This window comes from Varroa jacobsoni, unplaced genomic scaffold (assembly GCF_002532875.2).
Source record: "Varroa jacobsoni isolate VJ856 unplaced genomic scaffold, vjacob_1.0 scaffold_1147, whole genome shotgun sequence".
Classification (NCBI taxonomy): domain Eukaryota; kingdom Metazoa; phylum Arthropoda; class Arachnida; order Mesostigmata; family Varroidae; genus Varroa; species Varroa jacobsoni.
The window spans coordinates 70,233-214,411 of record NW_019214049.1 but is presented as its reverse complement, the minus strand read 5'-3'; the positions used below and the strand labels follow the sequence as shown (position 1 = coordinate 214,411).

Below are 144,179 nucleotides of genomic sequence, written 5' to 3'. Positions count from 1 at the left end.
GTCAAAGGTAACGCTCATCGTCTTTGTTGAGTTTCAACCTGTTTCAAATCTGGAGTACACCTTTACGCTTATCCGCTTTCAGCCTACTAGCGATATCGGCGACTAGCGAGCTGCTCTTGAGCATACGGAAGAGACCATTAAAATTTTAGACCATTTAGTCCGGTTGTTAATGCCGATAAGGCGGGACTCGTACGGTTCGATTCGCCCCGAAGAGTCATCGATATATGGCGCATTTTACGTGTTGTCTTTGTTGCTCCACATTACTAAATACTTGATGATACGTCTCTAAACAGCTATCAAATGGAAGACTAACTCAACAGCTCAGGCGTCTGGCTGCTATGCTATTATCGCGGCACTGAAGGAACCCTTGTTTATTAGGACCTTCTACTGCCACATGCTGTCCTATTCACTTTCCATCTAAGAAGGTGACTATTTAGAAATATCTTGTAGGGTTCAAATTCTTAGAACACTGTTCTAAAAGCAATGTTTGGCTAAATCCGCAGACCTTTTCAGTTTGCACAGACTACTCTATGCAGGCAAAATATACAGCACTGCTTTGAAAATGTCAAAAGGTATTATTCCATCAGAAATTCTAACTAATTGCTTTAGCGATAACGATGTTCAAAGTGTTCGTTATTGCTAACGAATATTGTTAACATGTTTTTGTTTGCTGCTTATCGTCAGTCTCAGATTTTGCTCTTTGTTGTAAGACGCGGTAAAAAAAAATGTAAACGAGAAATCCTGAAACATGTAAATAAAATATAAACTGAAAAATTATGCGAGAAGGGACGTGACTATTTTTATTTATTACAATATAATAACATAACAATTATTGTGCAAAACGCTATGCAGTATGGCACTTTTTTACATTTACTTTTTACGCTAATTTCATTGAGAGGCAGACTACACTTGTTGCAATTGTTATTACCTATAGCGGTGTCAGGTTCTGGTTTTTGTGGTCAGAAGAGCCTAGCAGGGAAAGACTAGTGCCCGCAGAAGGAGGCTTGACGGTTAGGTGCAAATGGCAACCTCCTAAAGGACCGTAACGATGAGAACTGGCCGTTACGGTGGTGGCCGGTTGGGCACCGTAGTAAGGACCATTAGATTGTCAGCTCACCAAATTGCAAAGCGCACAACTACACAGAAGAAGAATAAATAAATAGCGGTTAGTTTCGGCGCGAGGGATACAAAAAGCTTTAGCCGCTAGCTGATGTGCTGTCAGCCTCCAACTAACGATCTTATCTTTTTCTATACGTATTTCGACACACCGTTTATTTGACATTTACATAACACTTGGTCATGTATTACATAATATATTGGTTCCAATATGACGGAATTTTCGGGTTCAATGCCGATTTGTTACATACTTTACAACGATATCGACGAACAAATCTGTGATATAACGAAAGGAACTCAGATACAGCTGTTGCCTATCTAAGCACGGTCGTCATAGCAGCATGTACTACTGATTTACAATAACAAGACAAAATTAGTTATCAATGAAGTTAGATTGCCCTAATACGAACTTTTCAGTTGTTGTTATATATATATATATATATATATATAGATTGGAATTACTTCATTTTGCTTAAGTTTTGGTGTTACAAATAAATGATCGACAATGGAACGTATGGCCACGGCCCGAGGATTACAGAACAATAGAAAATAGAGATATTTTAGTATCGTCCTACCCTCAACTGTATGTACCGATAAAATTACGTGAATATTTTCGCAGTCAAAATTGTAGGCGATTAATAGGCTTAGCCATATGGGGCTGTTCCACGTGTATGACACGGCCAGCAATGTTTTGGATAGACTGATGAAATGAAACTTCTCAAAGATGGCCTCGAGGCTTCGAACGTACGCGGTATAACGCAGCTGACTGTGAGGAACAACTGCCTTGTAATGCACAACATGAGAAAATCCCAGGCGGCCCCGTCGATCCAACAATAACGGCGTTTGTCCGATAGATGCCATATTGAAAGCACTGTACAGCGGGCGTAACATTTCTATACAGCCTAAAGGGAGATAGGATGGAGGACGAGCGTGAAAAAGACGAGAGCGAGTGGGGAATTCAATAATGATAGGACATATGATAGATGCATGTTACTTGCTAGATTCTATGTCCCTATAAAATCGTTTCACGCAAAAGAAACGGGAAAAGTGCAAAACAGAAGCGCGCGGCGAGAGCGAACGACGAAGCAGGCCCTGCTGGCTACGGATAGCGGGGTTCGGTTATAAAGGACTGTCTTGTTGGCCATACAACAGCGATAAATAGAATCCGAGGAGAGTATGACGGCACGATGACTGAAGGCAATGTAGTAGCACTATAATCCGGTCATCTGGCCAGGTTCGGCCGCCGGAGACGGAATAGCCACCAATCAGGCAATTGCTTCATTCGACGCTTTCCTTCGCCTTTTTGCCGTGGTTCACGTACCGTATTACTTTGTAGTAGAGGTGGCCTCCGCCGCCTATTAGGGGCTAGCAGTAGTTGCTGGTCATGCACAACTCGAGTTGTCGGACAGAACGGATGGCATGCCTTCGTTGTACAGCCGCTGCTATAGTAGAGGTGACGGCAAAGCTAGATGCCATCGACCTGCGCTACGGTTGAAGGCTTTCCTTTCTTAAGCAACTACGAAGTTGCAACAGAAACAGTATTAGGCTGCTTGCACCATACCTCTATCACAAACCGGCCTGGCTAACCAATAGGCAACTTCAGCACCTGATCCGTTTGTTCTCTTCGCTCCGCTCAGTAGACGGCTAAACAGGTTGCTTGTTTTGCTAGTAGAGCTTTCTGTAAATACGCACAAACGACGAATTCAAGCTATTTCGTATTTCTTCGCTACTCTTACCGGTTGTTGTGCTGTTGCTTGTTCCGAATACTTGTAACGTTGCTTGAGCTGGCTACCGTTGCTCAGCCGGTGGCCGTTTTCTATCTTCCAGCCAGTCAGGACATTCGCGAGCGTGTATTCCTCTGAGTATCCACCAACTCACTATTCCATGCAGGGAAAAGGAAAATGAAAGAGGTGCCCGGTTGTGAAAAGCCACTAGACTTGTGAAGAGCAAAAGAAAAGCACCATCAAAAACTGACTGGCGCCAAATTTCTCCCCATGGTCCATTATCCACTAAGAGATCTTATCCGGTGTCCCCCACAAACTACAACATCCTTTCGAGTCTTGCGGCCACATAGGCATGCTTTTTTTTCCGACTCTATATTCTCCGTTGCCCCTAAAAACGGAGCTTTCCGAAAGCATTCCATATACTCGTTATCTCCTTTGGCATTTTCTGTCTGTGGCCTCTTCGATGTTTCTGTCCGGGCTCGCCTTGCACTCTGCTCTACTTTAGCTCCCTTCTCTTCCCCCGTATTCCCTTTAGCTATTTTCTTTCATCCAGGTTTTGTCTTGGGGCACGCTTGCCAACCACCTCTCTCTCTATATCGAGACAGCTAGTCGTTCGTTCACATGATTCTGTCTCCAATGCAAGCTTGTTTAGCTATTCTTTCGATATATCCCTACTCTTTTGTCTTTCTGGCGACACTGCTGCTATTTTCGTTGTTTGAATATGTAGGCGAAGACCGAAGATCCGTATATCCTACGTGACTCTTTCTGCAGTCAAAGCCGCTTGTACTTTAATGTATTAGCTGGTATCAGCAATGCGAAGGCGTAACATAGATGAAACAGGAAGCTCGCAAAATGTACGCGTGCGCTTTGTAGCGGTGTACCATAAAACCACTTACAAGCTTTGTTTTTCTGCTATCTGAGATCCGGAATACTACATAAATAAGGGGTGTAAAGTAATAGAAATTCTATTACCGGTATTTTCTTTATGGAACGACAGGTTTTGTTTGTGTACTAAAAGTGGAGATTGGGACTGCCACTTCAGGTCCATTTTCTTACTGCTGTTACTAGTGCCAACCGCTAATGGAGATGATATTAAACACCTCACAGAAGAGCTGAGTACCTCTCATGTGATGCACTGTGATACGTGGTGATTGATTCTGCTGGACGCAACAAACGACCCGCTACGTATTCGCCCCTCCTAGTTTATTCTTCACATCCCTTTCATTGTCTCAGTACGCGCTGTTTATCCTCCCTTACCTAGTATTCAAATAAGGGATACGGCAATCACGAGTATTGGACGGCAGGACAGTTTGCTCTACCATTATCACCTTCGTAACCGCAACACAGCAAGCGAACAAACGATACGGAAGCCGAGCGAGTCCCCTGGTAATATGGCCCTGCACTGTTCTCCTGTTAGTAGTCTTGTATTAGTAGCAGTTGTAGTAATACGGTAACACGAGCTTATATCCTCCAATGTAATTGGTAAGACCGTTCTGTCGTCGCTTTCTTTGTTGTCCTTCGGGACCATTTCCAAAAATAAGCGGCCGGACAAGCGCGTGTAACGTGTCATGGACATCTCGAAGGAACTGTAGTAGTCGGCCAATCGTTCACTGCTGTAGCTTTTATCGATATCTGTTCATGCTGTTGGCCAGTGAGAAATACGGAGTGAACGAATCCAGCCAAACCCAGCTGAGACTGACCAAGCTAAGCTGTCGCATATTAGGGATAAACGAAAATAAACCGTACCGAAACTGGGACTGTGGCTAGAGACTTTACTGCATTGTTGCTAGCCCAATCAGCGCAGGACGAGCCGGACTTACATGGCAAACACCTGTTGGAAGCGATGGGCTGAGACGAACAACGTTAAAAACTGCAGCAGGTGGGAACATGCCTGGGTGGATGTGGCATATGTGTGTTAGGCAAAAAGGAGAATCCACTGATTCCCTTGGTGTGTTTCGGCGCAATCACGCATGCAAAAGGGAATGCGTTTGCGTTAATCAACGAATTACTGTAGAGTGTCAGAGCTCTAGTTTGTATTCATAGTACTTAACTCAAGGCGAAATACTTGCAGAAAGTTCAAGAAAAACCTACACGTATCTTCAATGCACTGTTAATTAGTATGGTATCGTAATCAATGAAACCCAATCGTGTTGGGTCGGTTTTTAGGATAAGGGAAAAAAATACGCTATAGGGCAAACTGTTAAGATGCTCTAGTTTAAGCATCTTCAAATGCAGAGTAAACAATTTTTTATGTTTGATTTCCGATTTGCGGAACGACACCGGTATAACCACTTGGAAATGTTTTCCAGATCAAGTTTAATAGAGAAAATTAGAGACAGCTAAGTAAGTTAGAGAAGCCGTGATTACACAAAACGCAACATACAGAATTTAAATAGACGTCAGAAAAAAAATCCTTAGTAAAAGCGCGTACTTGGTGCTTTGCCAAAACAGTGAAAAGGTAATGCCTGCCTAAGTGAGTTATCAAGTTAACCTCACATAAAACTAACCTCAACATCTTTCAGTCGTAAATAATACGTCACGCACGCTGGTTACCTGACAGTAAGACATAGGTAGAAAATGACGCGAAAGTTTCCATACGATATATGTTAGCCGAATGTACTTAGTTAATGAACAATTTAGTAACTGTATTAGGCGGCTATCGAACGTATTATACGAACTAAGGTTAACGGATTGGGAAGAATGAGATATGCAGGCAAGGGGGGACAGTCAACACTCGAAGATCATTTAATAAACTAAAACGGACACCACCAGCCAGCCAGCCAGCCAGCCAGCCAGCCAGGCGTGGAGATACTATAGTGTGCAAGATCCTAGACGTTGCTCTTGAATCCGAGCTAAGAAGAGAGGAGAAACCACGCGTTTTCCGGTTAATGACATGATATGATTGATAGTGGATGGAGCGGTACACCTAAAGCTCACTAGACAGCGCGAGTTTGCACGCCGTACCACCTTAATCTTCTAAGATAAGATGTTTATAAGATTTTTTATTATCGTTTAAAAATAGTCAGTCCAGCCGAAATCCAGTACGCTGTATCTAAACACGCTGGTATTCGGGGTACCGGACTGTTTGTGCTCTCTTGGACAGTTGATAAATGTATGCACCATTCATTGATAAAGAAAATACCTCTTGTCTTTAAAATGCCTATAATCACATACATTATCAGGACTGGGCACACAAACCTACATGGTCGAAACATTTAGTTGCTTTGATGTGATGAATTCACTATGGAAACTGTTTGCTTTCATTACCTACATGTAGGCTGTTGAACTGAGTAGAGGAATACGCAACAGCGTTTCCTTCCCAGGAATGAAGGAAATATCAATAGCAGTAGCAGCAAAGGTATATTGGAGACAAATCCATCATTCTACATGTTCCAGTACCAACATGATCTCTACTGTTTAAATGCAAACCGGAAATATCGTTGTTGTAATCACTAATAGTTGACGACCTCCATATTGGTGTTGAACCTGGCTGAGTAGGTTTTTTTGGATTGCTTCGCCAGCGGCCTGCTTCGTTCTGGCCTCAGCTCACAACCACATCGACGAGCACCAACGGGATACTTACTTCTACACACGGGACGAGGCGAGGATTCACCAGAGAGAATCGACCGCGCATCTTACCGGCGAAGAGCGTACCCTTTCAATAGCTCTCTATGAGAAGTACTCTTACAGCAGAATTTGAAAACTTCCAAATACTATTTGATTTGGTTTAGCAGCAAAAGAAGCAGCGGTTGTAGGGTGAACAAATCCAGTCAGGAATGGCGCTAAAGCTCCTCCACCATAGCTTCCCTCGTCGTATCCGGAGGCGGTTCTGCCCGAGGTATTTGCAGAAGCAGTTCCCGCACTCATCCAGGAGGTAAGCACGCATAAACGCTAAGGAAACAATACACGATATGTTTTCCGATATTAAATTTTGGCAAAAATCCCGTTTAAGGCAAAAACGAAAACTCTGGCGACAGCGTCCATAGGGACAGCCGCTGACATTTCTACACCCACTCCCACGTTTGACGACGACGAGGAGCTTCGGAAACTATCAGAATATTCGGCCCATAGACTAGACTAGACTATACAGAAAGGGAAAACAGTGCTACGAAAGAAGACAAAGGATTACATGTTGATAGTGGTGACAGCAATAGCAAACTTAACCACAGGGACGCGCATGGATTGGCGCCGCGCGCGCACTTACGTGGTAGCCGTATCGAACGACGGCAGACGTTACAGCGACTAATATCGAAAATAAAGGCGTCGTCGACATATAAGGCTATATTTCGATGCGCATTTCTAAATATAATCGATAAAGAAGACTCCCTAAAACAACAATACGCAAATTCGCTACGTGCACTTGTATCCACAATTCTAGAAAGCGGTCGAAGCAGAAGAATCTTAGTACGTAGAGTCTTAATACTCCATGTGCGAGCTAAATTAGCGGAAAAGTGCTACTAGAGATATAGGTTATACAGAGGCAAAAACATGAGCTTAACTTAATATGCTTATATATGTAAATATAAAGGCTAATAATAAACGCTGCTTCAATGAAGCGGGTACATATGCTTTCATGTCAAACATTAATGGCGGCAACAAAAAATTAGCACTCAGCGGGTTTGAGGCTTTATTCAGCAGCCTCTGTTCTATCAATACAATATTCTTCTTTATAGTCACTTCTATCGTTCCTCGAAGGGGCGCAATGAAAACTCGGAAGCTAATCTATATTGATGAATGGGAAAAGCTCCAGGATCCAAAAAAACTCTTACGTGGATTAACATCTAGGACTCCCGACTAGAGCTATTTATCTGGCTGGTTGACTAGGCAAGAACAATAGTATTCTGCATGCCAGGAGATACCATCGACTATGGTTCAAGCAAATGACTTGGTATTAGTTCACAATGCAGCGCGTATATGGGGAACCAGCTTTTATAAAGCTAGTAACATGGCTCATTGAAAAACAAAATTTCAATGAAGTACGCGTTTGTGTATAGCAACGCTGTGCACATTTTGCCAAAAATACTCGTGCTCGTTTAGTATTTTTATGACCAAGTGATTCATTATTGCTTGAATATTAGCGTGGGTGTTAACTTAAATAAAATATTGAATTTGATGTCGTCCTTTTAACTAGGTAAAAATTTTTATCACTATTTCAAATCTAATTTAATGATCATATTTTTTCTGAAAGTATGTAACTTTTTTAAATTTAATTTTTTTCTTATAATTTAATAAAGCAATTATTTTTTACTCGCCGTCACAATTATAGATAGGGAGGTCTCAAGACTTTTGTTGGGATTTCAAATTGTTACTAACTTAAATTTTTCTACATCCTCGAAAACCTTGAACATGAACGAAAAATAGCGGATAGCTTGCTCCTACAGCTTAGCAGCTAGGGTTGACTTTGGCTCCTCCGCCGAAAAAACGCTCCCAGACAGTAGATTGTGGAGTATATGGCCGCTCGAAAGTGGGTATCCAGATTATCTATTGTCGTTGCCTTGCAGACCTTATGAAGCATTATTATCAAGTTTGATTTTCAATGGGGCAAAGCGTGTCTGAACATCGCGGCATATTCCAGTAGGGTTCACAATTTATATTTAGAAATTTAATTGCTCAAGCTCTATTTCACTTAACTTCTAATTTCTGTTTCCCTCCCAGATTCAGCAAACTGATTTGGATGCACGACTTTTTGCAGTAATTATCCCACGCAAAATCTCAATCAAGGTACGGTGGTATCTTGATGTAATATTCATAACACGTATAATAGTGCCATATAGTGTATAAAAGCCTCGAACTTTGGATAATGTGATTCTAAAAGATGTGCGTTTTATGAGTATATTGGCTAAACGTATAAGGAAATATGGATTTTGTTTAAAAGTCAAAAACGTAACACTGAATTAATATATTATTTTACGTTCGAAGCTACAACAGGGATGCGCGCATATTATAATAGTTCCATCGGATGCTGAAGCGAATGAAGCAAAGATGCATCCAACACATTATGTTTCCGCCCAGTTATGAGTGAGGTCTCTAGTACATTTCACTGTTCCTGCCTAAGATGCTGATTTGTATTGTTATCATATTCGCCTACAGAAATGAAGCTTTTTATTTCCATCACTGCAGATTCCCAACAAAGCACTATCAACCTGTATGTAACGCTTTATTACTTAATTCTTTTTTCCTTTGATTCCTACCCTAAGCATGAGCGCACAAGAGTAGATTGCGGCGAAACTTGTTTTTGTAGCTCTTTATCATGTTACTACACTGCTCTAAGAGCCTCCTTTTCTCTAAACGGTATTGTACTTGTAAATGATTGTCCTCCGAAGGTCAGAGGTATTCGATGTGAGGTGTCCCAACGATGATATTCCAAGCTTTGCTGATATGTTCTCCAAGCTTCTTCCTAGTTTCTTTGCAATGGAGTCCACTATACGCGTTAGTATCTAGGTCGAAAAACCAAGTAGTCATTCTCCCGTTCTTCCATCCATCGATAGTACCGTGCTGGAGTTTATTGCAGCTTACGGTGTAGCACCGACAGTCCGCTGTCGTGTTGCAATAATCGCGCTACCACGACCATCACAATAGCGTAGCTTCTCCTGACCTGTCCTCGCTAAACCGTGTTCTTTCTATCTAGTCGCTGGTGAGCAAAAAGGGTAGGTATATAGGCCCAGTTTAGCTTTAGGCGTAGTAGGTACCGTTTCGTTTCCTTCATTTAATGGACATACATCAATGTAGAGCGAACGCGTAGCCGACGACCCCCAAGCAACCCCCGTACGCACCCCTGACTGTCGGCAAAAAACGGAACGAGCAGATGGGCAAGTGAATGGGGCAAGCGGGGCAAGGCAACGCCAGATCAAACATTCACTGAAGCGAGCAAATGAATGACGATGAGCGAATAGAACGAATAGAATAGCAGTGTAGATCTATTATTACTACGTACAACTGCTGCTGCTAGTGCCGTTGAAGACGCCACCAGCTGCAAAAATATCTTCGACTACCAATAGACTACGACTGCTACTACTAGCCGAACCGCCATCACTAAGCCGAAAGGAAAGAAGGGCGGAGCAAGAATCTGTTCGGCGGCAACGTTTGCCAGCTATACCACCGCTACCGTCGCCGCCTGCTCGGCTATCAGAGAGGGACTATGTCGGTGAGGAAGAAACGGGGTGGCCTTTTTCTCAGTTTTTTTAGCACTCTTCCTTCAGATGACACTGGCAGCGATGGCCGTGGCACCAGCAGAGAATCTTTCCACTTTCTTCACGAAAATGTGCCGGGCGCGTTGTCATCTCCTATACTCCTTCTTTCTTTCGTCCTCCTTCTTTTAGCGAGTCACCTCTTTTCTGAGCCACCGCTCTTCACTTTCATAGTAGTAGCTCGTTGCATGGGTAGCGTTCACGCACCACGCTCTTCTTTCAATTGCCGCTGCATCGTGCATCATAACTTGCATCTATAGAGTCTAATGTGTGTCTTGGGGGCACCAACATTGAGACGAAGACCAAGTCGGGATCAGAGACGGTGCATTCACCGAGAAAAAGCAAAAGCAAAAATGAGATATGGAAATCAAGGAAGTAGGATAACGGGCTACCCACCGTGGGAAGGAAGTAATCAGTTAACGGAACAACTATCGGTGTTCCGACTCGTCATCGTCAAAGGAAAAATTAGATAGTGGTCCACCATAGACAGAAGATATTTGTTTTCCCTCCAGAATATGTCATTTTTTTAAATTTTCTCCATCGATTTGTTCTCTAACTAATTTCTTGCTTTTCGCACTACATCAGCTTCTCTTTTTCCAGCTTTGAATTGGGGCCACAAATCGTAGTAACACCATATAAAGAATATCTACAGAATTTTATTTCATTAGCTGTATGTCGTATATGTAAGGTCGCCAACCTGTCGCTTGGTAACCTGCTGATGGCTTGTTCGATACATTGTTACAATTTGTATGCGGCCGTATGTATGCAGTCCATGGCTTTCTCACTCATTCTTTCTAGTGCTGTATAATATATAAGCTTGCCTTTTCGTTGAACATACGAGAAGTCAGAGAAGACAAAAGTGCAAATGGAAATATGCAGTGCGGAAGCAGCATATGAAATCGGCAGCTCCAAGTCAGCTGTTCTGAATGGGAATGTTCAGACGGGGAACTGACACCAAAAGAGAAAGCTGCCTCAGCGAGAATGTCCTCTAAGCGCGAACATTTGAAATTCGGAGCGTAAAAATGCGATAGCGGGAAAAATTTTGTTGTCCGTATTAGTTTGGTTGTCGTAGTGTCGCTTTAGCTAACCTGCGTCCTTTTGGTAAGAAACAGGCCCGGGTATTTGGGGCGTGTGGATCCAAAGAGAACTGTGCTGGATCAGAATCCGTCAGGGAGCCACTAGCAAACCTCAACGGATTTCACTACATTCGTCCGAGCACTAATAGCGCCGCCGTAGCTGCAAACCAATGGGAAACTATGCAGAACTTACACAACGTTGCACGCCACTGGCGGACCACCAAAGCTCTGAGGAGATGGCGAAAGAAAATGGAAGTAGGGAGAAATCGAGAGGGAAATACATCGCGAACCCTGCTCAGAATCCCGATTTATTTCGTGGATCGCTTGTCCTCAACAATAAAAGTCCTCAGAGATTTCGTGTGGCTCGAAGTCATTTCGACAATCCGACATCGCCGTTGTTGCCCTATAGCGCATCCGCAATGTACAATACTGTAAAGGATCATCGCTGCCAATGGAGCGAGCCGAGGTGAAGAAATGGATAAAAAGGAGAAATAATAATGAAGATAAGTCTTCGTGCCGGCTAACGTCTACGCGTAGTTGCATGCTCAACAAAAGTACCTACAGCTAGAATAAAATAGTACAAGCAACTTCTAGGCTAGGCATTTCGTCTGTATGTCGTGTGGCTATGTCACAGCTATTCACAATGTGATTAACCTTTGTGGGTTAATTCCCAAAGCCAGAATGGTTGTGCTTCAGGGAGACTATCGTGTGTACTTAATCATCCCATTCGTAAGCACACGTTCAAGCTGTGCCTATCGGACACATCGTGGCTTGACGTCGCATGCCAAGTACAGGCGCCTAGACACGCACACAGATAAATGCGTAGATAAAAACACAATGTATGAACAGATACGTTGCGACATCGGATTTGCGAATACATCTAGCACAAGATAATATTCAGCGCGCGATACATTACTGCTTTATAACACTAAGTCGCTTTTAATATTAATAAGGAACTCTAAAACCAGCTTAGAATTTTACGTCCAGAGCTGAAATTTGGCATCGCGTCAGTTGACTGGCTTCCGGCACAAAACTAATTATAGGTCTTTTCCGTCCTAATGTATATCCCACACGTGTCCCCAAAGCAGACATATTACCACTAAATCATCACGAATGGCGATTAAGCCATGGCAATAAAACAGCATGTTAATGAACAGGGGCCCGGAAAAAATGAGTTTCATCCCAAAAACAGTTAACTATATATCCATAGATTATGATGCAACCTGGTACTTGTCGTTGTTGGGCTCAATCACATACGATCGTAATTTTAGCAATGATAAGTTAAAAGCATACGAAGTGTAGGCACGTGCTTATACGTGCACTACCATTATTACGACACATTTATATAAACAACCAAGGCATACCTGGCCGTTTCACAACATCAGTTAGCGCTGCATAATACAATAGGCTTAGGCAGTAGAATCAACGTTAATAAACAAATAATAAACAAATGTTGTATTTCATAGCTTTAAATCATCACAGTAATCTGGTCCTTGTGTACATCGCCGTGCCCTCCTCTATCCAAGCAGAGAAATCAAAGTAAGTTATTGACCTGTATTAAGTTATTTCTAACTCACCCTAAATGTACGGCTCCGTTAAGGGTTATGATTTGCGCCTATTCCATGAGTGGATGCAGAATGTAACTTAGGATACGCTCCATGGTTTTGCCGCGATAAAGCTAATAATGGGCATATTGCTAAATATTGTTTTATTTAATCAATCAAACTAATTTATTCAAGTTTACTAGGTTGCATTCAAAAATATGCACTTATGAAAATTTGGTATAATAAATTTGATGTCCAAGATTATATATATATATGACGATTTTGAGTAGTGGACTAAAGCTAAGGTCAAAAGCTGCTTTGAAATTCATAAACATCATATAGGTATGTTGCCGAGGACTTCTTAAAGTTTGCTTTAGGATCCTGCGTTCTGTTTTGTTAGAACAATCCTGTTTGAACTCGTTCTTCCCTTTGCTATCGCATTCACGCTCTTTACAAAAGCGTTGAGTTTTCTTGCTTATAGATATGAGAAAAGCTTATGACAAATGTTTTCCTTTCCGATCCCACGCCACGACGAAGATCGACTTCGGCCGACTTTGCCTTTGCGGACGACAATGAACGTTGCATCCCGCCATTGAGGAGGAAGCAGTTCGCAGCAAAGATATTCGTTAAACAAAGTGATCCAGCAAGGCGCAAGCCCTGCGGTGGCCTTGAGGTGTTCATTCTGTCCGGACCATTTGCTGACCGTAAGCGTAGGTTCTCAAGCGTTTGAATTGCTTTTAGGACTGATAATTCCTAGCCTAGCAGTTCGTCATTACCTGTTGCCTGTTCGTCTCACCCTGCGCTGAGCAATAAAATCTCGTGAGGCTCGACGTCAGTAGATGAGGACACTTCGGCGAAATGGTCGATGACCATTGATGGGCTAATACGACATAACAAAATCTACAGAAACCAAGCTATTTGGCGGCTGGCAGCATTGCACGGTATCGACGATATGGTGCCATACATACGTGTCGAGTTTAATACTGCGGCAAACTCATAAGCCTCTCCAAGAAGTTTCGCCGTGTCATCTATATGCGGTAATAAAGGTTTATTCCTCGGAGCAAGCGATAGTTGAGAAGAAATCTTTAGAAATTTGAGAAAAAGGTATGCTTGAAGCCGTCTTCTCTTAAACAGAGAGAGATTTTCTTCGATTTATTTGATTTTCTTCTTACTCGCGTTCGCTTCAAAGATATCTATAACGAAATTATAGATACGAGCGAGTTATAGTTAGATACGAGTTATAGATACCTGCGAGACCAACAAAAGTTTATATTCTGCTGAGGCTGATACTTCACCATCATGCACCGTAGGGCTAACGTACAGGCAGTGATCATATTGATCTAAGCGCGTATTAAAGTCTCCAATCACGATGATTAGAGTGCCAGAGGGAGGGTCAGCCGACAAGGAAGGGCAGTGTGCACTCCTCGTTACTTGGTCATACATACGCCACCACAAGCTGTATCACTGGGCGAAACAATGACTTTGTCTCCAGCAAGGCACGAGGTGAGAACCTCAACTCTATGACTATAAAGCACTGAGATTTTGCTACTAGGATGGTTGGGGCCCGCTCCCTTTTAGGTAGTCCCGGTCGAATGTGTCGGTCTGTCAGCATCGAGGTAATGACTGCATCCCAGACATCCAGTGCCAGTAGCGCTAACATACGAAAGTTTCCGCGGTTTTTTTTTTGACTGACCTTTAGCGTTTCCTACGACCCTGGCAGAGAACCTTACACTGTTAAGACTGGTTCTAGAGCTATTACTTCTACGCACAGCCAGTGCGCTAAAAAGCGCAATATTTGGAAGTTTGATTCATGAAGTTTTCGATCGTCGGTGATAGCAAGAGATGCTCTGAACTTATCGTGTATTTTATTTTATTTTACTAATTAGAGCAACCTTTAAGCTTTTTTTTATTTTTCATTTACTAGACTATTTTGACAGGCTTTGTCTTTAGACTACTCTGCCATCGCATTTTATTAGTCAATTGTAATATTCTATATAATAAAAAACTGAATATCTCGCGTTACCTTTTGGACCACATTCCCGATGGGAAAACAGCAGCTGGGACAAAAAGAGTTGCGTGTTATATCTAAAAGAAGTAAATGGCAAGTTAAAGCCGAGCCGAGCGCGCGCTGAACCTGAAGGTCTTAATTTAGGCCTCACAACTGCAAGAAGCCGATGAGCTAGCTGCAAGAGCTCTTTAATAAGTACTAAAATGACATGAACGTTCAGGAACGGTTCCGTGTAGTTAAAAAGTAGCCGTTACACTGCTATAGATCGCCTTTATGCATTTGGGAAGCAATAAAAATAGCTGAGTCGATTACTCAAAGTAGGTCACCTTTGACAAGTGGCTGTGCTGGTGTGCCATTGCTAGAAGGTGTCGTTGCTTATAGGGAAAACCAAAATAATTTTTGCACATAGGCAACTCTTCAAGTTGGGTCAAGAAATAAACGTCCTAAACGCCTGAGGACGACTTAATGATTTGGATCAAATTCCAAATTACTTTCACAGCCTGGAAGGGTCTTATATGTGGAAAACTCGTTTATGCTAGCTTTATTGTCATAACCTTGCTCCATAAAGTTAGGCTGTGGACTGTGATGCAGGGGCAAGCAACGCAAAACAAGAAGTTCGCAGATGGCTCTATGAATGCATCGCCCCATAAGAGTCTTCTTCGGGTGCCAAGAAATCCGTATGATATCAAAATATTGAAGGAAACCTTGGAAAACTGAAGAAACACATTTTGAAAAAGAGGCTAACCTTCTATTAGAGCTAGCGCATTTAAAAACAAAATTACTTCAGATGATGGTCGTGTATGGAGATAGCTTCCGCAGTAACGTATGCAATATCTAAGCAGCAAAGCTTCTGCTGTACCTGCACTGTCGCTTAGCCCTGACATTCAGCTGTTATTCTTGAGCTGAAGATTGTCTACGATTAAATCTGATGATGCTTGTCGCTAACCGGACTCTGGTTAAGGTTTGCAGTTTCTGTTTGGTTGAGTTTCTTTTGTTCAGGTGAATCAGGATTTTGGTATAAAAAATTAAGGACGAATTTCGACAGCCGTGCATGGGACTCCTGTGCCATGGTAACAAAGTTACTTTGTGAGGGTGTTTCTATTCTCTGCAGATCTATTCTGATGCTTCTTCTTATTTTGTTATTCGGGTTCCCTATACTAGTGCCTCCTACTCTCTGCGTGAAATTCATTATATACGCTCATTTAATTAGTCCGGTACTCGACTCTCCGTCGGACTACAGGCCCATGAGCGATTGTTAACAACTACCTGTGTTGCGTGCGATATTCAGAATGTTCCCAACAAAAAGGTATAAGTACCGAACGAAAGTTTCCCCTAAAGCCATTTTATGATTGTTCTTGAGGCAAACAGAGGATTAGGATAAACTTTAAATCAACAGAAGCGTTGGATTCCAATAACAAGGCTGCATGCACTAGATATATATATATCTAAAACAAACGTTTTTCAGGTCACTCAGTTATTAGCTGGCTAGCACCATTCCTCATAGATACATTCATATTTAGCAGAAAGACGAGCCAAGCAATGATCATTCTGTCTCATTGCATATGACGCATTACCCGTTGCAGTTTGGAATGGCCAACATTATTTGAAGCAGCGGTGTGTGCCTAACGTATTGCGTTGCTGCTATGGGCTTAGCTGCCATGCCACGTGCATATACGCTAGATCCACCAAATATGTATGTACGAACGTATCTGTGGACGGAACATTTTCGGTGGGTTTTTGTGTGTTTAGTTTGGCTAGCAGGCCAGGCTACTTACTGGCTGACTGGGCCGCAGTATTCGGTCAGTGCGTAGCCCGTTTAGTCTAACCGGCGTGATGCGTGTTCCGATGCCCGAACATGCATCCTAAAGCTTTACTAACGCTAGACCGAATAGTCCCACCTGGCACAACTGGGGTCACACGAGTGCACACGGAGCAGGCTTGTTCTCAGCGCGCAGTGCTATCGGGCAGTAGTGGTGAGGAATGCAACGAGCGCCGGATACCACAATCAATCCCAGAATCTCCCAACCGGAACCGCTCCTGCAAACAGAAGGGGAGAACGCTGGACCGCCGTAGCGTTTCTGTATAAGAGAACATAGCGCACTTTGCGATCTCGCTAGCAGGAGTGGTAGTAGTCAGTAACCTCGTGTAGCCCCAAACAGAAGCTGCTAGTCCAATTGTTGGTGTTTTAGTATTCATTCGCAGTCTTACAAACGAATGCTCGTTATTAGATGGGCCACTCAGAAACCCGGGTAGTGGCGGCATCTTATTGAGAAACGTACCAGTCTATGATCAAAGTGATGCTGACGCCAATGATAATAACGATGGTGCCGTTGCTCTCGTTGACGCTGTTTGGACGAATCTCATGAGTTAGCGTTCAATGCATCCCGCCCGCCTCCTGGAACAGGTCTGACGTTGAATGAATTAGTCACTCAAGCGGACATTGTTAGTATAACAGATAGCAGCGTTTACCTAGATTTCGAATGGAAGTTTGTCTACGTACCGCGCAAATATTACCCATGTCAATTCACATGCCCGTAAAGTAACAGAAATTATTATTATTATTAAAGATTATTATAATGCGTATACCCTTTGGCCAAATCACGTTCGGCAGGGAGACGGAGGTGAAGATCGGAGGAATAAATGCATTCAATGTACCTCGAAATATTTGCAGTACGAGGTGCCTGCCATACTGTAAGGTGAGAATACGCTAAACTATACGAAAATTAAGGAACGTCTATTTACCCCTCCCTAACACTTTATACATCAGTGCGGTGTTCCTGCAATACTTCGATGGGTCGTAGGCCGTCTGTGCAATAGAGTCACGCAAATAGTATCAACTACCGCGTTATGATGTGATTGGTGGCTCTGGAGCAGTAACTTTAAGAACAGACAAGGAAAAGCAGCTCCTCAGTAGAGCCAACGCCGGGACACCGGCTAAACCGTTCAGGGGTGCGTTCACCAGCCTGGTGTTTCTAGAAAAAGAGTTACACACTTCGATGCTCAGAAACATCAACACTAGCGCCAACAGCAGTGGAGACAGGCGCTCGGATCTCTTTCTGGTCATCGTCAAGCTTCTACTTGCCTCGACAGAGGCTTGCCTGTAATAAGGGGTCGTAAGGGAGTGCCTGTACGGTCCCGCCTTAACTGCTCCTGCTTGATGAGGCTCCACATTATGAAATTTCGTGAATTGCTGTCTTGCCCCATTCTCATTTTGGCTCTGACCATTGGCGTCGTCTGTCTGTACGCCTACCTCATTGCAGTTTCGTGTCACTAAGCTATGTATGCTCCACTTTTTGCTACCGAATTTGCCAGAGAACGAATATGGCCAGCAATGAAGGGCGGAGTAGCAAGATGAAAGATGGATAGTAGCTTAGAAAAAAAAAAAGTTAACCTTTAGCCAATTGAACTTCGGTTAAATGCATTTCGATAATAGTATAATGACAAAGATCATACCACTGTATATGTATCATTAGGTGGTAAGTACCTTGCTGTTTCGTGTACGTACGCGAGTGAGTTGGATTCGAACAAATGTGATTCTAACCATCTAGGTGTCAACAAAGGTGGCACCTTCCGTCCTTAGGTTCGCAGTCAAAAACGTATTCATGTAATATCTCGGGTGTACCGTCTTCACAGTTTGAGCACAGAACGCGACCGTTGCTTTTGCGCTTTTTGGAGACACGAGCACTGGCGCTATCCTACGATGCTACACAAGATGATTCTGTCCGACTGCTAACAAGCGATTTTCATTAAATATTTTTTTAATTTTTAAAACTTTCAACTTAATTTTTTTTTTTTTTTAATTCAATGTACTGTTAGAAAACTTTCTTCCTTCTACTTGAACTTAACTTAACTTCGTTCGTGTTATAGATAAAGAACTACGCTGCAGAGCAGTCCTTGGAAAAGGCACCGGTTTTTGAAGAACATCGATATCAGTTTAGTAATGACAAAGTTTTGCTGCGGTAGTGTAAACATAGATAATAGTGAATGTTGCTTCCAAGCAGTAAGATGGTAACATCGAGTTTGACAGCTCAGGTCCGTGTTTGCCGGTAACTAATGTTTCTGAGCAGGCCATCAATGGTCCAGGTGACTGAGTTTCCCTAATGCGAGCGTCGATCTCAAGGCGATGTCCTGCCAAGAATGACGAAAATTTAAAAAACAACTACGCAGAGGCTCGATTCTGTGTGTCTCTTGCTGGCTAGAAATAACTCTGTGTTCATAATTAAATTCTGACACGCGTTTGGTATATTGTCAAGAGCTGTGCAACAGCGTTCTTTCTCTCTAATCATTTCTAATTAAGGGTAGACTCTATTAGCATTATTTATAATGAACATGTGTTCCTCTGACTGGTCAGGAGAAACGTTTTCGGTTGCGAATTGTAAAACCCTGCCTTTAGTCACGTTTCCTGCTGTGGTTTTTTTTTTTTTTTTTTTTAATAATGGCGTCTTTTGTTATGCGTTACCACATTGACCTCTAGATAGTTCGCCTGCACAATAATACAGTACCGTCTTCGATTCTTCCTATCCGAATCTCACTGAGAGCGCCATCTTTTGTCCAGCGAGCTAATTTTTACTGCGAATCATTTACTGCGAGTTGAATGAGACTGAATTAGCCTAAAATATTTGCCTAGCACGAGCTAAATCGCTTGTCCACGCATTGTTCCGCGAGGGGGTCTCCACTGTGGACATAGGGTGCGAAAGATTCGTTCAAATCTGAATGAAATTGCTCCAATTTCATGCTACGCTATCTCGACCATTTTGGAGGAAAGACGCAGCATGCAATGAATCAGCGTAAAGGAATATAATATAACAGTACTGTGAATAGCAACAGTTTTTGCCTGTCAATGGCATATCTTTTACTCGATGGCTGTCCCCAACGAGCTCTCTGGGAAATGGTTTCATAAAATATGTTACAGCCGTGAGTGTTATGGTTAAAGAACGTTCAGGGTACGCTCACGTGCATGTCCACACAGACGTACCGTGCACTGTCATAATTACGAATTTGTTTGTACATCTGTCCTTAGCATTACTATTAGAATCACGATTAGTTTATTTGTTATTGCCAACAACGTTTTACCTAAGTTGAAGGGTAGATATTGATATTTGTTGATTGGCGAACATGTACACGAATTGGGGGGGTTCCTCGATCGCGTTGATGGGAGTGACCATTTGGACTGAGGGGCTGAATTGTTTCTTTCTTTTCTTTCCTTCTGAACAATTTTTGATAGAAACAATTAGGTTGTTTTGTAACGACTGAATGTTTGCTGATTTCTCATGCTCTCATCTCCATCTTAAAGTCATAAGAGACGAAATACCTGATATTTGTTACAGCTAAAATGCACCAGTATGCATATATATACACACTGTGAAATTGACGATATATACCCACATGCACACGTACACGTATATGGGTAGACACATCCGACCTTGAATATGACTATTTTTTCTTTTCACACGATAACGCTTTCATCGTGAGTGAAGAGCAGCTTGTTTCGCCCTTTACCGATCGGCGATTGTAACATAGCCATTCTTATCTTATCACAATCTGCCAGGGCGGTCGGAAACCTCCAATAGCGAAAGATTTTGACATAAAACAGAGCTTTTAAATTTTCGTGTAGCACCACTTAAGTGCCTTGAGCGTCATCAGCAAGAGCGAATAGCGCCATTGCTAGTCATCGCGGCAGGCCACCTAGGCTTGTGATGATCACCTTTTAAGAGCTGCCGGCGTTCACGGCCGCCGAGTCCTGTGTACTTGGAATGATATAGCGCAAAGTTCGTTCTAAGCCTGTTGAACGTTACCCAGAGGAACTTGGACAAAGCTAGCGTAATGTTATTGCATTAGATTCTACATGTTCCTTGCAAGATCGGCTTTGTTAGTGGAGAAATAAAATTGGGTGAGTGGTCCTCACCGTCTCGTTGTCGGATTCGCTCAGGTAACCGTGACCAGCTTTTTTTCTGGATGCGCCCTGTGTCAACTATACAAACGCCCCTGAACCTAAATTTAACAATAAGGCAAATTAGACAAGATCATCGACAGGAAATGTAACTAAATCTAGATAAAAATATGAAAGATAGCCAATAGTGGTTCAACAGTCGTCTATGAATTAAGATTTAATCTATAAAGCTTCAACATGTTCATTGGCAGCTAACATAATTTTGCGATGCTAATATTGAAGTTGTGGACGTAATTCACACTGACTGTTCCACATACTGTATATATAATTGTAGATTGGAGATCAGGATAATGTGTTCAAGCGATCATCTCGACAGCAATCTAACGGCTCAAGTTTAGAACTGCGACAACTTATTTGCACCGGCAAGGCGGGATAATCGACACAGGATCATGCCTTAGCTATCACATGGTTACTAATCAACGGATAATATCAGATGACTATCTGAATTCGTGCTGATTTCGTGACTCGTGAATAACGTGCTGGATTAAACCAGGATAGTAGAGTGACGCAATTACTCGAATAACACTATGGGTTTACTAGGATAGGGCGAAAGGAAAAAACGATAGCGAGCAATTGCAAGTATAGGAGTAGCGCAACAGGATAAACTGCAACCCCTAACAGGTTTAAAGCCGTCCAGGTCGACCAATTTCTCAAATATGTCTTTTGTAGATTGGTTATGCCTGTATAGTGCATATCATATACGAGAAGGAAATCTATCAATGTGGAATACAGTGGAGAATCTTTTCAAATTCTGCTTTTCCACTTCTGCGGCGATCGTAGAAAGCTCAACTCATAGCACTTCAACTAACATAGCAACCCGTTACGTGTGCGGCTTCTTTCCTCAAAATACTTCGTCTGCGCTAACGAACATGCCATTAGTCACGTGCTATCCTTAGGGGTCCTTGACTTATATTGGTGCAAACTGTATGGTCTAGTGGGTTAACCTCTATTTGAGACGGCGTATAAAAATTCAGTCAAACATTAGTGAGTTTAATAGAGTTGCTTTTGGTAACGCGCTTTTCCATTATAGATCCTAGCTACTGCTGCCTACCCGATCATTTTCACCTTCGATATCGAGCTTCCTGCCCTAGCCAGCTCAAGGAATTGTTAAGAGCAGTCGATTTTTGATGCACGAAAGTTGTACAGACAAAAGGCCATACAAACCGTCCATTGCAGTTGAAAAACGTTACCATGAAATGTATCGCAAAAATTAGCACTTTGTATTTTAAATTGTGAAAAATACATCTTTGACCCTGAACTGTCGAGTGGCGACTTTTACTCCGAGCAAAGGAAGTTTAGATATTCCATTATCCGTTGGAGTACTGTCTACGTATCGCTGTTGTATTGCTAAGATCGAACAAAGAAGGCGCCGACGGAGGATTACCCGGACTGCGAGTGTATAGTCAAAATATATAACGGGGTAATGCTGAGTAGACTGTGGCATCTTACAAAGGATCCAGCGAGTGTTTACCAATATTTTCCGCATACTGTGTATGTTTGTACGTATGTGTTCACGATCCTGCAGTTTGGATTCTGCCGGCGCTTTTTCCTGCGCGTTAGCTAAAGCAGCTGCGGTAGCAGCAGGTCTCTAACGTTCACTCATACATTAGCAAGAAAAGCTTCCGTCGTTTATTCTAACAGAGTAGCAATGATGATCCTTCACAATAGCACGGAATCTCAAATCAGCCGTAGCTCGAGATCCTGTAATGGTGGTGGCCCTGTGGCGCTGGCTGTGTGACCCGGGCTTGTTTTGCCGGCCGGAGTCCGAGAGCAACGCTCAAGTCCCTTCTCCCATGCACGTCAAGTCGACAAGAGCATGTGCAGTCGGGTCCTTGTCGGTTCAACGCAACCACCGTCACTTTCGCCACAGCGGTAGGGAGTCGCCTTTGAGTTTCGTCTGCTGTTTCATATTCAACGATACCGCCATAGCCCGTCATTTCTTCTTCTTCTGAAAAGGCAGGAAGGCGAAGGCAGCTGGCCGAGTGGCTTTTTGTTGAGCCGGCAGCTGCAGCAGCGTTTGAGGCCGTTATAGCCGCAGTGGTGCCGCAACGGCTATTCGGCCAGTAATGGCATCAACACCAACTTGGTTGGGAGTTAGGGGCCCAAGTCGCTGGTCCGCCTTGTCTAAGACTCTGTCCCCTTTTCCCTCGCAAAAGAAATCCAACCGACGTGATCTTCGTTCGCCGTCGTCGTCGTCGTCACTGAGCAGCCAATAGTCTCTGACCACAGTTATCTTCGTAGCAGCGGCTAGGATGAGCAAGCTGGCGAGGTTCTCTGACTTTCTTGGTCCATGCCTTGGTCGGTGCCCTACCCGTCTTTCTCCTTTTCCGGTCGCCAACCCGCAGAACTCCAACTCCCCCTTCCCTCCTCCCCAACCCTTAAAGCTCACACCAACTACAGTTGGAAGCGTTCGTTGCATGAAGGAGACGTAGGCAGCTGCTTCAAGTTAGACTCCGCTTAGTGGCTTGCCTATGTTTTCGATAGCTTGTTCATTAGGCGAGGCCGTAGCGCACCGCTATCTGCATCTAAAGCATCAGTGACTGAAGCAACGTACGAGCAAGTAAGTGATATGGAAATAAGCATGTTGCGCGCAGAGGAGGCCTGCTGGCATGCAACCGGCGCTTGCCACACGCAACAGACTATTCCCAACGCCAGAGTCAAGTAACTATCGTTGAAAAATGAAATGGTCCGCAATTTCTGCGAATATATCAACCCGATCCGAGGTTTAATTCAACGCTGATGAAACGGCTGCAAGCGGACAGTCGAAGCAAGTGACATCGGGAACATATATCCGAAGAATAAGACAGTCACAGAAGCATGTTAGTTGCAATAGCGACAGCAACAGAAGGCGGCGAGCGATGCCTGGTTATAATACTGTTCTCTGGGTCGCCCGTTTGTCTCGTTAGCTAATGCTAGTGACTGTCGACAAAAAGGGGACTAGGCCCTTTTCGATGGCGGTTCAAGTGAAAAGAAAGGCTCCCAATCAGGACGCAAAATAATGGAGGACGATGCCAATGGAAGGTCTTTGATGCACTGATCCATTTTCCTCAGATACTCACTAAAAGGCAGGCCCCCTGCTTCTCGGATGCCGTCTGCTCAGTCGAAGTCCCTTGTGCAATTCGACAGTGAGTTGAGTGAGAAAGTATTAGTTTCTATTGTGTCTGCCATTGCCTGTATGACGTGTTATGTGGTGTCCGTTCTGTTACCCCGACTCTAGATGCAGCCCGGTTACATTCTTTGCTCGTCAAAGACATTTTCTTTCATCTAGATAATACTGTCTGGGTACCTACTTAGGAAAAGCCGAAATTCGTCTATAATGATGCATATGAACTTTGTACAGTGGACGGAGGTTTTAGTAATGTTGACCTACCATGATGGTGCCTTACAGGTAGATCCAAAACGGTCCCAGCACCAACAAAGTCTAGTGGCGGGAAGTGGCCATCGAAAGCCCCTGGTTTAGCCAAGATTGGCCGTTTTGCCGTGTGCTTACTGTAAGCAGCGCTCTTCCAAACGACCTTAAATGGACCTTAGAGATCTGATGGTCTCGACCCTCAATAGGCTGGAGCTCACCCATGCCTCTTTTACCTTTCACCCGTTCCTTGAATTGACCGTTATATTCTACGCAATATCTACTACAGGTTATATATATAGGCCTACAGCTAAGTCTTTTCTATTGAGCAGCTCGCAACATCAGCAGCGACAGTAGCAAGCCGGAGCAGCAGCTTATCGCTAGGTGCAGTCACATCTTGCTTTACGTGTCTCTGTACCTAATCGCGTAGTCTGTCTTCTTGATGCTCTCATTTTTTCTCGCACTTCCGCCATTTCTATTTGACCATCTTTCATGACAGTAACGGCAGCACAGGCTATTGAAAAATCGAACATCATTACCCCGCCGGGCAGCCGCCACCAGCCCTCCGGACCCAACTCTCGGATTTATGACTTTAAGGATCTACCGTCTCCAGTCACCGTACTCTGCTATCCTCGCAGTTCCAGCTATGCTCCGTTAAAGTCAAACCCTAGTAATCTGATGCGGTTGGTAACTTTCCGAAGGAAATCGGAGACTTTTGCGTTGCGGTTCTTACCAACCATCCACCATGTCATCGGTACAGTATGTAGTTGGCCTGACAAAGGAACGCCTCAGGCGCCCTTGAGAAGCCGAAACTCGGGCGTAACAAAACTACCTGTAGCTTTCGTTGCTCCGTTTTGCGCAGTCAGGAAGTCGATGTGTAGAAGATGATACGCCAACATCGCGTCGATGACCATGACGACAACGCCAGCAAACGACAGTAGCAACAGCCGCAGGCCCCATGACGACAAGCAATACGCTAAATATGGCGCAAAGATTTGGCTTTGAAGCGCCACGAATTCAATCTACGAAGCCAAAATAGGGGTGTCGCTAATTACCGATGCTATGTATTGCCCGTATGCTATGTACATAGGCTCACCGCCTGCGTGAAATTGATGTTTATTTTCACATACCGCTACTTCATCACGTACGCCTCGAATCTCTCAGTGGGGGATTTTTTCAGAAGGGGGAGAGTGGAAAAGGAAAGAAGAAAATTATGGCGAGTAGGCGACGGCGACAATTAGAGGCGAGGAAAATGATAAATCTGTCTGTAAGACGAAAGAAGCTAGTTGCTTACCACTTCCTGCTATCTATAAAGTATATAGCAATTTTGCTCAACAGCTACAAGAACCAGTCACCAGTAAGCCTCTTAAAATGTAAACAGGGGAGCTCATTCAATGCAAAAGTGGAAGCGGATTGGATCTAAACGGTGATAGGGCAGCATGCAACGCTCCATATGGCAGCTGCCTAATCTTCGCTTCCGAACTTCATTCGTGTTATCGTCACCCGTCCATGCCCCGATCTCGACTATAAGGCAAAGTAGTCCACAAAGTATCTTTCTCGCTCAAAAGATTCTACTTAAATTTTTCACCCCTCCAGTTATTAATGCTACCCAGTTACTAAACAAAGGAGAAAAATGCGGGCATATCATTTGAAATTGGCAATTGCCTCTATCTGTGAAACACCAGTAAACACTTGCAGCTGCACAAGCAGGCGTTTCGGTGTAGCCTTCTTCTGTGTATATATAGCCTAGCTCCATAATAGATCTATAATAGATAAATAAAATGGAGAACATTATGTACCTGCATATATGCTTGTTAGATGTCGATTTGTGCTTTAGCCGTAAATGTTCCTCATTCCTTGCATTGAATTTACAACACTTAATTCGTTTAGATTATTCTGTGAGACTGTTGACATTATCCTGACTGTCATTGTTGCAACTAATAGTGCGAAGGTAACGGCGCCATCTTGTCTCGCATAGAAGAGTTTCGGAATAGCATAATTACTACTCACTTCTTCTCGTCTTTTGTCCATAGGAGAAGACTACACATTAGACAATCAAGAATCGCTTGATATCGTTCTATACATGTTGAAAAATCTCCGCATTATTCCACATTAGATCGCATTGGGTCTTGGACAGATGTTGGCGCAGCCATCGAATGATCGCAAACGTCCAATCAAAAAACACCAAGGTTAATAATCTTCATCGTCAAGGTTTTCACAGGCAATACGCCCGGTCTATGTGGCTGTTACATAGGATCCTTCTGCTTATTTTTAAGAGCGTTAAGCGTAATATCCTCTAGTTTTGCTTGAACGAGATTTACGTACGCGTTATGAAGAGTACCTAGCTAGAAAGCACTCTTTCAGTAGTGTCACGTTGAAACTATAATTTTCTTTATTCCTTTGAATATCTATATTGAATAAGTGTTCTAATTTTTTTAAAGGGTGCGCCGCTATCAATATCCACCAAGTTTTTTTTACCTCTACGCGCACCTCTATCCAGTCTAAAAATCTGTTTGTATTGTAATACAGAAATGGAATTATGACAGTCTGCATGAGTCAGTATTATCGACAGACCACACTCCGCACGCGTACGATACGTTCGAGTGCCGATTTTCAGCGTCGGTTCTACCAAGCCACGCAGGACTGAAGCGGCTATTTTTTGTGTACTTTCAGTCTCTGATTCGTTAATTTCCAAAATATTCATCTCAACTTAAATTTATACTAGGATATATAATCAATAAACAAATTCATCTCGGCAACTCCCAATATACCTATACAGTTTAAATGTTTGATCAATAAGGAACTACTCAATGCTTGCAAGAAGTCATGCAGCTATACAGCATATATTTTCGTCCTTTTCCCATTCAGGTTTTATTTTTCTTTTCAAAAATCATCGAACCAAACATACAATACGGCACCTTCAATTTCAACTTCTAGCCGGATGTATAATTATCTTCGGTCTGCGAATAACTGATCCAGAATAACAGTAATATTTACCTGAACGAGCTCGCATCTCCCGTGCTAACTGTTATCAGGAGGAGGACGTCTGGTTGTTAAGAAGTTATCTTGCTGAGTTTCGTGATACTGTCTGAGATTTGACCTCTCGTTACAAGAACCTTTTCAATCATAGCCGTGAAGTATTCGCAAAGGTTCTCACACGGCAGTACTACAGTACTTGCAGTACTGTGCAATGCTGTCATCTAAGCAAACCCTCCTTCGATTCATATGCTGTACACAGGACTGCAACCAATGTCTGAAGGATGACAAATTCATTATTTTTTTTTTTATATTATTATTTTTTTATATAGATTATTTTTTTAGCATAGCGTGAATTCAACGTAATCGTGCCTGTGTATTGACATCGTTCCTGATTGAGATACTACGATCCCTACGAGTAATAATCTAGAGCACTACGTTTGTTACTTTCTATTTGGTTTCCAAACATTAAATAAATATAAATAATTACTCAATACTTATAATAAATCTATTGGATTATACAATTGAGAACAAAAACAAGAATAGCAAACAACATTGTCTAGGGTCGTTATACTATCTTGTAAAATTTTTCCGTATGTGATAGTGCTATGGCCGAATCTGTGTTTATAAATGCACGTATCACTTTGTTAATGTCTTTCATACAACTTCTACTGTTCTTCTAAACACATCAATAATATCTGTGTGTCAACTAGTTCTAAACGGGAACACACATGATCTCGTTTACAACTGATTGGTTACGACTAGACTTACCATATCATAACAGCCTTATTATATACATATATATATACATTTCTGTTGCGATCTAAGCGAGACTCCTACAACTGCTCCTACTCTGAAGTTTGTCTGCAATCATCTGCGATTTAGAAGCAGAAACTGAAGTCTTGACGATTAGTTAGGTCTCAGTCGTGACCCAATGGGCATATTGCATATTGCTTCTCGTTTATCAGGTGGTAAGTCACTATATTCGCCGCGTTAACATTACCTATTATCATGCAAACGTTTTGGCTAAATAAGAGAGATTGAAAGATGCTCTGGACGCAGCCTGTCAGTAAGCGGGTACCGTTTAATGTCGACGATGCTTCCTTTGCTGAAACACCATAGCAGCCAGGCTGGTAGTTCTCCGCACCTCTATTCAACGATTAGCTTAAACGTTCATGTCAACATCTGGATCGATAGACATTGAACAATCCATTTGAGATAAAGAGATCATCCAGAATGACTCTACGGATTCTAGCAAATATTGCCCTTAGGTCATCGTTGTGGATCACTTGAGCCGTGTACGATACTCTCAAACAGCCACCGTATACGAAAAATGTATAGCACAGCGCTGACAGCAGCCGTTCTTCGTGAGCAACATAAATATCTTTACTTAAAACACTAATCTTCCTGAATCATCTCCATGCCGTAACAATTGCATGGAAATTAGGCACCTCAGCTGTAAAGTGGATCATTTCATCGTCGCTTAAATATGTATCCACAAGCATCTAATAGTGCGAGCCAATAAAAGCTGAGTCAGACCAAATGAAACGTACTGGATATCGATGACTCTTCGGAACTAACGAAACAGTGTGAGTTTCGCCTTGTTAGCCCAATAGCTTCTTCTATACGTAAAAGAGCAGCCCGTAAACCATTGACAAGCCTGATCAGGCCAAGGCGGGAAAGCACTAATCGATGGCATGGTTTGAGAACCTACCTTTGAGGTGTTCCAACGTCTATTACCTTTCACCTGGTCTCCATACGATAAACTTTACTACTTGTCGTTTTCCAGAAAAGTAAGCCTTAAGCCAACCGGTGGTGATCGGTGTACATTCCGGACACTATAAAATTCGCAAAAGGATCGGATGACTTAACCAGTAAGGGACAGCAGCGAGGCAGGCCTGCCTATTTCTAATGGTATCGGTGACCTCATGTTAATGCTAGTTCAGTAGATTGGCATTTTCGAAAATCGAATTGAGTAAGTGAGAGAATCCAGTACTTTCAAGACGTTTGCCAAGTCTGCCAATAACTAGCTTTTTGAAAACCTTAGACAAGTAGTTTACCAGAGATATTGGACGGAAGTTAGCAAAGAAATTTCACCTTTGTTCTTGAAAATAGGGACAATCTTTGCGTCTTTTAATCTAGTAGGAAAGGAACCCGCGGCTGTGAGTAGAGTGCAGGCAAGTAAGTGCTGACGTGGCATTCCTCAATGGCTTGTTCGGGGCATTAGCAGCCCCGATTTCGTTCATCCAACTTCCGTACCCTCTAGAACCATTTGAATCTAGAGCGTACCAACATCATTTCTCCTGAACGGCGTTCCGTTTGTTTGCCAAATCGATACTATCCCTGCCTGAACATCAACGTTGATGTCAGGGGGAGTAAAAGTGGTAGGGCCAATGATTGCAGAGTGCTTGTGAAGGTCATCAGCAATTGCTTGAGAATTATGGAGTTGATGTTTAAAGTTAACATCGAGCACGTATGGTAAAACTACTTTGCATTTATGTTTGTCTAAAGATTCCTAGATATATCTTCATATATTGAAAGAGTCGTGTATTAACGTCGTGAATTAGCACTGGCAGCTTGCATTTCTGAAAAGCCAGAGCTCCGGAGGCCATTGTAATGCGCTGTGTGGAATTGTTGGGTGTACACTTTTTGATGCCATCTAGATAACTGGGTTTAAGACACTGTAACCCGGATGCTTGGATTTCACTTGCTGAACGAGTCGACATTTCATCCAGACCTTCCGTTTCTTAATTCCGTAAATCCAGAATAGTCAAAGCAACGAAGTAGCTGAATAAGCTCTTTTGCAGTAAACGCATTTAGGTGCACCCTTTTAACTGACAGTCATGTGACGAAGTAGGTCGCAATGCCCGCAGACTGTTACGCTTTGTATACTACCGCCACCTGACCCCTTTGACACCTATAGCAAGAGGTCGGCGCTCCAACATAAAAATCCTATAAGCTTTGTGCACCATGAGTACTTCACTCGCTTCTTCAGTGCTTCACCTTTAATGGCGGTTCCCTTGGGGTCCTTTAAAGCTGGCAAAATCTAATTATCTGTAAAACCCCTGTTCTTTTTAGCAATTCTGTCCCAGATATCCATTGGGATATCAAGAATTAAAAAGAGATCCATAGCCGTAATCTTCGTATCGTCAAATTTGCCCCTTTATACATATATCAGACCGAATCTTGATTTTGATTTTGGTATAGGAGTTTACTCTAAATCTTTCAGCACATAGTGGCAAAAGGTTTCGCTGAAAAGGTCCATTTGACGATGCTATTGCTCTCTCAATCGTCTTTTCTACCGTCCACACGAACACAACACGAAACAGTCCTTTCTGATTCTTAATAGTCCTTTCGCAAATAAAATTTATTTGCAATTTTTTTTTCTCAAATTTATTCGTTGAACTCTTGCGGGCCATGCGATTACACCCTTCACTAGAATCAGGGGTCGCTGCTTGATTACCATTTTCGCCAGATTCTTCGCATGGGTTCTTTAGAACACTATTTGATTCCATTAGCATGGCTTTAGTTAAGTTTCTTCCTGGCAAAGGTACACCAATGTTCTCTCTCTTTTCCTCAAAGCTTCGCTAGCTTTAGTAGAAGCCTCGTTTACTAGCGCGGCCTTCCTATAAGTAAATACTCAGCGTCGGCGCCCCGCAACTGGTATCTAACAGCATATCAACAGATGCAAATCAGCTGGACGATAAAGGCACGCCCGCTTGCAGCAAGACAAGTAGCGCAGAAGAAGGTTCACTGACATACCGTACAATCGGCCGAATCCTTTACTCAGACTAAAAACTCAATGTCGACACTCCTACAGTGTGCCAGCGGATGTACACCGAAATTGAATGAGCACAATTTACATCAGTTCTCGACTGATCGGTCCTTTAACTGCTAAGGCCTCTATATTATGAGTCCGAAGTAGCAGTTATTTATTATTTAAATTTAAGGAAAAGCAAACTATTCTTCAATTTTCCCGCGCCGGACGAACTGCTATCTAGATCGAAAACTCTATTGTTTTCGCGAAATCAGTGATTTACGTTATAGCCAGCTTTCCTGCGGCTGTTGAAAAATGTAAGTAAGATCTCCATAGTGCAAACCTCAACAGTATAGGAGCTCAAGAAAGCATTTTTAGAACATTTGAGTCTTAAATATACAAATTAAAGCCCGTTTTGAAAAGGATTGGGTCGTTCCGATACGCTCCAACGGTGGCTTGTCCTGAGATTGTTTGCAATATTCACGCCTTAGACTGTTATTTGTGCAAAATTTAATTCTGCTATCATTTTTTGTATGTATTATTAATTTTTTAAGCGACATTTAAAGGAATTTGTTCTTATGAATGGAGCTTAACACACGGTTATTGTTACAAACTTGGTTGCGGATTAAAGAAGGAATATTTTGTAAATTATTAGTAGGTCCTTTAGATCTCCAGCAAAAGTTGTCATCGCGTTGAATGGTGATAGCATTGAAAAAACACGAAAAAGATACATTGATATGTGCGTTCTTATTTACACTCAATCTCGAAAGCGTACTAATTATTATTAATTTAAGCGCTGAATCCTGTATATATATATACACACTTACTACTCTAGCGGTATTTAGGTACGCCTTTTATAACATTTATATAGCAACTCATAGGATATTATGGCTATATTAGTGACGCATAGAAATATCGTGGGATAGCAGTTGAAACGTTTATGGTGTACTGTGGATGTTTCTTGTGCAAGGAAGTCTGCTTATTGTTTATTATCAATTTTTTAATGTTAACCCACGAGAAATCCGACAAGAACCTTGTCTTAGCAAACGACATGTTATTATGTTACGCGATACATACAAGACATAACTTATAAATTTAGCCGAAGCATAGTGGTCTATCTGTGCGATACTTGCGGAAGATTATCAACAGTATGGTAATATAAATTAAAGTTCAGAACATCATTACAAAGCATCGTCAAGACGTATCAACTCAACAGCGTCTAACCACAGCTATCCTTAAAGCATGTAATTTACTGTGGTCACATATACAGCATCTTGTATTTTTTTTTACCATGAATCCAAAAATGTTGTACACACAGTACATGCAATAGAAATGCTTGCTTTTTATTATTTTCTTTGTCGATGTTTAGTATATGCAAACACAGAAAAGCTAGACTGACTTCCGTTTGTAGTTCACTGAAAATAGCAGCTCATGTTATAGGCCCGACGGTACAACGAGTGGTGTCGCTGAAAAGTTTGACGATCTCAAGGACGTAAGAAAGGAATAAATGGTACGACATTGAATGCTGTACGGATAATTGACTTAATGGGATTATTTATTACGGTTGCTAGATGATGCGAAACAGAATTTATCGCTATTAAATGTTTGATAGAACGTTTGCTGTTGAATAGCTTGCTCGCGTAGGATACCAACCGATATCGCCAAATACATACCGTATCTGTTTAGTACCGAGTTCTTATGCCGTAATGGCTATTCCATTTCTTTGAAACAAATCAATTTTCTCTGCTAGGGTATTTTATTACTCAAAGAGTTGCCTAATCCTATACAACTAACCGCAGAAAATGGTCGAGGTCACATATTTTCGTCTAGGATGACAGTAAATTTGAACTGCAGACTACGCTTTTTTCTTTTGGCTAGCTAAAAATTATCGTCTCTCGAAAGGGAAGTAATCGATGGCTTGAGAGCCTGAAGGTCCTTGTATCACCTAGCACAGAGATATAGGTAAACTCGAGCGAAACATGAGTAGGCCACAAATACCTTAAACCCCATTTACATCTGCACACGGTGTCGTCTGTAGCTTGTTATTTCTACCCTGTTTTCAGCTAGCGTCTCTGCTTGTACACAGCACTCTCCACAAAAGTGCTCTTCCATTGAATGCCCATTGTGGAACAATATTCCGCCAAAGGAAGGTGCAAAATGACGAACTCCCGTTTTCCTTGAGCTTACGCGCTCGAGCCCTGCCCCATAGGATATATTCTTCGCTTTGTGCGGCCGCTATTGCAGTGCGGCTGCTTAAAGCTGGTGTGCTGTGCCCGCCACCCCACCAAACACCTGGGTTCGCCGATGTTGAGATCTCCGTTTTTTCCATCTAAAAAGAAAAGGGGATAGAAAAATATATGATGGTCTAAGGAGGGTAAGTCCTACCCAGTATTATCCTACCCGCGCCTTGACTAGTGCAATAGATGTGTGCAAGCTGGTCCATACGCACGAAAAGAAGTCCATCTCTTCTTTTGCGGGACATGCCGGTATCCTCTCGGGTGTTGCCCCGAGACGCCGAAGAACTGCTGCAAGCTGCTTTGATGCACTAGCAAGCAGTGAGAGTGCTTCGATAAATTTCACTGACATTCCACTCTCTCCTGCTTCGTACTCTGTCAGTAGTAGCACTGCTACGACTATCACAGCTACTTTGGCGCATTCTGGACGGCCAGTCGGTAGGTCTGTCGATTATTTTAGTGACTTGGGTTGCCACTGCTGCCTCTAGTGTCTTCATTGACTCTGCTTCACTTGTCTAGCGTTGCTATTCGAATCGTGTCCCTCATCAGTTCTCCGCCCCCTTGACCCCCACTTGAGTTCTTTTCCTTACCGTCTCTACGTTGCAAAACTCGCGATGTTTCTATACTTTGCTTCTCAGACAGGCATCGGCGATTGCCCGTTACCGCGGCGCACTCGCATCTCGCACCCATGCTTCGCCTACGAGCGCACTACTGTCTTCATATTCTTGTTTTCCGTGAAGTGTACGCCAGAAGAGGAAAGGACGACGTCGAAGCGGGTCAGCAGGCAGTGTGCGCGTAATTTGCCGCTTTCTTGTCGCTTGTAGTCTGACAAAGCTTCGATGTGGAATGGCCAGCTGGGCGGCTAGACAGCGATCGCGTTTTGTTGCTACAGGAACGGAGTTGAAAACATTAGATAGATCAGAATAAGCATCGTTATCTATAGCCGCCATAGATAATCACCTTCACCGAAAATGGCGGCCAGGACAGCAACGGCGACCATGGTGGTACTTAGATGGTTTTATATAGTAAGAACGACAAATAGATGTAGAAAGCTAAATAAAGCTGAAAGCAGAGAATAATAGCACTAGTAAAAGTAGCTAGGTAGATAAGTACAGCATAGCGCATAGAGCTACAGCACATCTCAATGAGAAGAGGAATTGCAAACCCACTTTTTATCCCGAGCGTAGCGTCTTGAAAAACTAAAAGGAAGAAGGTAGGCAACAGACCATACTGTAAACGATATTTTATGGCATCTGAGGATTGCTAGCTAGACGAAAGACAGACATAGAAATAGCACGGTACCATTATTTACAAGACAACAGCTAAAAGCCAAGACACTGTGCACGAACAGCTCAGTACGGATCTTTTGACCGAATACTAAATCCGCGGCTAAAGGTCAAGGCTTCAATTGTTATAGCCGAACAAGCGTTAATAGCTCAAGAGCAGTGTTGATTCACATTCACAAACATATCATAACGTTCGAATTGGTGGTGCAACTACGACAAATGCATAGATGTCACGTATACATGCAAGAAATCAATATGTTACCAGAATATCGATGGCTATTTCCACGTGATACTTACATACCGCATTGGCAAAATGCAGGATGCTACTATGTAGAGACAGTGGTATGTAAAGAAGCTGAACAGCGATCATGGACGAAGCAAAGCCTAAGGAAGAAAAGGTCGATAGCAACGGCATCTGGAAAAGCAGAAGCAGTAGCATCTGCAACAGCATCACTAGCGAACGGGTTGTATAGCGGTTTGTTCGATAGCGAGTAAAAAAAGCGGCCGGCCGTTGGACATTCAATTGGCCAAATGAGCCCCATTGGGGTGGCGGACTAGCAGTTGGATGGGAGAGTCCTGTCTACTGGCCTGATCCTTAGCTATCAGACCATCATGAGAGCCACCGGAGCTAGTTGAATAGCTTTCTTAGCTCGTGTAGACTTACCGAAGCCCTCGCTTCAGGACAAGCAAGTAACTATAGCGTAGGGATGCCATCGAAGGCGCAAATGGCAAACGAGGGAGGCAATGAATAGCCAACAAGCAAGCTAGCAGTCTAATAGGTTGCTGGAGAGATGTATGCGGGCTGCTTAGACATTTCTTGAGCATTTTAGCCCAGCTGTATTCTGTTCTCCTTTTCGCTCCACTCTGGCACTCCAAGGACACACATAGTAACGTCAACATTACCGAGACGATACTGAACATCATCTAGAATAATATACAATCAATTTTTCTTGAATTGAATTGATTTGTGTTCATTCTATTCATTGCCGGTTCATTGCTAATTGAAAATATAAGGTTAGCGATTTATCCAATGATATGGAGCAATTCAAATATGATCAAAAAACATAAAGACGTTGGCGTTAGATTCGCTAAATTTTCTAAAAGTGACATAACCTAGTTTTCATTAATTCAGAGTAAGAATAACCTAGATGACACAATTTGTTTTCTGTGAGTTATAAGGCATACCGATATTATCTTGGCCTATGCATGTAATTAATTAAAATTAACCGGTTGAATTCGGTTCTATTCTCCGCCGTTTGCTAGAATTGGTAAGCTAGAAACGTAAAAAACCGCCATAATATACTCTATACACTTGTTTTTAACACCTACCACAAACACTGCTCTTAATAACTTAATTGGTCCAACATTAATACTATCAGGTAGCGTTTCTGTAGGTAGATTTTACCTCGTCTGCCACCTTCACCTGTGTATGGCCAAAAACTGGACCCGTGTGAAACGTACTTGAAACACCATATGGGGGCTGAAATTTACAAACAAGCAAGTATCTCCACGTTCTCCGATGCTTTCGCGATCAGTTCTCAAAATAAAAAGATATGTAGAGTATAGTGAATCAATGGTAGCCTCTCGGCAGTCCTCGTGCCAGCAATAATAGTATTTGGCAGTGTGCTGTTCCTCTATAACTCATCTGTAGCGGAAATACAAAAGCGAACGTACAACTCTGTAAAAGGGAAATTTGATCGAATGTAGAGCTGCTGGAAAATAACGTATGGCAAGGCCAGCCTACCGGCTTTACCGCACCTTGAGGGGAATTCGAATTGAAAGTGAAGGCTTTACTTCGATCTCCGCAGCGTATCAACGTCTTGAAAACCGGTAGCGTCTCAGCCTATTGCGGAAGTCCTAACACGGTTCCGCAGTAGCAGAAGAGTTCGCCGATCGTCCGCTAAAGTAAAGCAAAGCTCTTGTTTCTGTGGCTCATAGATTCGCTATTGCAGGTGCATACCCGCATGTAGAGGCCGCTTGTACAAACGGTTACACTCACCAATCGAAACACAATACATACGCACATTATTGTGTCATCAAATAACAGACCTCTGTAAGTACAGTGCCAAAGTCCATGCGGGCTTGCATTGACATTAAGCTATTCGTACAACGGACGACATAGGAACGAAATTGGGGATACTCGCTCTCAAAAACTTGCAATTTCATTCAACTTGTTTTATTCAAAAAATTCTCGTCAGACTTTTCTCCCATCTTGTTAGCTTGCTAGTGTTGCTTAGTTTCCGCTTGAAGCAACCCGTTCCTCACATACGTAAATATATACATTACATTACAGACCGATGCTATATTTTATATGTACGGAGAGTGCCAACGTATCTAACTAATCATACCTGCGTCAGGCTGCCAAATACGAGGATGCAACACTGGCACAAAGGTGAACCTCCTTAAACCAACAACAACGAAAAAATAAGTGTAAATAATAAGTAATAAGGCAATATCGTGTAGAAAATGTAGTAAATAAATTAAATTGTTCAATATACGAAAAATATTTATGGTTCCGAACAATAGAAACAAAAAATTACAGCAGGCCTATCTATTTTCCACTGTAATTCCTCATAGAAGACGCAAGGTGGTGCACGTTTCGAACAAAACAAACACAAAATTCTATGTAGCGTACATAAGAGGCATCTAAGCCTTATTCAGATCCAGCTGTATTTAAGTTTGTAGCTAACTTTAACAAACAAACATTTCTTGAAGATGTAGCAGCAGACTGGTAGTGATGTAGTATCAGTAGAACTTTCAAATAGAAGTAACTAGGCAATGTCATACAGAGTTAAGTCGATTTTATGATTGACGACCTCCTGCTCTTTCCTTTTTTAGGAAGCTTAAATATCACAAACCTGGGGAGAATATAGTATGTAGTAGAATTATGACAAATCAGGCTTAGTCTGTAATCCTTTTCATGAGGTGAAAATGTTTTCACGATGCCGTCAACGGGTATGGACCAGGGTTGTCTGTAGAGTCTGCCCCGATATGAAAAGCAGCGCAGTAGTTATAACAATAGTCTTAGAAAGATCAAAGTGTTGTACTCTGGATATACAACCGAATAACGAAAGGCTACTTGAAGCCTAACTGGGCGGCTGCGACAGATATTGTGTGGGCGATAAAGAAGGAAGAAGCCAATCGTCCCACAATGGCTGGGATAGGCCTGTCCGGGGTTCTATGCGTAGCATGCGTAGTCTATAATTCTAGTTGGTTCTATAAGTGAAGACGCAGAAAAGGATATCTTGCTTCTGCAAGCGTCAGATCTCTATCATGGCAATTCCAATGACCGGGTGAGAGGGACTTACGCGGATAAGTCGGCCATCTACGTCGGAAGCACTGATGCCACCTCGTTGCCTCGCTGTGTTCTTTACCCTCTACTACAGCCTCGCCTCCCGTGCCTGGTTATTTATGCATGAAAAAGTTGACCTCCAACGAGACACGCGACGTTGACGGATCGCCGGGTTGTCGTCGGCTGCTTCGACGAGCGTTGGCGACTTACGACAGCTGAAGATTAAGTTGGCAGGTTAGCAAGCCAAAGTGGCAAACACACATTGCAGCAACGGTGTGTTCTTTCTCCAGAGAGCGACACACACAGTGGCGAGTCTCTATGTTTAGTGACACTGTTCAGTATAATCAGGCTCTAAGGACCATTGATTATGCGAAGAACCGACTTAACGTTTGCTAGGCCGTGCAGATGTAGTGAATCTCATCGACACCACGTAACGCAACTATGAGAACCAAGAGATAACACTGATTTGAAGCTCCAGTAACCGTGAGTAACTGCGGTGGTGGTGATGCTTGAGGTATGATCATTTACACTTCCGTCACCAACACCGGCAAAGTCGCGGTGAGTCTTCAAACTACCAATGCAGGAAGCCTATGCAAGCTTACAGTGGGGAACCTGCTCCGAAAAGAGTGTACGGATTTATAAACTACCATGGGTATCCACAGGTCTGAACCTGAATTACCCTTATCTAGGGAACATGCACCTGCTGACGTTGAGCTGACGCGGCGAATACTAGCGAGGCGACAGTGAGACGGTATAATACGATAACCCGGTCATAATTCCTCAGGCGAAATTTGCGGGGACGCCTTCATATTTTACCCCATCTCTCCATGGCCCATTGCCATCAAGAGGTTCATAAACCTACGTTATAAGCGGCAGATCATACATCTCCTTATTGCGCCGTAATCCAACCTTTAGTCCTGATCGAGGATCTCCACATAGCAAGACGGCTTTATCGGATCGAGTAAGGGAAAGATCCTCTGACACACTACTTGCAAAGCACCTGAGCACAAGGACAATTTGTGTTTGCCCCCAGGTATAGATAGATACGTAGTACCATGACACCTCGATATTTCCTCTCCTGCAGCGGCACCAGCGGAGGCAGGAAGGTCGTTTCTTCTTCCCAAAGCGCAGCCTCTTAAGGCTTTAGGGCTACATTTGCCATCCATCTTGTTTGCCAACCTTGCAGACTAGCGAACGCCTACTACCTACTTAGATCTAGTAAACCGAATTGACGTCCTACAGGGACATCGCCACGAAACAAAAAAAGTGCCACGCGACAAGAAGTGATTCCAATAGACATTTATGTAAAGAAACTTACTTCCTCCAATATGCAAAACAATTCGGCGCCTTCGTTGCTTCGTGTTAACAATGCCGGCAAGTATGTACCCATTGGTTCGATGTCCTACAGGTCAAAAATTGACCTTTAATAAGACCTGCTTTTCTCAGTGTCGTCATAGATTTATTCCTTTTATTTCAACATTTGGTCATTTTTTTGCTTATATTAGCTCAATTATGTTCAAGATCAAAATTTATATTGGATAGCTATTTTTCTTACGGACAGATTTGATTACGAAATGTATTATATAGGTTATACATTCTATGCAGAGATACCTTGTAAAGTATAAAGCGTGGTCATTAATGTTAGGATTGAGATGAATTGTCAGTATGGCCGATCGGTGACAGCAAGTAGTAGTTAATAAGAATATATTCTATAGCTAGGCGACCTCTATTTATGCTGAAAATGTCTAGCAAGTTTTAACTACAGTTATTGACTGATGCTATAGACAGACACGATAAACGTTTTTGCTATTCAAGGTGCAGATCATGATAAACCTACCAACACTTCGGCCACCTCTCGTACCCGAATACCTATTCCAACTGTGCTCGATCTCTAAGAAAAATTATAGTCTTTATAATTTAAGATATATTTTCAGTGGTCTAAAATTTGATGGGGATGTGATAGCGTTCAGGTATATGACCTTTTAAGAAAAAATTACAAGCTATTAGATTGAGCACTGACGGTAAGTTTAGCGTTGGTTTGTATGGAAGCTTAATCGGTTACTGGGGCATTTTCTATTGCATAACCTTCGAGTGTTATATATACATCTTATTGTAAAATTCCTAATAAACAGAGCATATGTATAATATAAAATACGGGAAAAATCCAGATTTAGGCACAGAAACGCGAATCAGGATTTAAATAATAAACATGCTTCGAACGTTGTACAAAAATGAGTATACTGTATGCGTAAGAGTAGAACGTGTGATTGCCGAAGTTATTGGAAATCGGTGATACAACTATACTGGTTTTGTGTACTGCAAAGTATAACGGAATGATAGCGTGATAATAAAGTGGTAGAAGTAGAGAAGAAAATTCAAGAAATTTTATTAGAAAAAGAGATTTCACTTCAATTTGGGCTTCTGTTCGCGACACTAAAGGGACGCCTGGAACTTCAGTTGTCAAGCGTACGACAGCGAGACCCAGAACGGCGCGACGGCCGCCACAGCCATCGCATGCAGCCGCGAGTTCTGTTGATACCCGCGCGATATTGACTTTCCTGGCAAAGTTACCCAGATTTTCATAGTCGCACAACTCCCCCCCACCCCCCACCCCAATCGTACTCTTGCCTTTTTTTAGACAGGTGTACCAATCCGCCACACATTCTATTAAATTATGAGAGTAACGATCTTATTGATGTACATACTAATTACAAAACTGGTAATTCATTATTCAAACCAACTGGTACGTTTACGGTTGTGAGCCTTATACTTACCTAAAGGCCCATCATTAGTAAATAGTTTAATTTACTGTCATGAAATTAAATTTCACTTGAGCTCCTACAGCGTCAATCGTTGAATCTTATTATGACCTCTTTTCGACTTTATAAAGCGTAGCTTTCTCAAACAGTGAGACACAAACCGGAACTTATGTTTTCGAGGATGACATTTTCATTAAATACATTCTTATCGTAAACCGTACGTATATCCCCCTGTTTCTTAACTAGGTTCCTGTCGCGCGGTTGTCATTGTAGGATATTATGTTTGCCTAAATATCTTCCTACATAGACCTGATAACATTATGAAATGAAAACCGCAAACTTCTTATTCAATAGGCTTTAGGTTTACACGGACGACACACAAATAGCCTGCTGCAATACAGCAATTACGGAAATAAATCAAACAAACGTAAATTTCAATTAAAAAATCCCCATATATTTTCGAACTAATAAGAATAATCTTGAAACATATCATTGTCCTATATGTGATACTTGTGGTTCATATATTTTTCAGAGCATAATTTATACCTCGTCAAATGTGTGGCCCCAATGAATACGCATGTGTAGCATGGATTGAATAGATATGGTTTCCAACTCTATCGTGCGTCCGTATATGTGCCTTATGCTAACCATTTCGGTACACATTTACCTGAGGAGTATTTTCTCCGATTTGTACAAAAGTATATAAGTGTTTAAGTTATAATTCAATACGACACGGCAAGGGTTGATTCGTTCGTTTAGAAAATTGTTTCGTGTAGAAGTATCCATGCGTACCAGCAATAACTAATGCAATTTGATCACCGGTCACGCAGTTGCCAGTACTGATAAATGTATAATACTATTCGGGACTTTCTATGTTCACCTAGCTTAGGCTGGGTTAGGTGAAGATTGATTATGCACATAGATAGCATTAAGCAGGATTCGTTCCATATGCGACGCGGGTCAACCCTACTGAGTTTTTCGCCTTGAAGTGTCGATTGAAACTGAACGACAACTGTCGCCGCAAGAGGATGAGAGGAAATGCTGATGACAGATTCTCAATCCTGTCGTCAGTTTCTGGCACGCCGCTCGTATAACAGAGTAACTACGTGGGATTCACGGCAAAATGCAGAATAATTAAAAGCAAGTGTAAACAAGCGACGAACCAAAGATCGTATATACAGACGTGCTGTCGATATATTTTACAGAATCATCTTTTTAGACGCGTGCGTACGCCAACAAAGGTCATTCCTAAAAGGAGATAAAACATGGGGACGGAAATAGGGGTAAAGCCAGGCCACAGAGGGTATCATCTTGCTGTGATAAAAGCACGCAAGAATACTTTCCGCAATCGGGACTGAAGCTCTCTTTGCCCCCGGCGCTGCCTGTATCTCCCGCCGTAAAAGAAAAATAGTATATACACATGTACAAGCACACAGGTTAAGAGACCGCCTTGTGCAGGATGGACAGGAAAGAGCAGGACAAAAAAGCCACAAGAGTAACTCGACTGGGCGGGAGAGGTTGAAACCAAAAAAAAAGAAAAAAGGAACAAACAGGACTCCTCCTCATCTTTTTCTGTCTTTTGCTTTCTGCTACCTTATCTACTTTCTTTTCGTCGATGTTCTTGTCTTCCGTGGCTTGCGCATCGTGGCGGCCGTCTCCTTTGTAGTGCGACGTTCTCGATGGCAGCGGTGGCAGCTTCGGTGATAGCTGCGATACTCGTAGCAGTGGCCGATTTCACCCGGCCAGGCCGCCGGCAAAGCTCTCACCAGCAACTGTTACTAGAAGCCACCATCCTTCTCTTAATATTCCCTGATGGATAGCCTTCGGCCGGTCGACTGCAATCTCCGCCGAGGCAGAAGCTAGTGTTAGTCATCGTAGTATTAGTTTCAGTACCGAAGCAAGCCTGCGCTGGCACCCGGCAGTCGTCGAGTCAAGGTGGTCTGCGGTTCCAGGAAGCTGCCGAGTTCCCCTCTACACAACAGCCGGGTTCGCGCGTCTATTTTTCCATAAGCTCTCCTGCCCCTACCGGATGAGACATAGACAGAGCTATAGTTCGCCCTGATTAACATTATCTTTATTAACTTGCCGAGGACAACGACCATCGCGGACATTCTTTCTGCGGTCTCGCCATCTTTGGCAGCCGTCCAACCAGGCTTCTGCGTGCAGCGATAGCGTCCGAACTTCTGTGGCCTTGCGCAATTCGCCCAGTAGGGGTGGAAGTCTCCGAAAGACGAAAAAAGCGCTGTCACCGACAGCTGCAATTGCCACACACAGGCACAACGATGCGCTCTGGAAAAAAGAAAGTCTAAGTCTTAAGGAATGGGCATCTAGTTATGGTAGAGTATCCAGACTCCTCAGTTGTTTTCCGAGCTACATAACGCTTATGAAGCAGCTCGGACAAATGCTCAAAGACACAGCAAGCTGTGTTCATTGCAGTACAGGTTTTTGTTTAAGCAGTGCATTTTAGTTCAGGTGGCGCCACCATCCGGAGCTTCCGGCAACTAGTGAGGATTCGCCATCGATTGATAATTCATGTTTCGCTGTTGTGCCACAGAGGGAGCTAGTGCCGCTTCTGAATGAAGTTATGCTAATAACGATACGATAATTACTTCAACGATAATGGTAACGGCCAAATGATTTAAGCATTATTCCTTTTTAATGAAAACGATTCCTAATAGAAACTCCAGCTGTAATCAAGCCTTGTTTAACTCAGCGAAGAGACTGCCATATCAGCTTTTTGCTGCTACAATCGAAACTATCCCCTCAATAGCAAATGAATGTGATTCATTAAGAACATTTTATTGATATTCCCTTTATCATTTAACAATTATCCTGCATTATTTTGGCACTACATTTTTCACCTGAATTTTTTTTACAAATCTATATTCCTTTTTTCCACAAGCTCGCTATTTGATTGATTATATTAATTCAATGAGGTTAATATTAATTAGCAACACATTTCTATAAGGCTTTAGTTTCATTTAAAGTGTGAGCTTTACAATGTATTTATAGTGGACTGTAAAAGCTAGAAGAAGTTGTCGTTGATAAAAATATTTTTTTGCCTCTCGAACTCTAATACGAGGCAATCTACCCGACCAGGCTCTCTATGGCATACTGTCCAAAATGAGCCTACTAAGGACGCATTTGCATGTTTCAGTAATTCTTAAGACCAAAATAAGCTCGACAGGTGCGAAATTATTATTGTATAGCAGAGCTTATGTTGAATATGTTAAGAAGCGATTCTGGTCACTTTGATTCGATAAACTTAACGTTATAATTGCCTTATTACGTGTATGTATAATCTGTGATTTGAAACAAACAAACAAACAGAAATTGCATGCTCCACTGTGTATGCCCAATATGTTCAACTGTCACTTCTATATCTCTGGCAATTCATCGATTAATGTTTCCATCGAGTCATGTCCGGAATATGGCAGAGATCAGATCGCAATATGAAGTAAGTGACTTTTAGGTGTCTTTCGCAGTTTTTAAATATGTGTGAACTTCAAAAAGCATATCACCTTAGCATTAGGGTTCGGTTGTTATTCACGACCTCGTTTATCCTAGATAAGTCGGAGGTCAACGACAAATAAACAACTGATGAAGTACGAGATAGTTTTAAAACAGGCGTCTGCGCACGGTGTACCAGAATCGTCAAATAGTATCGTTACTTACAACTTGAAACGTAGTTTCTAAAGATTTTAAATTGCCTACCGAATACCCATTTAGAGAGCTTATAGTCAATTCAGATGACTTAGAAAATTGGCGATAGAAGATTGAGTGATCCGTTTAGGTTAACTTACCCTATTTGACTTACCTTGAAATTGTATACAAACACTTCACCTGTTTTATAATCGCTTACCAATGCGGATTGGGAATTGATCGTTACATTACGCCCAAGAAAGCTAACTAAGCGCGTAACATATGTGCCATCTTAAGGACGGCTCCAGTCGTTTTTGCATGTTTGGTTTGACGGACTAGGAGTATAGCAAAGGCAAGGCGCCTAGAAAAATTGGGGTTATGGTAAAAAAAATACATCTTTTTGATAAACTTAAATGTAAAGTACTGCGGTCTTTTACCGCCGAAGTTAAGTGGTACCCCCATTTGATTCAGGTGAATACTGTTGACTGTGGTGGTTTCCTGCGACAGACACTCCGTTTGACTTTGAATAACCTCAATTGCTTATATTTCTGACCTCATCATATATAGCCATACCTTCTGCGACAAGAGAGTTTTATCCTATAGAAACTGAACGGAAACCTTTGAACGTGTTCGAAGTCATCCAAATCCATGGTGTTTTAAATAAAGAAAGTTTTAAGGAGAAACGATGTTCTAAAAGAAGAATCGGTCACTACCAGAATAATTATTGGCCAAGTTTTTTCCATCTATGAGATATACCCAATGTCTTCATCAAAGGGCTATCAGTAACGGAAGAGTCTCAATATAGCTACGTTATTTGAACTAGAATCCATAATGCTTAGTTAAGAAACTTTTCTGCTGCGTTGTATTTATACATTCGTGAGCGAGATCTCGGGGGAATTAAAATTTATCCGACGTAAAAATTTATCGTGCTGCATCATGAGAGTGGATGAAATAATAATGTTTTTACAAAATTATTTACGGTACACTCAATAAGCATACGAAAGCATTTCTAGAAGAGGCACGTTTTTGGTTATTCAGTAGTTTTACTTTAAGAATATATCGTTTATGGAGCATGACTGTTGGGTTCCGCTTTCGCTAAAACAAACGTTTTTTTGCTGGTATAATACCTATGCTATAGCATGTAGCATCAGCATCCAACAGTTCGGCTTTGTTATAAATTGCCAGTATTTATGCATAAACGTTTTTCCTCCACTCGGAGTCAAAAGCCTCTGCAGGGATCACGTATGCCTTGATCTCCCTATGGGTGCCTTTCGGGTTGCCTGCGGCAGTACTCTAAAACAAAAGGCTGACTAGATGAGCATTGTTAACCGAACATGCTCACTGCTGTTCCTGTGTCACGTGATAGCCTGAAATTCGAGGCCGATTCTGTCTTTTCTTTACTTGCACACAATTGTGTATCTAATCGAACATTTCTTTACAACGTGCCCGGGAAGACGGGCGTAGCCGCGTGAGCACGTATCTTACGTCCGTGGTCTGTGGGCCCTAGCATGCTCGGTGATGTATCGTCAGTAGACACGACGTACCAAACATATGTCACTTGTCAGGTTAACAGAAGCACAACCGTCGCTGTCAGGGTAGGACCAACGTGTTCTGGTGAAATTCTATCTTGTAGATTAAATTTTTTTGTAGGAATAAAGGCAACCTGGAATGGGTTTGTGACCGCAGAAGACGATATACAACTCGAGCTAGGAAGAGAATGACAGAGAAACATTCAAGGATTATAAGTGGACCATAGAAGCAGATGTCTTAATTGAAGATCATCCACATGTTGGGAGAATCGCTTACTACCTAGATATAGGCGGCTTTATGGATTCGGCGACGAGATTCGCTTGACTTTTTGTAGGAAGATCTCTGTTGTTGGCGCTGTTACATATGATGTAGCACCAAGCGAGTCTGAGGAAAAACGTATTGTCCCCGCCAGCAAAACTGAACGGACTAACACTACATCGCAACTTCAGTATAATCCCTCTCCGAAAAATAACCGAATTTATTATTTCAATGTGTTTCACTATATTGATGAATACTTTATTGAACTTTTCGGACAGACAAGCTTATAAATTCATACCTAAAAATGCCTAAAAATTCACTGTTTCTGCATATTTACTATTATTGGACATCAATAACTGGAAATAGATAAGTACGATCCTGTTGACTCTAGGCTTTCTTAGGTAGACTAAACAACGGTTCGCTCGAAAACATTGTGCTAGGAGACGCGTTGAAAGATAGGACTTGCAGAAACGGTCCTCTTAAGGTTTTTGATCAATAATAACTTTTCTGTTCGAAGGACACACTTTACGTTAACGTATATCTTCCACGACCAATATTGCATTCTTCAAATACTAACTTGTTTTTTAGACGAGTTGCTGATGAAAATAACAGACTCTGTTCTTTAGTGAATGCGCGTTTTTTTTTAATAACAAATGATCAAAGTAGCGTAATGTTGCAGAAACTAAAATTCATAATGGCGTCAAAAAAAATCTAAGTAGATGAAAAATTATACGAAAAATATATGTAGGGGTATTTAAGTCAACCATGTTACACAAATGCTTACTAAGTCATTTTATAAATATCCACCAGTAAGATAAAAACCCATACAGTGTTTTGCAATTCAAGCTATAATCTTTGCAGCTATACTTCTAACAAACAATTCGCAGAAAATAGATGCTAAACCCTTTATAAATTATCTAAAGTGATGACTGCAGTTGTGAGTGCTTTTCACGATCTTATTTCGAACGTTCTCTTGTTATATGTTTCTATCAATGAAACCTTCCACTCAATCTTTTATCTAGACTTATGCCAGCTAACTCTTTGTAAGGATAACCTCTGATATGCAAGGCGGCAATTTTAGGCAACCTTGATCACTTAACTAGGCACTTAATCTAATATTTATAAAAATACTTTTACATTTACATCATTGTCATTCTAAAGAGCGCGTATGAAGCGTTGCAGCGCAAGCCATCACACACTAACAATTTTCATTGCAGATCGTATAATGTTATAAGGAAGATATGGCTGATAGTGAAACACCGGTTGAAATGTAGAGAAAGTATGCTCCATCAGTTAGAAATCACTGCGGTAGTCCTAGTGGTGGGTGTACGCTAGGCTTGACAATGAGATGCATGCGCTACTTTTCCTCCTTTTGACCTAATAAAAATCTTACCCCACACTGTGAGATTACAAAGACAGCGATGAGCCCTCGTGCGCTACCCCCAGCGTCATACCGTTTCTGCAGTGGAAGCGCACAACACGTCCAAACCGCGTGCAATAACAAGCGTTTATTTAAACAAGACTAAAAACAAAAGAAGCTAAGACGAGCGTGCGTGACTCGCCGTGACAATAACGACATGATGTGCAATAGCTAAACGAGGGGAGACACGGAATATAATGAGCAACTGTGACGCAGTAGCTAGCTCGCAATGCTTCCAGGATGTTGAATTTATATACATATATAGTTGGAGATCGTAGAGGAAGGGAACAGGCGATAGGTTCCAGCCACTTATTGGAACACGTATTGAGAGGCAAGACGAGTATCATATCGTTTCTCGTTGGAGAATGGATAGGTTATGCTTGCTTGCATATGCAAGTTTGATTCGAAACACGAGAGGGATTTTGGGGCTTATTTGTCAGGCTTACACCAGCTACAAAGGGTTGATCTCCACATATCTATCTGAAGTTTTACTATTTTGTCATTTCTTCTGCTCTGAATGTCAGACCATCGTAAAGTTGCGCTTGCTCACCTGGTTTTATTGGAAGCGAAAACAGTAGCTCGTAAAACTACTACTACGGATGTACGCATATGTGGCACTGGGCCGACCGCGGCTTGAACGTATCTACATGCATGGCCAGCACGTGATTGACAACGACGTATCATGTAAACAATGAATACATCGAATGGGCTGCTTGGTTCAACGATGACAACCGCGCTTTAAGCAAATTTGTCAAGCATTGTTATCGGAAAAAGTTATGGTTCGGGTGAACAAGCACATTTAGAAGAGCATTGTATTGCGCTCTTTGGCGGCGTTAGGTTTGGGTTTCCATCGAATGAATCTTAGATGGTAACCGCCCGCAACCATCCATACCTTGAGGTAGCTATTGGCACATCGTGAATTGCTTTAAAGAGGGTCATCAAGTACGAAAATTGCACAGGCCTGAATCCAAACAAATGATTGACATCATGGAGAACGAACTCACACAATCAGATCAATGTACTGGAATAAGCACCTGTCGAAGCGATGAGCAATATATAGATTTGCGAGCGATTACTCGACAAAAACAGCGTATAATTGTAAATACAGGCAAACGTATATGACAATAATTACTAGTTCGGAAATGACAATTAATTTAAACAAAAAAATTATATACTGCTATGGACATAACAACACTGTACTATGTACAGATATTAACAACATGCCAAGTCTATACTGTTTCAGCTCATAATTATAGAGTACTATATTATGTAGAAATTATTACTATATTGTATTAATTATAGCTCCAACTCCTACTAATACGGCCATATTCTAGCCGTTAATATGCCTGTATTATGAGGCCCGTTAATATAACGTTACTTGCCCACAAGTTTTATCCCATATTTCCTGATCGGTCCGTCAACCGTTTGCACCCAAAAGTTCATCCTGTTAAGTGAGTTGTCGTAAACAATCACCATGCGCAGATTGTCTTCATCAATCATTTATTTAGCACACTAATTACGTGCTTCCTCTGCTGTTGGTAAGCCTAACGTTATATACCAGCTTAGAAAAGATCCTTCAAATAATCACTGCGTAGCAACGTCTAACGAATAAGTGCCACCTGACAACTGGCTTTTAGGCAACTGTCGTAATACGCTGGCTCCTACGACCATCGCACGCGTCACTCTGCGACAAATCCAACTACTGAATGATGATTTCACTTGAAGGAATCGTATCATTTTGTTGACGTGTTATGAATCGTCTGCAATGTCCTTGGCAGCTACTATAAATTCCTACATTTGTCCGTAGTACATAAATCAACCGTCGTTGTAATTCCAGTATGAAGCTACTGATATTTAACCATACTTAGCCTTAACTAACCCAAAACAGGGCCAATGGTTTAGTTTTCTCCGTACTTCTGTAATATATATATATATATATATATATATATATATATATATATATATATATTAGGTGTTTCCCGCAAAAAGATCACGTCCAAACATACGAGTACCAGGCCACTGGTATCATTGCCCGGGCCGTGAGTGACGTAAGACTGTAGCCTAATTGAATTTTTTTCCGTTCGGCGCAATACGGCAAAAGATTTTACCCTCTGTGATGTTTTGCACCCTTGTCTTAAGTTTTGTAAGGATACTCGTCACGTGATGTAGGTACGCGCGCGCGCGCGCACGCGCACACACAAGTTCCTACAGAAAGGCGTACGTGCATTGAATACGTCATGCAGCTAAAGACCAACGCTATCTCTTCAATCCGTAAAGTGTTTCATATAGCTCCAGTATATTTGATGATAAGGCTGATTCGATAGGTCTGTTGCTCGCTTTTTCCCGCAACAATATAGAACCGTCAATTTATTCGCTCTATGCAATCGTATTTGATAAAAGAAAATTGCGGCGTGCATATCGAATCAATAACGATAGTTGGAGCGCTATCTGTTATGTTCCCTTTTCAACATGTTTAGACAGTAAATTTCTAGAGGCGTGAAGCTGATTTAATGCCTTCAGGCTATTATTGTGACTATTTGTTGTTGTGTCATACGTACACTATTTTTAGGTTGAACCTAAATATTAACCCGCTTCTACGATACTCGATGAATCGAACAACAAAAAAATGATTGGAAAATCTTATTAACATGTGGACTTTAAAAAGCCAGGGTAATTTCGAAAGGTCTAATGAGTTCCCCAATTTACGTAGGAGGAAAATACCTGTGCTCGGGTGATTCGGGCATGTCTAAGTGTTAACCTGAGTTTTCCTATTCGAACCCCTTAACGATTCGTCTCCATGTCGTGATGCGCCAGGATTTGTGTTTTGGTCACGCCGAGCTTCCTTTAAATAAGAAAAAAAAGCCTTTATAAGAAGCGAAAGCAGCGTCGTAACCTCTTATACGAAGTTATTCCTGATAGAGTATCCGAGCTCGATCATATCCTGCGTATCTAAAAAAAAAAACAGTGTCCATGAACCTATGGGCTTTTTACTGTGGCGGGCTGAAGCTCGCAGTGAGGTGCCAGTCTGTGCAATGGTGAACGGTTATTAGTGGCCGTTAGATATATTGCACCAGGGTCGCGAATTTGTGGCAAGATGGGTCGCATGTGTGTCTAACTGGTGATGCGAACCCAAAGCAGGGAGCATTTCCTATCCAGACTGAACAGTTCCGGCACCCTAGGCTTTATCCATTTTTCCATATGCAAATTGGCCTTTGCTGATCGCCTCGACTTCCAAAATTTCATTAATTAATATACCGTCATCCCCGAAACATATTCCATAGATAATAGCATTTGGACGACTTGGACCTAGTTCACTTTCACTACCTCATTTAGAATTGCTGATATATTTAGGGTTAGCCGCTAGCTATGCAAGAGGAAGGAGGCAGGGGCCAGAAAAGTTCACTTGGATGAGCTTCTATCCGCGTACCATTCCCTCCTTTTAATAACAAAAATCTGATCACAACACGAAGCATCTTGTTAACATACTGATACAAAACACCTTGACAAGTTCGTTTTTGAAGCCCTGAACAATTCTGAGCGTCCGTACGCGGTCGATTTTTGTGTTCTTTCGGTAAGACCAGTGCAGCAGAAGGCCTTATAGCATGATTATTTTAACATAAAGCGAACATTTTTGAGCGCATTAAATGAAAGAGATCATCGAGAACAAGTAACAATGTAGACTGTTCTGCTTCTCTGCTGTTAAATCAGTATTCCAGCCTCTTTCTATCCCAGATTCACAGAAATGAATTGATTCGAGTTGTACTGGATTTTGCGAAAACGACATCCTATAGTGAGCACTAGGTAAATACACTCGTATTTGCGCAGGATTACGTTTAACTGAATTATATAACTCTTGAACGATGTTAAAGCACCGACAACCCCTCGTAACGTATCTGTCCTTTTACCGTCGCTAGTTCGTTTTTAGCTTGCAAGGTAGTGCCATCAATCTAGTGCGGAGCTGATGTGCTCTGCCTTTAGGAAAGGCAGTCTCCGGGGCAGCTGGGAACATTGACCATTGCTAAGCTACCGTTCCAGTTGGCGCATTGAGATGAAGTTGTTATTCAGTCAGTCATTAAGAATGCAAGTCAACACGTGAGTGGAAGGAAGCGCGACGAAAGCTGCCTGCATGCAAGCTGACACGTGGCTGCGACACTCTGTACGCAAAGTCGGTAGCGATAGAAGCGAAAACGCCAGCTAGAAAGGAGGAACGGACAAACGGAACTAGGAGATTTGGAATAGGTGCCTTGTCTTGACATGGGCAGGGTTTGGATAGATCTTGGAAGTCTTTAGATATGGGCACGCACGGCTGACTACTTTCGACATTCATCTTGCGTTTGCCGTTGCGGTCCTGCTTCCGCGTTCAACTGCGTGAGCGAACGAATCAACTCGGTATGGAAGTAGGGGCAATAGAGAAGAAGCGAGTGCAACGGGCTTGCATCTATTTGCAAGCAACTCTTGTAGTGACGCTTTCTGTGCGGTGTGACATTAAATACGAATCGATCGAATGTAATTAGAGCAGATAGCGGCGTGTGGTGTTCAAGGAGTCAGCTCCGTATACTGGAATACACACTGTTCAACAAAATGCTATATAATGTTACGGTCAAGAATGTCGATATTAACAGATACGGTTTTAACCACTACGTTGGAGCTCTTAAGCAGCGGCCAAGTCCTTTACGGTTTGGTGAAACCTGTAGACCGGCTAGCAGCTTCCTGCTTGCTTACAGACGATAGGGGATGAGACTGGGAACACAAGAAACAGCGATCAGATCGTCACAAGAAGCGAGACAGTTAGAAGCCAACTCGCTGCTAATAGGCTACCTTCGGAACAGCCCCCTAGTGGTTGCTAGCCTTCGAACACGCCACGGAAGCAGGAACTCTGCCGAAAGGGGCTAATGTCGGGAAAAAGAGACTTGAAACAAAAAAGACCAAATGTATGCCGTTCGGAGAGAAAGCGGATATATGCCGTTCCAAGTTACCAGATCCAGGCTTTGGAGTCTCCAGAAAGGAATGGAGCTGAGAACGTGCTGCGACGATGGTGGGGAAATAAAGGACGTCAGGGAGAACTGTGATGACAAGGTGCAGTCGCTAGGGGGTGGCAAATCGTAAGACCTTGCAACAAGCACGCGAGATTATTAGCACGCCGAGTTGTTAAAGCGAGGGGTCACATGACACATTGATACTGTGTGGCCGCAGCGTGGATGGTAGCGATGGAAGATTGTCAGGGTCGAGTATGTAAACGGTCACTAGTCCGGACGCGTTCAGAGTGTAAAAGCCTAAGTCGGTACTCCATACATTACCAGACTTCAATTAACAGCCTAGTATCTTCTTGTATCTATATATATAGAACTTTGATTTTTCAAAGATGAAGATAAATTCAAAAACAAAAAAAAATAATAGAATAAGAATTTTCTTTGCCGATCATTAAAAAACGATCACGCTAAGGACGTGATAAGTTATAGTAAACCAGTGAGTGTAAATGGTGGCGTGCGGAGAAGAATGTTCTTGATATAGAACAGCTAGATTAATTCAGCCTCGACTAGTAAACATGTGTTGATCATTCAGACATAAACCTGACTTTTTTGCTGAAATGGCCGCTTATGAACTGATATTTTGTCGCCTGTAGAACACGGCTGCATAGGGCATACCTGCTGTTAGAACCAAAAAATTACTCACTGGTGATAAGTGTGGAAGTAATGACATCTATAGAATAATTTCAAACATCTTATATTACTTATAATGTTAGTTTTTATAATCTATAATGTTAGAATAGGAGCATGTAAACAACAGCCACACTAGAGTTGAATAAAAATATTTAGCATATACTACTACTATGAAAAATGTTTTTTCAAAAAGCCTAGAAACTTTTTTACCGTTTCCTTCTACAATTTCAACTGCTAATACCGACTAGCCACTAATATAGGTCACTTCATAGGACGCATTTACTGAGACATTTTGGCTTATTATGTTTGTTGGAATTGTCCGAGTGTCCTTCGGCTCTTTAACTTTGAAAAACTGGTATCCGGAGGTACTTGGATCCGCTTGTCAGCAGTAGAATAGGGTAATGATACAAGCGGGAAAGGAACCATACAAATAGGTATGGAGAGGTTAACGCTATGGCTTATAAGCCTTGAACAATTAATAAAGCACTTCAGAAGGACATTTGAAACGTGAACATCATTCCATGAATCATGCTTTTCCAAAGAAGTGCATAAAATAAATAGAGATCTACGACATGCGCGTGGCTGAGTACTGAGTTCTCTGTGTTTGAGGTACTGCGCTTTCTGGAATAACGCAGATCGGACAAGGCCGCTGTACCGAACCTGAGTTGCAATGAGCACGCGAAAAATACGAGTGACTTCTTCCCTTGCTGAACAAGTCTGCTTGCGTAAAATATTGGCCCTTACCGACAAGCTGGAAGAAAGCTCTCCTAAGTGTCATATCTAGAAAACAGAGCAAGCCGCTTGACCCCTCTGTATGGAGGACGATCGCGAAGAAAAGTTACTGCTACAAGACCCTGGGTCATCTCATCGCACGTCTGCTAATGGGATTGCTGAAAATTTATTTATGTATCTCAATTGAACAATGTAGATTTGCTACAGGTCATTCCATCGTCACGACATGTGACAAATTGCTCCAGGAAGCACAGGATGTCCGTCGCAGCTTAACACAGGGGTTCAGGGATTTTCAGTCGGCGTTCGATATGGTTCCCGTAGACAAAATTTTAATAGAGTTCGATGAGTATAGATGACAGAATAACCCAGTTAGAGCCGTTCATCTAATGAACTAGCGTTGTACAAGCTGATAACCCGAACCCTTCGCTGTTCTCTCTGTTGCTAAATGACGTGCTATTGCGTGTTCAGGAATTGTAAGTCATCGTTCCTGTTCCGACGGCAGAGGTAAAAATGCTGTTTTATTATTATTTCGGTGCGAGTTCGCTTCATGTCCAGTAGGAACTCGCCAGGCTGTCATGTTACGTGGATGAAGTTGGACTGTTGATCAACATGGACAACACAGAAGGCACAAAGTTTCGCCGTAAAAGCCGCCGTGCTGATTCCGTTAGGCAGGGTGACCTTGGAATACGGAAATAGCTTAAAGTCCCTAAGGGCAGTCTTGCCCTTAAACGACTGAACCAGCGCAGAGTACATCACGGTCGGTGCACCATGAATGATGGTTGCGAGTGTAGCAATACGTGCGCCCTTCAGATACTCTACGTACATAGCACAAGCCTAGTTCGAAATAAAGATGGTACCAGTTGCTTCCTACGGAATTTGAATTGTGTGGAAACATTCCTCGTCAAAGCAGCTCGAAAAACTTGACGGAGTTCAACTTTCGTTCTCAAAGCGTCTCATCAATTTGCATCGTTCATCATTGAACAGATATGCGTATCTTCTGCACGACATACCGCTATTTGCGAAGATTTAAAGCGCCGGCTCAGGATTTTTATTATTTATGTCTATCCGAAATTTATCAGCACATAGGAAAAAGGCGGCGGAGATCGGTTTTGACTTCCATAACAAAAAAGTTATGATTAATGAGGTCTGGGAAGGGCAGAATAGAATGAACATATAGTTACACGCTTTGTAGTACGTAAATTTCATCGCTTTTAATGTGATGAAACTCATGTGCAGACAATAGGTAGGTGTTCATTTACCTAAGGCTAGGTGTCTTTGTATAAGATGTAGTGCAACATATCCCAGGAACCATGAGACGTCACACGCGGCAGTACCATCGTTAACCACTTCTACCGATCAGGCACCACGACCTTATAACTTTTAGTTAGCGTTCGAGCAGCGCAATCGAACACAACTATGGTGGGAAAATGGTGGATCGAAGCTTTTTGTGTGTTTCCTTCTACATCGAACGAATTAGAAAACTAGCCTCGAAGAGTCTACACCATTCTATGTTATCTAATAATAAACAACTGCACGAATAGGGTCCGTGCCATTAGAATCTACCGCACGTCCGCGCTTAGTGCACGCCTCGTCTTCGTTGACATCCTAATGCAAGCTACATTCGAAATGAAACCAACTGCACATTGCTAAAACCGTTCTATAAATGATTTTGGTTTCCTCTGAGTACCCGTTGTTCGTAGAGTCCACACAAATTATTAAACGCATACAGGTTTTGTCAGTAACAGGCCGTTTATAATAAACCATAACTGCTGAATTCTTTTGCAGTCTGCTGTCGCATTGTAGCTTTTCGTGAGAGTGATTCCTTCGTTACGCCGAACATGCTAAAACTATATAAGAAACTAGGTTTAAAAACACGTTTATTTTTATAGGATTTACTCTGTCTCATTGGTTATTCGAATGAAGATTAGATGGCCTTAAGGCATGTAAATACCGTCGTCAGAGGTATATACCTGTGTGGTCCTAAAATCAATCCATACGACCACTTTCGTAAGCAATAGCGGGCCTATGTAATTTTACTAGGCCAGAAAAACGCGCATTTATGAACATAATACAAAAGTGTTTAAGCTGAATCACCAGACTGCCAGAATTTCACTGCGCGTAGGCGCCGTGGCGTCTGTAAAACTAATAGAGAACAAATTGAAAACATTTGGGAAGGTACCTTGTTTGTCAAGGTTATGAAGGGAGGCGTCCCTCGAAAATATTTTTGATTGTTTTAGCCATTCATGTAAAATTGCTTCATTACTATTTCAAACTAGATTTTATCTACGCTCATTTTACTGTTCCACATTTTCTGTTTGCGTCCTTTTTCCGTCACTAGCGCGAGCTACTGCGAGGCGTTGCTTGCTCTTTGGCGCTCACCGATGCTCAACTTGCACTATCATATTTTTTACTACCTGCCAGTGCAGAAACTCTCTATACTGGAAAGCATGTCTAAGCAGTTTGCGGTACTGAAACACATTTTCGAACACGCTAAATACGCGTGCAGATGGTTATCTTTTGAAGGCCTTAGCGAGTATAAGTGATAGAAGGAGCTCGTCCCAAGCCAGCTCTAAGGTAAACATGAAAACAACGGACGTAGATGGGTAGTTTATAATGCTGGTCGTTATTACGGAGCTAAAAACTAGTTGTACTGAATAGTTGAGCAAAAGAAAACGTGAAGTCTCTTAGTTAACAACCCTCTATAGCTAGTGATGTTATTAAATTAACTATTGAATATTTTCTGTTACTAGAGTTGAGAAGTCTGGCAAGAGAATCGTGGTCCGACAAAGAAGATATCTGAATAACGGAATAGGATTCCGTTGTGGAGTGGACTGAAGGGGCTCTCCGACGTACTTACGATGTGTAGCACAAAATTCGAAGTCGTTGGTAGAACTCGACATCTTGATGTACCGTTAACTTTTAATGTTAACTTGTGGTATTTTAGGTGGAAGTGAATTATGTACTTTCAGGACTCCGTGTGGTTGATGCGCCTCGCTCAAGATTTGTTCGAGTATTTATCCTTTTTGGCTACGTTGCGGAGACGTTCGTAGCTTCAAGAGGAGAACAATCATAGGGGTCATGCTTTCTTTCTTTCAGAATTCATTTCTAGAATTTTCTACGCATAGAGTAAAACCTGCCTTTGTAAGAATAAAGCATTTTAACCACTTTTAGAATTACAAAAAACTTGCCAGTTCCAAATCAAATGTATAAATGTACTGTTGGCTTTCTGTCCAGTTACTTTACGGAAACATCAAAAATGAAATTTTGTACAATTTCTGCAACGCGGAGATGTATCAGTACAGAACTGCATTTAATTATAATCGGAGACGACTCACACAAAGTGAGGACAAAATGTTTCCTTTCACATTCTGTTAAGGTTTGTTCATCCAACAAATGAATGGTATACCGCAGAGTGATATCGACGTACATGATAGTTCTCAACCTCTCCCTAATGACAAATAACACACATTTAATTTAACATTTAAATAAAACTAACATATTCCTGTGATGTCAGCAGCTAAGCAAATATGGAGAACGGAGAAAAAGGGGGTATAGGATATAGTATATAGGATATATGTACCAAATTATGACGGATGTGGCACGGAAGCTTGGCTGCTAATAATTGTAACTTGAAAACCGAATACCCTTCTTTTGGTAGATATTGCCTCCTTAAACTTCATAGCGTAGGGCCGCAGAACTATCTGCACTTTTCCTATGAAACAGAAATCTATTGCACTACATAGGTGGGTAGGAAGGTGCATTAGCCGATGAATAAGATGTTATTTCTCGGAGTGTTGTCCCTCCTAGTTTTCTGGCCTAATGTGCTTAAAATTCCACGTACATTTGAAAACAGCTTTTCCTAAAATAAACTCAAAATTATTTTTACTTTTTAATAATTTTATGATATTTACCTCTTGTAACGCCAAAATAACACGGCCTAAAGCGGTTAGATGATTTAACCTATAGAAAAACCGTAATCCATAAAAAAAATCTTTCATAATCATTAAAGCTCATTTCATAGATTATCATAAAAATTAAAATTAAAAAAATCGATGTTTTCCTGTCTCGCCATAGAAATATCTCACAAAAAGAACTTCCTTATTATATGCTACATAAATTCGATACATACTATTTTCTTTTTTAGATCATGAATAATCCATTTATTGGGCACTATTTGTCACGCGAAGCAACTGCAGCTGTCGTGTGATGTTTTTCAAAATTAAACAACAAATGTCTAGAAACACTGACTATTACTGTTTATTGGCTAAAATATAATGACTGAATGAAAAACAGCTCAGGCTTGGCCTTATTAAAAAAGTTCTGCAACCAAATCCAACAACTCCCTAACAAAAGCCCATACAATTAAATATTAATGCGAACTCCTAAAGAACCATTAACTAAATTAAACATGTAATGAATTTCTATTCGGGTAGTTACAGACAAGGACATAACAGTGCCCATTAGCTATCTTCCAACGTGAAAACGAATCCCGTTATGTCAAGCCATCCTTTTTGACCCTACTTTACATTGCGCGCCCTAGGTACATCTAAGTCCCTAACACATTAGACACGCTGTAAGTCACGTAACATAACGATCCATATAAATTGCATTCAACCTCTACCGAATATGGAAGAACTAATCTTGATTTAGGTTGCTTGAGCTCAATTTCGCCAGACGCTGTCATACCATCTCGATAACCTTGTATTGTTTACAACACCAGATGACCCTTTTTCAATTGATTTGAATTGAATGAATAGATTTTTGATATCACCTATACCGTTCGGCGCAAGATATTAGCCAAGTCATGTTTCATTGTCAAACTTCAGCCAACGCATGGCCTCCATAAGCAAGCAGGTTATAAATGTATATGGATGCAGTCTTTCCGCTTCCTGGAAGGTCCTGAAGCCTGAGGCTCGCTTTCGGCGGATTAGCGAATAATGCCGATGCAATCATTAGCTTCACCCATGGGCTTGTTGCTACCAGGTAACACCACTTCTCAGGGGCAAATCTGACACAAGCATCCTTTAAATTATATTTCATCGCCTTTAAAAAATGTCCCTTTATCATTGGTTCTCCTTCGATCTTCTGTTCCAATGTTCCATGATTCTCCTTCGCCAGGAGAAGGATGGCAAAGTATTTACGTATCTTTCGACATTTTAGAGCGCCTTTCAGATTGCTTTGTAACCTTTCAAGACCAGTCCCAATGGCCCTTATATTTTCCAAGGTGTCGCCTGTTTTCTCGGCTACTCTCGGAAATCACAGCACAGAGCTCTAAACTGTCCCTTTAGACTTGTGTCATCTTTCACCTCCTAAATACACTCACAGGCTTCAAATACTTTACCCGCGTTGTAAAGTTCACCGTATCTTCTCACAGCTTCAATTGAAATTAGTGCCCTGCGGCCCAACATTGCGCCGCATATGGTTTCTAATGTAAGTATAGATAACTCAAATATCTCAAAATGAATCCCTCCATAAGATTCCGCGATGCGCTAATTTCCTTTATTGAAACATAGAAGATGCTAACTAGAAAGAGTTAATCGCGTGATTTTCTAATGCACACGTCAATGATTGACACCACTGTACTTCCAATGAACAATGACGTTTGTTCACTGCTCGTGAATACATATTCATACTTTGGCAAATAGTATTTTCCTAGGTATGTTCTGAAAATCAAGGGCTAAGGAAATATTAAGCCCTATAGAGCTAATAGCCCAGCCTCAAGACATTTGTTACAGTCGTTTTAGGTCTTTTCAAGGTTCGAAGCTCAGATTGCGCATCTTCAAGAGGAGTTTGTCGAAAACGTTTCAGTGCCCCTGGCTCAATGAAAAGCCAAATATTTAAGATTTTCCTTGCATTGTTTAGTTTTTACGAGCTTCGAAATGCGACCTAAAGAAGGGTCGCTATTTTCGCGTTTTCCTCTGGTTTAATTCAAGCTAATCGTTACTTAAACAAATTACGGATATAGCACCTTTCATTTTTTAAATGTACTAAACAAGTTTTTTGTAAGGCAAATTGCCCCTTTTTATAATATAGCTTTACGACGCACATCTGGGTGCGATTTTTATGCGAGATGTCTATTTTTAACCTGTTCAACAATTCACCAAGCGATTCTATGGTTATTCAAAAATTATCATGGATTTCACCCTACGCACTGCAAATAATCCTAGTGTGAGTTTAACTAAATATTCCCCTGTAATTGGATGACAATAGCTAGCTTATTCAGAGCGATAGAAAAAAGATATGGTAGCGATCTTGTAACAGTACTAGTACTCCTCTAAGTGTTCACTGTTGCACGCTATACTTTCATCAGATTTTCATAAAGCGTTTCATGACATCCTGAGATACAGTTCAAGTGTATGGCCGTAATCGAACATTCCACATCCGATCAATCTTATGTTTGTATGTACACCATCAATGCTTATGTTTTATAGCTTTTTTTTATAAATTTCAACTCTAATGAACTGGTAAATGGCCGTCATCCGGCGCAAAAGCCGACGACTTTGCTCTACTCTCATGCGTGTCCGATTGTCGATATTTAGCCTGCGCTACGTTGTTCATATACAGCTGGATTTTTGTTTTCATTTATCAGCTCACAACTCCATTGTGGTTATTTCCCTATTTTTACTAGGGTTGTTAGATTTAGGCCGACCAGTCGAGGTGATATAGCCTCGTGTTTTCAGATATCTCGCTCCCAGCGAGTCGTATTTTCATGTTGTTTCGTTCTTAGAAGGTGGCCTTTGCTGGTTGCTGCTTTGGTTGCTCGCGATCTGGGCCGATGTTGTGTCCTGATATATTGCAGCATGAAAATCCAGGCTCTTGCAAGCGGGGTTCTACTTTACCTTCATATATGCATATAGGTGAATTCAGCCCTCGACGGTCTATTAGATTTATGTGCTAACACAAAAAAACGAATCTATCACGACTATTAGTGTTTTCAGACAGTTCGTTTGCTGGCCTTACATCGGCCAAATTTGAAGAAAGCTGCAAAGCTTCGTTGGCTATGTATGCTATTACCCCCTCTGAAGGTCCCTTTACCACCGTTGATTGTGCACTTCAATAAGCACATATATAAGCAGATTACACGCTCCGATATGCTTTATCATCACTTCTATGATGTCGTAAATCACAGTTGTTTTGTTGGGGTATTCTGCGATCATTGGATTAAGTGAATGAGGTCAATCTATTAGCGTGAACAAACCGTTTAGACTTGGAGTTTATATTGTTATTAAATGTACTGTGCATTTTCGTTTCGCCTTACGAGCATGCTTTTCTTGGCGAGACAAGCAACAGTAGCTCTAACGCTGACTGTCTATACCTTCGGCAAAAGGTTGACCGCGGCAAATATAATACTACATAGCATCAAATTGCTTCTGGCGACGTATAGTCCCTACGGTATTTTATAAACCCCTAATGTTTAATTCGCGACGATCAGCAAGACGGGCCGGGCCCTCTCTTAGGACCTTATTGAAAGTTAACTCTACAAATGAGAAGAATTCTTGCATTCTGACGCAAACTGATTGAAGCACTCCCGGAGAAACTGTATATAAAATATGCAAGTAAATAATTAATATGGGCATGATAATGGTATTAAAGGGGGTATGCTCATTACGACAAACAGCGTGTCGAGGCCTATGCCAATTTAGATGTCGTATTTTATATATGCGTGTTAGTGTTTCTGAACGGATAGCGATATGGAATTGATGTGTAATATTTTGGTAATAGTGAGGTCTTCCCCCTTCAGTTCTTACATGTTTTCTAGCTTAATAGTCTTACGTACATAGTTACCTATGCCGCTCAGTAACTTTGTCTTTTTCTCCTGTTTTTTGTCGAACTTATGAATTATTCTACGAATAACTTATTGAACGCAGACCTAAGGAAGAAAATAGTTCGATGCATCATTTACATAAAACTATAATATATGTACTATGACGTTACATTAGAGCTTAGACGAAAGTATTTAGTTGTATCAAAAGCATATACATTTTAGTGATAGTTGTGTTTCTCTACTTCTATCTTGTTGAAAGGACACAATAAATCGTTCAGACATTTGCCGCACCCAAATATTATTTCATGAGAAAAACCTGTTGATGTTCTGGGCATGACAGACTGATTTCAGAACTAGGAACTGATCTAGGAACACCTCTACTCAAAATATTCGTAACCGCTAGGCAAAGTCGTGTCTGAGGTTTGATAATTTTTATTTTTTCATTTTTTTTTTTTATTTCGGAAGCTTCAGATGGATGATATTTTTCGTATGAAAAAAACATTACATTTTGTTTGCAGTGCGATTTTATCTGGGCATCCTCTAGTTTTGTTCGACGATAAGACTATGCTTTTGCGCGACTGTAACAAGAACCAGTTGAAATATTTATCTTTTCAAAAGTTTGCGACTATTTTTGTGTCTGTTGTGGACCTATGTATGTCATTGAAATTGTTCATTATGTACTCTAGTTTGTTATTAGCTCGCCCGTTTTACTTGAAACGGATTTTCGGGTACACTGAATGTAAAACTTCAAGCATTTTAAACTTAGAAAGCAATAAAAGCACAACAAGTGGTTTTGAAGATATAATACTTTGTAGGAACAACGGACCCTCCGAATGTTGTTGTCAAGTTTTAACTTAAAAACCGCTGCTTCTCTTCTAATAAGTAACTCATTTGCATTTTGTAAACACAGCGAAGTTCGACAGGGTTTTGCTTATTGTACAACTGATTTGGCTTGTATGACCTTAAACGCAACACGGTCTTTCCTAGTACGTAGTCAATCGCGTTAATTACGCTTTATAAACATTCTGTTTCTCCTTATAACATCTGCTCTTTACGTATTGGATCGCCTTTAATCTAAACCATTGAGTGTTACTACGGAGATCAAGGCGGGAGAAGCCCACGACCTAGTTGAGTTCACTTTAATCCCCTTAGCTCCCCGCTACCTGCGAAACTACGAAGGTTTCTGTATGAAAAATCCTTTGGCTCTCAGCGAGAGTCGAACCCACGCCATCATTAGGCCGACGTAATGTGTAAACCGCTTCTGAATAAGCCATCCTGCTCCGGCATTTAATGTGTCATGTGGTTTTATTTACTGGTTCCAGGAGTCCAATAGATGGCCCGGGTTAAGTACCGGCAGGTAAGTACCAAATGTAAAGCCAACTGTAATATTGAGCGTATACATAAATTATGGCGTCTGTTTTTACTAATGCTGAACTTTATTTTCTAAAATAGTGCACAGACCTTAATGACCGCAATAATTAGAGTTATGATTTACGGACGTACTGCTCGATATGTCCCATGGGACGGAATAGATGGTAGTGTTGGGGAATTGAAATCGAAAGATTTCTGATTCTAATCTGCTTAACTATATGATTGTACCTGCAGATTTATTCACGAAGTATAATATTAGGAAAATTACGAGAAGAGTAGTAGGTCTTCTAGAGATAAAAATGTCTTTAGATCCTGGTGTAACAGTTGCAGACTAATTGCGTTCGCTCCGTAAAATTGGAATACCGCTCTTTGAACAGAGTGTTTTACATCGATCTGAACGGATGGTCCAAAGTAGATCCAAAATCAGCGGGTAAACCGCGTGGTAATGCAGCTTAACTCAAACGCGATTGTTACATTAAAAGATGCAACGATTTATCAAACCACCTTTAAACAGACGAGAAGCTCAGTGATCCTTCATCCCGAATTGTACTAAGCCATTATTTTTTTTCTAAAATATAATCTATTTTAATTTGAAAATAAAATGCAATGCAGTGCCATGTATGACGTTCTTTGAGCCCAATTTGTTAATTTATATTATTACCCCGAAAAAATGAGCGGTAGGCATAACAAGCATCATGAAAGACATAGTCCTCCAGGGCCATTATGCAAAATCGAATTATCTAAAGCCTTTTTTAAAGTAAAAATATTAGGACACCAGGTTCAGGCTGAAAATCCATTGTACACGTAATAACGTTTGCCTCGAAGAAGTGTTAATGTTTTCGACTTTGTTGCATCGTTAGAACTCTTTTTCTATATACATTTTTATACATGCACGCTTCTACCCGTATGAAGCTATATAATGACTATAATAATTACCATTATCATTGCAGACTCATATCATTGATTGCTTGGAGCTGTTGGCATTTATCAACCGCCTGGCATTGTTACGCTACATTCGGATGGCAACGTTACGAAGCATCTTATAAGGGATATTTGCACATGCTAAAATTCCAGGAACACTGAGTTCCTTCTCTATATTTATTAAATTTGCACCAACTTTATCGCATAAACTTCCACGGGGCTTCTATTCAATGCTGCACAGTAGCATAGTATTTAAAATCAATCACTCTTATTAAAGCGTATACTTCTCACTAAATGTTATTATTTTTGTTTTTAAACATAAATGCATGCATTTTCGTAGCTATTTGATTTCTATTAAATTATTTTTTTCTTTGGAAAGTCAAACCCAAGTACAACAAAATGATCAAACCCTATACAGGGGTCCTCCGGATAGTCCGAGAAAAGCACATACACGATTTTTCTTTTGTTTAGACTACGGAATATTCACTTACCTGGTTTGCGTCAAGCGATACGCTGGCCATAACAGGTTTCCATTTGTTTCAGCTAACATAGTCGCAGTGAACTGGATTATCTAGATCCCAAGGAAATTATCACGCTATGTTGAACATCTGAATGCCTGGTGTTAGCTGAGGCGAAAACGTTCGACTCTCTTTCGACGTTTTTTTTTAAACACATGCAATGATTCAAGGTACATGCCCCATGTGTGTGGTTGTAGCGGTATGTATTATATACCGTGTTCGTCATTGTGCTCGTTTCAACGCGTCTTGAGATCGTAAGGCTCCATTTCAATTTGAGAAAAAAAAATACATTGAACATATGAGTTTCAAGCTGAAGTTTTACACATTTTTCAGAGGCTTCTGCACTAACGTGTATTATAGTTACGGATCTCTGGTTCGTTGTACTGTTGTAGCTGTCCTTAGCCTTGAACTTCGACTAATACTTGACTGATATTTTTTCAGTACCTTATCATATGTATCTTTACGTCGTTAATTTGTTTAATCACTGACATATCGTTTTCCTCACTTGTCAAGAGCATATCCAAAGCGATGAAATGCCGCCGAAAAAGCTCCGGCTGGAGGCCGGTGGAACGATGAAATGTTTCCCTAAAAAGCAGCCCATAAGGATCTACTGTAGAATACTGTTTAAAAAACTTATCCACATCCATAATTTCGTATACTGGCGATTACTTTTCAACAGGAGGAAGTTGGTTGTCAGAAAATGAATGGCCACAGGAACAAGATAATAGTTCATGAGATTATATTGTTATTAAGGTAACCCCATTCGCCGACATATTCGTTATGAGAAATTAAAGGCGAAATTATGTGATCTACTCACGTTTTAGACTCTTCTCTCGCTATACCATCAGAAAACCTTTCGAGGAGACCTACAATGTGTGATCTGGGGATTTTTCGTCTGCAACTGGTATCTTTATGATCATGTTGCTAAAAGCAACTGTGGATATATTTATAAGGTGATTAGAACATCAAGTATTCCAGTCGATGTATAATAATTCTGCCGATTCTCGAGATAAATTCAGGACACTTGTTGCTTATCTCTGCTTCTTATTTTAATGTCACGGATTTAGACAATTAGATAAATTCTCGATTGCATGTGAGCAGCTATTATATATATGGGACGGTCTAATATTGCTGATAATACCAATAGATATAGTTACGGTTTTTGCCGTTGGCTCTTTTCAGCAACTGAAGTATGCCCTAGAGTGCCGTACTTGCAGAAGCGGTCTGTCTAGATCGTAGCCTCCGCTTTCTCGCTGTCGCTCCCACGCTTCATCTCATCATCAGTGTTGTCACTATTAACCTGCTCATCATTTTCATAGCTGGGATACATCTGTGTCTCGTCCATGCGGTCCGTCACTCGGTTGTTTGCTCAGTTGTAAGTTTAGATGTGCTAACATCATTGACGTTCGTGATGCTGCTATTGGCTAATAATTGTTGCGGGCCGTTCTGGGCAGCTGGGTCTTGCGTCTGAAACTCGTATGACGCTCGCATCTGAAGCTTAGTTATGAAGTATGCTTTCTACATGCGACACACAAATGTACGTGTCGTTCGCAGACATTGTCCCACTTGCGAGGGAAGTTACTAGTTTGTATTCTTCAAAGGTATCCGCAAGTTAAATCAGTATAGTGGAGTTGATTACTAAATTACACATTTGCATGTCAAGGTAGCTATTTATATGATATTCGAATACACATTGCAGAAATCCTAGCTGCGGATCTGAGCTGACAGGACCTTCTTTCTGATAGATCACGTATTGTCTTGCGACAACAATTTCTATTCATAATAACACAAATAGTACTGGATCACAGAGCGTTTCTGGAAAACTTCTGAGTGGTCGTAGTCTAAATAGACCTTCAGGTGTGGGGCATCGCTGAAAATAGATTTAATTTTCCTCCCAGTTATTCACAAGCCGCTTTCCGCCATACCTTGAGTTCAGGAGCACTCTTCCAGAAGAATAACACGGGTTTTGACAACAGCATTTGATCTAACCTGTGAACTCTATTTTCCTGGAACGCAGTCCATGTCAGTATTTGCATGCAATATTCGCTGATCTTCAACATTCATTGGCGTGGCTCCTAAGAATTCTACACTCTTTAAGCCAGCTCGAATTAAATTACCCCCAAAACATCATGGAGCTTCTTGCTTGGGAATATTGGCCAGACAAGCGAGGTCGTTCTAGACGACGGAGCTACTGAGCTCGATATTTTTCGGCAGGCCATAGGGATGTCTCGAAATGACACTGAAAGTCCACTGCTAATCTCAGTAATCATCAGCGATTTACATACTGAATGAAACTAATTTACGACGAATTGAAAGATACCCCGATGAAGCTCACTCAAAGTGAACGTACGAGAGGCTGAAGCGGTGAAACTTCGCCACGAGAGTTCTCTAGGTTAAGTAGATTCTCTTCGACTCAGGATCACAGTAATCCAATGCGTCAATTCCTCTGCGTATTTTGGTGAACGGCCCGGCATCAAGGTACGCAATTAGTTGACGAGCACATTTCAAAGGACGCGGAAGGCTCTTCTAATGATAACAATAATTTTCGATCCGCAAAATCTGTTGGTATAAAAATTTTTTGACTGAAAGATTGCAGCTACGGATTGCAGCTAATATGAGAATATTTCGAAAAATAAATCACTTGTTCGAACTAGGTCATTCAAAGCCTAGCCCAATTCAGATGTGTCCTGCGTTCCCAAAACTCAACCAGGAACCAACATATCGACTTACTCTGTGAGGCACTACTATTTGTTAAGGAGCAGGTAGCCACAAGGCAGCTACCTAGAGGTTTTTACGTGTGTTTCGTTGTCTTTTTAGAAAAAGGTCGGCAAATTTGTGAATTAAAGACAAAAATTGCCGAAAAGGTTCTAAGGCGAAAGAGCTTCAGCTAACTTGTCGTCCGCGCAAAGGGAAGATTTGAAAAATTTCGTGCCCCTAACCGACAAACAAAGGGACTAGCAGGTAACTCATTTGTGCCTTATCGTGGAGCAGTGAAGGCGTATATTTTAGTTGGCATGTTTACTCGGTTCTATGCACCAGCTTGTGTGTTAAGCGGCCTAGGGGCTCACAAAGCCTGTCTTCTGTTTGCCGTGCTACAGTTATGTTCATGGAAAAACTGGAGGCAGCGGCGGTAACAGCAATGGCAGTCTAGCTGCTATGTATGTTTTTACACCATTATATTATTATACAGCTATGCCATTGTATGTGTTTCAGTATAAGCAGGTGTGGATGCGAGCGTGTGTGCGGTCAGAAGTTGACTCCCCTAGTCACGTCTACGTCAGTGCATGAGCTCGCGAGAGTACGAGAAAGAATCAGCCCGAAAGAGTTAGAGCAACTGAGGACATAAAGAAAAAGAAGCTACTATGGAGACGAAAAGCCGCTTTCGCATAACAAATAAACGGAAACGAGAAAGCTTAATTAGACCACCAGCAGCTCGAAAAGATCAGCTTGGTCTCCTTGCATGACCTGCATGCGCAATCTTTGCTGCCATCTAATCACTCCGCACAATCTTCTCCGTCCATCGGCTTGGTCGTGCCCATTGCCGGCGCACTCGTTTTTGTTTCTTTTGAATCTCACTTTCCCGCTTATCTAATCTCCTTACTAGTCCTCCTTCCCCGCCTATCTTCTTTTTCTCACTGCTATGTCATCTAACCGTTGTATCGGCGATTGGATGCAGACGGTTCGTATCTGATCTTGCACCCATTGATAGACACAGCTCAATGCCGGTCAATGCGTTGAATCTACTGCGCATATGCGCATGTGAGTGTTTTTCCCAGGCAATAAGACCAGGCAAGACAGACTGTTCATTTGCCGGAACTTTGTTGCAGAGAAATACACGACAACATCACAGAATGAAGAAAATACGATGTGACAGTTTCTTGTTGTCTAGGTGTTCGCGCAGTTTTTCAGGCACTATACCTACAGTTCTATTAGCTGCTGCTATTCTTAATTCCGTCAGCCGTTGCTTATATGGCTTGTCTCCATTAGCAGTCAAGAAAAAGAAGCGCGTGAAGGGAACAAGGCCGCTTTTTAAAAGCATTTTTCCTTTCGTTCTAGTATTGCCTGTCTACACGTTTCCATGGTAATATTCTCCTTTCCTTACCGACAAAAACTTTCTTTAACCTTCTGTTCTCCGGCGCTATCTTGGCACCCTTCTTCTTCGCGATCTTCGTGCGGCTTGGTCCCTTCTTGTCCATTCCTTGTCACACTGTTCGCGTTTTCGTCGCTCTCAGCTGCCGATGCCGTCGGCACCGTTCCTAGCGTCGCCATTGAATAGAGGAGGAAAGCCATGCTGGGTGACCTACACACGCCGCTTCATCACTGAAGGCAACCTCCCGTACGCGACGAACAGTTTACCGCGCTTTATCCCACCTGGTGCAACGATCTGATTTCTGTTCGTTCCGCCGTTCTTTATGCGACCCTCGTTGCCTGCACCTTTTCTGATCGCTTCCCACTCTGTTGGTAACGGTAGAAATGAAGAGAGGGATTAGGATTGGTACCCTACCAAAACGTAGGGACGGATGAGTTGCAGTTGGTGCTACTTGAGGGAGAAGCAAACATTTTTGCAAAATATACAACTAACCAAATGCGACTTACTTCCTTGGTCCATAGGCGGCAGCAGCCGCCGTCGCTGGTTGTGAGGGGAGGGCGCTGATGGTGGTAAAGGGAAAGGGACTTGGAGTCCGGTTAGCGCCGACCGCGTGTTGCTTTCGCAAAGGCAAACTGGCTCTCGGCCTTGCGCCGGTTGACGTACTTTGATTCGGTGTGTTGTCGTTCGTCATGCTGCTGCATGTCACTACCTCTGTGAGAGGCAGCAAATCTGGTTTGCCGGCCTTCTATACAGTACTTGCCGGTAGTTTGAACCCGGACCACGTCAGTCAGTAGCAAACAACCACGACGATATCAAGCCATTACCTAATATACAGTACAACTCAGCGGACCGACCAGCGTTGTTGTTGTTGTTGTTGTTCTTCTTCTTCTTCTTCTTCTTGTTCTTGTTGTTTCCGTTGTCGTCGTCGTCGTGAACAGTCGTATATGGTGTTTGTGTCTCTTAACGTATACGTGTGCATCCCTGGACGGCGCTTCGCAGCCACGGCAAGGAGCGCACTACGTTAATTGAAAGGTAATCTACTGGTGCACAAACAAACTCGTACTAATGCGGCCCCTTCTAGCTGGATTTCTGTGGTACGTGGTGTCGCCGCTGGTGCACGCCGGCAGCACGGGCGCCGCTGGCGAAAGAATTCGTGTTTCAATTGGTAAGTAACTGATATAAGCAAATAGATGGCTGAATAGAACGAGTGACCACACACGCACATAGCAATCCGCCGAAAGCGCCTACGTCAAATGAGAAAAGAGTGCCAGGTATCAAATGCCGATTGCTATCAACAGGAATATCAAATTCAGGAGCGTTGGGTGGGTAAGCAGCGGAACCGAACCCAGAGCGAAACAAAATTAACCGCTGAATTGCATCTTTCGGTTCGTCCACCGAAAGGATCCGTCAAAGCAACACGGTTTCCTCATTTAAAATGAATGACACAATGCTAATAACGCCAAATGATTCTAGTGGATAACTAGTCCGAGATTTAGTGGCTGCCGTTCGACTCTGGGCAATAGGATGCGGACGTTATACCTCCGGTTAGTTCCTGGTTCACCTGTGTCTATGCGTCCAATGACGTGAAATTTGTTAGCGCTGCTGCCTTGCCTTTGTCGTTGTAGGGAAGTCGAACGAGACGAGCGGGAAAAATGAAAGAGTGGGCGACGAGCCTGGGATTGTGTGAGATCAGTTGACGTTAGAGAGAATCGATCAAGGCAGACTTCAGAGATACAAGCTTATTGTGATCGATCGCAGCGACACGGCGGAGACCAGTCGAAAACGACACAATTGCCTCTTTCCGTATCGGCAACTCAGCTGGACAGCAACGTCTGCTGTCTTTCTGCTTTACGTTTGCTTTCGCAATAGCGCTTCCGCTCAGCGAATCCTCCGTACTCTCTGTACCACTACTTTGGCCGTTGCTGCTGCTGCTGCTGCTCCTTGTGCTAAATAAAATGAGAGTTAAATCTACTCTCTTGCCTGCAGCAAGGGACGTTCTTCCAGTGTAAGTGTCCTATTTCGAAAAGCTATTCGTAAGGTCGGACCAGCCTTGGTACATTTTGCCTAACAGGACAATATGGTCCGTGCCTGGTCTGGTTGTCGGGTTGGATTTAACTTGACTCTGCTAACAAAACAGTCTACTATATTTCTGAGCTTACTAAGTTGCTTCTAGTAAACGGGTAGACGGGATGTAGATATACCAGCTGTACAAACTGCAACAACAATACGACAGATTCTATCAGTGGAGTTCGCACGTATGCTACTGGGGTATATGCGGCTCTGGATAATGTCACAAATGGGATTTGATTTGGTCCATTTCTAATACCACTATCGTGAACACACACGACTTCCTTTATCGTTGTTGCTGCTACTTCAGCTTAGTCTTCCTTTCCGTTCGCCGACCCAGGTCAATACGTTTCGTTTGCCCACCTTCTTTCTCGCTGGCGCCGGCAGCATCTTACTGACATTAGCTAGCGCCAATCCAACATGGTCCTGGCCTATCTCAGTTGCACACTCATCGCTTCCATCATTTCCTTACATTCTGTTGCCCGCTCCTGTTTTGCCCAAGATATAGCGAGTTATAATTGAATACGGTCACTATACAGGCCGCGGCAGCTTCGCCGTACCAGACATCGAATTCTGTCTGGGTAAATGGGTTTTTGTCTTCCTGTATCAAATTGATATAGGCAGCCGTCGGGTGTAATCATAAAGCAATATAAAAAATAGAGGTATTTGTGTGTGCAAAATATGTACTAATACCGCATCAATTATTGTTTAATACCTGGACACTGTGGTTATTGTCCTTATCGTTTAAAAGTGGCTAGCAGAATAAGAGAAGACCGGAGGAAACAAAATGCCAAATTTTTTTTCCTGGACGGAATGCGATACACGGGATGTAAAGCAGATCTAGGTTAGCTCACGATTCGTGAGAATGAAGGGGATCAGGAAGCACATACGCCGAGCAATAAGGAAATGCCAATCAGCTTAGTAAAAGTGTGATGAGAAAAAGCCAAAGGCCGACCGGATGCTGGGATCTTACCCTGCACAGACTGCCACGAAATGGAAATCCTGTTATGGGAATAACATGAACACCAAACAGCAAGTACCGTTTGATATCTATGTACGAAGAGTCGGCATCACACGAATGAGCGCTGCATGTTAGTTTTCTATTATAACTCATACTCCTTATCCAGAGCAAGTGACATTAGACAAAACAGTATGTCTATTTGTGAGCCTCTATCGTAAGTTCCATATGATTTCTATAACAGTCCCTTGAAGCTGTTTTCAGCATCTTCGTGTGTGGGTTAACCTTCACCGTACACCTTTGGTCTGCAACAAACACACTGAACCCATTTTTGTCTACTTTTCATAAAATTTGGACACTCGTTGACTGTGCTGCAGCCTGGCCGACAGCTTTCAAATTTATGTCCCTCCTCGTTCAGAATAACAGTTTCTCCACACAAGAAGGCAAGTACACCCCGTCTTTCCGATATTGTTCTATACAATAGACGTCCCAAATACCTAACCTTCGATGCTTCGTGAGACGCTATCCCTTTAGAAGCCAGCACTGACTCCGACCCATCGGCACTCTCATTGTAAGCCACCATCGCTGGCTTTGAATGTTGGAGTATGGACGACGACAAATTTCTTTTTTGAAGCCGTTCTACAAAGGGATTAAGATAGCGAAGAGGTAGTTCTTTTTTAGATGCGCGCAGCGAGGCATCTACTAAAGCTTCCTTCTACCCCAGCCGGCTTTATAATTTTACTCGCAAAAGCCGGTCAACCCTTCAGCACATTGCCCCGCAACCAAAAAGTAAGGGTTAAACCCGCTGTGCTCGCACAATGACTTCATATGGGAATCTGGGAAATTTAGCTCGTACTTAGTTTGAACCCTAACGTACGATGAAATAAAATGGATGATACGTGACGCTAGTAAGAGGTGCAGCAGCACTTCCCACAAATTGACCAATGCTTCTATAGAAAACCTAAGTAACAAACGACTTGTAAATCCCACATTGAAATGCTCATGGTTGTGACAATAGTACATAGCTTCCTATGTAGTCAGTTAGCCTCGCGATGTATACTCATATTTTCTTGCTGACGAAGTCCGGTATTCACAACGATCGCGGCGCCATCGATGAGTGATGATGCAGTGTACTAGCATCCCATAGACAGTCAGTGACCGTGCCACTGCTGGTAGCCTGTGTGGCCTGTTTTCGGCATGCCTGCTATTCCGCGCTTGGAAGCTTGGTTTGCATGCCTACCACGGGTATACTTTGCGAGCCTGCGTCCCTACAGCTTGTGTCCTATTCCTTGCGGATCTAATTAGAGGTCATTGCTACTTCTGATATGGTCGCCATCGTCGCTGCCGCTGCTTTTAGTACTGGCCTTTTTTCGTCATGCTCCGTTGGTTGGAGAAGCGAGCGTGCAAAAAGAGGGCCACTGGCTTGCATCTGGAGGGCCCAGCGACTGTCGTTTCATAAACGGCGGGCAAGTGTGCCGGGACAGCAATTATTACCAGAGTCTTTGTACTAATGGTATGACTACTTTTAGGGTTTCTCTGTCTATAGGAAATGCGCTAGGCAAGTTGCTACCCAAGCGACCTCGAATCGGCAGAACCGAGCGGCGGCGCCTCTGCCACACACGTTTGATCGAATGTGCACTATTTCAAATTCTATGGGCAATAAGGACGCCGCGAAATATTTCGATTTTTTACATATTGTTGCTGCGAGCCATACTAGATTTATCTGATGGGCTGGCTCACAAAGAAATAGCGAAACAGTAGTTGTTTCAAAAAAATGTAACATCTTTCTTTGGCTAGCTGAATAGCTGTATCGTTTCGTATTGAAACCTATTTTGAAAGAAAATAAATAAAATAATGGGAGTCATAGCGACTTTAAGCAAAGTCTATGTTTATCCTTTGGCTAGCTAGCTCTCTTTTGGAGTTTTGTTTTATCTTTGTATGCCACGTTGTCGTGGTCATCTCTTACTCCAAGTTTTGCTTTTGGATGAACTTTAGCCCCCTTGGGATGCCACGAAATCCCGCAATTCATTTCTGGCTTGACTTCAATGTCGACATACCGATTGAACCATGGCCAAGATCCTTTGAAGTGCAAAACATATAGCCACAGAGGGTAAGCGCATGTTCAGTGTTCTTGTGTGATTCAGAAGCACAGCAAAGCGCCTCAGCGGGAAATTTTCGTTGTCAAGGCGCACCTGCCTGTCACTTCTGACCTGTGAGTGCTTTGCCTGACACTGGCATGGTTCGAAAAAAGTATCGGTAATGCATCTGCTTATACACTGTCCAGAAATCTCTTCTACTGGTGCCGCATCCCTTCTTTTCCGATCGGTTCCCGTTCGGCAGCTGCTGCGCTCGGCCCATCTCGGCCCATCTCGACCCTTCCGTTATCCGCGTACTTCGTCGTTCTTTTCGCCTATCTCTCTCTCTTTCACCCCCGCACGCCCTTCGCTTACGTATGTTCTCCTTGTCACGAAATGCAGACGCATTTGTGTTCGAGAGAACGTCGAGAACGCGTGGTCGAATCTGATAGAGTTCAGGAGTCGAAACAGAGGATCTCATTTTGCAGTAGTAGAAGCAGGAATAGCGGTGGCTAAAGAAGATGGAAGGAAAAATAAGATGAACCAGTGAGTGTACGAGGCCGTAGCTGTGAACGGCTCTGGATGGAACGTTAGGCGTTGCTAAGAGGAAAATCAACTCGAGGATTGGACAAGTAGGAGAGAGGGACACGGAACTACTGATCTACAGCAAAGAAAACTAAAAGAGCACGACATGATGAAATGAATCGGCACAGAAAACGCCATTACAGAGCCGGTTTTGTGTCAAAAAGCTACGCCTGTGTCTGCTAGCCGACTTGAGCCACCCGGTCGTCTGCTGTCTTTGATTTGGCGAGCTCTATCAGCCCCGCTGCGGGCATGACACCTATTTGACGGCTAGTCAATAGGATCCTGTGCAGTGCCCTACTAACCGAGAAACGAGGTTTTCGAGGAGTGTAGATATCGTAGCGCTGTTCTTTAATATCACACCTTTATTTTCCTAGGTTTTTTTTTTAAATTATTTTTGTTTGTAAACGCTTCAATAAACTAAATCGACGCCACCATTGACATTACCGTAGTCTGTATAAACTTTAGTTCGTAACTCGTACGCTCATAACAAACTAAGCTTTATTTTCGAGCATAAAACAGAGACGACAACAGGCGTAACGACGAGATAGGCTAACAAGTGAATAAGCAGAGGCCTGTGTAATAAATCGTGCTTGCTTTGTTACTTTGGTACGCCCGCGATTCCTTTTTTTTTTGGTACTACCTCACAAACGATCTTTCTTTGTATACATTATGGGGTTGGTCTTCGTCGGCCAGGGACATTCCGGGCAGATCCTTGTCATCTGATAGAGTCGGCCGCTTAGCGCTATTACTGCTAGCCACGCCAGGTTCTTCCTAGCTGGCCGGTCTACCATGGTCTTCGGCCAACAGTCCTGTACTGTTCGCGTATGCGTTACGTTAGCAGCTAATCTCAACCTGTCCCCCTTTGTCGAGCTCCGCAGAATTTCAAAGTTTACTCTAACCAACCATGAAATTAGAGAGCTAAGTCTGAGTACAACAAAAGACTAAGCGAAAGGTGGACAACTTATCCATCGCATATGGAAACATTCTGTTCTCTAGCTCTAAGTTTCTAGAACTGGCGAGTTCAGGTAGAACCCTACATATACGAGCGTTGCCGTTACGATATCAGGGGGTCCTGGTGAAAAACAGAGTGGAAACGGAACGGATTAGAACAGCATTCAAGTGCAGCATGCACGACGCGAGTAGTATGTTCCATATACTAAGAGCGGTGTGCAAAATCCATATACTCTTAGTGTATGGATTTTGCACACCGCTCTGACGTTTTCCGTGTAGATAGAGAATATTGGGAAGTGCAATGTATGGGAATGTGGGCAAATAGTGGCATCGGAGTAAAAGAGGGAACTGTGGATGCTGTAACCTAAAGCCGCTGAACATGTGCCTATGCGCATGTGTATCTGTCTGTGTCGACATATATGTGGCCAAGAATAGCTAGAGACGAAAGAAAGACCGAGCGCAGCGGTAGCGACTAGAAGGGGTGTGTGTTGGCCGCCACCGAGTCAGTGGGTGTGTGCGCCCGTCACTTCGAATGCTCCTCGAAGTTCTCTGCCGCGCCCGACATTCGGAACGGGTCTCAACCGAGCTTACTCGACGACCTGCCTCTTTTACCAGCTCTTTCCCAACATTTGGTAGTACAACAAATAGTAGCAGAGGTGGTAAGAGCAGCATTAACAGCACAGAAATGGTTTACACACCACCCGTACCACTGCCACCATCGTAGCAGCGCTATCGGTAGTTCTACTAAACGCCGACCCAGTCTGCATAAATACGAAGCATATGATCATATATGTCTATATCATACTGCGCTACGCTCCATGGCGACTTGCAGTCAGCCAGCTGGCTGTATAGTCTGGTGAGATGTGCGTTGCTCTCTGCCTTCTTAAGCCTGCTAACGTCGATTCGTTTAGTTTGACCTGGACGGGCCCTGTTACTGCCGCTGCTACCTTGTCTCCGAAATGCTTAATTCCCAACTCCATATTCTTCACTTTTATTTGAATGGCGGTTGTGAATGCGATGGCGCACTTGTTCAGGCTTCTGTAACGGTGAAGTCCTGTTCTAACGATCCTCGTACCGTCATTCGTTCGCCTCTGTGCTGCCGTCGCTTTTAATTTACTCGTATAAATGATACCTTTGCCACAATCTGTCAATTTCTAACACGAACGAGCGCACAGTGTGATCATTGCAAGATTTATTTGCAGCGCTGCTCTGGCCGTTTTCGTGCCTTTTATGGCTGCTTATTAGTGGAGATTGACAATCAGGGCTGTACGGACAGACGTCGAAAACCGCACGTGGAAGTCTACCGCGAACACGTGAGAGCCTGCAGCTCAACTGTCAATCGAAGAACAAATCTCGTCGTTGAATCCAATGCCGTTTACGAGGAGCGCGCGAGCGAAGCAGGCTGCATGGTGAACTGAAGAAAGCAGCTTATTTTGTTTTCGCTGACGTAGAAAGTATATTTCAGTGAAAGGTAGACCATTAAAGAGAGCAAAAGAAAAAGGCAACAGGTAGAACGTATCACCAACGATGACGCCAATGGATCACAGCCAACAGCGTAGATACCGGTAAAAAGACAACAAGAGATGGATAAACAGACATCAGCAGCGAGCGCACAGTGGAAAACGGCCAGTCTATAGATAGATGACTTGAGAGAATATTCACGTAAGCGGAGTACCGCTCCAGCGTGTGAGGCTGCAACATATACGGCGGTAGCCACAGTAATAGGTAAAAAGCATTGATCCTCCTGCTCAATGCAGAAGACCACTGTGACCATTACCGCCAGATGATGAAGGGTACTGACGATAGTAACGTATCGCTCATTATTAGTGCTTGAATATATTCACTTGGTCTCGAATTACTCAATATGATGAGAGTCACAGCGGATGATAGCATGAATTTCGATGGCATATTAGTGCATAAAAACAGCTGTTATTCAACGTTTCACAGTATATGTATGCATGTGCATCGATTTGGCCGGCGTGTATGCACGCACAGACGGTGCACGTCAGTGTATATGACAGCGCGGATAGGGACCTCGTATTCCTCTAGCGTCTTATAGCCTATTCGTTCTTTGCTGCAGCAGGGATAGCTAATCGCGCCAATGGTGAATATAACCATAAGGGGGCATGTATCACCTGGTCTTGACAAGGACTATGCTATATAAAGAAACGAGATCCTTTTCTCCTGGAAAGGAGCTAGCAGGAGACGAGCAAAGTCGAGTCGGCAGCGAATGCTAGAAATGAGTATGGCTATAGTTGCCGCATCGGGAGCACGGAGAGGAACTGTTACCATGTTCCTCTAATGATTGTAATAATATCTAAGTGCGTGCCTGGTGCGTTCCCAGCCGCTCTGACCTAACTGCCTTAACTTGCTAACAACAAATGGAGCTCGTTTAATAGAAAAGAAATCATAGCTCTCGGTATTTAAGTAAACGGGTTTGCTGAGGTCAGACAATAAAACTTGGGCTGTGTATTATTAATGTGATTCAAAAACTATTACCCTGTAATAAACGCCTGCTTTATCTAGGAACGAACAAATACCGCTATCCTTGCTAGACCGCCAGGTGCTACTGACGTTCTCCAATATTATGCTACCCCCTCTTAAACGCGTTCCCATACAAGCTGGCTGTGAGTGCTAAATATAAGAGGACTCCTTACGGCTTCGAATAATAGTATCTCTACTAAAAATACATGAAACGCTTCAAGATACTACTACAGCCGATGAATTAAGTCAAATAAAAGATGTTTGTGTTTAAAGGAACTGCAATGCAAATATCATATCTAGGATAGAGAGGTAAGCAGATTTTAACTCGAAAAGCCCCTTGCCAAGATATGCAGGTAGCGACTTTAGATACTGTATAGCGGCTTTAGTGTTCTAGAGTCTTTTAGAATTCACATCGCTGCAAGCACATCATATATAGTTCAGAAGGTATAGTCCAAATCCAAATCATTTACTTTATAGTATACCATCATGATTAATGTAGTAAGACTATTTTTCTCTTTAGGCTGAAGTATTTGCTCTTTCTGCATAGTACACATATTTCTGTTAATGCTTCTCTGTGAAAGGACCATTGACCTAAAATTTGTATTCATTGCACCATTACGGGCAGAGTGCCTCGAGGCATAGGTCAACTTACCTTCGAAAGAAGTTGGTAGGCACAAATATAGGCAGTGGGAATCTTCTGGGCCCATGCTTCTTGTACAACTGCCCGCTGTAGACGCAGGCGACGCTTCATGCGAGTTGCACCTGACTAAATACTGGAAAATTCAAATAGTAGCAACGAGTAGTATAATTAAGGACTTATTATACGTGAAGTGCCAACATTGACTTAGTGAGCGGCACAAGGTGCAGGAACGAATCTGTAATCGTAGTAAGGCGAAGAGCGATAAACAATCGATACAATAGAAAAGCCTTGTTCAAGCCTGAAGAACGAAAGGCTGTCTTAAGAGAAGGCTTTCGTCGCAGACAAACCGAAGTAGCGACCCAGCGAGTGGCCAACCGCTCGATCACCAAAACTCGAGACCTTTCTTTCCACTCTCACTCACCTCTCTTTCTGATTGGCACACAGACGGACGAAGCTACCTCCAGGAAGTGCAGGTGATTCGCTAGCTGCAAAGGACTACGGCCATTGTCGCGTTTGTCCTGGAGTTGTTTATTCTATCGATGGGGGGTAACTAGATTATCAAGAAGACTTAATTATAGCGAACATATTAGAACAATAGGTGGCAGCAATAGGTTGCAGATGAACACAGCAAGAACGAATGAACTAACACGTTGAGCCAACGCCAATGCGAGGCGCGGTGCCCACCAGTGCCTAGCTGAAGCCAATAGCGTAGCTGATGCCCCAGTCGAAGCGATTCCCGGAGGCACTAACATTACTCACAGCACGATCAGCACTCCTTCAAAGCAGAACCTGAAACGAAGATAGAGCAAACGCAGAGAGGGGAGAATGAAGGAAAGGAAAATAACTGAAAGGTCGGTCGCAAATGGCTTATATTGCGGCTTCTCGTTATGTCCAGAGACCTTAAAGGATAATTTATACACAGTCCATATACGGCGCTACATGTATGTATGTTTCATGCAGTCGACGGTCAGCCGGAATTTGCGTGCACGAAGTAGCTTTATCTGCTTACGTGCGTTGTTTCTCTCCGCTAGGCCATAGCTGTTTGAACATGCCTCTAGAATCTTTTCATCCTTTCTTTTTAATGCGCAGGCTCGTAGGAGAATCGATGGGTATATGAGAAATCTATGTGGCAGTCTAGTACCTCGACAATGTTTCGCAAAAGCTTTCTATCACTCTAGGGCTTTTCCTCGTCAGCACAACAGTTGCGCGATAGGTGGAGGACGTTCAGTAGGTAACGTAAAACAAACAATGAGGCCGGCTGCACTGTCCAGCTGCAGGTTACCAAAACGGCAGGTGCAGTATCAATAGATCGTCAGTTCACCTCCCTTTGATCCTCGCTCTCAGTAGCTTGATGCGTGTGGTTAATCCGTACAGGCTGTTCAACGAGCAGGGGAACCGTGCGGGAACTTCCTTCGTGTACAGGCGAGCATGATAATACTGAACTTCGACTAGATGTTGCACGCTGCAATTATATTTGCTTGTTGAAGAAGTATTTTTAGCTAGATGGCTCCGTATCATATAGACAAAAAACAAAAACAGATGGAAAAATGTGTTTAATGATTTATGGCAGAGTTTGGACTTACGCCAAAGAGGTGCTGCTCTACTGATGCTAGTTGGAAAAATAACTGATTCGGACCCCCTAATGCAAACATTATTACGATACATGCCGTTGGAAAAAACTGGTTGAAATTAGTTATTAGAAAAGGGATCATCTTCCGCTATAATAATATCGGATCATACACATCTCTAGCGATCGGGCAAACACTGCGAGAATTGAGATGGGAAAATTTCATGTATTTGCTGTAGAGGCGGAACCTTGCACTATCAGCCTACCATCTGTTCCAGTCTTTGCAAAACTCCCTAAATGGAGGAATGTAAAAAGCATTTTGTCACAATTTTTCACTATATGAAATCATACGAAAGTTACACTGATCGGATTATGGTATTAATAGAGAGGTGACAGAAGCTCATCGATCTCAACAGCGGTATGTAATTTGAAAATACTATTTGTTTCAGTTTTAGCCTCAATCCGGTTAATACTTTTTTTTTTTTTTACTTAGATGACAATATGTACTTGTAACTGCTCGCCAATATGCTTTTTATCAAATATACCAATGGGGGGTCGTTATAGGCTTTTTAAGTGAATATAATCAAAACGTTAACTGGCCACAGGGGCAACTATATGTTTTGCTTAGCAGTGACATAAAAGTCGATTTAATTTGTTTGTATTATTCTAAACCGGCACAAAGACTTACTCTGTATTTATTTACATATTTTGTATTTGTTTATCCTAAATTTAGTTCAAGATTGACTATATTCAATCTGGTCATGAAATGTCACCGCATTGTCGTGTTTAAATATAAGATACCGAGAAGTATACGATGTACCAGCTGAATTTGTCTTGTAGAGCAACTTTAAATGTATTCTTGTGTAACGGCGTGGAAACCTTCAGGGCGCCGCTGATATTAAAGCACTAAGCGTGAGGAGAAGAAATTAGAAGTAGCGTATACTTATCTGCCGTAGGCGTCGGTTTCCCTATGTATGCGGCCAGTTGACATTTCGAAATTTACCGTAAGTATGTAATTTATTTCCCGGAAACATCCTCGAGTGGTGAGAGTAGACCAAGGGTCGGGGACAGTCTACGTATCTACTCGACATTGCAAGACAGCAAAAGATATAGGCCACCGCGCGTGCATATTCGCTTGTGTTAGGCAAGGATACGTCGCGGTACAGGAGAGTCTGCAAGGGATAAGTGGAAGGATGATTCCATTGTCGCGTTAACCGGCCATTGCGAATTCTCTCTTGCCGCGTCCTCGTGCTTTCCCTGTCTGCCATACAACCAACTATCAGAAGCTCGTTGGAAGCAATGCTGGCGGGTCGAAAATCGCTTACCCGGTTTTACTTTGTTCTCTGCCAAATACCGTTCGTCTTTCGTCCGACCAGTGAACGGGCAACATGGCGGTGGCAACACAACATCAAGGCGAGTAAATGGCTGGCTGGCATGCCTATGAGTAGGAGCTGATGTAATATTTCACCATTGTTCGAAACGCACCATTCGTCTTACTTGAGATGAAAATATCGACATGCAGCCAAGTAGGATCGCCAGAATGCTAGGGCTGGTCCGCGCGTTGCGGGCAGACACTGCCTTACTAGAAACTATCCCAAAAGATAAGGGAAATTGTGGAAACGCGAAGATGGGAGAGAACGATGGGCTTTCCGGTTGCCGTTCGTCGTGGCAATCATCATGAGTCGCCACTGCGTTCCTGCCGACAAGCTACTAGGGGGGGAGGGGGCAGGGAGCCATCTATCTAGATATTTGTTCGACACGAATCTTCAACCTTATCAAGAACCTGAGTGAAAGAAGGGGGAACCAAAGACGTCAATGTGTCGTCAAACCGCTAAGGCACGTGACATCCTGTTGCAGTGACCATTTTGTCCTTGTGAAGAAAAAGATGATCGTTGTATACAACTTTCTATGAAAGCCATACACGGAGTAGCAGTGCCTTAGTTTCCTTTGTTCCACCGTTATAGTATAAGATGATACCGGAACGAGTGCTTTATAACGAACTATATTGGTAGTTTTCTTGCTTTTTCGACCTGGTTTTTGGATAAGTTCCAATATTGTGTGGCAAGACAGGTTTCGTGAAAAAGGAAAGTATTTCCGAAATGCCCGAGTTCTACGCAGACGTTTTCAGAAAAAATAGTTCTTTGCAGTCAGTTGAATGCATTTGCTCGTGTATTGCCAGAATTTTACAGTATGTAGAATTTTTTTGATACTTCAAAGGCCATTGAAAGGATCTGAGAGTCTATATTAAGTGAGTGGTGAACCTTACTAACACGGCACATTAGCCGAGTAGAAAGATGCTTACCGGGCTTTCCTTTGCGAGTTGCAACGGTCGCAGGAACCTTCCAAGTAGGTCTTTTTCTTCTTTTTCAACACTATTCCTTTCAAAAGCACACTGTACAGCTAAAACGAATTTAAGAATCTGTCAGTAACCGTAGCCTACAGCTATACCACTAGCCAATAACGCAGGCAAACAAAGAAAAATACATTGGCCTGAGCAGCTCTGATACGTGATGTTTTCCTCACGGAGACTGCTACGACGCGAGCCGACCAGAAGGATCATCAGCCACGTTCGTGCATGTACGTGGCTACTTTCGGCCCGACTTTCTCAGCAGCTGACTGGCCCCTTTCGCCATGTTTACCTCCTATTTCTACGGTACGGCCGTCAATCGTCCCCTGCTATTGGTACCTTCGAATTGTAAGTTTAAAAGCAGGAGACGAATAGAAAGAAAGAGCGAGCGAGACCAAGGCAAAGCAGAATCGCGGCCACAGCGGGGTGCAGCCGACCTTCTACCCAACCCAAAGCACGGCTTGTTTGCTAGCTTTGAAGTCCATCCTATGCTTACGCTGGCTAGCCGTCAACTGAGGTCGCTACTTGATGCATCATACTTTTCGGGGCACTGTCGGAATACATGCGACCAGCATGCTGTTAAGCTGAAAGGGGAACGACCGGCCAGTGTGTTGAACGTGCGCTACTGGAAACACAAACGACATCTGGGAATTCTGCATAGGAACATAAACGGATACTCAAAGAGGCCTAGCGGGCAGATGGTCCAATGTCGGCGCTGTGCTTGAGGGCTGGTGAATGAGGCTGGATGAGATGAGCGGCAGGTCGCCGCAGAATCGAGTGCAAACGGGCAGACAAATCTGGAGGATAGTAAGCAAAGAGATAAGGTCCAATAGATGCTTTCTAGGCAAACACGGACGATGACGGTGATTAAGAGAAGGGAGAAAAAGAACGGCCAAGGACAGCAGACGAAACTCACCGCGACGCATAGTAAGGATGCTTTGCCGGTCTAGTGCTGGCAGCGGCGGTTCGAGCGATGGCAACATTTGACGAAACGTGTAGGCTCTACCTTCATTTTCCCGTTCCCTCTCCAGCAGAATCAGTAGTAGTATTAGTTGTCGCAGCGGAGCAGTCTGAACCGAATGCGTCGCAAAGTCCCTCCCGTTCCGTCAGGCCAGCAGAGCAGAACAAACTCAAGCGACGTAGTGCGGGTTGTAGGCTGCGTCGAGTGTGTTTCCACCCGTTTACCGCTCACCCCACGTGCATGCTCCGGCGTAATCTCTGATCTGCACAAAACGAACTGAACTACTAGAAATGGATAAGCGAGCTGCTGAGCGTCCGCAAGCAGGGGCCGAGATTGACTGCAAGAACGGGAGGAAAGCGAGAAAGTTGACCGAGAAATAGGAACACTACCAGTGGCATCATCATGTACAATACATATGCCAGCTGGTTTGGGAGCTTATCCGCTCAATAAAACAGTACTATACGAGGTGTGCCTTTGCATGGAAGCTATAATAATGTAACGATCCGTTCGCCTGAAAACTGATCTTTACTGCGCCTTTGTTCGTACTTCCACGATTCGACTACCGCTGAGCTCGTAAAAGTCGGGCAGCAATACAAACAGATGTATAGCGGCTAATTTGTTATTAGCAGTGTGACGCCATGCCAATAGTTGCACTCACTATAGCGCGTTTAGCCCGAACGGTCTCTCTATCTCTATGTATTATCCCGCTCTCGTGGTTTGCTCAGCTAATTCAAATGGCTTCTGAAGTGCGGTGTGCTTTGTGCCACTTTGTTGAAAACAATGGTAGCATTGCTCGAGATGCTGGTGATAACAGGAGCAGCAGCAGCACGAGTCATGTAAGCATCCAGCCAGCCACTTGCTGCCACACAATACGTATGGCACTGGACGACATCAGGCGGCATTAGTTCTAGCGTGACAGCTGTCGCCGTCCAGCTATAGGACCTCCAAGCACGAACCGGGCCAATGCCGCTGCCAACTTGAGAGTAGATAACTCGACAAAGTGAAAGAGTCCGAAGAGAAGAAGTATATATAATGCGAGAGAGAGAAACCCGTCGCCATGTTTATGTGGATGCTTTCGTGCTTAGTATGGCACTCGTAGAGAATGTGAGGATCACCATTTGGGTGACTGAGCACGCTTCTAGATGAGTCTTACTGCATGACTGCGACCGACATCAGATGTGAATAGGGCTGAGTAAAGCTGGAATAGTCACGACAAAATGTTCTACACAACTAAATCAAGATATTCTGACAAACTAGGAATTGTTCCAAGCTTTTCGGCTGTCACCCTGTACGCGTACAGTGATCTGACTATAGAAAAGGGCTAAGCTCACCGCTCGCTGTTATATTGTTAAGCCGTTTACACATTACATCGCACGTTAGACGCAGGCCGTTAACAGGTCAACATGGGATCTTTCTATAACGGATACGTGCGTGGCTGAACACGACTACTGATATAGGTCGTAAGATATGGGCTCAAGGAGACTGAAAGCGCTGTGTATAAACGATAAGAGGCAGGAACGATGAAGACTAGGAATCTAACTGGGTTAACGATTCCGATAAAAGAAATACTATGCATCGAAAAAAGTTAGCGAAGGGTATGGACGTGAGCGCTGACAACTAATGGGAAAAGCAACGCCTTTGTAGTAAACGATCGAGAAGAGTCAAAGTAAATGAAATCTGAAAGGTCAAAAGAGCGAAAGAGAGAGAAATGAATCAGAAACGCTGAAAATGGACGACAATAAAAATTTCTGATGACGAGGAATGAAGTCGTAGGGTAAAATGATGGTACAAAAGGAGCCGAAACGAGGCATAGAAGGCGTCGGATAGATTGGCGAACCGTAGAGATCTGTCGTCAGCTAATCGCGCGTCAACTTAAATAGAAGAGATACACATAGATAGACAGGAACAACCAACGATGGGTTTACTAAAACATTAAGGCTCATGGCAAGTGGTTTGTTGAAGACCCTTCGAAAAACGACGTCGTCTTTTTCACGATATCAACGCGAATTAACATTTCTCACTACTCGGTCACCTCTTCGATTTTTGCGTCGATACAAACTAACATAGGCGAGTGAAGACAGCTAAACGCCTTATTAGTAATAGTACAAAAGCGTTGTGACAACATATATATATATATATATAAGCGTCTAAAATAAGAATTGTTCTTTTTTGTTTCTAAGCAACAAAATAGATATTTCAGCAAGATGTTCGTATTTACTGACGATGTCGTTTCGGACGGCCATAGTTATCATTGTTGTCATCCACTGTGATTACAGCTTAAATTCGGAAACTAAACGACCCATTGGTCATTTTCTATGTGTTATTTCCTTAGTCCACAAATAACCTTTTATAATAACTAATAATATAATAAACCCACCTCAAGCGATAATAATCGATGTAAACCCGTCAAGGTGTCACTCAGATAGGCTACATTCAAAAGATTGATATTAAACTTTGAAGAAGTCGATGGTCCCAAAAGTGTAAGGGCTTAAAATAGCTCAAAAGTTCTAAAATGTGCAAATAAGCGCAAAAAGTCTCAACAAGGCCGACTGTTGCAGCTTATCTGGACGACATCACTGGCAACATGGTAAAATGGCCATTCACTGCTATATGAAAGACCTAGGTGTATCAAAACAGTCTTTTTAAGCCATTTCGGTGATCTTTAGAAGCCCTCAAATTCGAACCCCATTGAGGATCTTTCGCTCGGCCTTACAGAAGCCTTGTCCAGATTCTTCAAAAGCCCGCGTTGGCTAGAAATATATTAAACCGTCACTTTTGGACAAAAAATTAAGTTTTTAATTTTGTTTAGTTTCTTTAGTACGAAAAGAATAGATAATAGCAGATATTTGCTCAAACTCAAAAACAATATCTAGATGCGTATTATACAAAATTTATATTTTTTCCTTCTCATATTTACGTTATTCGAGGTCCGTCTAGACGCATGTGAAATAATCATTTAAATTATACATCACAGAGCATATTCTCTTTTTGAGAGAGACAGTCAACGTTGGGTTTTTGTAGACTGAATGGACGTTTAACACAATGCGACTACGTAATTGCTCGGATTGGTATTGTAATCATTATCTCATGTAACCTGCGAATTTTTCGAAACACATTTGCCATCAATGTTACCTAATACAGGAAGAAAAAAAGGTAAGTTTATGCATAAGTACTAAGTGGATGAATATTGTTACAGTTGCCCCATAGGGGCTCTAATCCAGAAAGTGGCAAAGCGTACAAGGCAATACGCTAACGCCCTCCGGCGCCCCGAAACTTTCGACATGTCTCTGAGCAGGCAACAGAATCCATTTTAGCTCTTTTTGGGAATACGTGAACAAATTTAATTAGTGGCAAGGCTAGCTGCATGGTGGTTGCCCGGACATCTGACAGAGACAAGGCATACTTGATGAAAACCAGACTGACTGTATAACTAGGCAGTTCCCACATAAACAACATATGCTCTTAGAACGCATCTAAAAGTCAAAGCTCCGACGAAATCCAGGCAGGGATAGACGAAGCAGGCATATGCTTTATTTGCCTTCCTTTTTTTGAGTGTCGTCCTGCGTTTACAACGACAGCCTTTTACCATTAGAGCAATAGAAAATTTACATAAATTGATAATCGCATTGAAGCCGTAAGATCATTTATATAGACAATTGCCAACTTTATATTTTATGGTTATTTTGGGCAGTGGCACGCACTTAGTTTACAAATGCTGGAAATGATAAACAACGCGCAATAGTAGAGGGAATGTCAATAAAAATCGTCCAAGCTCGATTGTAGGATCAGTGCATTAGTTTGTGTAGGGAGACCTCAGTGGATAATGCGGCAAAGACTGAACAAAGAGCGGCACCAATGCAAAGGACTATGGCAGGAAATCAGCCCGTTCAGACAGAGTTCACTAGAATACCCTGTCCTGGTCTCGATGCTTCGTGATGGAAAGTGTGTTTGTATATATACCTGGCCGCCAGTCTAACCTTCTCACACAACTAGGTTTCGGCTAGAGTTTACTCTAGACCATCACAGCAGAAGAAGGAGTAATTGTTGTGAGTGTACTTTATCCTATGAAAAAAGTAGAAGACCTCTTCCATGTTGACTAGGGTAAAACTACAACAAAGCGTGGCATGAATGAGGCCTCATGGAGAAAACGAGAAAATCGCAAGACGCATTGGATATCACATAGCTATCCACCTATCCATCCATCGATGATGCCGTCGTACCGTTTAACCTGTAGTCGAACTGTTACTCAAAATAGGTGACAGTAGAGCTATGCTTAAGTCAGTTTATGCTATTGGTTAACCAAACAAGGAAATCACCTTGTCTAAGGTAATGAAATGCTTAAAGTCATCGGCAGATATGCCTACATGTCTGCCGATGAGCAACGAAGCAAGATGTCCTCTAGCTAATTCAACCCTTTTTAGGTTCTGTTATGCCCTGTAGCGGCAGGAGTATGGGATACCGAACGGTCAAAGAAACAGGGAAGTCACTTGAAAGTATACTCCTTTTTTCTTGCCAACGAACCGGTTCTTGGATATACAACGAATCTCTGAGGAAGAACCCACTACTACTTGTGGTAATGATGCCGGCATGATTGGAACGAAGTAGACGGACAGCAGTGAGTAAAGGATTGTACCAACGAACGAACGAAGTCAACGGACTCTGACTGGTTATGGGGATTCGTTTGGGGTGACCTGTTTGATGGCTAAATTCTGACGGGAACAACCTGTGCGCAAAACAAAAAGTTTGGTACTTGCTCGCCTTAGATCTCTCCTGGGCAGCAGAATTTCCTTCATCGTCCTATCCCATCTGCATCTCAGTGAACACGGAATGTTGGGAGGGAATCACCTTCCACCCAGGGTCTCTCTGCTCGTTGAGGGCAAATCAGATGCTGGTTTCTGGCGTTGTGAATAGATCGTTGCACATAACCTTACTACGAAAAAAGATGAAGGCAGAGGCACTCGAGCACCCTGTGGGACAAACCACACATTACGATATGTCGAAGCTCACCGTTACATGGCTGCCGCTGACCTGCAAGGCAGGAGAAGCAACTGGGACGTTGGTCACCCAACCATCAATAAATCAAGTATCACAAAAACAACAACGACACCTACAAAGTCGGTTAAGATAACAAGCACGAGACCGAATGAGTCCTGAATCTAAGGTTGAAACGTAAAGGTCTTTCTTTGTATAATTGAGTCCTGTCTTTTACTGTATACGTACGTCGTATATAGCTTGGAGCTGGGAAGAACTGCAGAGTGACGATAAACACCGCGGTTGTTTCTAGACCTGTACAACCTGAAGCAAGGTAACCGCAATTTTGGGATTCATAGTACGTCATCCTCGTGCAGCACCGGCGCCGCCGGTTGGAGGAGACCGAAAAATCTGCGAAGGCATAGAGGAGGCCAGTTGGAAGGAATTGCCATTGCGAAAAGACGCTCAAGGCGCTCTATCTGTGTATTTTTATAGCGTATTCGAGATGGGGCCGGAGACTTCGATGCTGCTAATCGATTGCAAGTCAGCAGCACCGCTGAAATCGCAGCGGCCAGTGCTGCTGCTGGACCCAGGGGAATCTGGGAGTGCTTAATTAAACTTTCGCTGCCTTTACACACTCTCAGTTCAGTCCACTTCGCTTTAGCATTGAGCAAGTATGCACCCACAGCGCCAACAGCGGCTCGCATACGCTTCGTCCTCACTGCCGCTGCAGACTGAGGTGAGTCTAGTGAGACCACGGTGCCCTCATCGCGTACGTCCAAATACAGACGAATTAAGGAGAGTCGGAGTCTAGCTGCATTAAACAGCGTTTAATGAAATTCTGCTCTCCTATTTTAATTACTATCTACAAGTGCGGAAGATTCTCAAAACCAGGGGGCAGCTATAGCAGCGGCTGCAATAAGCAAGAAGACGAGGAAACACAGGCAAAAAAAGGCGAAGTCGTACAAGTCATTTCTAAATCGATGCCTCTTATCGAATAAGAGTCATCTCTTCTTTGCCCTGATTCTGACAATTTATTCTACCGACTTGGGAACGCTTTTGCGAATCAAAGATGGCTGACTGAGCTTAGCTTCGCGCTATCATCATAACGACTAGAGACCAACCGCGGATAACTTCGGATGAGCAGTGCTAAGGAATTTCTACTTATGCGCAATGCGCCCATAGATATGGGCAGTATTGGGCTCCGCTCTGCTTTGCCGAATGAGGAAATTATGTCAAAGCGAGTGGATTCGCATGCATGCACGTATAAGCTGCTCGCGTATTCTACCTAGAACTTCTGTCTGCAGTGTATGCAGGTTTCTCTTGTGCTTGTTCGCTTTGTCATGGAATTGTTACGGGGTCGCTTGAGTAAATTGAATACTAGCATTTTTTCTATCTAGCGTAGAAAGCCGATAATCTGCCGGTGCATCTTCTATGCTACTAAATGAAGCACAAACAGGCTGGAGCAGACTTATTTGTCACTCTGTTCTTCCGCCATGTTTTCTACAGTATGACTCACTTTATTCGAGAAGCGTTTCCGTTTGCTGTGCTGGAAACGACAGCCCCTTGACAATGCTGGTGGTGGCGCTAAAAGCCGTTGCAGGATTCTTTCACCAAAACGTAACCAACGTTTCTTCTTTCTGCAGTACTTAGCTTTCCTAAAATTCTCGTCAACCTCTGAGTTTCTAGTTACCTGGACGGCTTCGTTCCAACTCGACTTAATGACCAACGGTGAACTGACAAACAACCTTAGATGAATGTAGCACTCACCCGTGCTTGTCTGCTTTCGTTGTTTCGTCAACTATCTTGATCTCTTTAGCATCACTTCCCCTGGGGCCTGTTGGTGCTCAAGTTTTAGGCTAAGCGCCAGGCCGCAGACTAACTCATTTTTATAGCTGCTGAGTGAGCAGGCGACAGGCAACAGACAGAGGGACGAAGGCAGAAGCTGCTACGAGGCAAAATTAGTAGCTCTTAAGTTCGTCTTTTGCGCCTCTGTTTAGCATCGACCGGTACAACTAGGTACCAGTTATAGCCGTCCTCGTGGTAGCAATAAGAGAAGTTGTAACAGCGATGGTCGTCAGCAAAATAGCGGCATTAGTAATCAAAAGAACACACGAACGACGAAACGCTGGACCAAGACGCGGACGAGGAAGAGCCCTTCTTGTCGAGACGGAGAGGCAGAGGAAAGCAAGTAGAGGGAAAAGCGCAAAATGAGCCAGTGCTTAACGACGCGCTACGAGAAACCGGACGACTCACGAAGCAACCCGAGCTTGGAGCGATTAAGGGGCCTTAGGGGTTGAAAAAGGCCCGGCTAACAAGCCATCTAACACCTTTTAGGCTTCCATCTGTTTTTGAAGAAAAAAAGCTAACCCAATTAAAGGCTTACTACTCTAGCCCCTTTTCCACCCGCGGTTCAATTAGGTCGCATTGCCCCGGGTCGCCAGTTCCTACATAGCGACGAAAACTACACACGCTTGATGTCATGGCCCTACTTTTCCCCAAAGAACGTTTACAAACGTTCCTAGCCCTTAATACCAAGCCATGCTTCACGTTCAAGCAGCAGACGACAATGGCAGCAGCGGCAGTCTCTGCTGGCTTTTGGTTTTGTTTCGAAGAAATCTGCATACCATAACTGCAGACATGGAGAACACCGAAAAAAATTAACTTAAATACGATTAATTATATAGCGAATGATTCTTCGTATCTTTACTCATGGAATATAAAAGCGTTTAGAGGGTATCGCGAGTCTACCTTAACCGGCCTTACCCGTGCTGCAGTCACATTATGGTGCATTAAAGCGGTCAGTAATAGCTATCCGAACAAGGATAGCTTCCATTAATGTCCTATTCCACGTTAGAGTATTTTCGCACATTCATTTTTATGTGTATATTTACAGCTAGCGTTAAGTTCTGCAAACGTATTTAGTGTGAACTGACCGTAATTAGAAATGATATTCGGCTCTACGCTGTATATCTGAGATGCTGTTGTCGGTACTAAAAACATGCTGCAAGTACTTTCTTACGAAAACTTTCTTATCCTGTCTCCGTTATCATTCGGGAATAATTTATGAGATGTTGCCGACACCGCATTTATGGGTCACTTCGTTTGTTCCATAACCAGATTCTCTCCCGCTAGTTAACGCTGCGGTACTATGAAGTGCATATAGAGAAAAGTCTAAGGTAACAGTAACACAGATAACGGATGCTTACCTATCCTATCTCGGAAATCGTCATGCCCGAATGCTGTTAAATTTAATAGCGTATCTAAAATAATGCTATTTATTTCTAGTTATTATCCAGTCGATAAATCTAATGATGCAATTAAGTACATTACATAGCGCTCCTGACTAGTCTTAAGCAATTTTGAAAATGTTTATGTTCATAGTTTTGCGTTCAAGACAGCCAGACGGTTACTTATATACTGGGTCGTTATGAGGGTGACCCGGACTGCCGTTCGTACATAGAAGCCCCAGAGTTATTAAGCCAAATTGCATTTAATATTTAGGACAATGAGGAGGCACTATGTCACACCGACTGTTAAATGATATATAATACTAACCACGAGGAAAATTAATTCCGACTCAAGCAGATCAGACAAAGTTAGTTTCGTAAGATTGCTTCCAACGTTCCGGTAGGGCTCCTAACAACAACGGTTAGATTTTGCCCTATGTATGCCATCTACTTAAGACGTCTTATTTTTATATAGTTTTGTGCACTTAGAAAACGGTAGTCCTCCATCGCTTTGCCCTTTATGTCGCATTCACCAAAATCAAAGTGTTTAAGCCAGCTAGTTCCCTATTTTATTACACGAGGAAGGGACGTTCAATATATTTACAGAGCTTGTCCGGAAATACGAGGGACAAGACGTGTTAAAAGTGCGCAGAGAGGCTGGTCAGTTATGCGCACCTGTAAACTTAAAATTTCACTGTAGCACAGAAACAAAAAAAAAACTCTGTGGAAAACAAAATCGTATAGTAGTTCTTTATAGTATGACAGGTGTGCATTCGTTACCGTGTTATTTTGTTGTAATAGGGAATTACATACAAACATTTGTCTAAAGGCAAGACCTCGCCAAAAATAAGCGAAGCAGGTATAGGCTATTGTTGAAGTTGCCTAACGATCGGTTCCTGAACCTAATTATGGGTAATGTAGAGCCATACTAAAAACGTCCTTTGTATGAATATAATGAGATATATTGGATACCTTTTGCGGGTCAGCAATATATCCTACAATGAGGAGCATGAACATTTGCTCGTTAAGCAACATAGAGGCCTATTTGGCACTTCTTGCGTATCGTTTCTTTTTTCAACTTTCATTTATACCGGTTTTCAGAGTGGCAAAAAAGTCACCAAAAGGGATCGTTATGCGGTAGGTTTACCGTAACAAAGTAATTTTGCATGGCTCACAAAATACCGTGATAAAGGAAGACGTATCATGTGAAAAACAAGTGTTTTTTTTTTTTTTTTTTTATTCTAAAGCTATATGACCACCTTTGCAGAGCGATTCGAGTTTGTCGTCAGTTTCAGCATTGATCTACACGGTAGATTTTGCTGCGTACGGAGAAGCGCCACTAGAAATAGGAGATCTTTGTTTCCTTTTTAAATTGTATTGTTCTTAGATGTTTGAAAGATGTGAGGGAGAACAGATCACCTACTGAAACGCGGGCTTCATGATAAGATAAGGCAAGTTTAACAGAACTATAAATAGGTTTGAGTCCCGCCTGCAGTAATTCTGTTCCATATAACCTCTAAAGGCATAATCTGTGCTTTATTAATTTATCCAAATGTTTTCAGCAATTGACTGAACCACTCGGTCGGCAATGGATCTAACTGGTGTAGGTGAGCATTATGAATGGACGTTTGTCTCTTTACGGCCACCCGTCAAAGGGTATAACTGAATATTCGAAAGTGTCATTGTAAGCCAAAAATAAGCAACTGATACATGTTGAGACGAGTAGATCGAATGTGTAAGCTCCAAATAAAAATTAATCGCAGAAAGCTCAAAAGATACCTCAACAAACATTTAGGAGGTCTACCCCGTATAGGTAATTTCTCACACACGAACGACTTTTTACTACATTATATTACTAACAGAAGCATTTTCTTCTATGTGTCAAACCTAAACACTAAAAAGTTTTTTAATTAATTTGCCTCATGTAGCTGTTATTAAAAATGCGATATAAGAATTAATAGCGGCGCTTTTGTTCATGCCCGTGGAAACTTTTTTTCATTCACACAGGTTTTATAGCATGTCATTGGTAAGATTTGAAGCTCTTAGACGGAGGCTATTATGCGAAGGTAATTGTTCTATGCAGACTGAAGTCCTGCGGTAAGATAAATGCGACGAAAATGAATGCTTATACAAGGGGATTATGTTTATGTAAATGACAGACAACCAATATGCCACGCAGTATTAGCATATATATGATGTACATAATAAAAGTATATGTGTACATCTGAATATATCATATAGAGATACAAAGGATTCCCAGTAAGGGAAGAAAATCAGGATCAGTCGCACGGGTTGGACAGAGGCATGCCAGGAAGGAATTACAGTGCGATTGTAAAGAGTAGACATTGAAATTGATATCCGCCACGGATAAGTACAAAAATAATACCAGTTATCCTACTCGTACAATTCGAATCAAGTCGTTGGCCAGGGGGCGATTATGAAAATGGGGGGATTAGCCGGGTAGGCAAAAGTAGGAGATGAGCACTTCCGCGTACGGATATTTTTAATATATGAACTTCTATTGTTTTCGTTGCAACAGTAATAGCAAAAACGATAAGCAAGATGTCTAGTAAACGATGGCTGCCTAGCAGCCTTAAAAGTATTGCGCTCAGTAGAACGGCGCGATGGGAGTCTTTCATACACGACGGACAATACGCGCTGTCTGTGTTTTAAGCTCAGTACCGCGTGCTTTCCTAGGGAATCGTAAGCAACGGCTGTTTGGGTAAACCACGAGTTGGGCTTTTATCACAGACCATCCCGGATCGTCCGGCTTTCTTCGTCGTTTGCATTTCTCCGACCGAATAGCCGGCTCAGTGACGCTCTGACAGGAAAAAAAACTATGGCCGGTATTGCAGAGGATGCTCCTGGCGAAAGTGCAACTCATACGGCCGCAAAAGTAGTTCTATTGCCTCAATACAGACATTTGGCTAGGGTCTAATCTAAACTAGCAGGTAGGTCTTGTCCGGTTGCGGCAGCTGTTGCGATGTCCCCTCTTTTCGCTTAGTCGTTGATGATGTCGCTCCTGCTACATTTGAGGGTGGTGTGACGATGACGATGCCGGTGGTGACGTCTAGGGCAGGATAACAGGTCATACTACGGGCAGACCAGGCGCGAAGCGGTAGAGTAAAAGAAAAGCAATTATGACAAAGGCAAAGAAATAATGACAGACTAATTAGTGCGCGCCAGCACAAAATGCAGGATGTAGTTTTAGTGAAACAGAGGGGTGGGCGGAAAAAAGGGGTGCCGGCAATCGGCAACAAAACGCTGATCGGGGCGATTTGGAGGGGAACAGGGACACAGCAAGCAATATTGTAGTAACAAAGCACTGTGGTGACGATGCCATTACTAATGGGTCTCCCTTATTTTTCGTTTGTTACCACAGAAACTGTAGATATAGCAGGAGCAGCCTACCGTGGTTACGTCTTCTCAACTTTTTCACAGCCGTTACTTCATTCAACGCCATTCCAGGCTTTGGCAGTTAGTGCTCTAGTGATCGACAGCTGTCTTAACCTTTGCAACAGGCTTTGTTACTGCCGCCCCTACCGTTGGGTAGTCCGACGAACCGTCGACGGCTTTTTACTGCCATGCATAATAGTTATACGTGAGCCCTACTCAGCATAAAGAAAATACCCATTCTGCTGTCAACATCAGCAGAATGATGGGCTTTTACGTTCTTGCTTGGTTTTTCATACCTTTCGGTCTGTCTGGCTGTGATAGTGTTGGATTGCTTTTCGGGTCCTGCATTGTTAGGTTACTTTTTTCTGGCCTCATGATGCGCTACGTGTGTTTAGCCAGTAGTGGCCAAATTTAAGTTGGAATTTGTCATTGATGTTGCAAACGCTCAAAATGAACTATACGGAAATACGTAGTTAGGAATTCTGGAAATATGGTCGAACGCATTCATGAAGTACGTAGCCTGCCGGTATAGATTGTCTAATAAGCTATTCAGACCCATACATAACATAGGTCAATAAATGCAGGTAATTTATAATAAAAGGTGTCCTGTGTAGAACCTCGAGCCTCTTTGCACTTGCAGTAGAGTTCTAGGAATTTTGCCTGTTGATTTTCATTGGTCAGCTGGTTGCCGATAGGACAGCCACGTGTTGTGTATTTATCCAGAACTTTACATATTTGTATAAGTTAACACACTTACATATTATCAATCTCAATATTGTTCTCTTTAGTTCGTATTAGACATAAGATAGGTGATATTGTTCATCGTATATAAAGACAGTAAATCGATAAATAACGCCGAGTCGCAATGCAATAAAAAAGAAGAGGGCCTTTGATTGCTCAAAAATGGTAAGATCTTGATTCTATGTATTCATGTCAGTGCCCGCACCTGCGGACTTTCATCTAATCAGCAATTTGCATGCCACGGCATCCGTGAAACAATCTTATTAGATATACATTGACTTACAGTACTGACCAATATCCGTTACAAGACAGTAAATATAAAGGGTTTTTACGTTATTTAGTAACAGAAGGTTTAATGGTGTAACCAGCACTTGAAGCATAATAAATGAAAGTTTAGTTTTTTCTATGTGAACTATATAACGAACTTGAGGCATTATTTAAAATCAGAAAGAAAGCTTTGTTATATGCATTTTCAAGAAGCAATGTCTTATTAAATAAAAATAGCCATATATTAAGAGCTATTGAAAGAGATGGCTGACAAAATGCTTGTAGTTAGTAAGACTAATTTTACTTCAAGTCTGACGAAACGATATTTCGTAATTATCTCTAATATATCATGCTACATTTAGTAGATAGTCCGGGAAAAGTATGTAACTACTTTAATAAAATCCCTAACCTAATAGGTATAAACAAAAACTTTAGAGACGCTGGTTAGACTTCATACATAGGCGACTAGTGTGTTATTCTCAAAGAAGAAAGCTTGATTACCAGCCAAAGATTAGCGAGCAATTTTTCTGATGATTTACGGTATTTATATATTTAACTGTGAAATCACATATCCGTATTGCATTAAGCAGGATTTTTCTTACTGTGTTGCTTTTTGGATAAGGGTATATTGATCGTCGGCACTTGTAGAATTTGAAGATCACTAAGTGCCTTAGCTATAAATCGGAATGTATACAACGATATTACCATCTGCTTAAAGCAAAGGGATCTAATTAAAACATTTTTACATAAAGGTCAGTTGCACAAAGTGAGTGCCTTTACAATGAACCTTAATAATAGGTATTATATTGTATATCAAAAGTGATTGAAGAAAGGCCTTGGAAACCATTGTTACCAGTATTGATCATTTTGCATTCCGCATCTTTATCTTAGTTTTATAAGTTCCCTTTCCCCTAGACATGTTCTTAACATATACTCCACCTGTGAGCGTAATTATCACATCGTTTAATGTTGATTACTTCGTTCCCTTTCTTTTTCCTTTCGAACCATACTACAGGCACAAAAGATTAGCAATTGCTATGCAGAAATCAACATTTCTAACGTGCTAGGGGTAGAACATCTGAACCCGATAGGTGTTACTCTCACCGTTTAAGTCAGAGGCAACACACTCTTCCTACCGTAACATCCAAAGATGTTTGTAGGCCCGTCATCTCTTGTCTCATCGTGAAGATCTGGCTGGCTGAAGCGGAAGCTTGTCATAAGTGGAGAATCCAGCATCGACATCGTCATCAGGATAGCTCGGCGCTTAGATCTTTTTTTGCCCAACTGGTCCTCCCCCACGCTTTTTCGACGTCTACTGGGTATCATCTTACTCATAGAACAAAGACCTCCTTCGTCTATTAGGTCGAAGCAGCGAGAGAAAGAGATAGTACGGGTTGTAGCGGCTGATGTAGAAAGACCAGTTCAAGGATTAAGTTACACTGAATGGTAAGGCACTTACCCGTCCAGGAAAGCAATGACAGCAGCGGAGTAGTCATTCGGGCTATCGAGGGCTGCGTTAGCGTGAGTAGTCCCTGCGCTGTTGTAACTTGTTTGGAGTAAGCATCAAAGCAATGCGGACTGGGTGGTAGGCGCAATCTCAGGGGGTTTTTAGGGCCTTTCGGAGCGGAGCAGAAAAGCTAGCCTTGTGTAGGGTAGAGGAAGCTCTTGAGGGTAGTGAGGCGAGTCGAGGTTAACTGGCAAGCTCATTGAACGTGATCACTTGCGCTTGGAGTCCATAATACTATCCACCGGTCACCCATCTCTTGCAGCCCACCCTCCATTGGTTTCGCGACCCTACAATGATCGGCGGTGCGCCGGGGGCCCGCTGTAACAGCAATAGACGGCGGCAGACACACGGCTATTCGGAACCGCAGATACACACACGGACTCACATGGAACAGTACACACACGAACGGCGATCAGATGAAAGCAGGCAGGCAGTCAACCAAGAGCAACTTACCCTTCTTAGTCGATCCTTCTCTCTCTTTGCCCATCCCAAAATCCTGCAGACCTTGACTCTAATCGTCCTTCTCCTCCTACATCTACAGCCCAAGCGTTACCTTTAGTTCAACGCTGGTTGCCTTCGTTCAACGGGGCTCGGCGGCCCAAACAACGCCGCTGGACAGATATCTATCGTAGTAGCTACTACTTGGCGATGAACTCACATATCGGATGAGAAGAAAGGTATACCTGTAAGATTCTTTTTACCTTAATCTTTGCGCCAGTATAGCGAGGATAAGACATGTATGGAAGAAGGTTCGTAAAAACAGCAAAAGGCAAACCAGGCGGCGCAAGACGCCCGTCGAAGACTAGATGCGGAATATTGTGTCGGCGCTAGTCCAGTATCTGCTGTTATTAAAGCACAGTATTCTCTAGAACGAAAAGGGACTGCGAAGGCAATAGCTAAAAGCGTTCGCAGGATGACGATAAAAAAAGAGCAAGGCTAGAAAAAATACGAAAATCTCCAACAGTAAATAGTATGTTGCTTGGCTAAAAATGCTGAATGGTGAGCACACACCAAGCACCACAAGCAGGCGATGCTAGAATCGTCAATCGATTGCCGAAAAGGTTGCAAAATGGGTGCTAGAGGAAGAAAGCATATCAATATGATTATTGATATGCCACTATGAGAAATTCGGTAGAAAACCTGAGTTGTGGAAGATTTATGGGCAAAGGGCGTTTCGGGGGCAATTATTAGAAGAATGCCAGAAGTGAGCTGTTGGCATAAGCTAGCTATACAAGGCTTACCTGGGCCCATTTATCCTCCCTTCGCGACAGAAAAGCAGTCGCTTAAGTAAGCCGCAGTCAAGGCCGCAATACCTTTATGAGAGACACTCAGAAACTGGGCCGTAACCGCCTCCGCGGAAGGAACAACGCAGCAGCAACCGGCAGGTCTTAGTGGATAGCTGGTAGCTCCGCGTTCGTTTTACCGACACGAATCCAGATAACGTAGGGCAAGGCGAAACTAAAGAAGCCTGGTGGGTGGTTGCCCTTGTTGGTATGCCAGACGTGCCCCTTTAGCCAGCCGCTATCATCGAGAAATGCGCAGTGGTCAAAGCTGGCGCTCTGCCGCCCACCCACTAGAAAATAGCAGAGGAAGCACCTAGACCAGCTGCAGTTGGCTAGCCGACTGTTCAGACTAAGCAGTCATCGGATATCTGCAGTGCTGCTGCTGCTGTTCCTGTAGCTTCTATAGCCGTTGGCCGTGCTACCGTGCAGATTAAAGGCATGCGCCATTGGTGTACCCGCTAAAATTATTGCAAGCGGGACTTGGCAGACAGACGGTGAGCCACAGCAGCTTTTTGCTTTCTTTTGGCAAGCCCAGCCTTGCTTTGTCTACGATTGCCTCAGATCGATAGATACGTGGTCTAACGTAAAACTTGAACGGTAAAAGTAAGCAACGGAAAGGCAGGGCAGATGTGAGAAATTCCGATGCACTCGAGGGTATGTGAGTCTGAGCGAAACTCAAATATGGTATACCATTTCTCTCTTCAACCATGTCAAATATGATGGGACCACGACGGCATAGAGAAGTATATACGGGGTTCTGATAGCCGTTTGTAAGTATCTACGCAGCAGTCTGCATTCGTATGTAGGCTATCACACTATAATTTTTGATGCCTCACTGGTTGGTTAGCTTTAGCGGCGACGTGTATGTGGTAATCTATAACAGAAGCCGACCTCCAAATCGGCGCACATGGGCTCTAAATTTAGCATTTGGAAATGTTCAGCATATCATATGTAACCGAGTTTTTTCTCACGGTCATCAGAATAGCGGAGGATAAAGTGGATAGGAAAAGCGCCCGGCATGCAACTTGGGTAAAAATTTAATTTTCTGAGTAATATGCCTTTGAAGCGAACGATGTTAAGGCTATTTTTTTAGCTTGTAACAGTCTCTTTGTGCTGTCATAGCGCTACTCCAGTGAGTGCGCTTCATCTTATCGGTGGAAGCGTGTGCGACAGTAGCTATACTGTCCCTCTCATATGTTTGTCTTAATTGGTACAATTTATTTAATGGTTGAAGTGCGGAAAGCTTTGCAGTTTGTTCAAGCTAATTTTGACGATGCTAAATCTATTAGAAGCAGGCGTTGTTCATTTTGCCAGTTATAATATCACTTGCAGGGAGATAAAACCTCGCACAAAATGATGGAATGATCGAGCTATACACCGCTGTTGATTTCGAGAAAAGAACCCTGTTTTTTACATCAGTTTCAACTATACTCTGACTTATACTCGTTTTATTGTCTCAATTTCCATATCAGGAGTCATTCCGAACGCTACCGGGTTCCGGCTTAGTACTCGACATAATCTTCTTTGTCTTCGCTGCAGCTTACAATTCAATGCCTGCGTACTTTTAACACAATTCAAGTTCGTGGCTTTCGCCTACAAGTGACGATATAGATGGCCTCTTATAGGACTTGTTGTCAGAACGACCGTACCTAAAGCGTTTTCTAACAAAGACAAACTGCGTGTTTTGTGTGCAGCTAAATCAGAACGTCGCACGCCAACTGACTTTGTACTTGTACGCTATAGAATAATCAGGTTTGATGAAAATGTATAAGATATGCTCGTTCTAACTCCGATTCTGCCATGTATGTTAGTTTGGTTTTGTAATAATTTGTGCCAAACATGTGATTTAAAGGTCATTCGCCAGCTTTACTATATTTACCCCTTTCCTTGGATATATCTGCCTGCTTCTTCTGGCTTATTCGAAGACAAAAAAAAATGTTTGAAGGTTTGAAGAAAGCTGCACCTAGAAGCCAAAATAGAATTTATATTACTCAGCGTACTTCGATGAGTTCTTGCATGGTTTGAGACCACCTGTGTGGCCAAAGAGTCAACAGCACTAAATTATGAATAAGTTGTATCTATCGCCATTTATGATAAATTTGTTTTATAAAAATGAAATAGATAATTCTGATACTTTGTAATGAATGTAACAACCAGTTAAGTATGTGGTCATTATCAGTTTTGCTTTATGCGACCATCAGCAAACATGACTGGTTGAACGAGCTGGCGATATTATCTTTGTCATAAGGTGCATGATAGTTACGAGATCATAAAAAAAAAACCTTGAAGTTGTGAAGTACAAGTCACTTTAGGATTTTCGGTATAAGACTCGCTTCCATGTCAAAAATAATCCTCGTCCATTTATAACCTGTATAGCTATTTACCGCGTCAATCTAGTATACTTCATAAGAATTTTTTAAAGTTGAGATTTTCCTCTTAATCATTAACTATAAATAACTCACAGAATCTTAAAGCTGTCGGTACATACAATTCGACTTAAATACTGATCGTACCTCTGAAATGAACGTCTAAACCTAGTATTGATCAAATGATGTCTCTGTTTTCAATGAATTAAAGTTGAGTCGTCAGCTGATGCATTGCTTTACAGTGGTCATCTTAATGATAACTACTTCGACTTTATCTAGGACGTTTGCACTCAAGATATTATTCGTTTCGGCTGGCTAGTTGAGTAATTAGGATTGGTGATAAAACAGGATTAGAGTAATGATAGTGTGTTACTTCCTTGCCGCCCCTTTATACAAGTTAGCAGAAGATGGCTGGTTTGAGCCTCGCTGGCTACAGGTCAAGTAGTTCAGCGTAGACCGAACGATGACCAGGAATTTTAGAAGTGTTTCATTAGGTGGAATCTGAAGCTTAACCAGTTAAAGCAGTAAATGTCGATGAATGAGTTAAGTCTTCTGGGGGCCTTGTCATCATTTGTAGCAGTATCCACCGTATCGTGAAAACCAACGAAGCTCAAGACTCTCGGATTGTGGCTTCAGGTATGATGATGGTAACACAAATGGTGCGTATAGTAACGGAGCATTTACGCATATAGTACTGCTGCCATTTACTACCGCATATATGCACAAGCCTGTACAGAACTCTAGGTTAAGAGATACGCTATCTGTTATGACATTCTATGTCTAACAATAATAGAATAGTAATGGGCTTGCAACTCATAGAGAGATCATAAGCCGCTACGATATGTAGAGACCCATTTTGCACGTCTATTGAGGCTCGGTATGCGGTGCATTGTTTTAGCAGCAAAGGAAGTAGATCAACTGGTCAAACCGTGACAGCTAGATTGTTTCCAATCTGCTTGCTATGAAAAAACTAGCTAGTGTTGTTACTGGATGACGCACTTTATTTTTCCGTCGCTTTCTCTTTCTAAGTATCTACTCATGTGCCGGACGCAAAAGCACCTTTGACCACCGCTGAGTGCTGCCACTTGAGCACCACCTGCATTAACGAAGATGAGGGTGCGCTTGGTCCTACCGGACTTTGTGCTTACAAAACTTATTCATACACTCATGTAAGCTTCTCATGCGCAGTAACAGAAATACGGTAGTTTAATGACTTCTTTTGTGCACTTAGCGGGAGCATGTGCTTTATGATTCATTGTTGCTGGGTTGATTCATTGTTTCTCGGCATCTTTTGCTTTATAGCTGCCGCTTTATCACAGATCCCCGCCAAATGATGATAATGAGATGTATAGCTGCTGCCCAGTACCACAGTTGTATATCTATATTGTGATATTCGTTGTCTTATACACACACGCATAGTTAGCCATATGAGACGACAGATGCCGCTTTCGTTTTGCTACCCCCTGTGCTACCACGCAGCCTCTACTGGTCTTTCGTTTTGAAGCTAATTTTCCTTATCTTATTTTTTCAAGTATTGGGAAAGGGTGCTACCAGCGAGGAAATTGATCATGTCGGCGATGTGGTCGGTGAAGATGTAGTAGAAAGGAAGGACAGGCAAGTGCTAATAGGTGTGGGGATACCAATGAGTGATTGTACGAGAGGAACTAGCAAGGTTCCATAATAGCGGTGAAGGGCACTTTGCCGCAGTCCTTCGCGTTAGTTTGCGACAGCGACGACAAGCAAGATGAATACCGATCGACAGTGAACAGCTGCGAAAGCTGAACTAAGGCTATGGAGGGATGGAAGGACTGAGGGAGAAGGCTGCGTCTTAACTCCACTTCCCCCAAGTGCCCATGTAGCCCAACGCCCATGCTCGTATTAGTCTGGGATGCAGGCTGGGAATAGGTGAGGAAGTAATATCTGCGTTTGGCGTGACGTGTACGCTGCACGTTAACGGCAGTCGCATGAAACTTAGGAGCAATTATTACATTGCATGGTCGCACGGGCAATAAGGCGGGGTTGAAGGCTGAGACAAGCATGCAGAGCAGCAGGCGCAAGGATGCGAAGAGAAAGTAAGCACGAAAAAGGCTACACGAAGCAGTCAGTTGCTGAAGCAACAAACATTGCGTGAGCGCATAGAGGAACACCGGAGTATTGAACAGTGGCTGCAACGGCAACATGAAGCAGCTGCTACGTGACGAGCAGAGCAGACGGTCAAGGCAAAATTGCTCAAGGCTACAGAACGGATCGGGAGAAAAACAAGTAAAAGGATAATGGGAATGATAGAAGGGAGAGTAAGGAAACGACGATTTTGGCAGGTCGGGCAACCGTTGACGGAAGTAAAGGAACTAGTATGGAAAAAATTGCGGATAATATCCCATACCGTTTCCCACTGCTTCTTTTTGCTTTTGCTTCTGATCTTATCACGTTACTACGTCCCTGAGCCATCGTCACTATCCCGATGCATCCCGCATGTGCTTGTCCCGTACGTACCTATCCCGAGTGTGATTTCTGCCTCATCGCTGCGGAAAGCGGTACACGCTACGTCAAGATATTATGCTCGCACGCATGCGAACGTACTGACTCACACAAAGCGAATGCATCTGTGCATATGACGACGAGTTCCCATCCTGCTCGAATTCTCTGACGATTTGCGAGCCTGAGAAGAACCTAGCAGATAAAACGGGAATAGCTGCTGTAACCGCTGCTAGCTTGAACTTCAGAGCAGATCTCGAGAGACTTACCGGTGATCTGCCACCAGGATGACGTAAGTTTGCAAGTCTATCGTAATTGTTGGCGATGTGCTACTAACTGTGACGATCTAATACTCCGCACCGCTTTGTTCCCATCATCACTGACGTATCAATGACGAGCAATTTTTGCAGAATAAGTACTATGTCGATCGAAAAAAGTGTCACTACGTTTGGAATGGATTTGCAGATGTCAGACTGCAAAAGGAACAAACGTTAAAGGATGGTAAAACAACGTTTACCCAAAAGACGTTTCTGCGTTAAATGGACGTTTTATCTGATGCATTCGACGATAAGGAACTGTTTGCATCCACATCAGATTCAAGATGCTTTATGTAAATGTCCGCATTGACGAGAACATTTCTCACACATTCTGTGCCTTTAAATCTTTATGATAGTAATGGGAAATCGTTTATAAATAACTAAAATAACAAAAACTTCCACAAACATATGTACGAGACGAAAACTTCTAAGTAAACGATGAGTCGCAACACCAAGTAAGCAGCTCTTTGGTTGCGTAATATTAGATCCACTATAGTTAAACCAGGGAATTTGGAATTTTTCCAAGGTGCCCTGGCCCACTTTTTTCCGTGCACTAAGTTAACTGTTTCCGTAATGGCCGTCGATAGGTGAAAAACAGACGCAACATTTGTTTTTCCTACTCCTCTTTGGGCTTTGGATAAATATTTTTCCACGAGAGTATCATTCAACCTTATAGTTAGCTACACGGCGAAAGTTATATATATATATAAAACGAGAGCGAGAGTGCTAACAGCGGTGAAGGCCACAGTTTCAGCGACATTAAATAAAGGAGAGCGTTTTTCTACTTTTAAGTAAAGCATGAGCAGTTTTCGGGATATGATAACGAAAATTAGGCGATGACAGAAAGATAAAAGAATAAACATTACGACATCTCCGTCTAATTTTACCTTAGGTGTTTCGCGTGGTATGAATTCGTGCGAAGTCAGGCAAATTTGCAGCCTGCCCAAAACAGAAAAAGGCGAAGGGCGACTACTGCTTTGCAAGACTGCTGCAGACAGTGAATATAGCGGGAAATATCTTAATGAAATTGAAATTTCATTCGCGCTCGTGTGTACTAGATAATTTAATAAGAATATAAAGGGGTTAACGAGAAAGGCTGTCGACATGAAGTGTCAACATTGCCGTTTCGTAGTCGACCATGGGCCTTTAGATTCGGCGCCCCGTTTGGGTTTATCTGCACAATCCCGCGACCCTGCTCGCCAACCAACAAGCTGATGAAGTCGGGAAGCTTCTAGGGAAGAGAGCTCAAAAGAGGACAGGACGAAATGGTAGACGTCAGGAGGATTGAGCGAAGGAAAACAAGAAAGCGAGAATTCAGTTGAGCAAAATTATTTTTGGCGCTATCTTCCCGTTGCTTTCCGCCATGTGGAGTATAGAGTGCACTTGTGTTCGATGCTCTCTCATCATTGTTGTTGCGTGGAGATATTTCTATGCGAGTTTTGTCGACCACTTGGTAGGTCCTTAAGGTTTCCGTTCTGTAGAGGCAAAGGCTTCTTCAATTCGTTTTAACTCATATATCTCTATTTATCCAGCATCTTTTCTCTGAGTCCTCAGTTTCAGTTGGCATCCCGCCACGTGAAACGCACGTACGTTTCGACGGCGAGGTCAGAAGCAGCTGTTATTACCCAGCTCGAAACGCGAACTGCGACCACAATATCCCTTCTCTCTTTGCCCCTTCTCATTGTCTGGCCATTCCGTTTGACTGTAGGCTTTTGTTATGTCTTCCACTTGCCAGACTGGCCAAAAAATTCAAGTGCAGACGACGATCTGGGTAATAGCATTATGTTTGTATGTATATACTCATTTGAAAATAACAACTCACTGGCTCTATATGTCCGACAACAGCAATATCGACCACGAAAATCTATTATTGATGTACATATACCACACAAGTATCTACTACTCTACCAGTACCCAGTAGCCCGAAAGGTATTCGAAACGGACATAGATCTAACATTACAAGACGTTCTTCGAGAAAATGTTGGTTTACTCTGCTTACGTAAGAACATGAGCGGTTTGAAAATAGACGTTAATTTATATATGCTTGTACATAAGCACTGCATAACATCGCTCGAGAAGAAATCTTCTCATTCCTGATACGTTTGTTTGGTGTGTTGTACCCTTACTCTCTAAAGACACCTAGGAGATCATGAAATGAACACTGGCGTATTCGAGTCCACCAATTTTTTTATCCTGAAACCGAGCGTCACGCCTATGATTCGACACATTTAGCTTAATGAAATTCCTACCTATTAACTATTTACAATAAATAGTTTATGCATCCAAAGGTACAAAAACGGGCTTTGTGCTGAATCTAAATTCACATGTGCGCGCTCGAAAACACTGCTGACTTGACCAGTTTTTAGTCTCTAGAGCACCCAAAAGCTTTTGAGACCTAATATTCTATCATTAAATATATATACAATAGACACAGCTAAAGGAATTAAAATGCATTACTCGAAGAAAAAGTGATAAGGACGACCAGACTATTGTAGATGTGGAAAGATTAAGCTTTACGATGTATGAACTAGAGAGAGAGTTTAATTTGTCCCTTTTGCAATTCTTCATAAATTGTCTGTTTCATCGAAAACTGCCCTATACGACCCCGTTGTTGCACTAATACTAGATGGATGCAGTAAAAAATACGCATATAGTTTGAAGCGCTTTTTACCCCTTCAACGACACAGGTGTATCTCTTACGTTATTGCTGTCGCCTCAGTCTATCGTACATCTTGTTCTGAAATTATCGACCAAAGCTGCACCGAGCTGTTCTTTTGTCGAGAACATCCGGCGTCGGCATAAAATGAAGGAAAAGCTAAAAGAGAGAATAAGAACGAACAGTCGAATCGCGAATCTCCCTTTGGGGAGTAGTTCAATATTGCTGCTACTGCGACTACTAGCACTAACTGACCGGGGATGGGCCTTGGGGTACGGCCAAGCATTCGATAGCTACTGTTGATACAGTCTTTCTGAGTGGCAATGGGTGAAAGGACCACCCAATTGCGCCTCCATATGCCCAGAGCTCTCTTCGTCCCCCTTTTCTGCACTAGCAGGCTAAAGTTGGATTCGCTCCTCGTCGGCAGGTTCTGTACAGCTTTTCCCAGTGGCTGCCGCCGCTATAAGGAAACAGAGTCCGCAAGTGAGACGCCTTCGTTGGTATCTAGGTTATTCGGAGCGGCGCTGGCATTACCAGCTCTAAGCCCACCGTAGACAGTGCTATGTCAGCGGTGCGTGTGGAAGTGTGCCTGGAGGTTCGTGTGCGAACGTTATCTGGTTTGGCCAGCGTCTGACTGGCTGGCCATTCCGAAAGAAAATTCTATGGACTCGACGTGGTCCTCTCTAACGATGCTTTCGACTGGCCACTAGCGATCATAGAACTGACCTGTGAAGGCAGAGGCGAAAAAAGAAGAGCTTAGTAGTAGAAGAGGGACATCGGGGGCAGCGGGGCTGGGATACTACCATCGCGGAAAAGGCAGAAGAGACGAGCAGCAATTGAGGCCAACTTTAAGGAGTGACTGAATGACTCACTCAAAACCTGGTTGTAGAATCAAGGCAGAGGGAGCGGTAGACGAAAACCATAGCGTTAGGTTAAGATGTGTACTAGTTATGGACAAGCACGCGCCTTGATCAAGCGCAGTTAGCTAGCCTTCAAACACAGTTTAAGACCGACTTTCCGGGAAACAGTTGGATCCTGAGAGGAGACAGCAACGACGAGAACGTTGGTTGCTAAATGATGGTGGCGACTTCAACCTCCAAAAGATGTTGAGAACGGCAGTGGTTGCCGTAACAGTAGAGTCGGCAGCGACAGCAACGGCAATGACTTCTCGGACGACTACGCCACTTCGGTTATCATGTGGTACGCCATGGTGTTGTGCCGGCCGCACGATGCTCTAAATCATTTTTTGTGTCAACACTAGCCTGTCCTGTGTGCTAAACAAAACCCCGACGCGAGAACATTGGGATCCTATGGTGACAAAGATCCATTCTTTCGACTTCACTCCCATCTTTCGCTACCTCTTGCTCGTTTTCCTTTGGCCGCTAACGATCGTTTCGTAACCGCAGTTCCTCCTCCCACTGGTAAAGAGCGGTTGGTCTCAAAGTTGTTTGAGCTAAATATTGTACGACGTAGGATCGATACTGCTGTTGTTTGTAGTGTCAATAACACTGGCTATCGGCTGCTGTGTCACAGAAGTAGGCCTGAGAGTTTACGCGACATTGTGCGTGCGTATGAGTGTGCAACTGTGAGGAGTGTAGGCACTCTTTCAAAACCATCGATAATGCCTATCCAATGCGCCTGTGAACGACTTTCCCTTGTAGGCGTCGCTGCCTGCCCAATTTTCGCCTCATGAAGAGATGGGGGAAGACTGTATACAATTTGATGCGATAAGTTTTTCTACTTCTAACGTTCAACTCTACCCCTCTTTCCTCCCATATACAGAGAATTGGGCGCCCTAACTTCTTTGTATACAACTGATATTGTATTGAAAAGTCTAGCCGCAAATATAGCCCAGTATCGCGCCCTTCCTAGCTAGCTTCAATAGACACACGCATTTCCGATACCAAAATAAATGGTTGGTGTTCAGAATAGATTCTAATGCTTCATTCCTGTTACAGGTACGATTCTTCCAAAGCAAGATGTCTATGAAGGGATCATTAAATACGCTATCAAAAACTTCGATAGTAAAACCCTCGAGGTAAACATGGTAACGAAACGATTGGATAGCGCGGACTATCTTCAAATCGTCACAGCTGGTAGGTGGTGTCTAATCAAAAGATCAGACAATAGAAATGTTTAGTTTCAGCGGGTAAACGCCATGGTCCAACGGGAAGTACATCTATTAGGTTTAGAAAATAGGTTCCCCTTGTATCTAAAACGATAATAAATACGGTTTTATCATTTATCTAGTCTTTTTTTGGTGATATGTTTTCTATTCATGTTTTTTCTAATTTTTTGGTTTTTAGTTTTGCTATTTGTATCGTTTTTCCAACACCAGTTTTAGCTCTTTTTTTAAATATCATTTAAATCCTTTATCAATTGAAATTTTTATTCTTTGCACCTATGTTTTTTTACTTTATAAATGTGACTTAATTTGGTAATAAATTGGGTAACGAAAACGATCTTTTTAGAACCACATAATCTCATTTCTTAAACTAATATTTCAGCAGAGACTATTCATAAAGTTGATAGCTCCTAGTAAGTAATCTTGAAAACTATAAACTGGATAGTAAAACCTACGAGTTTCTTATCACACAATATTCAGTATAAATCTAAGAATAATAGTTTTAGTAAGATTTCAGTATTTTCCATTCACGCCTGGACGATCAGGAACTAATACGGGTTATTTAATATCAGCATTGTGTGTGATATGATTGTCTGAAAGGGAATTCCGTCATACGTTTTTATTCGTTTCTTGTTGGTTCGCTAAAGGGCGGTCATCAAGGTCTCTATAAGGATAGTGGATGCAGCATTTGCGCCGCATTTGAGCAGCTAAAGGACTTTGCCAGCAGGTGGACTTTGCCTTTCATTGAATAGTTGGTTCGGGGCCTTATCGCTGGAGGAATCCGAGCACGAAGAAGTAAAAGGCCTGCTTGGCCTATTTGGCAGCCAGCGAAAGCGTTGGTCGTCATCAATGAGCTGCACGCCAGCTAGCCTTTCTGTCGATGGACCTCAGTCTGGACAGGAAGGATAGACAAGAGGGAGGTTGCTGGGTGAAGAAGGGGCGGGGGGGAGACGTTGCCAAAAGGAAAAACGGAGACCGCAGACCTAGTCACACTAGGGTAACGTCCATAAGTGGGACCGCGCTAGGAGCGGGGAATAGCGAGGCTGCAGGAATGGAGGCGGCACGTCTCTGGGTCGGTTCACTCGTCACCTGGGTCATCCGTGGCTTGACTAGAAAAATCTCTTTTAAAGTACTATATCAACACTCGGAGTCCTGTAGAGAAATGTTTTTTTACAGGCTTTCCTTGTTTTCCTTAGGTTTACTTGTCACGAACTATGAGACACACGCACAATTGACAGTCTTTGCAGTCAGCACTCAAGCCGAAGTTCACGGTTACGCTAGGCCGTTGCTGTCCTGTTAGAGACCCTGCCGCAATTCGACGGTAATACAACTACATGTTGTGTAGCTCCGCTTTCCCTATATGTCAAGCGTGCCGGTAGCATGCAGGTAAGCTGGAGCAGAGGTAGCTATACCAGGCTTACTATATGCTCTGTCCCATAATTTCTCAGTATCGTGGTTAGGCCAAGCAACCGACAGGCCGGGGTCTATCTAAGAATGAATCGAACCTAACCCAGCGACCGAACACCCCACACATATATCTATTGAGGGGAAGATCGGTCTAGCAATGCAACACCTTGCCGGAAGCGTAGTCATCGGAAGCTCGCAGAGAAAGTCACTGGGCCACCACACAACAAGGACGAAGAAGACCCGCTAAAGATGGGGAAACGAAAAGAAATAGAAAAGAGACACGAACCATCGAGAAGAACATTGTAACCAAGGGAAAAGTAGAAGCGCTACATTGGGTGAGAAAGCACTCTGCCAAGCCAAACGCTATCTCGGCTTTTCGGCAGCGGTCTTTCAAAGACCTCCGTATTCTAACAGGTGAGAATGCGGTGGTCGAACGAACGCTTTACCTATACTATTAACTAACTGTTTACCATATCTGTACGAACTGTTTCTACGGTGTAGCTAACATGCTGCGTTAGCTAAAGCAGAAATAACTGATAAGTAAGCCCAATATTTAAAATGTATAATTATGTATTGATTGTAAACTTTAATACAAGATGTAATTACGAATCATTTTTATATTCCGGGAAGGAACTGAGTATTTACTCCAGTTTGGAAAGTACAACACTATAATTTTTTCTCGAAAAATTTATTTGCTACGAATCTGAAAATTTTAAATATAGACGTGATGTTCTGCATAAACTAGCGTTGTCCTGCTTGAACTTATAGAAAGAAGCCTGAATGAATAGTTCGCTTTAGCTAACTGTTTAAAACTGTTTTATGTTAACGTGGAAATATCTGAGACACACAAAGACAATCATAATATTATCCTTGGGGTGTGCAAGCACGCTGACTGTGCAATACATTACCACCTATAATCATAAACTGCTATAATGCTTTCTATCTAGCCCGCAACAACTTCTGGTCATTAGCTAGCACCTATAGCTAAAGGCGCACACGGCTGAGTGTAATACCCATTGTAAGCTAAATATTACTCTTTCTCGGCCAGCGACCATGCGAATGGTACGTTCTGCATGCGCAGTGAAGCGGGACGATACTGCCTCCAAGGTTTTGCTGTTTCGTTGTGCCAGTACCGTCGTGAGAGCTCTCGAAGCCAAGAGATAACTTGTCGAGTCGCAGACGGAGAAGACAAGCTGTTGAGAGGCAGCCGAAGAGAACGGGGCCGTTTTGGGGGTGGTAATGCAAGCCTCGGGCTCTTGTCGTTTCGGTGAAGACCTTGCTGTTCCGGCTACTCGACAGGGTCATCATCAAGAAGAAGACTCAGAGAAGCTGGATCCGTTAACATAGACAGTTGGGTTTCGCTCAGTATTTGTGCAAATCGACAGAGTCGGAAGCCTAACCGCGATTACCGCATAAAGACCAGCAATAACAACTGCTATTCGCACTCGTACTAGAACAACGACGACGAAAACGTAAATTACGTCGAAGACACACAGCACTCAGACCACGCAATAACACGCCCACAGCAAATGGCATTCACTTAAAAAAAGCGTTAATCATGAAGACAACGAAGAGGCAATAGATAGAGGTGGGGTGTGTGGGGCCGGAAGGAACAAGCGACTCACATGAACAACTTACTTACTTTGTATATTTGTTATTACTAACGGCCCGCCCAGCAACTGATCGTATCTGCGCGGATATTGTTGTTATACTTAACTGTTGTTTGCATCGTTTTCGAGCTTTCTGGCCATGGCCTCGGTGTAAGTGGCTCAAGCAAAAATAAAGGTCAATTAAATCTTCAGGCTACGAGATTACTTGGTACCAGAGGGGATGCATACTTAGTAAACATCGTTGCCATTACAAGCAGGTAAACCTTGGCGTTCGTATTTTGAACGCCTGTTATGAAATTTCTGGCAACTAGTAATAGAACTTAATTATGTCAAAAAGAAGAATTTAGTGGAAACTTAACAGGCGCAGGAAGAAAAATCGAGATTTTATCCTGAAGCACTGTGGATGATATAATAATTGTGAATTAGAACACTCAAAATAACAGAATGTTCTTGAATCTACTTGAAGTTGTGGAGAGATAACAGTCTGGTTTAATACATGACTCGTACCGACAGCAAAGGGTGTTAGCAATGTCCAAGAACATGAGAGGTAAGCGAAGGTCGATCCTATGCTTACAGATGAACACTGAAAAAATCTGTCAAATCTTTTATCAAATGTGTCACACAGACAAATTTACTCTTCTTCACAGATGCCAACTATGTTCCAATTACAACTGTTCAGGTAAGGAAAACCGTATTGGATTAGTCTTCAGCGTCGCTTTTTACTTGCTAGGAAATTGCTAGTATTATTAGACATAGTCTAGCCCAGTGAAATCAACAATTTTCCATAAAAATGTCATCACTGCTGCTTCGCACTCATACTCATATCTTTGGCCATTATCCAGAGTTTTATGATGGAAAATGACGAATAGAAAGCTATACATGGGTTCGAATGCCGCAGGCTTTGCATCGCAGTGAATCCTCTTCACAAAATAATAATAATCTCATTCAATTTGCGCGTAACTCTGCCAATGAGTTGATAGTAGGACATGGTCATATCATTGGATCTTTCGATTTGCTTTACTGCAATACCGTTTCAGAATCGCTGTAGATATACTTCAATAGACCCTATTGAAACCAGGCTGAAATACTCATAGATGATATGACAACGAAGCCAGTTTTCATTGCTACTTTAACAAGAACGGTTGCTCTCGGCCAGATATTGTTGCTAAGCTATCTATTATAGTTCAGCGTAGTTCGATTGAAGCTGGTAGAACTGCAGGATCGATTTTTTTTTCTTTATCCTTTCAGCTTTGATCCAAAACTTAGTGCTTTTTAACACCTCGATCGAGGCGGTCATTTGTTTCTCTGCGAGAAGTCTCGTTTTTCTTATTAGGCATCAAAACAATACGATGATTTTGAGCTGCCGCGGAAGTGGCGTGTTGATCATCACCCGACCAGAACTAGTGCGCTACAACAACTACAGTAACAAAATTAGCTTAAGACGGATAATTACCAACAATTACTTCGTTTCGTCCTACGCCGTCCTAGTATTACTATATAACCATATACGCCACGGTATCACGTGGGTGTCGATGCCACCAAGAAGCACCGTGGCGATGGCTACAAACTTAAATACTCCAACGTAAAACCGAACAATATAAACGTAGAGACGATGACAGATGTGACTACCAGCTCAGAGCTCTATTATCTGTTACTTCGTTTCTAATTTAGCTTTTTTTGCTGTGCTTTTTCTGTGTTTTGCTATCATTCATTCTTCGTTATTGCTGTTACTGCTGCTTCGTTTGAAATCAGTGTGCCAGCTTATGAAGGAAGGCGTCCTAGCCTTCATCATTCCGCCGGATTCGCCGCCAGTAGTGCGTGACATGCTTACGTCGTACTCGTCGCATTTCCACATTCCAATCGTGAGTACTCAGTCGTTTAGTGGGCCTTCACCAGGAGTATCTAGCCGTTCTTCATTCTCAGCGTCAATATCGAATGCGGCTCGTGCCGTCGCGGACGGAAGCAGCGGGTCTGGCAGCTCGGCAACATCTAATTTGGGTATTAGCACATTCGTCCCATTAGCGGAAGCAGTGGCCGCCCTTTTGAGACGCTACAAATGGCAGCAGGTGGCCTACATCCACGATGATTCAGCTGCTCCGGATATTTTAGGTAAGTGGAGCAGTCTTAAAGTAGCTAATCAACTATTTATTCAATAGTATTACCTTTTTAGTAATAAATGAGAATAATAATAGCAAGGTGCTATCTAAACGATTAGAAGAATCATTTAGCTCTAACACTGATAAATTTTCTTTTTTCAAAAACATGTTCTTTTGATGATGAGACCGAGATGTATGCAGTAATATATACGGGCGCTTGTGAAAAAAAAGTGAACTAATTCCTTTTTCAAAGGAAATGGCAGGAAATCGCGTTTATTGAGATTTCCGTTTCTTTTCCGAAACAATCAACCTAGAACTATTTCTCTGGTGTACATACGCGCCTAGATATATGCGCAACTTCGAAGACACCGTAATCAGACTCGAACGGGTAAGACGGATGAGTGGGCGAAATGGCTGTGTTTTTTTTTATATAGCATCATAATCCCAGGCAATATCTTCAGAGCCCGGGGCGCTCAACATCCTTGTCATAGATGGGCAGATTGTCTCCATTTCGTAGACCCATCCAGTTTTTTCGCTTTCTCTTCGGCTTTCATTTTCTTTGTATGTCTGTATGTGCCCCCAGACATCCCCACTCTCTATTCGTTGCCCGTTTTTCTCAGCCTGCTGGCTTCTTCACGATTTCTGTTGACATCTGGCTTTTAGATGATTCGGTACGTACCCTTTTTGTTTATTCATCCTATGCTCGTTTGCCGCTTAAATTGACTAAAGTCGACCTGTTCAGGGTGTATACAGAGGAAAAGCGTATGGTGAAAGCTAATAGTGCCCACCCATTAGATCGAGTCCATAAGAAACTGCAAAAGGATTTCTGATAGTCCCAATATCCCCTTAAAGGAACGATGGACAAAAGAACGTACCGATAAATCGAAAGGAAAGGTCGACAAACCTAAGAATTAACGCAAGTGTCGCTCGCACATAAAAACTGGATTGGAAAAGGCAGAAAACACTGAAATACTCCTAGCTTGCAGTCGAATCACGATAATGCTGTTGACAGCAATATGAAAATGTCTAATATGGCTGACGGAACTGGCGAAAGGCCGGTTATTCGACGACAGGAAAATTGTTGAAACGGTCAGTGTCGTCAACTTATAGATATTCATATCGTTTAACTGTTTTATAAATTCACCTCAAGTGAGGCCGAGAAGCGAGCGATAAGAGCACCAGCTAGGAGCTACTCAGTAGGGGCAACTGCCGCAATGCAATAATCGTAACAGCTGCTGATGGTGTTACTCTTGATGCCGCTAGGGCGTTGGTTGAATTGCCGAAGCAATGAGCACCGAGTTAAATTTCAAGAATTGACCATTCGGAGAGCGAAGAAGAAACAAATTCGACAAGACGTGACTGACATTCGGACGAGGCCAAGGAAGTGATTTTTGCGTCCCCCACGCGGCCTGCTATTGTAGCCGGCGACTGGCTTTGGCCAGTTGGCTGGCTTGCCATTTGCCTCGACGGGTGGTCGCCGTCGGTCGACAGCAGCGGCTTGCGTTATCGGTCAATCTTGGTTCACTTGAGTTCATCTGGACAGAGCTAGGTTTGACAACTTGACTCGGGCCTAGTTCAGTCGGGTTCGACTCAGCGCTTCTTTACTAACTCTTTCTTTGATGAATGAGCGAGCCACGCCTACTGAGCATTTTCGTCTTCCCGCAGGACAAATGAAAGGGACGTGAAAACTCTGCAGGGAAGATGAGCTGGAATTAAAGTTGCCCTAGTCGAAATTCGAGAGCCAACCGTTTCATCGGCCTGATATAAAAAATACACGGCAGCGGAGAACGCATGAGGCAGAAGCTTCTATGTGGATCATACTCAGAGCCTATTTTATTCTACCCCCTTGAGTCCTGCTACCAACCAGCTTGCTGTAATACTAGTAGTAGAAATAATTCCCTACTTGGCTCCACGTCGGCCACGAAATACGTCATCTTTTATGACAAGCCGCTTAGCCCTGAACATAACGAGGCGGCCTGCGTGTGCTCGTTTCCAGTTTCGCTTTCCGGCTACCCAGAGGTGGTGGGGACGAGCGAACAGAGGCGAACGCAAATGGAGATAAGTACAACCGCCAGCGTTAGGGGGTTAGAGGCAGACGCACTCTGGAATTGTTCTATTCAGTGTATACGGGAAAAGATTGTCGGGCCCCCCCTACCACAGAGCCTCAGCCGTTTCATTCCACCACAGACCTGCAGGACTAACGCTAACGCGACTGAGCAATAAGCCAGAACGTGCCAGCTGGGCTGGTTTGGTTCATGCTCATCTTGACGGCCGGCTTGCTCAGCGCTCCGTGGATGCGGCCGCACGACCATAAAAGCCCTCACCACATCTGAGCGAGACGACCTTAGCTTATACGTTGCTATGCATGCAGGGAGGCGCATTTGGGTTCCTGTATTGGCTGTTCCGAGACTGACAAGCAGATGCGGAAGAAAGGGCGTAGGGAAGGGAGGTCAGGAAAAGAGAAGGGTGACGGATAAGATGTTAAGTACTGGCAGAAACGCTCGGCCTATCCTAAGCTAAGTACACTGTTGTGAGAAAGCGACTGACGTGATTGTACTCAGCAGTGTGACACGAATAATATCCTAAGTGTACTCATTCGAGTGTTCGTATGCATGTTTCTTTGCTGTGCGGCCTTTACAACGACAACAGAGGCTATTCAGAACTCCGGAGTAAAGGTTTCGATCGCGAAAAAGGTGAAAAGCGAGGCTGAGGCTAGCGATGCCGTTCTCGAGCTATCCTCGTTAGGAAGATTACGGCCGGATAACATCGAGAAAATCGTACTCAACGTAAATAAACCCAGTTTGATAAAGACTGTACTCACTGGAATGATTAGAGAGGTAAAAAGCTTCAAGAATCTCAACACGCAATTCATTCTGGCAAGTCTGGTAAGTCCTGAGACGATATAAGTAAGCCTATTGTATTGCTAAGTATGAAATAACTTACACATAGTAGAACGGGAACGTCTCTTATACGAATAAGACCTGTTTTACGTAATGATTGTTTTAGCCAATTAAGACAGGCCATGCCGTACAAAGCTTTACGAGACACGCCACAGTTGGCGACTGTCGACTGTAGTTGCAGATAGGTCGTTTAATTCACATATAATCGCCTTAATACGAACGCGATTCTCTGTTTCCACAGGTGACGGACGACTTCTGGCAGAGCATCCGGTTTCGTGATGCCGGTAGCAGTTTGAACGTGACCGCTTTCCGGCTCGTCGACTCTGAATTGCCACATGTCATGCGTTTCCATAAAAAAATGATGCAGAATCCCAACTACAGGTAGCATTTCACAGTAAGGGCAGCTTATGTTTACACAGCTGTCATATATAGCAGCGTAGGATAATTTTCGGGGTTACATGGATGTCCGGGTTCAAACTCTCAGTGGCATTTTGGTTAGCGTGCGTCCAGGTACATGATCCTTTTGCCCGCTCACGTCTGTTGGGTCATTGGCTCATTTAATACGAAGACCCGTTGGTCTTTGTAGCCACCTACCCGTTCAGCTACAAAACTTTTTTATTGTTCCATCTTTGAATACATATCTGTAAGTGAGCTGGTATGGCCATCTCCGCTCCATTGTGTTTGCCGCTCAATACATTTTCTCCTGATGGCAATCTATCTGTGCTCCATTTTTTTTCGTTTTCTTAAATACGACAAACTGCATTCGGAATAGCTCCCCAGTAGCTTATTAGGGTACATAAAGGATTGCATGAAGGGTTCTTCACATGGCTAAGCCCGACGTTCCTCCAGCTTAGCGTCGTTTGCTGCTAGGCGTCAACTTCACTAGCTGGATGACGTAATCGTAACAAAGCAACAGCTTATCGTTACTAACCGCGCGTTTGAGATTATTGCAAACCGCTCAGGTCAAAACAGGGTCGTACTAGGGAAGCGGACGAATGTTGCTAGACAATTAAGTATGCCTTCACATTTCAATAAAAGGGTTGACATTTCTTATTGCTCGCTTCTGTTGTAGAAAAGTGCGCTCAAAAACTGAGCTTGTCTCACAATGTTAGCTTACAAACAAAGGATGAGCTATACCTCCAAATTAAGTAAAATGTATAATTAAATGAAATCCGTATGTATTCGTGTTTTTGTATTTAAAATCTTAGGGACTCCTTTAAGAATCAAGGTACCGAGAGTTATCTTTTCCTCGACGCTGTTACGGCACTTCTTACTAATTACGATCGTGCCCTACAAGATAAACCGACGCTACTCGAAGCCTATCGACCGCAAGAAGATGGTTCTAAGGGAACTGTTGGTTTCAATTGTATGGATCAGTCACGCTTTTTCGAGCACGGCAAGGACCTCGCCTCCCTGCTGAAACAGGTGAGCTATTTCTTCGGATTAATTATTCTGCTGACCATTCGGCAGTAAGCTACCAAGGCCCGGAAACGTTCAACGAAACGGACAGTGGGACAACATTAATAGATTTAAAATATCGACGAATGATCAGAATAAAGATCATTGTTTGTTTTCGAACACTTACGCTGCAATCTTACAGATAAAACTTCCAGAAGGACAAACGGGCACAGTTGAATTTCTCGCCGATGGCAGTCGACTACAGCCTACTATCGCTGTGATCCACAGCTCACATGTTGGACACGTTAAGTTAGGAAGCTGGTCACCTAAAAAAGGCCTTATGCTGACCGACAAACCTGAAGCATTACCTCAAATCAAAGCTCCTGGTGCCATCACACCCAACAAAGAAATATCTGTCGGTGGAATACTCGTGAGTGCACTAGAAAGTTAGGTTAATTATATCAGAGAAATTCAATTTTTTTAAATACAATAGATATGCCATTGCGAGATTTCGAATGCTAAACGTACCTAAAATACGTTTTTTGACCAGAACAAAACGGAACCATGGGACAATATAAGTAAGCAGTATTACTTCAAATTTGTGTCTGAATAATATTACACATTATGATGTTGTGTTATTTGAACTTCGCCAGTGTTTAGCAGAGTTTTTGTGTTCTTTCTAATGTATTTCATGGAGGAATGCCATCAAACGCTTTCTTGCCAAATCCGTCAGTAAGTAAGCTTAACTTTGATCAAATGTTGAATTCATTTGTCCAGAGCTCCACAGCCATCGGCCCACGACAAATATTATTTTATTAGATTCTATCATATATAAACAACAGGACCTTTCTTAAGAGAGATTTTAAAAGTTTTGGAAGTAACTAGCCTGAATAGCAAGCGTCAACTCAATTATGTGAAAAGTCTCTGGCGTTCGCGTCTGTTGACCATAGTAGATACTGGATCTTTTAGATATTGCTTAAAGTGATCCTGTTATACTCAAAATTAGCTTGTTTGGGTAGATACTGCTTTGTTTCCAGCTTATTTTACGTATGGTCTAAAAACTAATTGACCTCTTACTCTATTGTTCGGCACCGATCGCCCAAGGAACGGGGTATTCAGAGAGCAATTTTTGAATTTATGAAAGTAATTCACGTATACGGTCACGTGCTTTACTAAGCGTCTAATTAGATGCACACTTGAATAATAGTACGGTGACGAAGAAAAATGATTGGTTTTGGTTCCATTTCTTCAATCAAACAGGAGTGCTTTCGCTTATTCTACAGTATCAGCTGTTTGACGCTAATATTTAGTCTCGGATTTAAAACAAATATGTCACACACTTCCAGATATTCCAAGTCGGACTTTTTCCAACAAACAAAACATCAATGTTTAATTTCACGTTACTGAATGAGTGTGAGCCCACCATGTGAACGTGTATATGAGTGAAATATTGGAAAATAATGACCTTCTGATTTAAGTTAGCTCGACAAATGAATCACAGCCAAAAGAAGCCGACGGTAGTTCGTCGCCAGGCTCTGGGTAGTTCACTTGGTCATATAGGCCTGCTCGTCGACTCTCTCTCTTTTTCTTCGAGTCCACCAGCTTCGTGCTTCCGACATACGGCGCTCTACTAGCGAAATCGAGTACAAAACAGTTGATAATTCCATTAATATTGAACCGCCGTGTCGTTTGCGTGTGTTGTTCACAGAGTCCACCATATCTGATGTTGAAGCGTGGAAGTGACGCCGACTTCACCGGCTTGATCCCTGAGCTGCTAGAAGCCCTCGCCAACGTAATGCCGTTCTCATATAAAATACATGCAGTGCCACGTGGGCAAGCCGGAGCACGCACTGACAATAACGCTTCGTGGACTGGACTTATATCCGAAGTAATCAACAAAGTTAGTATTTTTTTTTTATTATCTCAAGAAGCCAGGTAACGATTGTACTTCAACTTTTTCTATTCTCGTTTTGCCATTCTTTTCCAATGGTGCACCAGACCAGAGTTTGCCTTTCCTTGAAGTTCCATGGCTTCCGTTTAGCTCAAGAGAAGCCAATTTGGGGAATTCAAGGGAATATCACGTAGGTACTTCCGTAGGTCATTTACTTTACTTCCTCAAAGTATTGCTGATTTGCATGTTGGAAGCATGTAGATATATCTATGCTAACGGAATTGCAAAGTGTTGTTTTCCTATCACACTTGCAGAAAGTGGAGATTGCTATTGCGGACATTCCGTTGACTGCCGATCGGCAACAGCATGTCGAATATACCCAGCCTTTTCTTATGGATGATTTGTCCGTTGTCGTCTCACGAAAATCACAAGCGGGTAAGCAGAACTACACGCATTTGCTTAAATATACTGTAGCTTGAATCAATGATTTACAATATAACATCGACCTGTGTATAATGCATTTTAAATCTGGACGAGATGAGGGTGTATGCAGCACCGGAATATATGGACCGTAAGTGAAGAAAGAACGTTCAATTTTTTTTAATTAATTGGTTTTCTACGTAACCTAAGAAGACACAGTAGCGTACGTTCTTTACTGATTCTCGCACGCATAACATATATATATATATATATATATATATATATTATGAAGCACACACGATAATAGTAGTCTGCCCCCGCACGCAGTTACAGTAAGAGATATGACAGGCGGCACTTTAGTAGGGCAGCGAAATCGTAGCGGTTGCCAAAGCCAGAAATCACTCGGGTACAACGCTCGACAAGGCGCGGAAAAGCGAAATCGATCCCTTTTCGTCGTTTCCTTCACATGTCCATCGTCTTCTCCGTTGTCTTGAAATATACTTCCTATGCACAGGGGTACATACTTGTTGCTCCAACTATTCGTTTGTCCTCCCACGACCCGCCAATCACGAAGTCACCGACGCTTCCTCCACCGTGTCTAACCCACCAAATGGCAGATGTAATGGTGTACGCCTCATATGATCAAGGAACCGACGCTGCGCTGGATGCGAAATGCAGACTAACATTCAACTGCTTTTCAATGCTCCGAGAGGCCCCTGCTTCGTCCCACTGCATACCGGAAGTGAATGCCAGCAAAGCTGGAGGGAGCTCGAACCAGAAGCTACATGCAGGACGACGAGCGCACACTGCGTATACCGTATCAAACAAACTCAGAGTGACCCTGTATGTACACTTCTGAAAGGGATTGCGTTATAAAAACATCTTGAAGCTCTGCAATGTTTGTTTTTGATGATACAGTGCGCAGCGATTCGTTTTCATGAGCATGACGGCTATTGAACTACACAGTGTTGAATGTGGTGCGACTAAATCTTTCTAGTTTAACTCATAGTGGGGTAAATACTTACGATTCTTGCCCCATTATATCAGTGGTCTCAAAAAAACTACAACAACTTTAGTACTAGGTATTTTCTCCGAATTTTATCGTACTTATACAATGCGTTTAAAGCCTTTCTAATGTTCATTCCTTTTTAATCATTATTTAACGGCGATGGCTACTTGAGGGATTGGCTTAGCAGTGTTGACATATAGCCGCTTTGGCTCTTCTCTGCTGGCAAAAAATTGGTTCGAACTGGGCAAGAGCGGCAAGCGATACCATTGCATTATGAACGAATGTTTAAATGGCTGGCAAGTGAGGGTGCTACAGCTGCTACTATTACCGGTAGGACTACGTCTGATCAGAGCAGTACAACCGTGTTGACTCGAGCGAATAACGGGCGGCGGCTGTTATTGGCGCTGGACTGGCTGTCGCCAGAAATAGGCATGTGTCCTGTTCTATCGTCATCCTTGTCATCCATATATCACTCAGAGAGTGATGAAGGAACTACATTGGGCCGCCTCGTCGCCGTTTTGGAATAAGCTAGAGGAGACGCTACAGCTGTTCCATAGTAAGCCGCAGCAACGCCTGATATCGTCTTCCTACGCTACTATAGTACAAAATGGCACTGCACCGCAGCGTACTCCAGGATACGACCGATAGTGTATCCACACCTTTGCGCCGCACGCTTTCTCCCTTTTCCTCAACGTTCTATTCAACCCTCTCGCTGATGACCTAGTCGTAGACGGCCAGTGTAGACGTAACTCGAGCAATTTCACCGTTGCAGTTTCCATCGTCGTCTCGCAAATTGTGACGACGCGGCTGCAAGTAAAGTCTTCCTCGATCGCCAGCAGCATCCCGCGGCGTTTAAATCTGTATTATCCTCTTTCTCTCTATAATTCTTTGTCCCTTTCTGTCATCCTGCTTTGCCCTCAACGGCTTCTGACTTTTAATAAACTTGTAGCATACTTTAGCACAGAGTTTTTGGTCTCCCCATCTTTTATCAGCTCCACAAGCACAGATGGTGCAATACTGATAACGATAGAGCCGGAGTCGCAAAAAAATTGCTGAGCAAAGGAGCTAGGATAGATTGAAAGGCGTACAAGACTAGAGTGCAGAATGGTTCATGATCCGCGACAAGTGATTAATATTGCCTGACGATGCAGATACGTGTCGCAGTGGTAAAGGTAACTACTAAGATAACGACCAGCAAAGGTCTTGCTACGGCACGAGGCACTGATGTATTGCGGATACAAATACATCTGCCTACATGAGTAGTACTTCAATACTTTAACTCCGTCCAATAAAAACAACGATGCTTGATTTGGTTCCATAACGGTACCGCAATTTCTCTGCTGTTTGAATATACTTCCATAGGTTAAGTGATGCGTAAATGCCTGATCGTGTGCAGTAATGCATTTTGTTTTTGAGCTCTTGTATCGTTACTCTGTTCACTGTTAATCATGCGTACAATGCGCGGATAGGCTTCACCTATATATCACAAAGATAACGTTCACCGACTAATAATATGGGAAGCCTATAATATAGTAACGTTCATCGAGTAACATAGCAAGGAACCTAACTTTAGTGGATATCGCTTACTTCACTGGACAGACACATGGATACAGGCGGATCGGTTGACAAGTCTATAGTGGGACACCATGGCAAGCGATAAGGAATGTTACTTGGGCGAAACGAGGGACAATGAACAGACTCGCGAACGTCACCTGTTGCAAATGAGCGTTATTCAAGCCCTTGCTTTGCCTCGGCAGCGACAAGCATAGCCGTAAGGTTGACAGTAAAAAAGATGCCACTGGTGTTTGGAGTCGTCCAACAGACTATACCCTACATTACATAAAGGAAGCATTACGTTCTATTGACTGCCAACTGCTGGACGCTCTCCTCTCTAGTAAGCCGCTTTCGACCCCGTTACTTTCACGTTTTGTGTATCGCCATTGTCGCGGTCCACTTTATGTAAATACGGGTTGCTCATCTCCTAACGCACACATTCGCGCAGAGGTAGACAAGCTTCTCTCCTCTATTCGTTTAGGGCTCCAATCGTCTCCTGCGCGACCGCTTGCATGCTACTTCGTTCTACCATGGTAGTGCAAATTTATCGATGTTTACGTTCAAGAAAAATGAAGCAAGATACGAGAAGCGACGACACGACCCCTCGATTTTTTCTTATAAAAGGTATTTCTAGCAGGACAACGAACAAAAAAGAGCTCGAGGGCCGACAGCTCGAACTTATGGTTCAGGGTGCTACTACTAGCGATAGTGAAGAAGCTTGTCCCTCAACGTAGACCCGCGCAAACATATATATCTACCGAGACCTTCAAAAGTCTCCAGGCTGAAAATCGTAGCAATAGCAGAAGCAGCGACAGCAGGCTCAAAAGTAACAATAGACACAGCAACGTGCTGTATTTCGCAGGGTGGAGAAGTAAGCTACCCTTACCATACCATAGCTGTTGCACCAGCGGACGCAAGAAGCGGTAATATATTCTGGCCAGCAACGGCACTTCATTGAAATCGAAAACTTTTCGAGTGGTGGGCAACGGAAGGCAGGTGGAGGTGGAAGAAAATAGTAATGGGACTCGCAGTTCGGTCATTTCCAGAGTTGTCCCTACCAATAAAAGGGGTTTCGATAGGGCTTTCGCGTTATCCGACTACACTAGCTAACCTTTTAACCGTCACTGCTGCTAGAGCGACTCGCATTCTGTTCTCATACGTCCGGCACTTACGGGCTAAGATGGACGGGTCAATCTACGAGAATGGTTACTCACCGTTATTTGCCGCTGGTTTCTCCATTCCACACTTCCTTTGTTATTTCTATTCATTGTGCGATAAATGCTTCGCTTCCTACATCAGAGCAGCTTTACTCCTTTTTCAAAAAAAAATAGAGAGAAAGTAGTTGTCTCGGGAAGAATCGGTCGCCCACCAATTGAGTGGGTGTTTGATAACGGTTACTGTTCTCTTGACATTGACGAAGTGGATGTTAGAATTCAATAGTTAGGACGAGACGAAGAGGGCCCAAAAAGGATTTTGTTTCGTCAAACCACGGACAAAACACGAAGCACACACGGGAGGTCTCGCTCCGCACAAGAAAGGACAGACAGAGGTATCTAGACTAGGACTATGAAAAGGGTCACGGGCAGGAGAGAACCGTCGGTTTGCGGGAGTCGGAAGCTTGCCCTCGGTTTGATTCAATCTGTTTTACCCTTCTTCGGTTAACCGAACGATCTGTCTATCAACCTCACCATTCGTTCCTCTTTACTTCAACACTCTTTCTGTCGCATGGCTCCCGACGCTTTCCTGCCAACTGAACTGTTCCACGAGCCCTTCGTGTCAAGAGCTCATTCTGTCTTAGTGACTCACTGGCTCTTTACTTGCTCTCTCTGTCTCAACAACTTTCTCAGCCTGTCGAATAGCGAATGAGCCAAGCTGCAAAAGCTAGGAGGAAGAGCCAGCGGGTTTTACTAAGAACTGGGTGAATGGAGTAGACTGTTGACCGAACTGCGTACTAGACTCACTAAGGAGTCAAATCTTTGCAAGACGCCTAGCGACACTCGTTCGCTGTGTGTCAATGTCCAGAAGATGGCTAGGTGGTAACGAGGGGCGAAACGAAGCGAGAATAGATAATACTCACATCCTCCCGCTCATAACCGTACCAACAGCGGAGAGCGACGATAGAGGCACGACGACAAGTAACGGCTCAGTTAAAAAAAAGATATGACGAAACCAAATATCGTTTCATCATCAACAGAGAAAAAGATCCTGTATGAAACTTACGTGAGTATTTGCTTTGAGCGTATCTCCCATGTACGTCAAAAGTGCGAAACATTTTCAGAACAGTATTTGCGACTCGAACCTCAACTAACATAAATAATTATATTTATATATAACTACAGAGTGTTCTCTCGGCTGTTTTAGACACCTTCAAAAACTATCTGGTTTGGTTGGTTTACGCTATATTCGCCTAGTTTTAAGATTTCCTTAAGTTCCTTAAGTTTCTCGCTCACATAATTACTGGACAGAGACAAACGGACGTAAGAGACCTAAATTCCAAAAACGAATTCGCGCACGGGATGTTAAGTGTATCGCAATTGTCCAATATCGTTACCACAGAAGCACTCACAGAAATGGCCCTTATTAGATACGGACTAGAAAGTTTATAAGCATAATGTTAGCTATCGAACGCACAAAGGCTCATGTATAGAGTCAATCGTAAGTACAATTAACACATTCACTCCGTAGTATTACGTTCACCAGAGCTCAACACCAGAGGACCCGGTACACGAATTTATGGTGAAAAGTTTTTTAACTCAGGACCAAAAAGTTATCACCTACCAGTTACAAATTTTAATTATATATATATATATATATATGGTTTTAGCTGTAGACAAGAACGCTCAAAACTCACGTCTCAAAAATAAAAGCTTAGTAAATCATAAAGTTCATTGTACATACAATGTACAACCCTTTGATCAAATTTGCTGTTTTTACAGCCTCCCATGAAATATGCTTGACGTACCTCTGAGACTCCGAAATCACAGACTGGCTGGTCAGGATTTGCGTAAGTTCATGTGGCAGGGCCGCTTGCGCACTGTTCCACATAACGTGGACGTTTGTGTCACACAAAGTTCTTAAGAAAAAGCGGCAATCATCGCAAACTAAGGCAGATAGTGGGCGAACTACTCCTTGTGGCATCTGAGCTCGACTGATCGCTGATAATTGCTGACAGCAACTATGAGGCTCTGTACTCGAACCAACAGCTCTGTGAGGATACTAATACCAATAGACACCACTTCTATTTCGAGTATTGGCCGCGTTTTGTTACAGAAGAATTTTTTTACTTTTTTTTTTTTTTTTTGTTTAAGCGAGATGTCCAACTAATGCGGGAAAGCGTACAGAATTTGCGTCTGTTCATCGATTATACTGAATAGTCAATAAATTCCGAGTGACTCTAATGTCGAACGGCGAAATAAAGCTTTCTATGATGATGCCCACTTTTAAATTAAATGATATATGTTCGAGCACAGTCTAGAAGCTTAGTTGATTTAGTAAATCTGTGTAATGATTTTACGAGTACAATAAAAGCGAATTTATTGTATAATAATGGGTAACGCCTATGGTGATGGACTTCAGTGTTTTTGAGTAACTAAAACAGGCTGGTAGGGTAGGACGTTTGAGCCCTTGAACATTTCCCCACAATAACACATGATGCACGGTGTTATTATAATGTCTTCTGTCATCATGCTTAACTTCACATTTTTCCTGTTATCATATATGCAGTCGTTAAACTATGATTAAAATTCTTGGAGTTTGTCGCAGACAGATAAAGGGTCCATCGTATCTCATTTCCGGATTTGTTTTCAACGGATATTTCCGGATACCGAGAAATTATTTCGAACTAGCTACCTTATATTTGACCCTTCGTGACATACGCGTCCATAATTAAAAATGTAGCCCTTGTACGTACGAGTTAAAGTTGAGGCGGAACACTAAAGTCTCTTGGAATTGTCTTAATGATCGTATTGTATCAATGAAAGCACAAGCCGATGGAAAAAGACACTCATAATAACAGAATAATTCTAATAGGAATATGCAGCATTTCAATTATACATTTATTCTGTTTAATGTAGAGCTAAATGAGAGTTTTTGCAAGTATGATTTGTGACAGAATCCCATATATTTCCAACTTTTCTGATTACACGTAGAACCGTTTTATTCTAGTTTGCGATCTTAACGCTGTCCATAGTATCCGTTAGCTGGCTAGCAATACTGAACAGCCTAAAACGTAGCAAGCTGTACGTCCACTTCGGACGTATGGGGTACGAAGAGGTAAGTTGAAGACGGTAAGCTACATAGTTGAGTTAACATGTTTTCAATTGATCCTCTGTTGATTGCAGGTCGACCATCGCTTTCGATATGCTTCATAACTATCTTTTCTTGGCAATTGTGGCTATGCATACTAGGTGTGTTCTTCACATTTGTATTGCTTGCCTATCTCCTCAATCGACTCGTGTCACCCCAGGAAGAAGCTGACAGCTTTGGTCGTACGTTATGGCTTTCGGCTGGCTCATTCCTGTGCCGCTCTCCGGGCCCCGAGGGCAGGTTTGTAAAAAAAACACAGCGTTTTTTGGCGTGCATCGCATACATTGATGTATGCATATATTTCAAACCTGCCTAAAGCCAGTCATTCCATTTTTATATAGGCGAAGAATTGTTGTAATCCATTTCCCAGAACCAGCTGCAGACAAATTATGCCTACTCTATGCATATTTTATCGGTAACAGAACGACATATAAAAGAACACGTCGTAATCAAGCTAACAATGTTTTATTATTACTATTACTGTTACCTCGTAATCATAATGATAATAATTATTTTTGTTACTATCATGATATACTGGAAAACTTAAGAAGCGTTTATAATGCCGAGCGAACAAAACCCATATTGATGAAATCTGGTACATACCCAGCTAACGCCCATCGTTCCTGCCACGCAATTCCTGTTGTGGATCACCTCTTTCGCTCACTGCCGCTTTAATCATAATACAATTTCAAGCGAAGCTAGGCTTCCTAGTAAACCAGATTGTAATCTCGGAGCACATAGAACGTCTGCAGGAATTGACTGCACTTAAAGGTACCTGTTCTGTAATCGTAATCGTTCACTTAAAATCCGTCGTGATCATGTTTTCAGAGTGCTTAAGCGGTTAGAATTTTCAGCGAGATGTGCTTCCTTCCTGCTTTCACGATGACATTTTTGCTGGGCGAGAAATATTGCTGGTTTCGGGGCTGGCTGGGAGTAACAATCTGAGCATCCCGGTGCTTAACGTGTCTGCCGGCTAAAACTACAACAGATGAAAGAAAGCAGTAGGAAAAAGCTCCAAGGTCAAGGACTATTCTTTGAGGGGCCAAAGGTAGACACGGATCTGCACAGACCACCCAGAGGATGCGATGCAATTGTACCCGTAATGGGGCTGGTTCTCGGTAGCGAAGTTACCGTAATGACGGTAGTGGTCCGGCACAACAGACCCTGCTGGTCCGTCCACAAACGGTCCGCTAAAAGCTAGCATTCGCCTCTCTTTCTTCTTGTTTAAGCCGTCAAAGCGCCGATTTAGTTACAGCAGCAGCAGTGGTCGACATTGGCCTATTTGCATACACACTGCAGCGGCAAGCGCCAGTGCTACTCTTACGTTTAGCCCTTACTATCTAATGGCAGCGGTTCGACTAGTCGGGTCCAAGCGATTTCGCCAGTCCTCGTTGTTTCTATCCACGTTACATCCAATGAGGACGCTGCCGCCCGACCCGGCCAAGCGGTTGTAGTCTGGACTGCATTGGAAACGCGCAAAGCAAGCGATCTCTTATGTAAATACCAGATCAGATTGGCGGCGCCCCCTTCCCGGCGCTTGTATGCTTGGTTTAGTATGGACCACCCGGTAGAGCTAACAGCTCGACTATTAACCAGGTGGCTAGGGGAGTGTAGCTTGTAGGACAAACTTAGGGCTGAGCAAACCTTCAAGGGTTCTAAATGTACCACTGCTTCTGCTGGCGTCGCTACCTCCTCAGCTACGTTGGATGGCCGAGGTCACAATTAGCGCGCCCCCACTGCTGCCATCTCCAGTGTCTTTATAGTTGCAGGTCGGCCGGATGAGCAATTGGGCGTCCGGCCCCCCAGTTGCATCGCACCGATGCCAGGATGTCTACTTGGAGATAAGTCGACCGGCCACCTACTACCACTGCATGGTGCTCGCGGCACCTAGCTATTGATCTAACTGCTGTTACTGCCAGGCCCCGTTATCCTCTCAACTCCACATTGTCCATGAGGCCGCATGTAACAGCCGTTTCAGCACCCTATCCTCGCTCACACGCCCACGGCTACACAGTACCAATTTTCTGCTGCGGCCTTGCTCCGTTTCTTCTTCATAGAGTCACATCATCATGCGAACACTCCACGCGGCGCCCATTGGGGCCCATTAGTTGAATTAATATTTATTGCCTCGAAGACGCCAGCCCGTTCATTGGCAAATGCAGCCATCCGGCAGCTGGTATCTTTATCTCCCTTATTACCCAACACAACCGAACATCATTAACCACAAATAGAACTGACTAAAAGATATAGAGTATCAGTAGCCGCTGTGTTAGTTGGCCATATAGAAGTGTAGTTGATACGATTCGTTCTTAGTTGCACCGGTCTCTCCATCTTTCTCTTGACACTATGTCTCTAGCGCCACTTTTAGTTTTTCTGCGTTTCGTCTTCCATGGCACTGTTCGGTGAGCATCACGCACTAAGTTAACTTCGCTACGAGATCATCTCTGGCGAGCGCATTGGAATCATCTACAAGGAAAGTTTGATTTGTTTTGCTGCTGCAATTCAGTGGGGATATAAGAACTTACGAGTTGGGGACATGCCAGGGGCTATTGGCCTGATGGATCTGTCGTACTGCAGAGAGCGCCGGCAGGCTATTCAGCTTCGTCTAGATAGGCGTATTAAGAGAGGGGTAGAAATTGGTTAAAGAGCCTCTCCAGGCCGCAGACGTGAAGGTCGAGAAAATGATGTGAGCTTAATCGGTGGTTCCCTTGTGTATAGCATCCATCCCTTCTTGTCGTTTGGCCCTGCTTGCTTCGATGTCTACCAATAATAAATATCGACTGCGCCAAGCGATGACAGTGATAGCGAACTCCCGAGGATTTACCGATATAATCATGTACTATAGTGTCCCGAGGGGCTCTGGTTTTACTTAATAGTTTTACTATAATCTTAGTCTGTTTTCTAACCAACTAAGGAATACATGTGTAAATAAAGCACATACATGTTATTCGGATCGGGCGAGCCAAAATAACACTTAGGGACTGATGTCGATCCTCGGTTTCGATAACAGACCTACTACTTCGAAAACTTCAAGACACCTATGTTTGCCTAGGGTATTTCAAGTTGCTAACCTGAAAACGTACGAGAAGCAAGTGCTGATCGAGATAAGGGCTAAAGGTGGCAACAAACTACGGTAAACGAGACAAAGATTTACACAACCATTTACATATGGCATCGTTGTAATATGAAGATGCATCTTTCGCTCTTGCATACCTATATAAACATCCAATTTATCAGTCTTCTAGCATACTCAACTAGTAGTTACGTCTATATCTTATTCAGCTGACCCGCGTACATTTGTAATATAGGATTGACTTTATAAGGTTTTACACTTCTGGCAATATATCTATGCACAACTCTTACTTCTTGGAACTGCAAGTTAGCAAATCGATAGATAGTGTATAGAATACTCTATTTCATGGGCTTCCATTTCAGCTGGTCTCGTTGTACATAGTTACAACAACTTACTTCTGTTACAAATAAGTAGCGGTAACGGGTTTGTGACACTGTGAACGGAAAGAGACGCTTCAGAAAAAAATCAGCCAATCTAGTCATACTTCGATGTACTTTAACCGTAGATTAAACCCGTAATTCTGACAAGCAATTACTAACACATTTAGATACAAATCAAATATAATATATGGCTTTTTGTGAGCTTGTTGAAGCCAAGATACCACGTAATTAATTAGGGCAATAGAGCACATAGCTCAATGACATTTTACATACTCCTAGACCTTTGCAACCCCTTATAATGCAATATTGCTTACAAAAACAATATGTACCTAAACTTACTGAGCATAATGTTGTGCGATCTGAAAAAGTTACTGCAGACTAGAACATCTAAGAAAATGAACTTGCCTATAAACTAACTAAAAAGAAGCCATTACTTTACTACACGTCAGATCCAATAGGATAGGTATTTTCAAATTTGTCGAGAGTTTAGATCAGCTGCCTGGGAAGATGTCACTTTGTAGTTACGTAGCGCCAAATTTGAACTGACAATAGTTCCTTTGCTGCTACCTCAGTACTATAAATACCAAGAGGTCTCTTTTGTTGTTTATGCTGCTATACGTCTTAGCCTGACACCTTTGGAATACGAAGAGGCATAATGCATTAGACGACTCTAGTTTTTTTAGGTTTATATAATCCTATCACCTGTCACTATAATAGCATTTTAGATACCTATAACTTACGGATAATTACAGGGCATTTTTTTTTAAGATCACGTGTAGTTGCATCAGAAGCGAAGATGTAAAATTCTGGATTTACCTTACATCGCTGTAACCCTTGCCACCTTGTCCACTTTATGTTTAAATTATTTTCGATTGTCTACGTAAAGCATCGTGTATTTGGGGGAAGTAGTGCCATAAATTCAGGCGTTAAGGTAAGTTAGAAGTAAATAAGTTTTACAGATTTCATTTGAACTGTGAAGCATTGTTGCTCTATAAAGCGAAACTATTTTTCGTCACCTAGATCATCGCATTAACGTTTGTATTTAATACTAAAGTAGTGAGATTTTGCCTTATCAGTAATTTTTGACGCATAATGATTTTTTTTTTTATAATTGATTTTGACGCATTTATAATTGATTAAATGTTCGTCTTTGAGCTGATTGTAACTCGGTTTGGTCACATGGCCCATAATCTCGTATCAATAAGCTGATTTTGCGTATCTGCAAAGTAAACGTTTAAAAATTAGCTGAAAACGGGTTACTGTCGGACGGTTGAATTATGATAGTGGTTTTGAAAGGAATCGTGCGTATACATTTATCCTACAACAGCTAAATGTATGAAAGGGACCAATAAAGATTTGACTTTAATATATAATTTTATGCACCACCCTTTAATCCTGTGTGTGTGTGGTAATCCTAATGTGAGGCTTGAACATCAAACGCCTGCGTAAAACTTCAGCGAGAAGATACTAATGGCAGAATTTCGCGATATCGACACCGTGAATACCTCGAAAGACTAATGGCGTTCTTTAACTACCTACATTCTTTTTTACTGCCGGCGACTGGCCGAGCACTAGGTACAAGCAATAGGCCTGTTAATTAGGTGGCGAAAACAACGACGGACTAGACGTGGAAGCTAATAACAAAGGACTCATACGCCTGTTAGATATGTGGATTAAAAGATTTACCAGCAGGATAGCATAGATGCGTATGCAAGCAGTGATAGCATTAGCCGGGACAGAGCATGCCGCGTACTACGACCTGCCTCTCGTTTTTTATTAGGGTTTGCTGAATAACTCTAACGCAAGCCAAGCAGGTTTATTCAGGCAGAGCTGTCTGACTACTGCCACCGCCTCGATGAAGAGGGTATTCAGGCGAAGTTACTTCACTGTTCCCTGATCCTTCGGCAGGTTCTGATAGGGCGAGAGGGGAAGAATTTTTTAAAAGTTCACCCATATAGAATGGATAGCAGAAAAAAAATTGCTTACGACACGCTTGTAGAACAAGTATCGTTAAAAAGTGTTAGAATTAACACAGTTATGAGTGTAATTCACTAGGTGTATAATTCGCCTAGGCTTATCCCATACCATCGTGTAACAGGCGTTAATATCTGCAACCTAAGGTCGCATGTAGACTCGCATGACCTTCAGTATCAGAAGAGCGTATTAGTTGATTAAGTTTATTCAAGGATAACAACTAGATGATATAACTTCCGTGATAATTAGGTTTGTTATGCGTGACCAAGGTCAGTGTCTTGAATAACCTGTTATCTGATTTTAACTAGACGTAGCGGTATTTACAATGCAGTATTGGAAGCAACTGCTGATATCCGCTTGTTGGGTCAGTGATTATATGCGTGTATGTATGAAGGAATATAATTATTTTGATCATTGTACTTGCTCCGTTTTTCAGGTGCCGCGCATCACGCTTACTACTTTTATTCTGGTGGTTTTTTTTGGCAATGGTTACCGTTCTTTATGTATCCGCATTTGTGGCGATCGTGCAGACTGTTGTCTTCGGCTATGGGCCCGATGTGTTCACTATGAGGAAATTTGTCCAGGTAAAACTACCTAGCGATTCAGCGTAAACTATACATCAAAACTGGATTGCTTTTTACACTGCAGCTAGAAGATTACCATAAAAATAATCATGTCTATTACTATAGTTCTACTCGTTTTACTTATGAGACTAAAAATGGTGAGTAGGATTTTTATCTTTGACAGCAAGCAGAGAACGTTAATTTATCAATAGTAGCGTTACGATACGTCTGCGTAATCGTTTTCTAACGGGCTAATGTACTCGATGGGCTGTGCACGTTTGTAACGTACAAAGGATGCGGCAAGCGGTACTGTTGACATCGGCTACGTCAGAGACGTTGTTCCTGGTAAAGTTCTTAAGGTAAGTGGTAACTGAATCACTCGCCTGCCTTTAAGTCATTTGCTTCAATTTAGTTTCTCGACTTTAAGTGTCTCTAAAGAGGCAGCAATCAAGCACCTGTATAGATAAATGTCATTATCAGTATGTTCATCTCTTTTGTGAATTCTGTTTTAAGGTGTACGAATGCTCATCTATGTATTAGGCTATTTAGCAACTTACAATGACGTATATGTGTCTAAACTAGGTCAGGGATTGGTAGTAGCCTTTAATCGACCTATCTAATAGCAAATACATTGTACATCACAACACTTTCAGCCACTACAGATGCATGCACCGAACCGTCCGTAGAAGTCTGTCACTATTTCCATTTGAATCTAGGTCGGGTGTAATGTTCAGGACACGTTTCCGTTACCCTACGACATTATTATCCGGCCAACCCGTTCTAATTATACTTGTTGCAGCTTTCCTACTAGCATGTCTGAGACAAACTCACCGTACACATCGTGAGCACCCTATACCAGTTCGTTTATACTGCTTTAGAAGTTGTTTCATTTTGCTTTAATTATTTAAGTAACTTTGTTCAATAGTACTTTCATTGAGAGCTAATGGTGCTGACATGCTTCAACTTTATACAAAAAAAAAAAATAATTTCACGACCGCGCTTTAGTTATCTCGTTGCTCTGCAGCAGACGTCTAATCTCGTTAATCAATTATCGTGTTTGTATGAAATATCCGCAGCCGACTCTGAGGGCTTCTTTGCAACGGGCTTCAACATAACTGTTTTAAATGCGCAGGCGATACTTTGATGCAATTGGTAGGCCGTCCGTGGGCACGCAACGTATAAATATATGGGTCGCTTCCTCGTCAAAATAAAACGTTTACTTCTAGGACGGACATCGACGATCTTAATCCAATTTCATGCATTTTGTATTAAATCTAAAAATCAAAGCAACTGTTATCAAAGTGACAGCCCAGAGTACAAAGAAGTGATTTATATTTTAGGTATAAAATCGATTTTTTTACCATAATGTTTTCTACTCTAGAAAATCTACAAGACATAATCACAACTGTTCCTTACTCTAAAACGGCGGGATAGTCCACAGTCATAACAAGCTGCTAATGTTGATTGTCTGATCTACTTCCAATAAAAATTCCTAAAGGAACTTCACATTAGGTAACTGTGTGGAGAGTTATTAAGCAACAGCCTGATCACACCGATTCATTGACTCGCGTTATCAAGGAGACATTCGTGCATTTGCAAAGCAAATATTTGAAACGGGCTTTTTTTTTACAGCTTAGGAGTTAAATTTTAGCTGTAATCGCATTGGAAAGTGGTTAGGCCATATAGCCATGTCCATCAACGGTAACCTCTAGCACATATAAAATAATAGCTGGAATATCTGTATTTATTTAGAAACAGCCTTAAAAACAAAGCGTAAGGAAAAAATCCTAAGTCCGATGCTGCAACCTGCCGTTAGAGTCATATGCTGCCATCTAAGCTGTCTCCCTTTATAAAATTCGTTACCAATCGATGTATGAATCCATATCTACATATAAAATGCATGCCTCAACGAATGGTTTCCTTTGGTTAAAATACTATCATTCTTCTTTCATTTTTTCTGTTCTGATACGTTTTACGGAAGAACTATATGGCGTGAATGAGCGATGTTATACTAGATGTTCAACTATTACTTTTTGCTAAGGATTCCTCTATCGGGCTATAGACTTTCCGCCGTCATCGGTATTCCATCCTCCTTAACAAACCTTTGCCGAAAATGAGTCCCGGTGCTACACTTTCTCACTGTCTGTTTTTCCGAAGCGTACAGACATTTGTATATAAGCACTTAGACGGTACGTCTACAGTATATTTCTTTTTAATCTAAATAAACGAAATATAACATGCTGTAGCGGGTGTGGGCGAGTTGCTCTTCAGTAATACGCCGATGTAAAAAAAAACTGGGTTATGTCTCCAACCGCCTTCATCTGTTCAGCAACATTATTGACGACTAAATTCGGACTGCGAATATAATGCATCGCTCCACGTGTATAAATCTCAACATCGGTAAAGCAACGTATATTATACCTTATATAGTGGTGGTGCTTTCTGACTTCTAAGTCTAGGCGCCTGTCGTGGACGCGGAATTTTCCTGAAAGCAACTTACGAGACCAGAGAGATGATGGCTCCACTCCATAAGCGATAAACTACTTACGCCAAGCTTGCCGTATTTTGGCGTTGTCTTCGTCTAAGTGGAAACGCCGTTGACGAGCAAAGATGGTGCCTTGCAGTGACCTGTGGTCGACGTCACTCCAGTTGTGCCTAAATGGCTCTTCAGAGCCGTTAGCGTAACAAACCTGCCCTAAGGCTACTTCAGCGCATTACGCTGTCGGCGTCACGGAGAGTTAGCTAGCAACAAAAACATAGAATCTGCTCGACCCTGTCCAATCTAAATTGGCAAACTTATTATTGCGGTGCTGTTTTCTCCATCTTAGACTCCTCGATCAGGTGAATTCGCCACGATCTACTCGCGGATGCTGAGCAGCCCGCGTGGACGAGCTGTTCCATCGGTAGAGGATGGCGTACATGCGGTGTCTGCCAACTTCGCCTTTCTGGGTCTGCATTCACAGATCGAGCCATACCTCGATGATTGTTCCAAGCGTTCCTACGTCGTATCAGCCAACTTTGCACCATACTCGATAATGATGCCCAAAATGTCTCCGTATCGCGATATGTTTAATCAAGCAATCGAGAGGCTTCGGGAAGCCGGTATGTCTAAACTGCCCCATAAAAGGCTGCGTTTAGATTTGCTTATATTTTTGTTTAATTATTTTTTGCATACAGAGCTGCTATCTGAATACAGACAAAATACGTTATTTAACTTTGTTCACCGGTCATATCTAAAGTAAACGACACTATTTGTTGATAGATGTGATTGGTAACTTGTGAAGCGTATTCTGTTCAGCAACATAAACTACGTCATTTTTATTGAATGAAATACACTCCGAAAGTGTTATATAATTTAGGGATACTAGCATACATTTGGTTTTGTCAGAGGTAAAGGTCGATCCAATAACTAGTTGTAGCAATAGTACTAAATTTATAAATAATTATTGCCCTTCGTAGTACAATATTCTAAGCGCTTAATAGTTCATTAAATAAGCGCAGTGTCGTATAGCAGCATCAGTTACTAAGCCGCCATTCCCACATCGTTTTTCAAAGGTGAAGGGCTGACTGCGTGCAATTTAAATGTCGCGCATTCAAGGTAAACTGCCCATGAACTTCCTCGTGTTGCACGTTACTGTACAAAATTTTAACTAGCGACGCTCATTAGAATTCGTCGCCCGCCAAACACGTCAAACTTAGGCACGTTTTGCTTGAGCGCTTCATGTATATGTATCCACAGGCGTCTTAGCAGACCTTCGCGCTAAGTGGCTGGATGGTCGAGTGGCACGGTGCCTCGACGATAAGCCGAACCCAACCCCGTCACCACTCAAACTGTCGCCAGTCTTCGGAGTCTTCGCCTTCGTCATTCTGGGATTCGTGGTAGCTATGCTGCTTGGCGCTGTCGAATTTTCCCTTAAGCCAAGGCAGGAGACGGGGCATAGCAACAAAGCCGAAGTATGTAATGTAGGTACTGCTGGTGTAACTTACGGAGAGTAAGATTTAACCTGCCCGTTTTCAGTGTAGGGAAGCAAAATGTAGGTAGTAGAAAAAGCAGGGTTTCACACCTGTCTAGCGAACGGCCAGTTAATACGGCAAAGGACGATACACGTGCAAATCGGTTTCAGCGGGGGGTTTCGATTATGGCGGCAACAGGATACAGCGTTTCTTGTCAGGCTCATGTCTCACAAAAGCCATTATCCCGTTCTCCTATTCGCTGGGACTCGTTCATCTGGTAAAGCACAGCGTGTATTTTCTCCAAGAAATCGAAGATAAAGAGAACTTACATAACCGAACGTTTTGTCGCGTGAGCAAACTAGAAAAACTGTAATGTGTTGTCACCGATAGCACTACAGAGATATTTTCTGTAGCCAAAGGTTTGCTTGCAGGTTTGTTAGTTACGTGCGAGCCGTAGGACCGCCTGTCTTTGCTAAAATTGATCAAGTGCTGGCCATTAGTGCTGACAGACATTTTTTTTAATATTTTCAGACAAGCGCCGCACAAAAAGCGCTGTGGGACAAAAATGCGGACCAAGGTCTCCGACCATACACACCCAATGATCCTGCTTTAGTGAGTACTCTATTGGTCGATTTACAACCCTCCCACAATATAATCCTCAAATCATACCATCACTTCTACGAATACCTTAGGCTTCTTCTAAGGGACTAGTTTAGGGCTTGAGTAATAGGCAATTTTACTTAGAGTATTGCATGGCTCAGTTCAAGAGAGTCAGAGAGGGGAAAAGGGAGCGGTGGAAAGGAAAGAAACGCTGAGAGATCTTGCTGGTGCTGGCCGATGATACTTAAATCAGTGCTAGTGACCCCCCTCCCCGAAGGGATTCTTTAAGCTTTACAATCATATTCTCACACTTAGAATGGCTAACGAATATGAACGGAAATCGTTTTTGCTACTCACTTGCAGGGCAACGATGAGGAGCTGACTCTAAATCAGGGTCAACTGGTAAATGGCACCCCAAGGCAGGTTCGCGTCATGGTGTGGGGCTGACTTTCCGCATCGCAGCATTACTTTCCTATTTTGACTCCTGGGTGCCGCGTTCCACTGGAACCATTGGAGATGCAGTATGCGAGGAGTTTGCCATCCGTGCGGACAACTTAAGCTCAACAGCGTCTAGCCTTCCCTGAAACCCTCCTCCGACCGAAAACAGATCACATCTCGTTGGAAACAAAGCGGCTGGTTCCATCCAGGCCCTACTGCTGAAACACCCATCTTCATGTACCCATTATGACTAACTATAACCCAGCTCAGAAAACGCAAGGTGGCTCGACCATGCTCCTATTTCCTCTATTCTTTGCGATGCCCTTCAGAGCTTGATAAACCCTTAACCTAGCCACGCCCCATTCGCAAGCCAATTTCAGTGTTAACCACATAGCCACACACATTTTGGTCTGTCTTGGTAAAGTAATCGCCGAGTGGTGAGCATTATGGGTTGTCGGGATGTTTATCGACTTTTTTTGTGATCCCATGTATATACGCAGCAATAGTCGCAAAAACGAATGAGAAAGCAGCACTGCCAGTTGCGAAGCTGTGGCGGCTGAAACAACAGAGGCGGGCGGGAGATACAGAGAAAAGAAAGTAACAACTAACTCGGCAAATAAGAAATCATAACAATAATGCCATCACCTATAGTAGCGGTCGCAGTAGCAAAAGCCACAGCATCAGTAGCCTTCGCTGAGATGCTGAAGATTACAGCCGACATATATATGTCGTGTATTACTGTGCCGATTTGTTTCGAAGTCTACACGGCGCTTTATTTATACTGTTCAATTTTCGCTTTTATGGATCTAACGAAACATAAAAGCAAGAAGAGCAAAGATATGGGAGGGATGTGCGTGCGAGTGGCTAGAGAAACATAGAGAGTGAGCAGACAAACATTCGAGATAATGGACCGGGAGTTGAAGAACAGCAAGGGCGGTTGAGGAAAAATAGGCCTCACAGAGAAAGATGTGTAGACTAGTAAGCAACGAGGAGCGGATTCAAGAGAGCAGCACGGTGGAAGAGAGTGATAAATCATATAGTGCATCGTGCCGCGGCCTCAAGGATCCGGTGTTCCGTACAGCCCAACGCCCTACCGAATCTTGACTTTATGTCCAATGCCAGCTGGGTGCGGCACCGATGTCGCACACACACACATATATATATATATATATATAGCACTGACGGGGGGTAGATTTGCCAGGCGAAGCACGTATGCAGCTTTTAAATACTAGTCAAATTGACAGCGGTTCATTCGGGTCGGTTGTACGTTACTTCTTTGCCTCATAAGTACACGTCATTTCTCCCGCTAGCTGACCGCCGGGTTCGCTCGTCTGCTTACTTTCAGAGTATGATTTGCTCTTCGATGATACAGCAGGAAAAATACACAAGCAACAGTGACAATAGCACGCGCACGGTGTCACAAGCAGAGTCGGTCGCCAGCATCTGGCAAACTAGCATAGCCAGCAACAAATCATGGAAAAGAGGGCGCTGCTGTGTACCAGCAACTTTGACGTGCAGCGAATGAATCGATTCCGGCCGACCGGTTAACTAGTCGACTAGGAAGAGTCGGAAGCAGTTTGCAGCTATAACAAAGGACCATAGAGTAGGAAGAGCTTAGGGGAAAACAAGGTAGTCGAGGACAGCCGGTGCAAGTGGTATAGTTCACTGAGTAGCAAAGGCGGGACGATAGAAATGCCGGACAACACGACGCAGTAGATGATAGCAAGGCACCTAACATGTTTCCTCAACTTGATTGACTACGTGCACACTCCACCGATATACGGATCAAGATAATGGCCATATCCTCGGCACAGACACACGAACACGGAGATGGGCAGCGAGCGAAAGGAAGACGTGTGAGTCCACATGATGGCTGGGTCACAAACGGCCAACGACAGCGAAAGTGGTAGGGGTCTTGAAGAGCTTGGCTTGCGATTCGACGCACTACAACCTGCAAGTAAATATATATACATACGCACGGGTCGGAAAGCTGCGGCGGTTTCTGAATACAGATACAATTTTTTCTTAGAAACACCGCGCTAAGAAGGACCCAAGAATATGAAAGTGTATGTGAGAGAGAGGCGGGTTAAATGGATGAACGAATAAGTAGCAAGCGCTTGAATGTGTCGTGAAAAAAAAATACCAGAGCTTGTAGCTAAAGGAAAAGGAGAAACAGGGAATGGGCAGGGTGAGAAAACTAAGCAAACGATGCAAAGGCAGAAAAGAGATTTGTCCCTATCCTAAGATGCGTACGGGAACAATGCCGAGTTTATACACACATGCGTGCGTGCACGTACTGGCGAAAAACGGAGCGGTGTGGTCAGAAGATGATCGCAATGAATTTGTTAATTATGCTTTAGCTGTCAAACGCCTAAGAATATTACCACTGAGTCAACAATGGAGGCGCTAATTCCGAACGCAGCTAACAAAGGACAACAAAAGTCCGTGGGATTTGAAATGCTGGCGATTCGACCACTGTAGGAAAATCTGGAGATAACTGGAAAGCCAGGTTTGCCAAACATGTGACACAGTTAACGGATATAAACGAACTGATAAGAACCGTTCGTACTTTTCCCATAGCTCACTAATCGCTATAAGGCGGTTGATGATAATAATGATGATGCTGGTTATACGGCTGATGATGATGATGATAATTTTTATTATTTCAGAGCGCATATAGGGACAAGACGGCTCCTGGAATTTTTTTTGACGCGTCGACCTTTTCCTGTCACGAAAAAAGAAAACCATGGCTATTGCTTAAGCCGCGTTCGATAGAGGAGTGCTCAGACGAAGTATTTGTTTGTACGAGTTGAAGCAGCCAACTCCCCGGGGCCTACAACGTGGTATTAGCCATGACGAGTTCTCAATTATGAATGAAAAAACCAAAATGAGAAAATGAAAACAGGTACGCGTTTGATCTCAAAGCGGCACAGATGATCACGTCTTGGACTAATTACACTTGAGATGGAGGCTCGGTGGACTGTGTATTTTTCTATGCTGTGCGTGCGTGTGACTGGGAGTGATAACACTGTACATAAGTAAGATAAGTCGAATATTAAAGAAATAATAATCCCCGCGAATAAAGTTCTTTTTGTTCAACAATATTATGGGTAATTATTTAGATTAGATAGATTAAGATTTGAAATCACTTTCTCACCGTGAAACAGCGACACGATTAAAACGTCTAATGGAAATCTATGCACGTTCCAGTGTCCTTATTTGAAATAGTTGAAACAAGTCACGGCTAACCATACAACTTTAGTAGACCCAAGAACGTTACTCTGCCCAGTATGATGGAGAAGATACCCGTGTGGATGCAAAGAATGAACGAGTGACCCAACCCTTTGAATCTGGCTAGATAGCTATCTGGAATTATAAACAATATTTTAGGTTATTCATACAGAAATAACAGAGGTGTGAAGAAATACTTGTACGTCCACCGAGATTTTACTTGAAATATGTCTTATAGCATCCCTAAGTAACGTATATGAATTGTATCTCTACCCCGTTATAGCTGGTTTATTCCATGATAAGGAACTGAATTTTACGTGTACTCACAAGTTATGCGCAATTCAAAAAGTTAAAATTTCAATTTATTGAGTGTGCGCAAGCAAACACACCAGGTGTGACTATCGCTGAACGGCCTACGCGGTCAAATCGCGGTCATTCGAACAATTTCTTCAGGACCTCTAACCTGTCAGGCCATAATTCTAGGCGCGTGTACTATTCCCCTTCAGTACTTTCATCCGCCTCGAATTAGCGATCTAAACGTAATTATTGTATATATCCTACCATTTTCGAAGTATGGTTGTATTTATAGGTTCCAACGAACCTAACGATGTTCCTGAAAACGAAAAAAAAAATCTTTATGAAGTAAAAGGTATGATACTTTTCGCATAAAAAATATCATCCCCCAGAGTTGAACTCTTCCAGTCTATACAGCTTTTTTCACTTCTATTATTACTTGATAAACAACGAGCAATAGAATTCTCAAGCTAAAAATCTTCGTTTAGTTTAAGGATCAGTAATAAACCATAGTGGTAATGACGATTAGAATTGAAGGTAAAAATCTGGTCAGGCGTCTTGCTCAACGTACTCTCAGGGTTGCTCAGCAATTATCCATCCGCATTTTAGTAGACGTCTTAATACGTTACCCAGTAAGTACATAAATGGAACTAATTAACACCTAGCTGACATGACTCAAAATAAGAGAAGACAGTAAATGGAAACATTCACATCTTTGCTGGTATCAATCAGAGAAAAAATAACGACGTTCAAATGATCAAATAATTGTCAGAAGCAGAACCTGCCTTTAACAAATCTGATAAATATGAAATTAGACTGTCCTGAAAGGACAGGGTTGACGTTTCATATCGGTGGTACGCTCTGTGTTCCCTGGTTAGTGTAACTCCACAGACATACAACATATATAAGACTCGTTTGCCTGCCTCTCTTGCTGTGATAATCAGAAAGCAAGCGTTCTGTGTTTTCCAGTTGTTCCCCACTTGAGCTCAGTATTTTTTATCGTACAGCAGGACCAGAGCCCGTGGCCATTACGGTTAGGAAGCTACATTGTTACGAATACATTTTTTGCATCAATAACCCGTACTCATTTCCTCAGTTGAACATATCTCCTTGTAGTCCAATAAAAAGAGAAAGAAAATAATAGAAAACTATCAAAAGCTTTTTACGGATGACGATTTATCTTGGTAAATAGGATTATAGTTTTTCTATGTTACTTCGCAAGATCCTATGTGGATATATTGTGCTAAACGACAGTCCAGACTAATACATGATAACGGGTTAGGGTCAACAAAAGCTATAATAATAGAATTGCATCAGATACATCGTCTGTACGCTCGAGAAATAATTTCCTTTTTCGGATTACCGACACTGGCCGAACCATTAATTGGACACGATGACACGATAAAAGGATAATGAAGGGCATCGTTCTCGCGTCTATAGGGACAAAAGATGATGTGCGGCTTTCGGTATGTTCCTGTTCTACACATAAAACAGTCAAGCCGAGGAGGAAAAAAACGAGGACGTCGTCTACTTTCATAGGTTTTTCAACAGCGAGCTATGGACGCATGATTAGAAAAGTGCGCAGTTTCCAATAGCTTGGGGAAAACATCTACAGTCCTATAGCTATTGTACGGCACGCGGCAGTCGCTCGCGAAATGGCCTTTCGCAGCCCAACATGACTGCGTGTTTTGTTCTCGTATGTGGACGTACGATCATAGTATCCACAGTCCTGAAAGCACTAATCAAAGCCATATACGCCCCGTCTGTCAGATCAGTTAATCAGCAGCTATAGTCGGCATGTCATGGTGCAACGGTAATTTGTTTATCTACTAATCCTAGATAGTGTACAGCACAAATCGTCGTCTATCTACTGTCTATCGACGGTTCACCTCTGGCGCTGGCACACTACGTCTGCTATTGCTTTAGGCAATACTCAACGACGGATTCCGAAATGCAGCTCCGAAACTTTTAGTTCTCTATACAGGGGCTGTCTTAGTTGGTTAAAACGTAGCCGTTAGAAAGCAGATATGAGTGCCCGAATCGCAATCGTAAAAGTTACTTAATTACAGGACTCTGCCAATGAGTTGGGGGAGAGAGGGTGGTTCTACTCTCCAGCCCCGGTATATTTAATAGAAGCGGATTCAGTTAAGTGACGAACATGATTTTCTTGTTTTTTTCCTCTTGTATTATATTATTGTTACTATGTGTTCTATACCTTAAAAATACGTCAATGCGTGAGTGGCCTGAAGTGTGCGGCGAAGCGCGATCAATGCTGATTACCAAAATTAGCTGTTACACACGGCTTCGACAGTCTTCCAGTACCTTCTCGTTCTGCCATCGAGGAGCAGAATGTCAGGGCAAAAGTGCGGATGTTATTTGGTAGTTATTCGTGTCGAAACGAAGGTTTCCGTTAGCATGTGCGCTAAACCTATAATGCCCTCAAACGCCCTCTGCTTGAGGTAACGAAACATGCAACTCGCTAATAACCATCGCGATGCTTCCATCGTACATTCTCAGTAGCTTAACTCCGCAATCTCTCCTCAGCATAAGCGACAGCTCTGTTACCGACTGCAGTCTCGGCTACCGCTTTATCTCGTCTTACGTTCTGACAGTTGGGGGGGGGGGGGATACCCTAACTAGGCAACCATCCTCAATCACGTCAATGGAATTAATTATAACCATCACCACGTGTTGACACTGGGTTTGGTATTCCATTAATATATGATACACGCTCACGCATTGCCATATGATGGATAGAAATCCCTCGATCATCGGGCATCTGAAACTGGTAAGGGTGTTTAGATCTAACACGAAAAGTTGGCACAGAAGATCTACTGATAAAGCGCTAGCAGTAATGCGATGATTCGGAAGCAGGTCTAGGCAGGTTCGCGTAAGTGAGGATTAAAAATAATCTAAGTAACGAGCATAAAAAACTGCGTTTCTTGGAG

General features: G+C 42.7%; 2 protein-coding genes and 2 long non-coding RNA genes across 16 annotated transcripts in view; 2 read left to right on the top strand and 2 right to left on the bottom strand.

Moving 5' to 3' along the window:
- LOC111267108 (uncharacterized) overlaps window positions 1–524 on the bottom strand; it is a 6,221-nt gene extending 5,697 nt beyond the window's left edge. For both annotated transcript variants that reach the window (XR_015313662.1, XR_002684417.2), the window contains exon 1: window positions 1–524. This exon is cut by the window's left edge and continues 269 nt beyond it. This is a non-coding gene — a long non-coding RNA (uncharacterized LOC111267108).
- Window positions 525–30,658: 30,134 nt separating this feature from the next.
- Window positions 30,659–32,228, top strand: LOC111267114 (uncharacterized). The gene is made up of 2 exons (XR_002684423.2): window positions 30,659–31,004; window positions 32,128–32,228. It is a non-coding gene; the product is annotated as an uncharacterized LOC111267114 (long non-coding RNA).
- On the bottom strand, window positions 32,206–86,634 carry LOC111267113 (uncharacterized). 9 transcript variants are annotated; one of them, XR_002684422.2, is made up of 6 exons: window positions 81,795–86,634; window positions 78,935–80,664; window positions 78,347–78,714; window positions 77,938–78,058; window positions 64,049–65,542; window positions 40,687–42,547 (listed from the first exon to the last, which is right to left on the bottom strand). XR_002684422.2 is itself a non-coding variant. In XM_086971198.1 (4 exons), the coding sequence occupies exons 3-4, from the start codon at window positions 78,034–78,036 to the stop codon at window positions 42,305–42,307; spliced, it is 342 nt and encodes a 113-aa protein (XP_086827324.1). In that variant the 5' UTR covers window positions 78,037–78,058; window positions 78,347–80,664; window positions 81,795–86,633; the 3' UTR covers window positions 40,687–42,304. The 9 variants fall into 9 exon arrangements, 2 of the variants coding, with proteins under 2 accessions (XP_086827324.1, XP_086827325.1); XR_015313668.1 differs by having other exon boundaries at window positions 79,067–80,664; XR_015313669.1 differs by having other exon boundaries at window positions 80,496–80,664; window positions 81,795–86,631.
- On the top strand, window positions 65,541–140,808 carry LOC111267112 (glutamate receptor 4). 4 transcript variants are annotated; one of them, XM_022845114.2, is made up of 16 exons: window positions 65,541–69,330; window positions 107,968–108,105; window positions 112,904–113,260; window positions 115,897–116,132; window positions 116,389–116,528; window positions 117,356–117,572; window positions 117,748–117,975; window positions 119,254–119,445; window positions 119,751–119,871; window positions 126,760–126,964; window positions 132,588–132,735; window positions 133,008–133,073; window positions 135,543–135,816; window positions 136,454–136,668; window positions 137,200–137,280; window positions 137,632–140,808. In XM_022845114.2, exons 1-16 carry the CDS (start codon window positions 69,231–69,233, stop codon window positions 137,713–137,715), a joined length of 2,802 nt encoding a protein of 933 aa, XP_022700849.1. In that variant the 5' UTR covers window positions 65,541–69,230; the 3' UTR covers window positions 137,716–140,808. The 4 variants fall into 4 exon arrangements, with proteins under 4 accessions (XP_022700849.1, XP_022700848.1, XP_022700850.1 ...); XM_022845113.2 differs by having other exon boundaries at window positions 136,454–136,677; XM_022845115.2 differs by lacking the exon at window positions 65,541–69,330 and adding an exon at window positions 80,863–81,838 and having other exon boundaries at window positions 136,454–136,677.
- Window positions 140,809–144,179: the final 3,371 nt, after the last annotated feature.

Excerpts from the sequence above, each read along its gene's own strand:
- LOC111267113 (XM_086971198.1), bottom strand. The coding sequence starts at position 78,036 with ATGAAGCGTCGCCTGCGTCTACAGCGGGCAGTTGTACAAGAAGCATGG. Across the intron at positions 42,548-77,937 it reads CCTACCAACTTCTTTCGAAG|AGCGCATCGTTGTGCCTGTG; the intron begins GTAAGTTGACCT and ends TCTTTTTTCCAG.
- LOC111267112 (XM_022845113.2), top strand. The coding sequence starts at position 69,231 with ATGCGGCCCCTTCTAGCTGGATTTCTGTGGTACGTGGTGTCGCCGCTG. Across the intron at positions 119,446-119,750 it reads TATCCGAAGTAATCAACAAA|AAAGTGGAGATTGCTATTGC; the intron begins GTTAGTATTTTT and ends TCACACTTGCAG. Across the intron at positions 119,872-126,759 it reads CTCACGAAAATCACAAGCGG|GTCGACCATCGCTTTCGATA; the intron begins GTAAGCAGAACT and ends TGTTGATTGCAG.